The 142,475-nt window shown below is 41.6% G+C and overlaps 6 protein-coding genes across 12 annotated transcripts; 4 read left to right on the plus strand and 2 right to left on the minus strand.

The window, feature by feature from the left end:
* Positions 1-216: 216 nt before the first annotated feature.
* On the minus strand, positions 217-7,056 carry naa50 (N-alpha-acetyltransferase 50, NatE catalytic subunit). 2 transcript variants are annotated; one of them, XM_012857419.3, is made up of 5 exons: positions 6,862-7,056; positions 5,528-5,661; positions 3,672-3,791; positions 3,497-3,563; positions 217-1,710 (listed from the first exon to the last, which is right to left on the minus strand). In XM_012857419.3, the coding sequence occupies exons 1-5, from the start codon at positions 6,867-6,869 to the stop codon at positions 1,533-1,535; spliced, it is 507 nt and encodes a 168-aa protein (XP_012712873.1). In that variant the 5' UTR covers positions 6,870-7,056; the 3' UTR covers positions 217-1,532. The 2 variants fall into 2 exon arrangements, with proteins under 2 accessions (XP_012712873.1, XP_012712872.1); XM_012857418.3 differs by having other exon boundaries at positions 5,528-5,664; positions 6,862-7,055.
* A 2,122-nt stretch (positions 7,057-9,178) lies between these two features.
* atp6v1ab (ATPase H+ transporting V1 subunit Ab) lies at positions 9,179-24,920 on the plus strand. Of its 2 annotated transcripts, none has more exon segments than NM_001309933.1 (15): positions 9,179-9,272; positions 11,918-12,021; positions 14,098-14,226; positions 15,039-15,253; positions 15,329-15,466; positions 15,563-15,714; positions 15,814-15,976; positions 16,064-16,172; positions 18,016-18,138; positions 20,144-20,258; positions 22,352-22,415; positions 22,516-22,719; positions 22,816-22,910; positions 23,022-23,193; positions 24,200-24,915. In NM_001309933.1, coding segments are annotated over 14 exon segments (1,854 nt in total). In that variant the 5' UTR covers positions 9,179-9,272; positions 11,918-11,939; the 3' UTR covers positions 24,293-24,915.
* A 415-nt stretch (positions 24,921-25,335) lies between these two features.
* Positions 25,336-45,171, plus strand: gramd1c (GRAM domain containing 1c). Of its 2 annotated transcripts, none has more exons than XM_012857415.3 (18): positions 25,336-25,468; positions 31,250-31,358; positions 31,617-31,740; positions 32,036-32,136; positions 33,439-33,534; positions 33,626-33,706; positions 36,434-36,555; positions 38,361-38,523; positions 38,606-38,765; positions 38,855-38,998; positions 39,088-39,206; positions 39,293-39,435; positions 39,527-39,630; positions 41,230-41,397; positions 41,790-41,856; positions 42,065-42,184; positions 42,401-42,506; positions 44,067-45,171. In XM_012857415.3, exons 2-18 carry the CDS (start codon positions 31,263-31,265, stop codon positions 44,133-44,135), a joined length of 1,983 nt encoding a protein of 660 aa, XP_012712869.2. In that variant the 5' UTR covers positions 25,336-25,468; positions 31,250-31,262; the 3' UTR covers positions 44,136-45,171. The 2 variants fall into 2 exon arrangements, with proteins under 2 accessions (XP_012712869.2, XP_035981350.1); XM_036125457.1 differs by having other exon boundaries at positions 38,361-38,511.
* A 3,529-nt stretch (positions 45,172-48,700) lies between these two features.
* zdhhc23b (zinc finger DHHC-type palmitoyltransferase 23b) lies at positions 48,701-59,707 on the plus strand. Of its 2 annotated transcripts, XM_036125595.1 has the most exons (6): positions 48,701-49,083; positions 51,189-51,361; positions 54,234-54,923; positions 56,808-56,975; positions 57,779-57,842; positions 58,939-59,707. In XM_036125595.1, the coding sequence occupies exons 2-6, from the start codon at positions 51,207-51,209 to the stop codon at positions 59,326-59,328; spliced, it is 1,467 nt and encodes a 488-aa protein (XP_035981488.1). In that variant the 5' UTR covers positions 48,701-49,083; positions 51,189-51,206; the 3' UTR covers positions 59,329-59,707. The 2 variants fall into 2 exon arrangements, with proteins under 2 accessions (XP_035981488.1, XP_012712868.2); XM_012857414.3 differs by lacking the exon at positions 57,779-57,842 and having other exon boundaries at positions 48,708-49,083; positions 58,939-59,331.
* A 1,412-nt stretch (positions 59,708-61,119) lies between these two features.
* ccdc191 (coiled-coil domain containing 191) lies at positions 61,120-86,715 on the minus strand. Of its 2 annotated transcripts, none has more exons than XM_021313464.2 (17): positions 86,621-86,715; positions 83,863-83,901; positions 83,611-83,746; positions 81,493-81,642; positions 81,133-81,311; positions 79,074-79,297; positions 77,790-77,931; positions 77,517-77,707; positions 75,542-75,791; positions 73,178-73,575; positions 70,858-70,949; positions 67,630-67,712; positions 67,437-67,538; positions 67,204-67,347; positions 64,318-64,470; positions 62,846-63,000; positions 61,120-61,500 (listed from the first exon to the last, which is right to left on the minus strand). In XM_021313464.2, exons 3-17 carry the CDS (start codon positions 83,735-83,737, stop codon positions 61,359-61,361), a joined length of 2,532 nt encoding a protein of 843 aa, XP_021169139.2. In that variant the 5' UTR covers positions 83,738-83,746; positions 83,863-83,901; positions 86,621-86,715; the 3' UTR covers positions 61,120-61,358. The 2 variants fall into 2 exon arrangements, with proteins under 2 accessions (XP_021169139.2, XP_012712866.2); XM_012857412.3 differs by lacking the exon at positions 86,621-86,715 and adding an exon at positions 84,984-85,556.
* qtrt2 (queuine tRNA-ribosyltransferase accessory subunit 2) lies at positions 86,633-106,463 on the plus strand. Of its 2 annotated transcripts, XM_012857410.3 has the most exons (9): positions 86,633-86,698; positions 86,972-87,201; positions 87,274-87,329; positions 89,668-89,744; positions 89,834-90,043; positions 90,817-91,016; positions 96,331-96,500; positions 105,789-105,897; positions 106,048-106,463. In XM_012857410.3, exons 2-9 carry the CDS (start codon positions 86,984-86,986, stop codon positions 106,280-106,282), a joined length of 1,275 nt encoding a protein of 424 aa, XP_012712864.2. In that variant the 5' UTR covers positions 86,633-86,698; positions 86,972-86,983; the 3' UTR covers positions 106,283-106,463. The 2 variants fall into 2 exon arrangements, with proteins under 2 accessions (XP_012712864.2, XP_012712865.2); XM_012857411.3 differs by lacking the exon at positions 86,633-86,698 and having other exon boundaries at positions 86,963-87,201; positions 96,331-96,482.
* Positions 106,464-142,475: the final 36,012 nt, after the last annotated feature.

Genomic DNA, 142,475 nt, shown 5'->3' on the forward strand with positions numbered 1-142,475 from the left:
CTGAATTAAAAATCCACACATCTGGGAAACAATGTGACATTTTCCTTACACTTGCATTGCTTTGTGCTGGTCTCACCCAAAATATATTAAAGTTTGCTCTTTTAATGCGACAAAATGTATAGAAGTTCAAGCAGTGTAGATACTTTTACACTCATCTGCACATCTGTGTGAGCTATAACCTGCAAAGGATTTGAAATCAAGAAAACTGAGAAAACCTTTTACTGCAAATAGTAATTCCTTTATTTAGACGTTAAAAAGTCTTACAATATAGAGCTCCAGAAAAGATAAAATTCTTCAAAGAAAGCAAAAACATGCGTATACTACAGTAGAGAGAACAACTCTCCTTGCATGCAGAGGGGTCAGAGCTTCTTCTGGGTTAAACATCGTATCCGACCAAAATTACCAAACCGTCAGAACTGCATAAAAACCCCATGAGGGTACATTAACAAAGGCTTTCGGATGGAGAAAGTTTGAAGAAATCATTGTTATTTGTAAGGCTGCTACATAGGGAGCTAAAGGTGTTTAAGAAATGAATACTTAGCCACCTTAAGCAAATACATTTGCGAGCTATACCCAAATCAAATCCATTTAGCCAATCATCTATCATCAATACGTCTCCTACAAGTCAACGTGAGGCGGTGTACTGTTCAGAAGAACTCCTAATACTGCCGCTCCTTGTTCGGTTTCCGCACGCAGGAGCTTTTTTTTTTTTTTTTTTTTTTACCTTTTAGCCGTAAACCCAGGGGAACCTCTGAGCTGTTTGCCGTGTGAGTGTGAAAAATAAAAACAACAGTTTAGGGGAGTTAAACTAAAAAGAGAGCCGAGTCCTCTGGAAATCAAAAGTGGCGACAGCATCTTCCCAACCACGACCGAACCATTCAGCCTCCCCCTGCTTCCGTACCGAGGGGAAACATTTCTACGCCTCCCGTCTGGACGCACGAACAAGCCGGTCTCCCTCGCTTGCCACGAATCACGGGGGTTTCGGGTAGCGAGATGAGGACCTTGCCTGCTCGACGGACCGGCTCCAACCTAACACTCCAAACTGACCGGTCAAGTGACGGTCTTTCAAGCTCTTCCACTGCTTCGTTCGAACTGCAAAAATAGATACGTCCCCCGTGAGGTTTGGTAACCGCATAAAAACAACTCAAACACAGACAGAATGATTTGAAAATAGAACCCCCCCCTCACCATGTCTACTATTGTTCTGTGTTAGCATTTTATCATTAGAAACCAATTCTTGGATACAGAGCTTTCTGTCATTTTTCAAATAACCAAATGTAATAAAGGGAACAATAAAATATGCAACAACAGTGAAAGAAAATCATCTTTGCAAGATAAATGCAGCAATTTTTATATCAGAAAAACTGTTTTTTTTTTTTTCTTTCTAGCGTCCTTTTGAAGAAACTGTTGAATGTGTTGACCGTGGGGCATCTGTCACAGTTCTGTTTCTGTGTGGATGGGCACATGTGCTTTTCTTTTTTTTTTCTCCCCCTCCCACTGAAAAAAAAAAAAAAAAAAAAAGCAGTGTGCCACTACTCTGCTTTCTGAAGCTCTCCACTGGGTGGCGCACATGGACTGCGAAGGCTCTTCTGCAACACATGGGCATCTGCAGGTTCTATCCTCTTGTAGTAATTCTTTTTTGTCTCGATGATCTCGAAGCCGAACTTCTGGTAAAAGTCGATAGCTGACTCGTTGCTGATCTGCACGTGACTGTGGAATGAGAAACAGCCGATTAGCTCGTTTAAGACAAGTCCGTTTTTTTAAAAAAAACAATGTTTGCACCGTTTTGAGATTAAGTTCAAAAAATGTAAAAGATAGAGGTGCTTAGGAAAGCACTTTTTTGTAGACCTACAAGCAAAAGTGCAACAGCTTAGAAAGAAATCTTTATTTTCACAAGCACTCAAACTAAAATAGCCCACAGATGTTTCAGCCAAACCACTTGGAGGAAGAAACAAAGCCTTAGTTAAAGGCCAAAACACTGATCTGTTGCATCTATATATTTAATCTGTGAACATGGAGAGTCTAATATGCCTTGAATTTGACATTAGTACATCTATTGAAAATGTACACTTTCTTTAAGACTATTACTCAGGTAACCTTGAGCGTTCTCTGACTGTTTTAAAGGTTAAATTACATTAGAGTTTATACCCAGAAAACATAGAAGTCCTTAAACTATTAAATATAAACCACAATTGTCCTATTGTATTTATTTATGTTATAAGGCAATTATTTTAGCCGATTTTTGGCCTCAGGGGACGGAACAGCTGAAGGGTGAGGGATGGGAACAGGCAACCCACATTTAACAGATATTACTACATCCAGATCACCGAGGTAAATGTGAGGGATAATGAGGTTTCTGTAATAAAAAATATATACTTACACTGGTTCACACTGATGGCATTATTAAATCAAATCCATTAACTACCCTCTCCAAACTTTCCCCTATATGTATCCACTATAGCAGCCACTGCTTACTTTTCTCAGTGTCTGAGCCAAATGAATGATAGCTTGTACATCACAGTTTTAACTTGGCTACCACACACCACAAGAGTACCATTCGCTTAAACTGACTTTTAAGGCCAAGCGACATAAGAAACCAAACAGTAAAAGAACTTAAAGAGTTTGAATGTGGTGACAGACAAGGTCTTAAAAAGTGTTTTCACATCAACATTAGCATAGTGAAGCTAAATTAGTGGGATGTTCAGGTGCTTCCATTCCATGATTCTAGATTTGACACAACCACTGCTAGGCTTGTGTAATATAAAGTATTCTCATGACACAGTTGTTGAAAGAAATTGTAGAGAAGCTAAAAAGAAATAAAAATAACAAGGCTGGTGAGAAGCGAAGCACAAATTACATTCTTTAAGTGAGTCCTGGTAGAATTATTTTTCTGATTTCTGTCGCAAACTCCCAGAGAACTTTTAAAACCCCCTGTAGGGTCCTGGTCAGCTGGGTCTTTTAACAGCCGTAATTGTGTAGTGTCTCTTTAAGATACTCTAGTATCGCTAATTACGTCACAAGTATGCGCTGCTGGTTCTCTGTAGAGAATGCTTATCCTTATCAGAATAGGTCACATTTCAGGTGAAGAATTTGCTATTAACGTGGTCGTGATGAGTGTGCTTTTTTCTGATTGATGTCAAATTTCAGATGGCTCCTCAATTTGTTTATTTCTCAATTTCAGACATTAAAATGCAAAATTGCTAATGACTATCAGTTGCTACAAAAGCAGAGGTGTAAAAACATACAGTATGCAGTTTAAATACTTCAACGTTTAGAGGTAATCGCTTTTATAGCTAATTAACATTGCCTGCAGTCGAGACATCAAATCCCAGGCTTGGGGGGACTCAATTAAATAGAGCAAAAAAAATAAATAAAAAATAATTAGCTGCCTAAAAACATTATTCCCAATCACCTGTATAGCAATCCTCATTCAAAATTAACCTTCAGATGTCATAAATCCAAACATCCCTGACCTTCCCTGTGTTAAGATACTCACAGGTAAATGTTGTCAAAAGTGCCGTCCTTCTCGCAGATGTTTAGCACGTGATTGAGCATCTTTGTACCTAGTATAAACACATAAGTTCAAACTTACAAAAATGATACTAAAGAAAAAAAAAATTTTAAATTAAAAAGTGCCGCTACAGCATTTTCACACAAACAGAGCTCCTTACCAATTCCAAGTCTACGGTAGGGCGCTAGACAGCCGAGTGTCATGATATACAGCCTCTTCTGGTTCTGAGAGTGATCCACTCTGCAGCACACAGCTCCCACTGCAATGTCATTGAAGTACGCTGCAAAGCAAGATTGAACTGATGCTAAAACCGTGTTAACAGGCAGAGAAATACATTCAGGATTATTACACCAAGGTAGCCATCTAAGAGTCTATGGTTCATGCCATACATGAACCATAGACTTAACAGCTGGGATTTAGGGCTTTACAGGAATACAGCTACATCCAAAAATAAAATTCAAATTCCAGTATTTCAGTTCAATATTTATGTCAGTCATTTCAGAAAAAGTAACTTGTGGACTCATTACACAAAGTGAAATGTGATAACTTACAGATAATAAAAACTCACAATTGAGTCTCAGAATATTAGAATGTTGTGAAAAAGTTAAATATTGGAAACTCATGGCGTCACACCCTAACCACCTAATTAACTCAAAACTTCTGTGAGGGTTTCCTGAGCCTCTAACCGGTCTCCGTTTGGGTCAGTAGGCTACACAAGGAGGAAGACTGCTGACTGGACAGATGTCCAGAAGTCACTGACACACTCCATAATGAGGGGAGGCCATGAAGGGTCACTCCTAAACAAGCTGATTGTTCACAGAGTGCTGTACCCAAGCATAGTCATAGAAAGTTGAGTGGAAGGAAAACGTGGGGAAGGAAAAAAGGTTCAACTTTTTTTCCCTATTGCCAACAAGCTTTAAGAAATTATTATTTCCTTTTCCAGCACGGCTTGGTACCACGGAAGGCTGAGGATCAGAACCTTCTCACGGTCCCTCACACCCATTTTAAGACTAGAGGAGATCGCTCCTTCCAGGCCGATGCGCCATAGCTCTGGAATGATCTCCAGGGATGCTTTCAAGAGCAGACTTAAAACTTTTCTTTTTCGCAAAGCTTTTTAACAACTCCAGTGTGTCGGCTGTTCTTCTGTGCCTATTAGATTTAACTCTACCTCTCTGGTCATGGTTTCAGTCATGCTTTATCTTTCCTCTGACGTTTCATCGTTTTATCTTATCGTCTGATTGTGCGCTTTTGTAAAGCACTTTTGTGAGCCTCGGTGTCTGTGAAAGGTGCTGTATGTATAAACTGTTACTTACTTTACTTACATGGAGTGGATGTGCTCGATTGGCCAGCGAGCTCATCAGAGCTGAACCCCAAAGAGAATCTATGGGGTATTGTCAAGAGCGAGATGGGAGACCACGCACAAGGCTGCCGTCAAAGCAACCAGGACTTGTATTCAGTTTTCATTTGATTTTATTCAGCACCTTGGTTACACCACAGCAGTCCTCCCTCCATGCCATGCCACACTGATGCAGTAATGCATGCAAAACGAGGTCCAATCAAGTATTGAGAGCAAAGAAATAAGCATACTTTTGAGAGGCCAGACATTTATGTTTATTTCTTTTATTGATCTTTTTATAACTATCTGGGACACTGAATATGATTTTTTTCTTCATTTTCTATAAGGCATAATCATCAAAATTACAGGAAATGGATCTATACAAGTTTCATTTTCTAAAATGTGTGAAATCTTTTTCCAAGAAGCAACAGCTTTTTATAATCTTTCAAAAGGGTTAAAATCAGAGGTTTTCGCTCATCTCTGTGCTAATCGCAATGACACAATATGATGTTGTGAGTGCTTCAAAATTAGACCATTTCAAAAGAAAAACAAATAAAAAAAGTGTCAGTCCTAAAAAAAAAACTAACCACAGCAGACCAACCGCACCTGCAAGTCCGGTTTTCCTTCAATTAACCATCCACTGTGTGCCAAGCTTTAAGCTAGCCCAAACACATTCTTACCTAGCTTTGCGAGCTCCCCGACTTCCAGCACATCTTTGTAAAATTTGTCGTTGTAGCTGACCGGAAAGATGACTTGGTTCAGGCGTTTCAGCTGCTTAATGTTGTGAGGCGTAACGTCCCCCAGCTCGATCCGGCTACTGGAACAAGAGCGAAACGGTCACATGGCTGACAAGAGGAGCACCAGATCGTGTCTTTATAGGTCAGCGCTACAAGAGATACCTTTAAATCAAGATGATTCAGCAACCTGACATTTTTCACAATTGCCAAATGCTCAAAACATCGTTAACATTCTCCAACTAGTTGTCATAATTTACAATGCAAATAAAGTGACAACTTTTTAATCATTATTTTAATTTAAAACATGCTAATATAATAGCTAAAAAGCAAAACACACATGGACATAGAGAAAGGAACTCTGATTTGGACAGAACTACAGATTTTCTATCTTGATTTACAACATAATTACACAATAGACAAAAAAAATGTCGTGTTACAGGGGAGAAATTACATCTGAGGCGAGCTTAACTGATTTTACAGGCACAGTCTGACCGGTATCCTGAGATCAAATCCCATGTTTGCAGCAATGTTCCTAGGTTTGCTTTATGAGCAAGACACTCTAATCCAGGACTCTGCGAAGGGTACCAGTGTAGTATTTATAGGACCTCTGGACGTCCAGAAAGGGCTGCAGGTCACGTGTGTTATTCACAGGAATGTAAAGTCACATTTATTTAATCCCATCTGCCCCATTAACACGGTGTATTGTCATTTGTCCCGGTGTCATTTAGGAATTTGGCCCTAAGCAGTCAAACGACGAACCTAACTCCAAACTTCATGCCTCTGTTACTTTGACAGATCAAGTTACACTCAGAATGCTGAAGTTGGGCTAACGCACTGGGGGGACTTTTCCAGCTAAAACACGCAATAGTGTTGATAGCTGGCTCGTTTATTTTGGGTTGCTTTTGTTTTACAAGTTCGCAGCAAACACGGCAATCGCCAGAGATTCGGCTCCTGCCTTTTCAGCTTCGCTTCGCTTATGAGGCTTTACTGACTCAGCCTCCCACCAGGAGCACCAAACTGGTTAGCTTAGCATGTTAGCGGTGTAAACGAACCGAAAAGCGGCTTAAGATCGAAAACCAACCGCGACAGAGCCCTTTCGCTAACTATGCTGTCGTACTCATCCCTTTCATAACCGCGAATAGTCGGCTTAGCGGGTTAGTTTGCATCGTCCCCCCCCCTCCATGCCCGCCTCCCTTTTAAGAGAAAAAAAAAACAGGCATGCAAAAACTTTAGTCGTGCTAAGCTACATATTCGTGACTCAAAAAGCTTGGACTCACCCTTTCATTTTACACAGATATTATATCCCTGTTTGAGATTAACGTTGACTTGAGCGTTGCTTGGGTGAAAATGTGAGGAATTTAACAGAGTTGGGGTCGGGGATGCCTCCCGTTCTACCCTCCACATGTAGCGACGGTTGCAGTTAGCTTAGCCGCCACTCCACCACGGCAGACTGTCAACCCCTGAACCCCTGACGTCACCGCTGTGCGCCCTGAACTCAGCCTGCTAGGCTGTGGGCCGTACTGAGTAAGATATTATAATGAAACAGTTATGAGCCAGGTTATATATAATTTATAAAAATATATACATTACATGTCTTTTTTTTTTTTAGCAAATATTAAATCTAGAGTAGCTTTCTTTGTAAGTGTAAGATGTGCAACCGAAACCAACCTACGAGTCCTTTATCAGGGTAACAAAGTCCAAGTTCTATAAAAAAACGCATATATATATATATATATATATATATATATATATATATATATATATATATATATATATATATATATATATATATATATATATATATATAAATATTGTCAAATATACAATATATTTGACAAGCAAAGACCATTGAGGTGCCATTGTCTTTTACACACAGAAAGAACGTGAGAAATGTTTACTCTTGTTTGAGGATCAAATTGTCTTGCTTGCTGGAACAGTTGTTTGAGCTAGCATTGACTGGTACCTCTAGATTAAGACTCGGCAACCTTTATCCTAAATTAAAGATAAGACAGACTTGGGGCCCTTCATTCCAGCTTTTGTTTTTTCTTCCCCAGGATGTTATTGGTGGAAACTTATAACATGTCTTTGATCTTAAGGACTTTAAAAATGGATCTGTGTTCAGTTTATCACTTGGGATAGCTACATCAATCACAGCAGTTGTCCACCGCTGCTTATCAATGATCACAATGTCCGGTAGGTTGGACATTACCATTTTGTCTGTTTGTATCTGAAAGTCCCACAGGATCTTAGCTCTGTCATTCTCCACCACCTTGGGACGTGACTCCCATTTTAACATGGGGGTCTCCAGTTGGTTTTCTGCACAGATGTTTCTGTATACTATACCAGCCACTTGGTTATGGCATTCCATGTATTCCTTCCCTGCTAGTATCTTACACCCTGCTGTGAGATGCTGGGTGGTTTCTGGGGCCTCTTTGCATAGCCTGCCCCTTGAATCTTGCCTGGTATGGTAGATCTGGGCCTCTATTGCTCTGGTGCTCAAGGCCTGCTCCTGTGCAGCCATGATCAGTGCATCAGTGCTATACTTCAATCCACCCCTCTGTAGAAATTGGTAGGATTTGGTCATATCAGTCACTTCAGCTACCTGTCCGTGGTAAATCCCAGGCAGGGTTTTTTTCCTCCCACGATGGTTCCTTCAGTTCCTTATATTCCAGCTTCCATTGTTTGTTTGTTTATGTTATGGTGATTGTACTGAACAACAATTTCCCTCTGGGATTATTAAAGTATTTCTGATTCTGATTGTCTGAGACATTCACTGAGCGCTTGATGAATGATGAGTATCTGTCTGTCTGTCCGTCCGTCCGTCCATCCATCCATCCATCCATCCATCCATCCATCCATCCATAATTGTGAATGTTAAATGTACGACTTTCAGTTTCCTAAATTTGTACTGTGTATTTCCTAATTCTGAATGTAGAACCTCAAAATTGTGAATTGGAAATCCATATTGTGCTTTTTATTAACGTTTTGCATTTTACTTATGTTTTTGAATCTCATAATCGTGACATTAAATCTCCTAAATATAACATATTTAAAAACATACACTTTATATATGTATACCAAATGCCTGTATACTGTGAGCGCTGTAAACAAAGTAAAATTCCATGATTGTGCACACAATAATGGCCAAATAAAGATAGTTCTGATTTATATAATGTGAAATGTTGTTGCTGTGGTCAAATGGTACAAATCGTCTTCCGTAGTGGCTCACACCCGCGAGCTCCTTGCGTCGATTCCCTATGCCGTTCGTGACCGAGTCGTCTTAATATTTTAGCTCATTACATGAACGAAGATAGACAACTTCTGACTTCTGGAGCAGGGTTTTGTCTAAATAATTTCGGTTGTTGAGCAAAATACTAATTAAATATGAAAACAATTATGGGCAATTATAATATCTAAAACTGGTACTAAATGAAAGGGACGCGGAAACTAACATTTCTGAACATGGTGATTCGAACCAAATTATTCGAATCCCAAAAGAGTCACGGAATTCCCATCACTCTTACAGTGGGTGGATCCAAAATGGCGCCAGTTGCAGGGCCTTGCAGTAAAAAAAAACGAACACGGTGAGTGAATGAAGTCAGCTGACCTCAGCTTACCGTCACGCAGCGCAGTCGCGAGCTTTTCTCCTTCGAGGCAAGACATTAAACGAGCACTTCAAGATCAGACGGTAAAGATATCTGCATATTATATATTTATACTGGTTCCGGTGGTTTACTTATTGGAAACAGATACGGTTTTGCTGTGCGAGAAGGGTGTTTAAAAAAAAAAAAAAACTGCTTAGCTGCGCCGTGGCGACCCAAACGGTAGCGGCAGCAAATTCTTTCTGAACCAGGCCGACAGAGGCGTCCAAGACACCGACATACAGCCACAGACCAGCTAACACGGGCTTTACAGAGCCGAATCCTGTTTGTTATGTTTAAACTCCACGGATTCCAGACTCTCCCTGCAGTGTGAATAGATCCAGTTAGCTTAATCATTTGGAGGACAACCTGTCCGACGGACAGCAATGAAGTCAAAGCTGGAGATGCAGCATCGTCACACCGTCGATGCGTTTTTTTTTCCTCCTGAGCATTAAAACCAGCTAGTGTTTACACGGGGCTTTGCTTTGAGAAATTACATTATGGATCATCTTACAGGGCTGTGCTGTTTACCCCAACGTGTTACCGCCTTCTGCGTCACCACCTCACATATATCTGACAAATATGTAAACACACACATAAAAAAAAATACACCTGGTGAAGAAGAGGTGCCTCTTTTCTTAATATGTACAACTGGACAACAGCGATAATTTTTTTTACCCCATTTTCTGATTAGTTATTGATTATCCAACTCGCTGTGGATAATTGTGATTTATTTATTTATTTATTCTTTCTTTCTTTCTGGGGATCCACTGCTGTCAGGAGGCGCAGCTTCTCCAGAGTTTCCACACAGCTCAAATATGTACTTCCCAGTCTAGCACTGTGCTCATTTTCCACTTCCTTAAAAGTGTGGAAAGCCAGTCATGTGCCACTATCATATGACCCAGTGAAGGCTGAAGTCCTGCTTCATAGATCATAATGTTCAAGCATAACGAGAAAATGATTTTTATCTGAATTGTCTTGTCAAAAAGATTTGATGTTATGTAGAACAACTATTGGAACCAAAGTATAGAAATCTCATTACAAGGTTTGTGTGTTGTTGTCGTTGCCTAAAAAAGGACTTTATGCCGATCTGGAGCACAGGACTGTAGGAGACGTCCTCTGGTCATGGTTGAGCTAAGTTAAAAAAAAAAATCGAAGCCGAGTTTGAAAAGTCGTTATTGCGCAACAAACCGGGCCCGAAGACGGCGATTGAGCTCGGGTTAAACCAAAGACTGCAGCTAAAATCAGTGGGATAGATGGGAGCGACGGGGTTTGAACTAGTGTTGCACCGATACCGATACCAGTATCAGACGGGGCCCCGATCCAGCACTAAAATGGTGGTATCAGTATCGCCGAGTACCAACAAATAGGGCACCGATATCATTTTGATGTTTGTATGTCACTTGAACGCAGCCTTCTCTCTCCCCACTAGTATAATACATGTTATATAAGTTCATGAAAGTTGCACTATTTTAGCATTTGAGAGCCAAAACTCAGGGTTTAAAAGTGATTAATCAATTATTAATGTAATTTTACTGTCTTACTGTTGCACTACTATTATACATGTTATAATTTCACCAATGTTGCACTATTTTGGCCTTTGAGAGCCGAAAGTTTATTCAGCTATTGTCACCCATTCCAGGTAGGCAATAAAAAGTTCTACTACCCTAAGTAGTATGCAGTTCTTCATATATACACACACACATCAATTTCAAACAGATGGTATCGGGGACAAAAAATGGCATCCGCGCAACATTAGTTTGAACAGCGGGGCTCTGTTGGGGATGAGGACCATGTCTTCCTGGATGCACCAGTGCATTGAGCATTGAATGGTGATGGAGCTTTTTTGTGCTCTAAGCCAGTCGTATTGTTTGAGAAATTAAACAAAGACATCTGCTGATGTAACATTGTACGTTTGCACATTTATTTATGCAGCGATTACTGAAACGACACCTTTTCATCTAACTGGGTGCTGTGAGACTCAGGCTCTGATGCTTTCTCTTCAGCCCAAACAAACGCAACATCCAGTTCATTACTACCTTGGCGTTTAAGTTTTAGTCATCCTTTTCTTGTGCAGGTTTTTTTTTTTGTTTTCAGGCCTATAGACGTCAGGAAAGCGGAGGTTTGACTCTTGCAGTTCCCCTGCTGGTCTTTAGGAGGCGCTGCTCTACTCCTACCCAGATGGTCGGAGCAGCCAGGCGTGAGCAGGAAGAGTAGCTGGATGTGTACATCATCAGCAAGAAGGGCACGAAAGGACGCAGGGCGAGAGCAGGAATCAGCGGGTGCAAAGATAGAAAAAAAAACTGCAGACTCATCGTGTTTGCTTAACTCAAGACAAACCCGGTTCCTGCACGGTGTTGTTGTAAAGCCGGGGTTAACTGTGAGGAGCCGGCTGCATTGGGGGATGGGATTGTCACGACTGCTGACAGCTTGGGCTGCTGCTGCCTGGGCTGTGCAGCAAAGGATTTAACCATAAATGTTATTTATGCAGTTTAGCAAAATGATAGGAATGCCATAAAAGCCCAAGCTTATAATTCAGATGTTGTGTGATTTTAGTTTATTTTTGTCTTTAAGTTTGCATTGATCGAGTTCACAGTCGGTATCTGTTTTTGTTTTGAGATAATGAATTTAATCTACGTATTTGTAAGAAATTTAACAGTTTTTTTTTCTTTCTTGCCTCCCTGTTGTTCAGGTCAGGACACTAACCGGTGAAGATGGACACGTCCAAGCTGCCTAAGATCAGGGATGAGGAGCGAGAGAGCCAGTTTGGATATGTTCACGGCGTCTCTGGACCAGGTCGGCCGCCATAGACTCACATATTTATCCGCGTCTGAGTTTGAACAAAGACTTGTAACGGGGCTCTAAATGTGGTGTAGTGTAATGTTAGATTAAGATAGTGTTTAACTACGCTACCTAGCCAATACATTCAACCTTTTTCCCCACAGTTTGCCCTCAAACTTTAACGGATTTCACGCGACAGACCAACACAAAAGTAGAGCATCATTGCGATGTGAAAGGAACATGAAATGTGAACGTTTTTTTCTTTCCACAAAACATAATTAGGTCTGGTGGGCGTTTGTTTCACCTCTCTGAGTGAAACCTTTTAAAGAATCACATGTTGCTGTAATTAAAGCTGAAAGTCTTCAGAGGTGCGTCTCCAGCAGCTTTCCACATCTACAAGTAGAGGCCGAGTCAGTGACCCATGAAACGGCTCCAGCTCAGTCAGATTGGATGCAGACTGTATGTGCACATGAAATGCACACCATGCTGTAGATTGTGGATGAACTGGACTTTGATTGTAGCTGTAGCGTCGGGGCATGTCAAACTCAAGGCCCGCGGGTCGAATCCGGCACGTCAAGGCAATTTACGCGGTCCTCAAGGATTACAAAAGGCATATCATGTCAGAAAGTTGAGGCGTATATCCTTTTAAAGTGTATAAAGTAGCTAAAACATTGCCTCTTGTAGCAAATTTGGATTTTTTTTTAAACTGTGTAGTAACAGCGTACAGCCACTAGATGTCAGTTTTTCCACAACACAATAAAATAACCCAGAAATGTCCAAAAAAAGTGACGCAAGAATGATGAGTTTAAAGTGTAACTCACCGTAATATGAACTTTTTTTTGCAGATAAACTGTTTAAACTGGGCCTAAGGGTGCTAGTTTTATGTTACTGTCAAGTTTTTAACACTTTTTCTGTGAACTGAAATGAAATTATGAAATCAAAAGTGTCATTTATACAGGTGCAGCCAGCCCTTATAATGACTTCATGATGCTAAAGTGGCCCAGTATATAAATGAGTGAGACACCCCTTGCTCTAAAATGTTTTATAGACTCTGTCGAGCTGTTTTCCCCACAGAGCCTGTGGCTAACCATAACCTTTAGTGACTTTAGGTTCCTGCCACTCTTCTATAAAGGCCCCCTTTGTGAATTGCACCGCCTTTAGTTTAGATCTCTGCAGCTCCTCCGCTTGTCTGGTGAACGTTCTCTCTGCGCGGCCGGTCAGTGTAGCTGGACGGCCGCGCTTCATTAGTTTTGAGCCGTATTCTTGCAGTGTTTGGGGTCATTCGCAGAACAGCTGCCTGTGCACTGAGTTTCGTTTCACAAGTGGACTACTTACTCACTGTGTGACTTTTCAAGGCAGTTGGGTGCCTTAGAGTTTATCTGAGGGTCTCGGAGAGAGTGGAGGGGGGTAAATACAGATGTGGCCCCTCTTCGCGATTTTTATGGAGAGAATTATGTTCCTTCCACTCCTGTTGTTCACTACTGCATGTTGGTCCGTCACATAAAACCCCAAGAAAGACGCGTTGCATTTTGTGATGTGTCAAAATGTGAATGAGTTAAACAAACGGAAAAGTATTTGTGTGATTTTTTTAATTCATTTTATTGCTAACAACAAATAATTTCCCTCAAAGCTGCAGCTGTAGCAAATATTCTAGACTTCTGTAATATTCCTGCTCCTCAGCTGTTAGTTGAACCCTGAGGAAACCATCTTTCAGCTTCTTCTTTTTCTCTTAATACTTTCACAAGGGGAGCCTCACTGCTTTTGCCACAGCGCTCCGCTTGATTTATACATGCAAGAAGATTTATTCGATTTTATGCTGGGACTACTTCCTGTTCAATAGACACTGAAACAGTGTCTATTGAACAGGAATATGTTCAATAGACATATACATAAACACATTTAGTCATGTATATGTGCTATACATGAATAAATGTTCTGCACAGATGCGTCAGAGCAACTTATTAGCTGAAGCTAGAATTAAAACCCAGTTGTTTGATCCAAGGCCATGTGACGTGCCAATGTGGCGCGCCATCAGATCCATTCACGCTCATCTTCTTCAAAGATGCTATTTTGTCTTCATCGTGTCCCCAGTGGTGACGGCCACTGCCATGGCGGGAGCGGCCATGTACGAGCTGGTTCGTGTCGGCCACTGCGAGCTGGTGGGGGAGATCATCAGGCTGGAGGGAGACATGGCCACCATCCAGGTCTACGAGGAGACGTGTATCCTTTGCTATTCGCCTGCGTCCATCTGGTTCCGTGGTGCGCGTACTATATTCTTGCTCTAGATCAGGGGTGTCAAACATACGGCCCGCGGGCCGGATCCGGCCCGCCGAACAATTTAGTCCGGCCCTGTGGCTAAATGCATTATCATTATAAAAAAAAAAAAAATTACCATTATTATTTTTTTTTTTCCCAGTGTCCTGTCTGGCAATGTGGCAATAAGATGCCACAAAGAGCTCATCAGATTTGACTTTCACAAGTGGACAAGATAAAAGGAAGAGAATGATAAAACAATTATTGAAAAAAAACATGTATTTTGTTTAATTGAAAATGTGCAGTTCCTATATTGTCCACGAGGGGCGCTGTGTTTTAATTAGCAGATTAAGCTTCAGGTGTGGAAAAATTTAAATCATTTCTTAATTTTTATCTGTTTGATGTATTTTGTCATGCAGGACAGTGTTTTTAAGTTCCAAAAAAGGTGAATAAATGGTTTTCAACATTGTCCAATCACTGTGATCAGTTCTTATGCATAATGCACAAGTAAATGTTTAACTCAGTAAAAGTATTGTTGAAATTGCACATACTTTTCTTAAAAACGCTGAGGTTATTCATAATATATTGTGTAAAAGTGAAATTAATTTAATATAAAAATCAACAACAAGTCCACATTTATTAGTTCTATTTAATCTTGCAATGAGTTTACTCATGTGGCCCTCTTGAGATCAGATTAAGCTGTATGCGGCCCCTCAACCAAAATGAGTTTGACACCCCTGTTCTAGATGTTTTGTTTGTTTTCCTGAGCGTAAATTCAGCCGGCGTGTCGGTGGGAGACCCCGTGCTGCGGACGGGGAAGCCTCTCTCTGTGGAGTTGGGTCCCGGGATCATGGGCTCCATCTTTGATGGTATCCAGAGACCCTTAAAGGACATCAATGACCTCACGCAGAGCATCTACATCCCCAGAGGCGTCAACATCGGCGCCCTCAACCGAGACCTGAAGTGGGAGTTTACCCCCAGCAAGAACCTGCGGGTACGACTTTCGTCTCAGACGTTGTTTAGACGCGGCAACGTGTGCTGTATTGACCTCCCCTGTTCTCCACGTCAGGTTGGGAGTCACATCACAGGCGGAGACATCTACGGCATGGTCTACGAGAACTCCCTCATCAAGCACAAGATCATGCTCCCACCGAAGAACAGGGGCACCGTGACCTACGTGGCTCCGCCTGGAAGCTACGACATCTCCGTAAGCCCGGCAAACCGAGGGGGGGCGGGGGGGGGGTCTCGACCGGGCGTCCGTCGGCCTTCGCTAGGTGTTGACCGTCCGTCTGTTTTGCATCAGGACGTGGTGATGGAGCTGGAGTTCGAGGGCGTGAAGGAGAAGTTTACCATGGTGCAGGTGTGGCCCGTCAGGCAGGTGAGGCCTGTCACGGAGAAGCTGCCCGCCAATCACCCGCTGCTGACCGGACAGAGGGTGCTGGACGCCCTTTTCCCGTAAGCTAGCCGCCCACCCTCTCTCTCATAGCGTTCCATTTAAGACGTCCTGAAAAAGGCTCTCTCAGCCCGAGTCCTTTCTTTTTACCCCGTCTAAAGATGTGTGCAAGGAGGAACCACGGCCATCCCGGGAGCCTTCGGCTGCGGCAAAACCGTCATCTCCCAGTCGCTGTCCAAGTACTCCAACAGCGACGTCATCATCTACGTGGGCTGCGGGGAGCGCGGCAACGAGATGTCGGAGGTGCTGCGAGACTTCCCCGAGGTGAGTGCAGGCGTTTTTTTTTTCCCGCCGAGCGTCCGTCCCAAAAAGGCTCGGCGTAACTGACGGTGCCGTGTGTGATATCGGCAGCTGACGATGGAGGTGGACGGAAAGACGGAGAGCATCATGAAGAGGACGGCGCTGGTGGCCAACACCTCCAACATGCCCGTGGCTGCCAGAGAGGCCTCCATCTACACAGGTGAAGCCCCGATTTGTTCTGAGCGTTGCTTTTGGACTGGTTTTAGAGTTCGTCACATTGCAGCCACAAAAACTTCAACGTATTTCATGTTATGGACTGAAAGAAATTAGCAGGATGGACTAAAAGAAATATCCATTGCTACCCAATGCCTTTAGAAGTGGCCTGATTGGTTAGCAAAGTCCCCCTGAGTGTAATTTAATCCCAGTGTTTATGTTTTGTTGCGAGCATTAATGGACGAACAGCATCACAAAGATTAAGGAAGACAGCAGAGAGGTCAGGGAGAAGGTACAGAGGGTTAAATCACCGTTAAGCTATAAAATAGCTCTGAAATGCAAAAGGGGAACTCAAATTTCCTTCAAATGAGTGCATTTGTCCTTGATTTGAGCAGGTAAATAATATTATCTGCCTATTAAATTAGTATTTGTACCCCTAAAATAAGATAATTCTACATACTGCACTTGAAATAGGATGATGGAGATGAGTTTATCCTGTTTTAAGTGCAAGAATCTTACTCCACTGGCAAATCATTTAAGCTTGCCTGCTCATATCAGGGACAAATGCACTCATTTAAAGAAAAGTTTACTTACTTTTAGTTCCTTTTTTGCAGTGTGCTTGTCTTCTGAGTACGACAAAACTGCAAATCGACCGAGATGAGGCCGTTAATCTAAAGTGATGGGGGGGGGGCAATGGCGGAGAGACTCGTGTTAACTGTGGAGGAGCTGTACAGGTCCAGGGCTCAGGTGCACTAATCTGTCAACATGACGGACTGGCCGCGATGGAAGAGTGGCAAGACGTTAATAAGTCCAGTTTAAAGTTTGACACGAGCCACGTAGGAGACACAGCAAACCTGTGCAAGAAGGGGCTCTGCTCAGACCACATTTAAACTTTTTGATAAAAAGACCTGAGGGTCCTGGAAAATGAACACTGCACCGTACTCTGAAACCACCATTGCCGTTCTGGAAGCTTGCAGCGTCATCCTGCAGCAATGCTCTTTGCTTAGTGGGGACAGAGAAGCTGGTGGGAGATGATGAGAGTGACTGAACTAAAAGACAACCCTTGTAGGAAACCTGCAGAGGACTTGCTGGCGCCGAGGTTCACCTCCCAGCAGGGCAACCAGCCTGCACTGCAAAAACGGAACTAGAAATAAGTAATATTTTCTTAAAATGAGTGTATCTGTGCTTGATTTGAGCAGGTAAATAAGATGATCTGCCAATGGAATAAGACTTTTGCACTTAAAATGGGGACAACTCATCTCCATCATCTTATTTCAAGTGCAGGATGTCTAATTATCTTATTTTAGGGGTCAAAATACTCATTCCATTGGCAGATAATATTGTTATTTACCTGCTTAAATCTAGGACAAAAACACACATTTTAAGTACATTTTACTTATTTTTAGATCCGTTTTTGCAGTGTGGGCATACTGCCAGAGCTACAACACATTGGTTTTGTTAACAGCAAATTGACATTTTAAAAGGGCCTAGTTAAAGTCCAGAACTAAATCTTTAAAAATGAGATTTTGAAGATGCTGTGCTTTTATTCTGGCTGATCTTGAGCTTTATGACAAAGAAGAATGGACACAAATGTCCTTTTTTTTTCCCCAATTGGAAAAAAATTAGAAAAGTAATGCTTTGCTTTTTTTCCCCACACTTTAAAACTCTGAGCTAGTTTCTGTTGGTCTCATGAACATACACCAAAGTTTGTGGCTCTAACGTGGCAAAGTTCAAGCGGTGTGAATACTTTTACAAGGCAGACTAAACACGAGCAACAATTGCACATAGGCTCTGTTTTTATTGTTACTTTTGGGCAACAGAATGATAATGTTTTTTTTTTTTTTCTGCAGGGATCACGTTGTCCGAGTACTTCAGGGACATGGGGTACAACGTGAGCATGATGGCCGACTCCACCTCGCGTTGGGCCGAGGCTCTCAGGGAGATTTCAGGGCGTCTGGCAGAAATGCCCGCTGGTAAGTTTGAGAGTAAAGGCTCGGCTCGGCGCAAAGCAACACACGAACCTTCAAAAGCCACACAAACCTAGAGAATACACAGGAGCAGCATTTAAGAGACCAAAAAAAACCCTCCCCTTCTGTATTTGTTAAAAGAAGTGATGGTGGCAACCGGAGCTGCAGCGATTAGTCAAAGTCATCGTCGGTGTCGATTTGTGAAAAATTGTCGATGCGTTGTTTAAAATATATAATTATTGCTGCGGGCTTAATATTTCTCAGTGGTAGTTTAAATCACATGCAGTTCTCTAGGGCTGCAGCAGGGGGCAGTGTAGTGTCAGTTATCCGCTAAGCAAAGAGCACCGGGACTGACCGCTGTCACTACCCGATCCGTACCGGTAGCACGATCCATACCATCAGCTCATTTGCGCAGGCGCAAACAGAATAACTTCCGGTTCGCCAAAAAAATAATGTAATTACGGTACTGAAAATAATTATTTCTATCTATCATTAAAAATGCAACTATATCGTAATAAATTTAAGACTTTTCTGAAAGAAATGATACGTTTAATTCCTCATTGTATGCTTGACGTCACTCGATAGCCCAGCATCCGTCGAAGTTATCTTGCACTTTATCTGTATTGTCTGAGCACTGTGTTTATTGCTGTCAACAGACTGGAAAAATCTTATCCATATTATACGTGATTTGTTCCAAAAATTTGTTCTAAACATTTTTTATTAGAAGTTAAATTATCGATTAAGAAATTACGCCTCGGTTACACTCATAACTAGAGAAGACCTATATTATAGACGTTATTTTTATGGGATCAAGAACAACACAGCAAGGCTCCTTATTACATTATAAGCACAAAATACATAATAGCTAAATAAATTCAAAAATTTAAACTAAAAAAATTCAAATCAATTTCTTACTCCTATATAGTTTATACTGGGGTTATGTATTTAAATGTTTTATATTTTTATTCAAATGGGAATCTTTTTGCTAAAAAAACACAATTATTTTTATGTTTTCTTTGTTTAATTTTTTAGATATGCATTATTGCAATCAAAGATAACAAAAACCCCGTCGAAAAATAAAAAAATTAAAGTAGAAAACAAATCACGGAATTATTCTATGTCGCGCAGCGAAAGAGCTCATGTACGATCGGTAGTGACACCTGTGCTCCATTGATGGCCGAAAGAGGCACTAATTTTATTTTTGATTTGGTTTTTAGGGAGATTAACTTGTAAAAATATCTGCTCGGTTATCAGTGCTAGAAATGCATGTCCATTTTGACTGCCTTCTCCAGCTGTTTCAGTGTTTATTTTCACTGATATTACGTTGAGAGTAAGCTCAATGCTAGTTTATTAATTAACGGTGACTACAGCGTGAGTTATTTGGAAATGAATAAAATCTGAGCTGGGAATATGTTCCTACTTAATACAGACAATATTAAAAATAAACTAAGTCAGTTAAATTTAAAATGAATATTTTATGGGGTATAATTTCTAAAGAGTGACAAAAAGAGGCAATAAAGACACGTTCAAAGGTGTGCAGACAGGAACGGGTGAGTCAAAATATCTTAAAAGAGACTGAAGTGATGGTGGAGATCATACAAAAAAATAATCGATAGATTAGTCGACTATAAAAATAATCTTTAGTTGCAGCCCTAGTGTCTCTATTAAAGGGCATTTCTGTGTGTTGTAGTGTTTAATGTGAAACAAGCTTGTGCATATTTCAATAAAATTATGAAAGACTGTAGTTTTTTCCTTTTTTTTTCACTTCCTCATGTTTAACCTCTCAATAAAGCACATGGTGATGTGTCCCAGTGGATGCCGATGTGTACATTTCTCACAAGGGGAAGAATTGCAGCTCTTGCAGTTTTACTTCTGATGCTTCTTGCTTAACGTTCAGCAATAGTTTGTCAGATTAAGCAATTTTTTTTTCATTCAACCTTTAGTATTTGAAGCTGAATGACATGAAAGCAGGATAACTGCATGCAGCTGTGATCTGTGTTTCCACCCTCAGACAGCGGTTATCCGGCCTACCTGGGCGCTCGCCTCGCCTCCTTCTACGAGCGAGCAGGAAGGGTGAAGTGTCTGGGCAACCCTGAGAGGGAGGGCAGCGTCAGTATTGTTGGAGCGTGAGTACAGCTTCGTGTCACTAGAGGGCGACGCAGGTTTCCCACGGTCTAAAAGGCAGGGAGTTTTAGTTTTAGTATGGATAGAGACAACAAGGGGATGGAAATATATCGGAATTTCCTCATTTTATTCCCCAATTGTATAAATATTGTGTCCTTCTTGCTTTCTTGTGTCCTTCTGTCTGTCCTCACTCCCTCATGCTTTTGCTTCGTTTCTTCCTCTCATCTTATGTTTCTACCTCTATCACCGTTTTTTGTCTTTCCTTCCTTCCTGTTTTTCCATCCATGTTTTACCCGCTGTCCTTCCTTCCCTGGGACCTCCTGTCCCCCTTAATTTCTAGCATTTTACTGCCCTTCCTTGTATCCTTCCTACTTTCCTTGTGTCCTGCTTCCATTCCTTCCTTCGTCCTTCTGTCCTAGTGTCATTATTTCTTTTGCTTCTCCTTTAACCCTTCACCGTGTCCTGCCTCCTTTTTCTTTTATTAATACAATCCATCCTTTCTTCTGTCCTACTTTCCTTTCCTCATATCTTTCTTTGTGGCCTTCCGCCATTCCTTCCTTCCTTGTATCATTCCCTTTTCCCTCTATCCTTATAACTTGTGTCCTTATAACTTTCTTATGTCCTTTGTTGTTTTTTTTTATTTCTTCAATTGTTCCTCGTCTTGCCTCCATCCCTTCCTTATTTCCCACCTTGTGTCCTGGCTCCATTCCTTCCATCCTTGTGTCCTCCTCCCAATTATTCTGTCCTGTTTTACTCGTGCCCTTTATCTTTACTTTTATAATGCCCTTCTTTTCTTCTATCCTTGTGTCATTCCTCTTTCCTTGTCCTTGTTTTCTGCTTCTTTTCTGCTTCTTTTCTTACTTCCCTTCCTTCTATCCTAGTGTCCTGCATCTATTGTTTTCCTTGGTGTCCTCCCTCCTTCCTTTCCTTGTGTCCTTTAATCCTTGTATTCTGTTTCTTTTCCCTTCCTTCCTTGTTTCCTGCTTCCATTCTTGTCTTGCTTCCTTGATTCCTTGTCTCCTTCTTGTCTTATGTAATACCTTTTCTTTTTTTATGTCCTTCCTTGTGTTCATCCTCCCGTTATTCCTTCATTGTGTGCTGGTCTGATTCCTTCCCTGTGCCCTTTATATTTCGTTCTTTCTTCAGTCCTTCCTCCCAGTTTCTGTTTATTTAATTTTTTTTGTTGGTACCGTAAAGCTCTGCTGTTCACATACCTGCCATAAATCCATCATGAATGTTTTTTTTTATTTTGAAATAAACATAAAAGACTGAGAAGTATTGAAAGTTGTGGAAAAGTTATTAATTTCTCCTATATAAGATGTGTAGAAACTAGGGCTGAACGATTTTGGAAAATAATCTAATTGCGATTTTTTTTCTTAATATTGCGATTTAATGCAATTTTTCCCCCCACAGTTTAATTTATCACATGTTTTAAAATATATACAAACAACAAATCAATTTGTTTTCTCGCCATGTGGATTAGTTGCTAAAAGCCCCACAGCATCTAAACTCAGAGCAGTAATGATTGCCTTCTGCCTACAATATATTTCAACCAAAATTGCAATTTTGACTTTTCTCTGCATTAACCACAAGCAACAAAAATGGCGTCTAAATAAAGATGTTTGTAAACAAGGACTATTTTAAATATGAACTTTTAATGTTTCTATTGATCAGAATATTATTCAAGAGAACAGCTTTTAATTTAATTGGACATCAATCCTTGTTGAACATAAAGCGCAAAGTCCATCCAACAAGCAAGTCTATGTATTAAACTGATTGACCAGTACTTAATGCTATGTATGATTATACAAACTTTAAAACAAGTAATAAAATTAGATTATCTCACTGCTGCAACTCTCTTCCCTTCCATGCGGAGGCGAACCCACTTCAAACATTTTACCGACACCTAAAGGACGCTTCTAATTCTCTAATTGTTACATAGCCAAAAATTGCAGACCTCTGCCATTTGGAAAATGCGTTTTTTTTAAATCACGATTATATTGAAAATGCGATTAATTGTTCAGCCCTAGTAGAAACCCTGGTTTGTGGTGGGACATTGTGGTTTTGAAAAAACCCCTTTTTTCTCCGTTCTCAGGGTATCACCTCCTGGCGGTGACTTCTCTGACCCCGTTACTTCAGCCACGCTTGGTATTGTGCAGGTAAGCGGTTAAACTCTCCCTCAGCCGCCCTCTGGCCAAACGCGACGCCTCTGTCCGCTGCGGATGCCTCACTAAGCTGTGGGCCACGCCCCCTCCGCAGGTGTTCTGGGGTCTGGACAAGAAGCTGGCCCAGAGGAAGCACTTCCCCTCCGTCAACTGGCTGATCAGCTACAGCAAGTACACGCGCGCCCTGGACGAATATTACGACAAGCACTTCCCCGAGTTCGTGCCGCTGCGCACCAAAGCGAAGGAGATCCTGCAGGAGGAGGAGGACCTGGCGGAGATCGTGCAGCTTGTCGGAAAGGTGAGCCCCGGGAAATAGATTATTGTCGCTCGTTCAAGCGCCGCCGTCGTCGTGAGATTCAGCGTGAATTAAAGCGTGACCTCCCCCTTTTGATAGGCTTCACTGGCAGAAACCGATAAAATCACCCTGGAAGTGGCCAAACTGATCAAAGACGACTTCCTGCAGCAGAACGGTTACACCCCGTACGACAGGTAACGCCACGCCGTGCGATCGGAGCACGTGAAACGGCCTTTAAGGGTTTTCTGTCTTAGTTGGCAGTGACTGGATAATCTCCTCCTCCTCCTCCTCCTCCTCTTCCTCAGGTTCTGCCCCTTCTACAAGACGGTGGGCATTCTGTCCAACATGATAGCCTTCTACGACATGTCCCGGCACGCGGTGGAGACCACGGCCCAGAGCGACAACAAGATCACCTGGGCCATGATCCGGGAGCACATGGGAGAGGTCCTCTACAGGATCAGCTCCATGAAGTTCAAGGTGAGTCTTGACGGTTTTAGGGTTCTCGCGGGATTTCAAAGCAGCCCTCTGGATTTCCTCTTCATTATTTTAGAGGGATGGGCAACTGGCGGCCCTCGTCATCACTCGGTGCGGCCCGCGAAGAGATCAATAATAATTTAATAATGAAAAAACAAAAACAACAACTTGTAATTATACTTTTGACCAATAGGGGGCCGTACCCAAACAATAGCGGGCACGGGCCGCTTTGCAACAGCGAGGAAGAAAGTCAAGAGCCATGGCCGCTAGCAGTGGCATAAAGGGAAAACTTGACGAGAAAGTCACATTTTTCAGATAAAATGGGAAGATGTACGGACATGGGGATTATTTTTTTGGTCCCTTGTCATTCACACACAACAATAAACCGTGAGAGCCGACGTGAGTTTTGAAACTGAGCGTCAGAAAGCTATGGTGCATTCAGGAGCACGGGACATTAGATTTTTCAGAATAAAAAGCTAACAGATGTGCATCATCAAAAAGTAACAGAAATACAATTATAGAGCATTCAGTATTGTAAGAAAGCCCACACTGCTTCTGGATAGACACATTATTGTTTGAGTTAAGTTCTGTTCCGTTTTATGCCTCTTTCCTTGTAAATTTAAAATGTCCCATGCTCCTGAATGCATTGATATGGAGGAGTTTAAATTCCGTTTTTTGCTATTTTTTTTTAAAGCAAACGGTTTGGCTTTTGCTTAAGGACATATTAAAATGCATTTATATGCAGAAAATAGTTATATGTTGGTGCAGTAAACATACAGATATAAATTCATCTAAAATTTGTTCTTATTGAGAATAATTTGTAGCGTCTTTCATATCCAATTATTTGAAGTGCGTGGTCATGTGGCCCTCCAATGGTCGTGCTGAAAAAAATGTGGCCCTCTTTAAAACAGGGATGGGCAACTTCCATGATAGAGGGTGGAACGAGTAGAAAAAAAGGGGATCCCCGGTTGCCTCCGTGCTGATTGGGTGTCTGTGCGTGCGTTTGCAGGACCCGGTTAAGGACGGCGAGGCCAAGATCAAAGGCGAGTACGCGCAGCTCCTGGAGGACATGCAGAACGCCTTCCGCACGTTGGAAGAATAGACGCACACCGGTCCTTCCATCGCTCGCCTCCTCCTCCGCCGCTGAGCACATTCCACCTCCGTGTACGCCCAGACGTCATGTGCCCCCCCCCACCTCCACCACCTCCTCCTCCTGTGATCCTCTGTGGGTGAACGTGCAAGTGTGCGAGTGTGTGTGTGAAACGTACTGTGGAGGTAAAAAGAGAAAGATGTACTGTATTCATTAATTGTCGCCTCGAATAGGCAAACTCTGGATCCTCTGCATGGTCACTGACCGTGTGTGTGTGTGGATGTGTGTGTGTGTAAAAATGAAATATGTGTGTTACTTCCTTTCTTCTGTTTACATGATTTCTGTGTAGCCGTGTGGCTTTCCCTGAAGATTGTTCAGTTGATGTATTGTAATCCACAGACCATCTGTACAGAAGAGTATTGCATATAAATCTAAGAAGATCAGTCTATTTATTGCCAGCAGTTATTTTTTTGTTTTTGTTTTTGTGTTGTTGTTTTTTCGCTGCTCTTTTTGACGTTTTTATGGTTGTATTTCAGGCTGTGTAGTGCTGTGTACTTTGCTGCGTGAAAGTCCGACTGTTTCATCATAATACTCTCAAAAAGAAATAAATCATTACGGGGATAAAAAAAAAAAACAACAACAACAAAGGTGTTGAGTGTTCTTCAACCTCATGCAGTGTAATTATGCTGTTAAACTGGTATTTCTACATGACTAACACACTGGAATAACGAGCCTTTTAGTAGCAGCACATTAAGAACTACTGTTTCACACACGTAGAGCTGACTCTGAGGTATTAATTAAACTTGGATAGCTTTAATGGAAGCGTTTAGATTTATACATCCATACATGGCCGAGTGGTTTAAAAAAATCACTTAAAACAACTGATTTCCTCCTAAATCAGGGCATAATCCTCATGGTCCTGCTGGTAGAACTAGTTAAGGGAAAGTAAAGGCTAGTTTGGAGCCTTTAACCAGCAGTCTTAACGCGTCATCAGTGAGGCGTCACCTCCCGCGAGGTTTCCTCCCCTGCCGGCTGGATGAGACGCACCTGCTGCGGAAACGAGCGGAAGGAGGAGGACGTCTGCCTCTCCTTTAAGGGGGCTCCAGGAGCGACCGAACCCACTTTTTTTTTATTTTTATAAAACGTCGGTCTGATCAGAGCAGGAGCCCTGGGTCCTTTCCGCGTCAGGTAAGCCGGCTGATCGCTGCGCGTCTGGTTCCGGTGGCGCACACACGTGGACGCTGGAGCGGTGTGTGGGATGACAACGCGGGGCTTTATCTGGTTGACACGGCTGCAGATCAGCTGACTTCTTCATCAGGAAGAGGCAGCCGTGCGTTTTTTATCTCTGGTCTGCTGGTTTTTAAGTTTGCACTTGTGCGTAAAGGTGATCACGGCTGAGGGAAGGTTGTTGTTCACAGAGATTACAGCCATCCTAAGTATAGCTCTCCAGACAAACCAGTTTTTCTTTCACTGATACTAAGCTCTGCGGTGCCTCTGGATTGCCCTGTTGGATGACTTTTTGTTTTTATTAGGCTTTGGTTTAACCCTTAGTTTTATATTTTCGGGCTCACTTTTGCACTTTTGAGGGCAAATATTAATTCTGATCAGCTGAATTGTGTTTCTGGTGTCAAAACGCGAGTTTACGTACTTTGGATTGGTAGGCCACGCAACATTTATTTTATTTAAAGTTATTATGTAAATGGTATTGAATACATTTCTTAGGAACTGAATTTTGGGGATGGCTTATCTCTGATAATCAAAATTACGTGTGTGTGTTACTGTGTATTTAAAAACTGCAGTTACAGGTTATGATGCAAACATCAAATGGAGTGAAATTTTCATTTGTTTCATGCTCATGCTTTTAAGCATATGCAGTTAATGGGGAGTTGGAGCTCAATTCGATTATTTTAGACTCTGATCCCTGCTTGGCACACAATTATCCTAAAAGTTTTTACTATGGAAAATCTATTAAGAAACTTCTATAATAACCTTAAAACGAAAATATGACTTATGCATTTCTTTCCCAATAGTATGATAGTCAATAGCATTTTGGATTTAACAATTTACCTTCTCTCTAGCAACTCATTTTATCCACTTTTTTATTTCACTTGTCATCTGGTCAATGTTTATCATGAATCTTTCATTAGAGGTAAATTGTCGCCTACCCTGTCTGTAGCTAATATGTATTTTTTTTGTGTCAGAGAAACATAAGGATCCCATTGAATAGAGCAGTGATGGACTTATTTCACCATTAAATGTGGACCAGAAAATTCTTGCCAAAGTGCCAGCCACTTGTTTAACATGAGCCCTTCCTGCTGTAATATCAGTGGAGCAGACTGGATTCATTGCTAAAAGGAGCTTGCTCATCATCACTTAATACTAGATGACTTTTCAATTCTGGGTCACCTGACCCTGTATCACAGGCAGTGATCATTTCCTTGGATGCAGAGAAGGTGTTTGACAAGGTTGAGTGGAAATATCTATTATATTGTAAAAAATCAGTCTTCATCCTGATTTTATTGCATGGATTATTCTATGGCACTCCTAGTGCCCACATCCTTACAGATGTCGTGTCGCCATCCTGGATCAGCACAGGGACAGCGGTGTCATCTAAACATCAGGGCCCGTATTCACAAAGATTCTCAGAGAGCTCCTATCTTAGCCCAGAAATTCCCACTTAGGAGTCTTAGCTGTGTTTCAGATCGTTGCTGAGAGCGACTCTGAGTAAGGAGACAACAGAAACTTTTATCCTAATGAGGAGGTGGAGTTGACCCCGTTGCTAGGTGTGACGTTGTCTTTTAACAGCTGTGATTGGTTGATGGTACAAAAAACAACACACTAATGTGCTCCTAATGATCAAAGGAGAGAAGTTAGCTGGTTTAGACTGGATGAAGAAATGTGTGACACGATGATGAAACTCAGCAAAGTGAAATAATTTTCTCACATTATAAAAATGTTTGAACGCAACTTATTTATTTTTATCATCATTTTGATTTGCTTATGTTTTCTGCCATACTGGTCATTTTACTACTTCATCTACTTGATATTAATCTACACTCCCCTGCCAGCATGTTATTGTGATTGCCTGCTTGTATAAAGTGGTTGTAATTGGCAAAACAAACCGAGATAAATTGGAGAAAAGAGGTGGAGAAAACCAAGAGGAGCAGCATCTTTTAACTCCACTGCGGGAGGAAAATGGTATTGAACAGTAAATTGGTCGCGGTGCAAATAGACACACTTTGCAGCTTATTGCAGCAGATCAACGCACCTTTTTCTCTGGGCACCTTGGTGTGTTTACGCACCAGCCTGGAGAGTAAGAAGCGCAGCAATCAAAAGCCAGAGAGGAGAAGGCATCACACAAGCAAACCTCATATGAACATTTAAGCTACTGACATCATCATGTAGAATACAGCAAATACTTCATCCCCTCTTTCATCTTGTCCAGAGTCCGTATTTATGCATACATTTTCTGCAACTTTTTCCAGTTCCTCTAAAATGTTTATTATTGAGAGCATTTTCTGTAAATTATATAAATATTCCTCTGCACTACAGCCTCTTATACATTTCTCACCACTTTAGTCAATCTTTTTTGTATTTATTTTCCCTCAATGTAGCCTCTTACTAGAGCCATGCCTTTTAACTCATCAGGCCGCTGAAACTAATAAATTTCCCTCTATGGGATGACGGTTTATATTATCTATATATTAATAACTGTATGATTGTTTAAAGACGTTTATGGGCTCATTTTCTCCACTGTTTAGGCAGTGGATCAGCCAATCAGCTCTGTTTCCATCATCTTCTCTACTTAGGACACACTTAGGCCCGCTAAAAGTCCTCCTCACTACTACTAACATTTGTTTACTTTAGGTGCGGAAGAGGCTTTGTGAATAATTTTTATCTTACCTAGGTAAAATTCTAAGAAAAATCTTTCCTTTTTTTATAATTTTTTTTACCTGCTCTACAAAATATGATAATTTTTAAATAAATACATTTCTCAGATTGTTTTTGTAGGAAATAAATGTGTAAATCATTGTAGATCCAAAATAAGTGTTTTGCTTATTTGTGAATAACTTTTATCTTACTGGGGTAAAAGTCTAAGAAAAATATTTGAATTCTGGAAATTATTTTTTTTCTTCCTGAAATGACATCACTGAGAGCTACTTTTAGTCTTAGGATTGTTTGTGAAGACGGGCCCTGGTGAGGTGAAGCCATTTGTATACAGAGAGAAGAGGCGTAGGGAGAGAACACACCCTTAGGGGGCGCTGGGGTTGATGGTTCTTGAGTCAAAGAAGATGTTCCCCAGCCTTACCTGTTGCTGCCAGTCACTGGAGTGCTGATTTGCCCGAAAAACTGAAGTCACTGGCCGCCATCTTGCTACTCCCTACTCTCACAGAATCCCACAGGATTTGGTTGCAACTACAAGCAGTTTTCTGGCTGAGTGAAAACGTTTCATAGGTAATTCTAGTCAGTGGATGTACTAACAGTATCAACTACTAGGAAATTAGGTGCTGAAATATTTTACATGTTATTCATATTAAATCTATCTATCTATCTATCTATCTATCTATCTATCTATCTATCTATCTATCTATCTATCTATCTATCTATCTATCTATCTATCGATCGATATCTCCTATGCAAAATATTTCAGCACATGACTTTCTCAGTACTTCATAGTTTTAGTACATAACATAAAAGTTTATGGCATTTGACATTTTAAAAGTCTTAAGCCCCCCACTGAACATGAGAAAATCCTCGTTATTCGATGCTGTAGCGCACATATTCCCTAATTACTGGGGGGAAATAGGGAGTACCAATATGGCGGCTGGTGGCTTCAAAGCGACTCGTTCTAACAGCGGGCGATTAGCACTCCAGTGTATAATAGAGATCAGTGGTTGCTGCCAGTCAGTGAGGAAGTTGCTGACCCTCTGATGGGTGGAGGCTGGTACTCTGAGCTGCGTGGAGGATGACTGGGTTCATGGTGTTGAAGGTCGAGCCGAAGTCCAAAAGCAGGATCCTGCCGTAGGACCCTGGCTGGGTGAGGTGCAGGATGATGTGTAGTCCCACGTTGACTGCACCATCTGTTTATCCAGTAAATTAACTGAAGGGGGTTCAGCAGCGGGCCTGCGATGTCCTTCAGATGCTTCAACAGCATTCATGACCACAGATGTCTGTGGTGCATGTGGGAGAATGGAGGATGGTGGAGCACTTGAAGCAGGAGGGAACCTCAAAGCTCCAAGGAAGCTAAATTACAGAGACTGAAGATTGGGGCCAGTTGGTCAGTGCGGGTTTATAGGCAGAAAGAGAAAATGCCATCAGGTACTGGAGCTTTCCTGGGTCTGCTGATACAGATGTGTAGTGTAGGAGGGGGGGTCAGTGGGGAAAGTGGAGAGAAAGGGTCGTAGAGCTGTTGGTAGGGGTTGCAGGTAGGTAGTCCTTTTGTGTGGGAGTGTGATGAATGAGAAAAAACTGTTTCTGTTATTAGCCTGTCGGGGTCAAAGATTAGCGGGAAACTTCCACTATAGCTCCAATTTTTAAGAATAATTAGGAAGGAAATGAAGTACTTTGATTGTGGGTTCTTGCAAGAAATGCATCAAAATCTGGCAACCCTTAGAATATTTAGACTAAACAATTATCCATTCAGAAAGTGAATAGACAAAAAAGAACAAAAGTTTTTTTCCCATCTAAAAATGGGGATGAGCATTCGCTTTCAATTTTATAGACCAACTTCTATTTTTCCATGACGTTAACAACTTTGGAGAGGTTTTCTGTCTGTACTTTCTGCTTGACAAAATATTCAAGTCAGCATTCAAGGAATGGATCAGGGGTATCCAAACTTTTTGGTACATGGGCCAAAATTGTCAAGTCAAAGGAACTCGAGGGCCAAATAAATTAACACAATTTTGTATAAACCAAAAAAAAGTGTCTTTTTTTTATCTGCTCTACAAAAAGTGATTATTTTAAACAAATTAGTCAGATTTTTTTGTAGGAAATTAATGTGTAAATCATTGTAATTCCAAAATAAAAAAAGGGTTTTGCTTATTGGTCCTCCAGTTTGCCTGTTTAACAATATTAACTGAACTATTTTTGGTTTAGCAATATAAGAACAGTATTTGTTTCAGTTGTTCTTTGAAAACACCTGCTGTAATTAGCCAATTTTAATAATTGAATTCAAAGCAGATTTTAATGCACCAAAGGCTGCATTTGAGTAAGTAAATATCATTGGATAAATGTTACTATGAAATTAAAGAGAACGTCAAAAGTGTGTTTATTAAAAGATGAATACTCTGTGTTGTACTTAACATTAATTAATTTGCCCTAATTAAGATCTAAAATCTTCCATATTCCAGCCCTGAAAGGCTTGTGAACATAAATGCTGATTTATTTGATGAGTTATAACCTAAAGCATCCAGCAAGAGCAACACAGGAATGGTGAGTTTAAAGGCAAATGTTCTGGAGAAACCAAAACTGAGTTTTTTGGCAGGGTTCAGATGTACCTCTGACATTATCTGTGTTGTGACTGAAGCCAAATATATATTCAGATACATGACCTGAAAGCTGAATATTTATGCAACCCTTAGTTGTCATTTTTTTTATTTCACATTCTTATAAAGAATCTATTTTCATTTCAACATTACCCTCTTTTACTGTCTAAAAAGCCCAAATATTTTGGCCATGCTTTTATTTATAAAAGCAATACAAGGTGTGAAACGTTCAGGGTATGTGGGGAAAAAATATTTCATTTCGTAACTTTGTATAGTGGAAACATCTAAACCCTTCAGAGTGAATTTGTTGTATAATTAAGATGCACTGAGTCTGTTCCTTTAAAATAGTTGCTTTCTTTTGCTAAAGTGTTTATTTGACGTGTCCTAATGTTTAAATTATTCCTTCTCAAAAACTTGTATAGCTTTCTAATCTTTGACTATATTGTCTTCAGTCTTTAAACCAGAATATCTTTGCTTCAAACAGCCCAGGGGAGACCATGGACCAGCTATCCAGCCGGTCAGGGATTGGCAGCGATGAAGTTACGGATGAAACGGGATCCCTGGCAGACGTCAGGCTGAGCTCGGACGAAGACGTAAGGAAAAAAATGAAACCTGCTGCATGCACCTGAGAAACCTCCAAAATATTAACACTGACTACTATCACCAAGCCGAGGGAGGATTTGAGTAACCTAAAACTGAAAATGATAGCTTTCACTTCCCTCTAGTGTTTCACATGGAGTACTGCAGGCTTCTCCCCCCGCACCATGTGAATTGAAAGATGAATACAGAACAAATGTGCTGTGGCCTCCAGGTTTTAAATGTACGTGTGATCTTCCCATCTTCTCCAACAGAGCTCCGATGCTCTGGCTCCGTGTCTCGCTGTGCCTCAATCTCCTCTGCCGAGCTACAAACAGAGGGTGGAAGAGTTCAAGAGGCTGTTCAAGGAGGTGCCTGAATCTGAAATACTCATATTAGGTCAGTTCATAATGGGTAAAATAACTGTTATTATTATTATTATTGGGAATTTAGAGACTAACATTTTTTCTTTTCTTTTGTAGTCTTTGGTGAATTATTATTATATATTTTTTACATTTAGCATATAATGTACATATAATTTAAGAACATCTGAGCTGTAAATAACATCATTTTGAATCGTCTTTAAAAAAAATAAAAAAACTTCCTGGGAGTTTTCTGAAAGGTTTAAAATAAAACTTTAATTTTATTTTTTATTTGTCCGTCTGGGATATCTGTCCTATGCTTTTCTCCTCAGACTATCCCTGTGCCCTCCATCGGGACATTCTCCATCAGGGACGCCTATATCTCTCCGAGAACTGGCTCTGTTTCTACAGCAATGTGTTTCGTGGCACAAAGGTGATGACACTTGGAGGGGAGGGAGGGGGGGGGGGGGGCGGCAACTTCAAATTATAAATCTGTATACAAATATTTTACCCATAAAATCAATATTTTATGGATGGTAATGTATATTTTTCAACACGTGAACTACTCTTAGAGTGGGAAAAGAGGCTTTTGCTCCAACACAACTCATTTAAAGGGGCGTTTACTTTCTCTAAGATCGATTTTAAGATTTAAGTTGTGACAAATACAAAAAAGGTAAGTGCAGACCGGAAATTCCAGCTTTGTTTCTTCATTTCAGTCTATCTAATATCTTGCAGCGGAGCTTACCAACCACAGATATAATGCGTCTGTAGAGATTTATACTGTTACATTTGCTTATCAACACAGTTTGTCAGGGCAATGATATCAGCTTATGTGAGACGACAGAAGACATCTGCTTTTCAACCTTGACTTGCATACTGGGCTGGACATCAGACTCTTATTTTCCATACAAGACATGCTTTAGTTGTGCCTCCTTTAAAATCTAGCTTCAGTGATTTACAGACCCTGAAAAGACCAAAAAATATAGATAGAAAACTACATGTAGTTACTATTCTTGGCTGCTGTTTAACCATTTTCATTCGTAGCAAATTAAAACTATGACATGTAGGACAAAACTATTTTATTTTAAAAACTGACCATCCTGTTGTGGATAAATAACGGAATAGCTCAGCGATGAGGAAGTAAGGAAATCTGTTTAATTGGAGTCAATATGGTCAAATCAGATATGGAAAGTAGTTTTATTTATTAGCTGAAAAGTCTTATGAAAAGTCCTAATGTTGGGGGAAAAGTTATTGAATCGTTGGGGAGAGTTTGGTGCAAATCAAAGCCAAATGATGCAAATAAAATAACATTTTCGCTGTGGGATATTTTTAGTTTTCTAAAATGAGCTTTGTACAAAAATAAAAATAAAATAAAATTAATGTTTTTTTGTTAGTCGGAGCCAAAAACAAGACTGGGATTTTTATTTTTATTCTTTTTTTGTCCCATGATTCCATTTCATGTTTTAAGTTCTGCTTATACAAAGCCAACACACCAAACTGGTAAATAAAAAAGGTTAGTGCCGTGTTTTTTTTTTTTTTTTTTTTTTTTTTTTTTACTTTGGTCAAACAGAACAATAATTCCATACATTTTTCCCCCTGAGGTTTTGTTAAACCACAAACAGGAAATGACGGCATGCACCAGAGACTGTACTTAAAAACATTATGAATCCAAAATGGGTCAAGTTGGCACTCTTTAGTTTCCATAACGTCTCTTTTATTTAAAATGTATTTACAGATTGCACTGTCTCTCAAAGACGTCACCTCAATGTCCAGAGAGAAAACGGCGCGATTTATCCCCAATGCCATCCAGATCTGCGCGAACGATGAGAAGGTATTTGGACTTGAAAGCTGTGATTTAGACCTTTTTTTTTTTTTAATAAGGAATGCGTACACTGTTAACATTCATCTTTATTTATCCACAGTATTTCTTTGCTTCCTTCTCTGCAAGAGAGAAAAGCTATCTGAGCGTTTTCCGCATGTGGCAGAACACTCTGCTGAACAAGGTAAGGGTCAGCGTTGCAAGCTTCGGCTGCAAACTCGGGCTTCTGCCGTCCCAAATCGTCCCAGAGGAACAGTACGTCCAGTTTTAAAGGCGCTTATCTGAAAGTAGATAGAGAGAATCCCAGAGACGGCTGCTGTCTTTGAGGTTATCGCTGAAGAGCTGTCGGGGTTTTCGCACGAGTTCAACAGGCAGTGTTTGCTTACTGTGATCTACAGGCTGAGTTAAAGTAACGTTTGGTGACATTTACCTCCATGTCTTGTGGTTGTGGGTAAAAATAAACCTATGAGATCTATCGCTGAGCACCTTTACCTCAGTTATTGATGAAAAAGTACTGAGAAAAAAACAAACAAACAAAACATGTTTCCTTTTGCACTTCCAAGACAATGCAACAAAAATTACTGCTGCATGCGAGTTGAGGCTGTTTTTTTTTGAAGGGGTGTGTTCAGGTAAAAACTTTCCAAATGAGTTAGTAAAAAGACGGAAAACTTTAAAAAATGTGAAGCTCTGAGACCCAGAAGCAGGTTTGTTTTCATGTGGCGCTGCTGAAAGGTGACTTTAAAGCTCAAATCGGATCGCCATAACCAGAAAAAAAGGGAAGCTAAAATGTCAGATTGTGGCTGTTTTTATAATAGTAAACACCAGGAAAGGGAATCAAACTGACTTATTGATGCAGCTTGAAGCTTCGCGGAGGTTCCAGCGGATAGAAGAGCAATGGACGCAGGTTAAGAACAGTCTTAGTTCTATACAATTCCTTGCAAAAGTATCCAGAGTCCTTACATTTTTACATGTTTTGTCATATTGTACACATTGGCATTTAACGGGATAGACCAACACAGGGTAGTGAGTGAAAATAATGGGTATTCATTTATTTTTACGAATAAAAATGTGATGGTGAGGTGTAGAGTGTTTATTCGGCCCCTTCACTCTGATACCCCGGCATAAACTGGGTAGCTGCAGGGGTTCACAGTTTAGGGGAGATTTTTATATATATATATATATATATATATATATATATAGATATATATATATATATAGATATATATATATATATATATATATATATATATATATATATATATATATATATATATATATATATATATATATATATATATATATATTATTCACCTAAATCAATTTTTTTTTCTTGGCATAAATGCAAAACGCTAAGTGTTGTGGGAAAACTAACGATGCATGTGACCCTGGACAAACCATGCAGCTGGGAAAACATGTTGGGGGCAGCTTCATGCTGTCAGGGTACACACATTTTGCAGGGACAGGTAAAGTGGGAGGATGGATGGCGCTAAATGCGGGGTACCACTGGAAGAGATCCTGCTGGAGGCTGCAAAAGACTTGAGATTGGGATGCAGGACAACAATTTACAACATAGCTGCAGTAGAATGGTTTTAGATCAAAGCATACATACCTTTTAAAATGGTGTAGTCAAAGCCCAGATTTGAAAATCGATCTTCAGGTGATCCTCATTCAGAGGTTGCTTTATTTTGTAGCGAAGAACGGCAACAAAACATCAGGCGCTAGATGTGTGACTAAATAAGAAATAAAAATTCAATGCCTGTCTTTTAATGGCTATATAAGTCTCTATCTGGGTTGCTCTATCACAGAAATTCTCAATAAAATGCTGCTGAGGCTGTTTTTGCAGGGCGCTGTAAAATGCAATGAAAGGGGACCGTCAGAACAAAAGGGTTGGGATATAAAAATGGCTATTAAAACCAGGAAGTAACTGATAGGTTTGCCCAGTTTTAATCAGGGGGGATCCTGGCTGTAAATAAACAACAAATACAAACAGCAGAGAGAAGAGAGAGATGCCCTGAGGTGACCTCCTCTGATAGATTATTTATTATGATGGACTTTCTATCAGAGAGGACTTTAGCCCTTTAATTTGAGCTCTGCCCTTTTTTTTTTCCACCCCCCTCCCACCGGCGTGGGGGTGGAGCTGTTGGATCAGGTAAACACATGTGTACCAACCTGAGTTCATTGACCCCATGTGGGTGTGGCCAGGAGGTCTGGTTCGCATCGGTAAACCTGCCGGTGGCTCCGACGACTCGCTGCTGAGCTCAGACCGTCGCTGCTGCTCTCTGCGGACGGAGGAGCGCCGGGGGGAGTTTCTGCCAAACATCTGTCCGGGGTGGGGAGGGAGGGAGGTGTGGGCGGCGCGTAAAGTTGCGGACTTCCTGAACGCGGCGCGGTGGTGCGTTCAGGTTACACGGCGCAGTTCGCGTCGGTCTGCCGCAGAGTCCGGTCGGAGCGCACAGCGTCAGCGTGGGGGGGAGAGCTCGTCCTCTGGCAGGTAAGAGGACCCTGGAGGAACCGGTTCCCCCGAAGTTTCTGCTTGTTCTCACAAGCCAGGCTAAAATAAAAGCGATCGCTCTTATTTATCAGTCTGACCGGACAGATCTGCTCCTAGCCGCGCCTCCCGTAAAGAAGTAGTTTGTTCTGGGCTGTTTTTTTCTCCCTCTAACAGATATTGGGTAATCCGAGCTTCTAAATGCTTTGGGAACAAAGTAATGCAACCTGACTGACCTAGCTGACTGATGATCATGTTTGTAGGCTGTCACCCATGGAGATAAGACTGTAAATTATTCCTTATGGAGTTCTCCAGGCAACCCCTCCGCATATAATTACTTGTTGTTAGTCTTCTGGTGCCTAGAGAACGCAGGAGGAGACCTCTGCATACATGCCTTTAACTTTTATTATTGTATTATTCTAGTCTCTGACGTGCCCAGAGCTGTGGCAGATGGTTAAGCAGCATTATGGCAACGATCTGGGCCTGAGCAATGAGGACATGGAGAGTTTACAGGTGTCACCAGCAGAATCAAGCGGGCAGACCAGGTAACTCGCCTTTTAGTTCATGGAAACTTGGATGTGCTTGTTTTTTTCTTTCTTCTTCTTACCTAATGGTAAAGATACCAGACTGGGTTTCTTTGTTTTTTCTTTCTTCCTTTTTTTTTTTTTTTTTTTTTTTTGGTTGGTTAACAAGCACTTAGTGGAAATCCTGTCTTTGTGATAAAAGCTGTGTTTTTAATTCTGTGGTATTTTACAAAATATACCCCCCCCCCCATTTTTTTTTAAACGCACTGAAAAACTAAATCAGGATTTTGCATATTTGGGTCGACGACGTCACAAGAGGCACTGGTTGACAACATCGCGATTTCAACATAGTCTGAGGTATTGACGTTTGGTCTGTTGTGAGACGTTGAACGTTTGACCCATCAAGTCATCGTGGCAAAGCAGGAAGCGGCACAGAAACTTTAACTGGTATGAATTTAGCAGTTAAAATTTTCTAATTTTCTTTACCTGTGTACATTTCCACACTTATAAAAACGTTAAAACTAGGGAAGAATTATTTTATTTTTTTGTACTTTTGAAGAACTTACAACCAGCTTTAATCCAACAGCAGAGAATGCAAACAAACTTGTAAATTCTTTGTTTTAAGATTTTGATCAGGAATGTACCATCTTGTCCTTTTTAAAGCCTACAAAAAATATTTGAGTAAAAATTGCATCCTGAATCCAGATTTGAACTGCTGGCCGCCGCTTTGGCGACCTCTTCTATAAGCTGTACAGTGGGTGCATGCATGGTGGGGGTGGCTGGTAGGATTGCGCTCCTGGCCATAGCCTGGTGGAGGAAGTAGCTACTAGCTAGTGACACAGGTGTTCTGCAGGAAACCTTATCAAGACGAGACAATCATCTTGATGAAATGCATCGGCTGAAGCACACTGTTCGACGTGATCGCTGATGAACTTTGACAGTGAAACTTGGCCATTCCACTTTGCCTCCGTCCTCCACACAAACCACCTTATTTTTAAAGCTTCTCAATGTTTCAGAAATGCATGCAGCGATCCCAGTTGGAGCTCAAACATTTTTCTGCTGACTTACAGAAAACAAGCAATTCAGTCCTACACAGATTTGTACCCATTTTGCCATTTAGTCCCTTCTTCCATTTCGTTCCTGTTTAAAAGTATTCTGTACTTATGTACTCACACCATTGCGTATCAGTTTTTTACTGTGTATTTTTAGAGTTGTTGAGAAATGTTCATGAAAATGTCGCGCATATGACATGATTTTTCTACTTTATTTTAGTTCTGATCCCTATTTGAGCCAGCTGAGTCTTACAGACTAAGACGGGTTATGATCCCTGATCAAAATAACTCTAAACAAACTTGTACTGTAAGATATATGTCACAGTCAGATAACTACGATCCCTTAAAGAAGACTTCAAATCATCGGTTCTCTAAGTTTAGTTAGGAAAGCCCTCCAACCAGGCAACAGACTCAGAACCTATAGCAACCTGAGGTAGACGGCTTGCACACCCAAAAAAGCCAAATATGCCATTGCAAATACTCTGAATCTACTAAAGGGAGAAGAGGAAGAACGACGAGCAACCATTTGGTTTAAAAACACGCTGATAAAAGGAAGATAAACATGAAGATAGGACAAGGAACTCTAATCTGAATGAAGTATTTGCAAGCAGAAACTTTCTTTGGCTGGACGTAGATTCTTTATCAAATAGCGATGTGCAAGAAAATGGCAAAGAAAATGGAAAGCTGTTGTTCTCTGAGGGAGGAGCTAAAGATAGAAAAGTTTGCACTTGGCTTTCATCAGTTTTTAATTATTATTATTATTATGTTTTTTAGCCTGCAGCAGAAGCTCAACGGCGGTGGTGACGATGGTGTTGGAAGACCGGAGCGGCCCAACAGCCTCCGCCTCCCGGTGGTGGAGTACGGTCCGTTGCAGAGCTCCACTCCTCAAGCCGAGGACCTCCCCTCTTCCATCAGCTCACCGAAGGCCCCCAACGTGGTACCGTCTTCTTTTTGGCCCGTTACCAAATATGGTCTCTGTTTTAAATTGTCTCCTTAATAACGCTGTCCACGTTCTGCAGGACGAGTCTCGCAACAGCCCGCTTCTGCCGAGAAGTCCGGCTCCCTCGATGGAGAGGCGCGTCCCGGAGCGCCTTTCCAAGCGTTCGGCGCAGTCCCTCGACCTCAACGCCAACGAGAACAACGAGTCGGAGCAAAGCGGCTCAGAAACCTTCGACGATGGTAAAACGGGCAAACGGGGACGCAGATCATTCCTCTCCGCTGCTGTTTTGGTTACGTTGCTCTAATTAATTTTTTCCCCACCCCACCAGTGGAGGACCGACTCAGCGGGTCCGAGGAGCCGGGGCGGCTGTATCTCAACAGGGTTTTCCACATAAGCGCCAACAAAATGTTCGAGCTGCTCTTCACAGACTCCAGCTTCACTCGCAGGTTTCTGCACACCCGCAGGATAACAAGTAGGGCCTTAGATCCGTTCCCCGCACGCTAGAACTGACCTAACCGGGAAAGCTTTTTTAATGAAAAGTGCCCCCTTTTTGTGCCTCAGATCTCAACTTCACTGCTTGGCAGAAGGACGAGTCGGGGAACAACAAGCGGAACCTGAACTACACGATAACCATCAATAACCCGCTGATTGGGAAGTTCTCCACTGCTACAGAGACACAGGTGCGGTCCTGCTCATGGGAACGCTCAGGTGGACATGTAAACACGGGTTTTTGTTTGGCTTATTGGAGCTTCGTTTACCCTTGCAGACTCTGTACAAAGAATCCAGGGAGGGTCAGTACTACCTGGTGGATGCCGAGGTGTACACTCATGACGTTCCCTACCATGACTACTTCTACACGCAAAACCGCTACTACATCATAAGCGTCTCCAAGAGGAAGTGCCGACTAAGGTGATGAAGCAATTCACCTATTTGCGGACTTCTTGTTTAAATGTTAATGGGCTTGAACTCAAAACTTCCTTTTTTTAATGCCTTTTTTTAGGGTGTACTCTGACGTGAAGTACAGGAAGCAACCATGGGGTCTAGTCAAATCCTTCATTACCAAAAACTCCTGGAGTGGCATTGAAGAAAATTTTAAACAGCTGGGTGAGTTTTTTTTTTTCTGTCTCACTGTGCGTTGTCAAAAAAAAGGGTTTGTCCTTTACTTTTTGTCCCCAGCCTGTGATTTATTTTATCTTTTGTCCGATACGAACAGCACACATAAAGCACTGCGCTGCTGAATCATATTACCGCTGTGTTTGCTGGAAGGGCAAAGAACATAAAGGCCGATATTGCAGTCGCTCTTATCAGCCGCTCTGAACGCATGCCACACGAGGCTGGTGCTGCAGACCGTTATCATTTATTGCGTGTGAATTAGTCATATCACTGTGGAGGATTAAAAACGACCAAATATCCGCCAATAGGTAGGATGCAGTGCAGTGCAACCTCAACTTTAAATGCATTTTATTGTGATTTGATGGACCAACACAGAGCTTGACTGCAAATTGGGGCAAAACGTATGTGGTCACAGGTGCTTGTCCACCAGTTTTGTCCATCTAAAGACTGATGTTTACAGTAATTCTTTGCAAAATGACTCAGCTTGAGATATTTTGCATGTGACAGAAAAACACAAGGTTTCACATAATGGTGACGTTGGCAGAAAATCATTTACGGTAATATAAATGGCAACCTGAAAAGTCAGGCTCGTTCAGATTAGATGGAAACGAACTGAGCATAAATTTTTCTGGATTCGACAGCCGGCACCCACAAAAAAGTTTGGACCAACAACTATTTACTTACTGGTAGTCTTCCAAAGGCAGGTGGTTTATTTCTATATATCAGAGTAAATGGCAATGAATACAAAAGCAAGTCACAATTTGGAGATATTTATAGCATCTCAGTTAGAGGCCCCTTTATGTGTGTCTCTTAAATAAATGCTTATGCTATATACGGGAATCTGTGGTTGCAATGTTACAGGATAAGATGAGATAGACTTTATTGATCTCACAGTGGAGAAATTCACTTGTCACATCGGCTCAATAATCAAAAGAAGGTGCCAAAAGGAGGAAAAGATATATATATATATATATATATATATTATATATATATATATATATATATATATATATATATATATATATTATATAGATATATATATATATATATATATATATATATATATATATATATATATATATATATATATATATATATATATATAGTGGATTGAAAAAATTAAATAAAAAGGAAATAAAGCAGAGATTTAAGTGCTTCATTTGAATTATGTACATTTAAGGTGGCTTAAAATGTGGAACATTTTCTTAACTATAGTGTAAAGTTACAAATAAGACTGTAATGAACGGTGAAATCTTTGCAACAGCAGGATGATTCTGAGGATATTGCAGTAATATTGTTGGTAACTTGTCCTTTGCTCAGAATAACTTTCACATCATTTTTTATAGTCTAGGTTTGGAAAACGAAACAGATTCCCCCCTCCCCCATATTATTGCAGATAAATTGTAGGTTATGAATCACCTAATCTTTGGGACAAAATTAATACAGTTGTCATCTAAAGTGCTATAAGAAGAATTTCTTTACGAACAAACAAAACTTTTAGGAACAAGAACAAGGTGATTGTTTTTACATAAATGGCTTCTTAGCCGACTGTTCCTTTTCTACACGTTTTGTTCCCTCGTGCTGATATAGAAGCTGAACTGCTGGAGGAGGAGGCGGAGATGAACCAGGCAGCCGTGGAGTCGGGGAAGCTGGGAGGGGTCCGCCGGAGGAGGCGAACGTTCAGCCGGACCCTGCTGGATCATAAAAGGCCCAGCAAGCAGTACGGGCAGGATCCGGAGCACAGAGACGGCAACAGGGGTACAAAGGCTTCGCGTCTAATTTTCATTTGTGGAACAATCGCCTAACTTGTCTATAAGTGCTGGTTTCGCAAAGTGGTGATTTGCATTAGAAGCTTGGTGACAAATTGACTCATTTGCATACAGTCCCTAGAGTGAGAAGCCAGTTTGAAAGATAAAATAAAACGTAGAAGACGTTGCATCACAGCAGCGGAAGAGTGTGGCAACATTTATTGGAAGCCTCTGTTACACAATGTTTCCTGCCCCTGGTTGGGAATATCATGTTACAGTAAAGCAGCGGCAAGTTTTCTGATTGATTTAAAAAAAAAAAAAAAAACGTTTTTTTTCACTGCACCCTATAAAAAAAAGAAGTTCAAAAGCATTTATTTCAATGTCGTGCTCTGTTTTTTTTAGGCCCCGCAGAAATGACGGGCACACACAGATGGAGCACTACGGCGATAGTTGCTGCCATGAGTCTGATGTAAGTGGAGACACCGAAGCTGCTGTTCAACATTGTGATTTTGTGTGTTTGTTGAGGGAGGGTGCGTATCTTTCCAGGTCGGGCGTGAAAGTCATTCCTTGTCCAACCTGCAAACGCTGGAACCTTTTTGTGTCTGCGTCGTTCATCTGATACCGCCGTCCCGTCTGGCTGTCGTGACATAAAACTCTGTGCTCTCCCTTTGTTTCAGTCTGCTGATCCTGGTGGTGCTGAATCTGGGCTTGTTTTTCAAGCTGTGGGCCATGGAGGACGTGGCTCACCGCATGTACCTGACGACGAAGCACCGACTGAGGGAGAGGATGGAGACCAGGTGGGGATAACCTCTCCTTTTTAGGTAGCATATTTCTGTGGCCGGTCTATAGGACAATCAGCAGCTGGAGTAGCGCTGGAGGTGATGCGGTGGTTTCTTATGCAAGACGCGTTGCACAAGCCGCCGTCTAAAGTTGCATGATTTTTTTTTTTCTGCTTGCTAGTGCACCTTTTTTTTATATCGAATGCATAAAAATGGTGGTCTCCGTTTTGACAGGTTTGGAGCACAGTACGGTCCCAAACCAGGGCCAGGGGTCGGGCCCAATGAGGACATGCAGCTGCTAAAAACGGTCCTGCAGGACTCCATTCAGCTCCTAGAACAAGTGAGATATGTGGACTGCTAACGTGTAACATGATCCTCACCGCTAATTATGTTTCATGTTATAGACCAACTGAAAGAAGTGCATAATTAAAAGGGGAAGGAAATGATGTGTGTTTTTTAACACTTATAGGTAAAGGGAAAAATGGTGTGTGTGGTTGTGTGAAGCTTCTTTGACCCAACGCTTTCTAGATTTCCTGCCTCTGGACGTCTTCTGGGGACTGTATATGCCATCTTTTCACATAGATTGACTATTTTTGCCCATTTTCCTTTCATTTATGCATGTCTATTTATCAAGCTCTGTAAAATTTAAATGGAAAGCTGCACATGTGTAAACATTGATTTTTCAAGTCATGCCAAAGATTCCGTACTGGATTTAGGTCTGGACTCCGACCAGGTTCTAATAAATGAAGGGGGTTTGATCTAAACCGCTGTAGTTTAGCGAGGCTGTTCTGCTGGAAGGGAAATCTTGGTTTCAGTTTGAAGTTTTAGTCTTCTCATCTCAAATGATCGGCTTTCCTGTCCCCCGCAGAAGAAATGCTTCGCCGCAGCATAATTTGACCCTGTTTTACGGCAAAGCTGTGATGTCCAGTGTTGGTTTTTCTGATGCACATAGCGCTCTGCCTCTTGGCCCACAAGTTCAGTTTTGGTCTGGTCTGACCAGAACACCTGTGTCCCCAACATGATTTGTGGCAAATCGGAAGCAAGACTTCAGCGGCGCCTCTCCTCTTGCCACGGCTAATAGTTGTTCTGTGAACCGAGTTTCCCACCTGAGCTGTGAATCTCTGCAGCCTCTCCAGAGTTACCGTGGCCATCTTGGATCCTTGTCTGATTAATGCGGGCCTCCATGCCACAGTATATGCTTGTCGTTGTGCCACACAGTTTCCAATTTTTAAAGGGATTGAACGGGACTGCGTGGGAGGCTCAGGGTTTTAGACTAAACCTGCTTTAATAACTTATCCCCTGGTCTTCATGATGCTGCTTCGTCATTAAGGTTCTCCAATAAACCTTTGAGGTCTTCATAGAACAGCCGGGTTTGAATTCACAGCATGTTGCACGCAAGTGGACCCAAAAAGTAGGTTGATTCTCAAAACATTTAGTTGCTCTGGACATTATTACCAAAGTAAATGCCCCCCCCCCCCTCCAAGTACAAAATGCACTCCGCACTTTTCAGACCTTTATTTATAAAAATGTAACCATGTTCCATTAAAACACATTAAAGTTTGTGGCTCTAATGAGCCACAAACTTTGAGTAGTCGTCTGGTAATCAGAAAGTTGTGGGTAATTGTCTGGTAATCAGAAGGTTGTGGGTTCGATCCCAGTTTCCCCTTGCCACATGTCGATGTGCCCCTGGGCAAGGCACTTAACCCCAAATTGCCTACCGAACTGTGTCTCGGCGTATAGGGAGTGTTTCAATGACAATAATGATGATATTACTATATTACTATTAAATTACTAATGTGCCAGTGGGCGTTGATGCTTTAGCAAGGCAGGGCATATGCAGCTGTTTGATGTAAAAGCCAGACGCCCGTCCTTCACTAATTCGGTCCCATGTTCTCCACAGCTTCGTACCTCTCTGGTTCTGCTCCAGCAGAACTTTGCCATGGCCAATCGAACAGCAGCACCGCAGTGACCTTCCCCCGCAGCACACCGAGGCCGCGCTCACCTCCGTGGTGAAAGACCAGCCGCCGGGTGCATCAGGCTCCCCAGAGGAGTCCTGGTATCCACAGCTTTGTTGCTCCGCTGGCGTCTCCAGACGTGTTGCCAGGGTTTCGATCCAGCGCGGCGGGACGACCCTGGTGACGGAGCTGGCCTCTGGAGAACCTGGAGCAGCGGGTGTAAACTTGTTCAGGGTTTTTAAAATGCTGGCATCATGTTTCTCTGTTTTTTACCCAGAGCTGTGCCACATGCAGGTGATAATGTAAATATTTATCCTGGTTTTTTTTGTTGTTTTTAGCTTTGCTACGTGCATTAATATTTAAGAATTTTAATTTTTTTTTTTGCACAAGTCTTGTGAATACCTCTCAATCTTGTTTTTAATCCTAATTAAAAAACAAAAACGAAACTGTGGACTCAGTGATTCAAACTTGAAAGTTTATTTGTCGTTTAGTGATCATAAATCTTGTCGGTGCCAGTTTTGGTTTAGGTGTTTGGTTTATTTTTTTTTCCACATTTAATTTATATATCAGGGATCGCATATTTGTGATTATGACGTGCCTGGCCTAGATCACTGTGTATAATTCATATTTCTCTCTTTGTATGTTCTGATTTTGATTCATAAAGGTTGAAGTTTTTTTTTTTTTTTTTTTTTTTCTGCTGGTGACACACGGTACAGTTGAGCCAGGTTTATTGTTTACAATGTTTCTCCTCCTGAATGTTAGGACAGCCCTGTTTCATTCAGCTCTTCTTCATGCTGTGTGACTAAATGATTACTTTCTACATTAAAAAGTTCAGGATAGCTTCTTTTTTCTTTCTTTCTGTGTGTCACCATTTTCCTGCTGATGGAAGGATATTTGATCTGTATAGAAATGTTCACTCCTTTGCATTAGTCACCTCACGTGTTAGTTTGAACACTAAAGCTGATTTTTAAGGCTAGCTGGACTTTATATCCTCGAAAGGGAAAAACAATAAATGATTAAATGAAACTAAAGCCCAACGTCTGACCAGAAGCCTGTCTCCTCTTTCCTGAAATATATATCGGTCTTGATGTTTGTCTTTGTGACGGCACAATAGGCCATCTGCAGCAGGGTAGTGTTACGCGCTATCTCTGTTACACCAGCTGAATATGTACTATCCCAGTCACATAAACAATGAATATTTGATGTGAGAGCTTTTATATATTGTGTCTCTAAGCAACATGAAGGGGGGGAGGGGGGCACAATCATTAGTAAAAGTTGTGATTTGTATCTCAAAAAGCAGATGGTGCCAAACTTAATGCAGTAGAAACAGCAAAAAATATTTTTTTTTTGTTTTTTTTTTTAGCCGTTTAGCCTCTAGTTGACAATGAGATTGCCACACGTGTATATTTATGGTTGATCCTCAACTTACTGCTGTCTGAATTTATAATAGAAGTTTCACTTTGGAGGAATTTGAATAAAGCGCAAAAACACAAAAGCCAACTTTATTTCTAAAGCCCTTTGAAAAAAGCAAGCACTGACCAAAGCAATGAACAAGAAGAATGATTAAAATAAAAGAGGGAAAGCTTAAGAATAAGCCTGAGGTTTGATAGCAAAGTGTGATCACAGTCATATTTAGATTTTATTTTATTTATTTGCCTGTTTGAACATTTTGGGAGCCACACACGAGGCCTGACTGCTGTTAACGGCCAAAACAGGTGGACAGAAATAACCTCTTTAAACAACCGAGGTGGAACAGCATCAGCGGGAGAACCTGAGGGCTTCAGATGATCTATAACCCCACAGAGAAAAGACAAAATCACGCTGAAACTGGTAGAAAACAGCAGAGACTAAAGGCTCTAAAGCAGGGGACTTTATTTGGTTTATCTGATAGGGACAAACACAACAACACAGACAAGCTGTTGTACAGAAGTCTGTGCATCACAGAATTTATAGTAGAAGCTAATTCACAGCTCTTGTCTCTAGATGGGTTTATTCATTAAAATTAAAAGTACAACACAGTAACAATAATATGATACAAGAGCATGCCTTGGGTGAAGGCTCAATCTGATCAATTTAAGAACCATTTAGAACAATCAATAGTTATAAATAACACCTGGTTTATAGCACGAGGACATTTGATAAATAATTTTTGTGTGTTAAGCCTGATAATGCTAAAACTCCTGCAATACTTTAAATGACACCCGCAGCTTGCCTTTTTTTACCACTTCCGTTCAGCTTTTCGGCTCTCGTGTCTGGCCACTCCAGTGGTGTTGTTTAGCCAGGGCTCAGCTTCCCCTTAATGCTGCCTGTTTTTTAATGGAGCTACTGCATCCAATATAGTTTAGCAGCCAGAGCGCAACCAGGAGCTAAAGCTGCGTTCCAGTTGCAGTGGGAACTGGACCGGACGCGGAAGTTGTTCTTCCCCCTCCGAAAGTCTGAAACATTTTTATCAGGGCCGATTGTCGGATCCAGTACGGCAGTGCCTTGCGTCAACAACATTAAGCTGTGATGAAAACATGTTTATTTTACAAGACACAGTTGTAAGAGTAGGTCTAAAATCAATGTTACAGTGCTTAAAGACGAGTAGCGGTTGTAGCTCTGAACCGAAGAAATCAAAAGTGGGGTTTGCATGTGGAAAGTACTGCAGTACTACCAACAAAACTGCAGCTTTCCCAGCCGTGGCCATGTCAACATGCGTTCACATTGAACGTCAATGTGCGTTCAGACCAAGCGACAGATTTACATGATATCCCTATGCACAGGTGCAGCACAGGTGCGGCACAGGAGCAGCACTAAGCGAGGCCACAGAAGCAATTCTAGCCATGCAGAACACTCCCAGACACAACATCATGCCACTCCCAGCTCCTAGTTCCGACTTCCCAGGTAAATAGAACGGAGCATTACCCCCTCTGTGTCTGACAGCAGAGACTCAGGAATGACACATTTCTGTGTCGCAGGAGCACAAGGTGTAAAACGGCTGCTGGACAAAGTAATGTCAACACAGACTTATGATAATACAGCCAGTGGCGCCTCCAGAAACCTTTCATAGGGGTGGCCAGATGGGGCCATTTAAAAGCTTGGCGTGGCACACTGAAACTAAAAGCCATAATTTCAGGATGTATTCTACTGTTGTAACGCTGCCCGTAGAAAACTATTTTAAAGACTTAATTAAATGCCTACTAACATCTTATGGTTTATTGTTTGATTTTTATTGTTACTAATGATCATTTTGAGTTGAACAACAATTCCTTGTTATCGTGTAATTATATTAGGAATTAGGTGTACATTTATTCATTTATTTAAAAACAAAACAATGTCAAGGGGAAAGTAGATACTGGCAGATACAAATAAAAGCGTGATAGAAGGTCAAGAAGAGCGGCTGCCTTGCTGGCTGTGCATAATGGGATGAAATGCTAAAGTTATGCTACTACAATTTACACTGGCTAGTGTGGTGGTCAGTGTGGTGGCCAGGACATGGCAAGGGAAGGAGGGGGGGGGGGGGGGGGGGCATGGCCACCCCTGGACACCCCCTGGTGGTGCCACTGAATACAGCGTCAAAACTCTTCAGGTATGAAACAGACAAGGGACAAGGTCCAGTGTGTGGCCACATACTTGTGTAAGTCTAGATATTCTCTATGTGAAGTTAAAAGACTCAATTAGACAATAAACGTGCTTAAAGGTACAGTGGATGATCTTCTTTTGGCTTCAAGTTCTGGGAGATAATTTTTTCTACTGGTTGTCCCACGTGTCAATCTTCACGTGTTCACATGACGGCAATGTGCGTGCACATTCCATGCTAGTTTCCATTTGCGGGCTGTGCATGCGTACTTCTTGTGTTTAGTTTATGTATCCGGTTAGCTGTGGTGTTAGCCGTTCATTGCAGCTGAAAATAGCCGAGAGTCGCAAGACGTAAACTGTCTTACAAGTTTATGAGAAGCAGAAGAAGGCTTTAAAATAAATAAGAACAGAGTAGATTTGGGAGATTCTTTTATGTGACCCCCCCCCCCGAGGAGCGGACGAGCAGGACAGATGGTCTTGTGCATGCGTAGCAGTTCAGTGAGTGACTCGGCGTTCCTTTCCTACATCTCCGGAAAAATCGCATCAGTCTGTTTATCAAGATAATAATCAGGGAAATCACTTGTTCACCTTATCCACTGTGCGTCCCCCTTTGATAACCGGCTTTTTTGGTAAAATCTCTTGTATGTAGTGTGGATTCATGCAATATGTTAAAATGTACACATTATTTGAGAAAGTTCATTTATAGTTTCAAACATATTTAAAGTATTTTTAATCACGTTTTTTTTTTTACTTTCCAAAAGCTACTTATTCTTACACCCTTGCCTGGACTACAAATAAATATAGATATATGCAAATTAAGTGGTGACGTCATCGCGTGACTTCTGGGTACTTTTAGGCCCAGGGCGCCGGTCACATTAGAGCCGCCCCTGCTGGTGCTGCACGCTGCGCTCGACCTAAAGTTGATAAAAATAAAATAACAACTTCTTGACATGCACAAAGGAGCCTGTATAATGTCTTTAAACACTGCCAAGTGTTTATAGTGTTTCTCCTGTAGCTATAAATATATAATTATGTGGCAGTAGAAGTTCTGGGCGGGGAAAGTCTGCCTCATCACACATCAGGAAGGAAACGCTTCCTTTCAGCTGCACAGCCTCGGGACTCCGGACAAAAAACTGGACCAGAACCAGGAAGCAGAACCCGGAGAAAGCTCTATGCTGCGGTCTTTGTCACCTTTAATGCGGTCATTACTCTTCGCTGAGAGCCGGTGTTCAGGTGAGCTGCGCCGCACAGCGAGCCCCGTGTAGCGGAAGGAAACACCGGATACGAGCCGCGGCTACCAGCAGCCAGCGGGGCTTCCCCCGAGGAGGGAGGCTCGCTGGAGCCCATGCCCAGGTGGAGGCGGAGGCGGAGCGGGGAAGCAGCATGTAGGAGGCCGGTGTTCAGGTAGGTCTGTCTGGGCTCACAGGTGGAGGACCAGCTGCCGGTGTGTGCAGGCTGAAGAACGACAATGCATAAATAAAACTACCTACTTTGTTTACCCACTGCAAACAGCATTTAACATGTCTTGTTTCAATGTAAGGAAAGTCGGTAATTTAGCGATGAAATTAAAATAAAGTTTCAAATTATAATTCTACTGTAACAACACAAATAAAAAGTAATTTCAGCTGTAAAGTTCACATAATGTGTAATATACAGCTTCCCATTAAAAAAATGCTTCTTTTTGTTAAGTAAAATATAAAATACTGCGATGGTGTTGCTATATAAATACAATTTTATTGAAGTTGAATGGGATTAATGTCAGCCTGCGTGGGTCCATATTGGTAAACATTAAAGAGCTTTAGGGGTCAGTTTGCTACTGACATGCACTTAAAGAGACAGAGCTGTATTAAATTAAATTTTTCAAACGTAAGTGTTAGAAAGCTTTCTGAAAGATAAATTTGCATTTTCCTACTTTACCATCATTTTTTTTGCTTTTTTAGCATTTGAGGGGTAGTTTATGATCAAGAGTAAATCCCTGGATATTAATATCAAATTCCCTTTGTTTATCAACAAACAATATTTTTTTTTTGGGGGGGTGGGGGGGGGGGAAAGTAGAAATTACTTATATAAATGTACTTTTCTCTTTCTGTTGCAAATGAATAGACTATCCAAGGTACTTAGGGTTGCATTGCTATGACAAAGGTCAATAATCAAAACTACATGCTGCCTGGGGAAAAAAAAGATGGCTTCTTCGAAAAATTAAATTAAAATACCTACCCCAATTTTTATTGTTACTATCCCACAATAAATCAGACCAAACCGTTCCAGTTTTGTGTCAGCATGGAAGACCAAAACTATTTCTATCTATTCAAGTTCATAAATTTACATATTATAAGATCTCTCTGACTTTCTACAGAAAGTATGCGCATGAGGGTTAAATTAAATAATAGTGAAGCCGCAGCTGAACTAACAGCATTGCCACTTTTAAGCATGTATATTTGGAGAGCAAGTAGGGGTTTTTACAGTCTTTTAATGGTTGGATGTGATGGATGTATACTTAATTCAACTTTATGGTAACTTTAACTACAAAAAAAATCAGTTTTCCAAAGTGGCTTCCTAAAAAAGGTAGCAGAAACAGCTCTGCAGCTCTGGAAGGATCCAGGCTGCAGAGCCAGGATTCCCAGGGTGAGACAGAGGCCTGGTCAGTAGATGTTACCAGCTGCAGAGATTTCTGGGTTCCTAATCCTAATCCCACCTACAGAGGCACTCAAAGAACTGCAGCTGTCAAAGCACAACATGACTGCATGTGAAGTGTTGCATTAGTAACATGCTGTCTAGCGTCAGTTACTCAGAATGACCACTGTGAGCTCACCGTCATGCATTCAGGGGGTCAGAGGCTCAGTCAGACCTAAACAGAGTCGGATCCCACTGCAGGGGAAGGCTCGACTCATCCGAAGGATTAATCCCACCTAACTGCTCTCTTTTAAATCATCAATGTTTGATTTAGACGACACTGCAGACCCGCGACTGCTGTAAATGCTGACGACACCTCAGCCTAAACCCGTCTGAGCTATAAATACGGCAGCTGGCGGAAAGGGGTGGGAGGCCTGTCTTGCTGTGACTCATTAAAGCACGACAGATGTGTGGCAGATGTGTGGAAAGCGGACCGGACCGGGTCAGGTCAAGCGACAAGGGGGTTTACTTAGCAGCGATGTGTGGGAAAAATGGTTTTGGAAGCGCTCCATGGTCTGAAACATGTGCAAATGTTTGATAATCTGCTGTATTAAGAGATTATTTCAGCAAAGCGGGTTTGGAGTCATATTTGCTTATTGTGTTTTCTTTTCCTGGGGCTCATCTGGCACTTTTTACATCATTTAACTGCTGATCTCAGTGGCTTGCAAAAAGCACGTACACCGCTTGATATGACTTGATATGACGTGCCTTCACTGAAGTTTGTGGTTGTAACGTTGTAAGGTTTTTTGCAACGTACAACCTGAGCACTCGCACAAATAACTGGCCAGTTAATGTTTTTTCTTTTTTTTTTCTTGTATTTTTGGAACCCCCCACAGGTTGAGGTGCCATCGGCCATGAAAAAGCGAGCCAAGAGGGAGCTGAAAGAGGAGGAGGAGGAGGAGAAGGAGGAAGTGTTGTGCTGCTGCGAGTATGTGAACAGGCACGGGGAGCGCAGCCACGTCGCGGCGTGCTGCTGTGACTGCGAGGACCTGGACGACGCCTGCGACAGGTGAGACCAGAGGAGTGAAACTCAGACTAGGGTAAAAATGTGGGGGCATTTGCATAATGTTCTTGGCAAAAACCTAAATGGGGACTTTGCAGGGTTCTTGTTTTAACCCAGCAACATTGAGAAATCTTCACATCCATTAGTTTTGGACCACAAGTGAAACATTTGTACTCTATTTTTAAAGAACTTAAACTTCTAGTCCCTTTTACTGAAATGAATCCTGAAGCGTACAAAAAAACACAACCGAATCCAAGGGTGGATCCATCATCTCAGAAGTGAGGGGGGGGGGGCATCTTTTTTCAGAAGCCTCTCCAGTGGCAAAGGAACCACATGATCACCACCAGCAGCATTTGCAGCACCGGGCGACCAACTTTAGTTCTTTAAATGAACAGAATCTAAAGTTTTAGCTCCCAAACTCTGGTTGAGTTGACGCAATGATCCACTGACATCTACAGGGCAAGTAGCCACATCATAAGGTGCCAAATGAAAACACCGAACATGATGAGATGTTTGGTCAAAAAGCATCCCTGTAAATAAATGATTACTTATCACACGATATGGACTGTGAGAGACAAGGTAACAGGGTGGTAAGCCTCATAATTTAATCTATTAGCATGAACACAGAAAGTGACCCAACACTAAACAAATCCACTTTTTAGTCTAATCTGTAACAGCAATTAATCAAGATAAAGAAAAATGGCGTGACGTACCCCTGCTTCCTTTAAGAATGCAAGTAATGCAGAAGTCAAATAATGTCTGAAAATATATATTTACCAAATAAACCAAACAAAGACTCAATGGTCTGCCCTGTCACTGTCTGCAGGCTCTCCCATTCAGTGCTCCAGCCTGGTCTCTCCCCTGACTCACGGCCTTCTCCCTGGGCTACCTTTAACAATACAGGATCAAATATTTTAGAGTGGAAATGAGAGTTACTCTGAGATATCAGAGAAAAGCCTCTCCCAGTAGCTGCTTGGTTTCTCCTTGCAGACGCTTAACTCGGCAAGTTGCTCCTTACCTGTGAAAACCCAGCATCATCGTCCGTCCACTGCTGCTGGCTTCTGCTGTTTCTTTTTTTTTTTTTTTTTCCCAGTGTCCTGTCTAGAAATGTGGCAATAAGAATTGATGTCTTAATGCCAAATAGAGCTCGACAGATTTTACTTTCACAAGTGGAGCAAACAGCTTTCGCCATAATGCTCCCCTTGATTTGTGCGTGTAAATAGCTTTATTGTGATTCCTGCAGGGAGAATTTCAAATTATATGGACACTACAATGGGAAAGTAGGAGAGTAAAGGAAGAACAAGAAGAGAAAAAAAAAGAGAAAGAGAAGAGGTGAAAGAAAGAAGAGATAAAAGGAAGAGAATGATAAAACGTCCTCTGTCTGCTCCATCACCTGGAAAGAGACACAAAAAAAACAGCACAACCAACAGGCATAAAGCAACAGATACAATCGAGTAACACCTTGATACCATTGCTAAATCATATGTATTATTATTTAAGCTGACATGTGTAATGTGATACCTAAAAAAAGAAAGTAAAAGAAAGTAAATAAATTATAGCCTTTCTGTATATAAGTGAACATTTAACACCTGGGGCCCAGCACCTGTGGGAGTTTGTGAGAGTGCACTAGTTTAGGTGAAAATTATCCAGAAGGAAATGGCTTGATAGTGATTGTGGAGAACCAAAGACAGCTTCTGCTGTTTCTATAGCAGCGATAAAGATTTATTTTAAATATGTGGAAAGCCGCAATGAGCAGAAGTTCTACACATAACGTAAAGAGGTTTGTGTTTACTCTCGCCATGAACTAGCAAGGGATACAACACACAGGTGACAGTAGTATTCTTAACCATTTTAACATGACAATGCCAGGGCATAAAGACATCAGCAATGACTTCAGAAGAGATTTTGTTGTTGGCCATCCAGCTGTGAGTTGAAAATAATTACCCCCCACCACCATCTTATCTCCTTTAAAAAAAGAAAAATCTTTATTTTTTAATTCTCCATCTATTGCCAGCCCTTTAGATTTATTTGTAAGACTTGGTATAAGCTTATGTTTGTAACTTTAGTAATTTGAATTGAATAGTTAAATGTGTACAAACCCTGTAAATAACTGACTTAAATCACTACTTTCACTATCACTAAAAAAGCGCGCAAAGCACCTCGGGAAATCTTATGGCAGGCAAGGCCACTGAGGATGGTAGCGGTGCATCCTCAGAATTCGGGGCAAAGGAGGACGCATTCGAAGGCGGCATTTGAAGCATCCTCAGAATTTTTGCCAAACGGGACAGCCTCCGCGCATCGTTGTGACGTAACCGGCCCTAAAATGCGTCCTTCGAAGGACGCAGCCTGCAAATTGAGACACAGCTATTGTCATTGTACAAGAGTGCAGAGAAAATCAGTTTTCAGCATCTCTTGTCTTGTAGCAGCCACAGTGTCCGTAACTTTGGTTTAGTTGAGACCAGGGTAGAGGCCAAAATGCCAGTGCCATGTTTAGGGAAAACCAAAGCCAACATGCAAGCACAAACACGTCACGACAGACTTCAAGTGAGTCAAAAAAGAAGATGAGCAAGAATCCCTCTACCATGATGTGAGAGACGAATAAAGAAAACAGTAAGAGGACTGCTAACAGAGGCTGTCCAGATGAGGTGTAGGTGCTGTGTGCCGCTGATGTTGCTCCTTTTGGGCTCAGCTTTTTTTTAAAATGAAGTCAGTTTGGACTCTGCGGCGCTGAAGGAAAAGGACGTTATTGATGCGTCTGCTTTGCGTGATGAACCATGAAGCTGGAACTGTTGGCCCTTTCAGACAAACGTTTGACCATTTGGGATGAACGGCGTTAAAAAAAATTACTTTACCAGGTTCTTTTGTTTTGTTTCTTTAGGTTTCTAAAGAGAGCGCCTCAGAAACCCGAATCCCTGTCGCATGTGGCCGCGGTCGTCTCAGACCGGCTCCGGGTACCCTGGTTTTGGGGCGGAGCCCGGAAGCTGGATCTGTCCATCGTCCCTCCTCTCGTCCTCCTTCCGGGCCTGCTGCGCCTCGCCGCCCTCCACTTCCTGCTCGGCGTGCTGGTTCTGACGGCCCTGCCCGGCCTGGTGTTGTGGTACTACTTCTTCACCCACCGCAAAAAGGGCCGGACGCTCTTCTTCCTCAGCCTGGCGCTCTTCTCCCTGGCCTACATGTACTACCTGTTCGTCTCGGAGGTGTTTCCGCGCGGCGACGTCGGCGAGGTGGAGCTGGCGGCCGTGAGCTCGGGGGTCGTCCTCACCCTGCTGGCTCTCGTCCACACCAAGAGGGATCCCGGCGTCGTTCGGCTGGACCACCGGGCCGTCCACAGCACGGTGACGTACCACAGCGCCGCGGCAGACGGGGACACCTCCCTCAACGGGGGGACGCGGGAGGCGCCGATGACTGCGGTCCACCGGATGGGGCCGTCGGAGCCGGACGGGTCAGAGTTGAAGGAAAGCGGCCGGAGGAGCTGGTGCTCGGCGTGCAGGGTCGTGCGGCCACCGAGGGCGGGACACTGTCGGATCTGCGGCGTGTGCGTGCTGCGCCTCGACCACCACTGCGTCTGGTGGGTGTCGTTCAATCTGTGCCATATGTCAAATGAGAAAAAGGTTTACATCCAGTCTTGGTGGGAAATATTAACCCGTACATCCTAATATTAGAGAAACCCTCCTTCACCAGGCTCCTGACATCATTTTAGCTCATTTCACAGGGTGCTTGCGCAAGTCTTGAAAGTCTTAATAAGTATGGAATTTTGAAACACTGTTTTCCAGACCTTGAAAAGTCTTGAATTTTGTGTGAAAGTCTTAATAAAGTATGTGAAAAAAATGTATGGTAGAATTTTACAGTATGCTCAAAGGCATTGTGAAATGAGAAATAGGAAGGTAGGCTATAAAACTATAATTTTACTAACTGGTGACGTACTGTATTAGCCTAATGGAATCAAACACTTGTTTGATGTGAAATTCATGTACTTGTGATTTTCATGTTTTGAAACGTTTTCATCAGTAAAAGCATAATTTACTGTGAATAATGCATTTGTTCATTAAATACTAGCCTATAAAAATTAACATTTCTAATAAACACTTTGTGCAATCTCAACCAATGAAGTAGGCAGTAGGCACACAAGTATACAAGTACATAAAGTTAAGGTCTTGGGGAAAAAAAATATCAGTTTTAAAAAAGTCTGGAATTTTAATTTGGAAAAAGAGCAAGCACCCTGTTTTAAATTCATGTCACATTTTTCTTGGCAGAAAAGATGCATTTCATTTAATCTGGCTAGTTTCTTGGTGTTTAGGCGTTGCTCTTAGATTTTCTGGGTGGAGTCGTCCCAGAAGTTTGGTGCTGTCTGCTTTATCCGTCTGTTTTTGGGATCTTTGTCCGGTTGTGTCTACCTCCCAGCCACTGAGGTACTGACCTCCAGTGACGGTAAAGGATTTGGGGATGCTCAACCACCTTTGTGCAATGCACCAAGCAGGCCGCCAAACAGGCCCACAACATGATGCACTGCAAAAACGGAACTAAAAATAACTAAAATGTTCTTAAAATTAGTGTATTTGTCCTTGATTTAAGCAGGTCAATAAGACGATTTGCCAATGGAATAAGATTTTTGCACTTAAAACAGGAGCAACTCATCTCCATTGTCTTATTTCAAGTGCATTATATCTAATTATCTTATTTTAGGGGTAGAAATACTCATTCTATTGGCAGATAATGTTATTTACCTGCTCAAATCAAGGATAAACGTACTAATTTCGATACATTTTTACTTATTTTTAGTTCAGTTTTTGCAGTGTGCTACCATGCCTGACCGTTCATACTGTGTCTTTAGCTTTGAAAGCCTTGCTCAGATTTACACAAATATTATTCTTCTCTTTTTTCCCCCCCCTATATATGACCAGAAACATTTACTCCAGAAGGCGTTTAGCTTCTCCATGTGTGCAACTTCGGCAAAGAATGGATAAAGCTGACCATTAAGCTTCTGGGCTCTACTCCGTTGAACATTTGTGAACTTTGCTTAAACAAAAACACAAGTCCATACCAAGGAGCCAGCCAAACGAAACGAGCTCTACTGACTGTTTGGCTTTCTCTGAAACTTGCTCAACAAAGTTTAAGCCTCCACGCATACGTTTGATCCTGTGTGGATTAGCGCCAAACCGAAATAAATGTGAAATGTACGCAGTTTCTGCTTCTGGAAACGCGTGGAGCCTTCAGTGTAGAAGGAACGATTTAAATGCTTAGTTAAAGATCACCAAAGTGAGGGTTTTGTCTTGCCACCAGTCCTTATCCGCCATTATTTGTGCTACATAAGGCCCGTGATCCAGGTAGATGTGGTCCAGAGAGGGAGCCGGCGTTCCCTCAGTCCCTGCCTGCGTCTGCGTTCGCTTGGTTTCATGATGTTTGCTCTGCTCCTTTGGTTCTTCACCGTGTACCTGTGCTCGTCTCGGTCCAGGATAAACAACTGCGTGGGCCAGGCCAACCACCGGAGCTTCCTGCTGACGCTGGTCTGCTTCCTGCTGACGTCGCTGTGCGGCATCGGCCTGGTGCTGCGGAGCGTGTGTCCCCAGCAGAGCGTCCTCACCGCCTTGCTCTACTGCCCCGGGGTCTACGACCACTACAGGTTCTGCTCGCTCCACTTTCCTACTTAGGAAAACCGAAACAGACATTTTTTTAAGAAATGTTTTCTTTTGTAAGTTTTGTTAGAATATAAGCTCACGCCAGAGAGCCTTTATAGTACACTGGCATGCAAAGGTATTCACACCTCTCGATGTTTTGCATGTTTTTTTTTTTTTAAGCTTTACAGCCATAAACTTCATTGTATTGTCGGGGGATCGACCTGTAGCTCATAGTTATTGAAGGAAAATTAAACTTGCCCTAATGTAAAGTAGTTCATTTATTACAAATAAGTGTTCACTTAATTAAAATAACTCATGTCAGCATAGGTACTGTACCGTAGGCCCAGTGTTTGTAGTACTTTGTAGAACCACCTCTTGCTACACAGAAATCTGCCATTCCTTCGGGTTAGGTCTCTACCTGCTGTACGTGTCTAAAGGTGGATAGTTTTCCCCTCTTATTTTCTTTTGTGCAGTCCTGCCATATGCACTACTTTTGTGTTGGACTATCACACAAAGAAAATCTGTGAAATCCATCAAGTCTGTGGTTGTAACATGAGGAGCAACAGTTCAAATACTATAAATACATCTGCACTATAGTCCAAACACATAAGATCCCAGAACTCGCTTATAATATACTTTCTTTTTACCATGACTGTTTTACATCAGATTGTGAGACGGTTCCCATCGTGTGCGACGTTTTTAGTGAAATGTAATCGCTGTGTGTGTCCTCGGGAAGCTCGGCACGCTCCTCTGTTTCCTGCAGGTCTTCCTGCTGATATCAGCTTGTCCTTCTCTATTTTTTATGTAGAGACGTGGGATGCAGCCTCAGCATGGCCACCAACTCAAACTGTGCTGTTTTTGGAGATTTCTATGCAAGTACACTTAAAATTGACCCATATTCTAGGGAATCGGTGTTTAGGCTTCTTTTTTATGTTGACAGCAGAACATAACAGCTCTGTCCTCCTTTTTAATTTTGGCTGTGAAAGACGTTCCGCTGGGATCTTTAGGTGTTTTATACAGTAGATCAGGGGCTGCCTAATTAGGGGTCGTGAGATGATCCAAATATCTGACTTATCAATGTCAGAGATGTACTTTTTAAATATAGCAAATTTGTGCCTTTAATCATGTGAAATAATTTTTTTCCACCAATTTACAACTATTCAACATAAGACAACATCCCAGTGTTTTCTCTCAAATGCATGAAATTAATCTGAGATTCTTTCATTGTTTTGCGAAAATGTAGTCCTCTGTGGCTAGTAATTTATTTTCTTTAATCAACCATAGTTGTAATACTTGTTTTATTTTTGAAATTACAAGAATAAAGTTACAATCATAGGTGTACAAAAATAGGTAATAAAGACAATAAGAGGGGGGAGACTGGTCTTTTGTGAGAGTTCTCATAAAATCACCACTATACTCTCATAATTTGATGACTTTATACTTGTGATTTCTATAAAGAAAAGAAAACCACCCCCCATCTCACCAAAAGCGGGTCGCCAGTCACAGGCTGATAAGTTTGGGAACCTCTGCAGTTGATGGTTGGAGGCTCTATGACGCCGAGTCATCAAAAGCTGCCTTATTTAGTTCCCACAATGTAAAACTCCCCAGCTGCAAACGAGCACATTAGACCCTCTTTAATGTTTATTTTATCTCATTGAATCAAATTAACTTATTAAGTACGTCAAATTAAATACTTATGTGTTTCCTCTGACACTCAATCACAGACTCTAAATGTTAGATCTTGGATTTTTTTCCCCACTTTGCGATAGAAAGCCTCGTGAAGCATTTTCTGTTCCCTGCAGGCAGCAGTAATAAGAGACCCTTTTACATAATCACTTAAAAAAATGCTTTAAAAGTTGTGGATCAAACTTGCCGCTGGCTAAACACAAGTCTCCATGCCGCTCAGAGCTGCATGTCTGTGTCGGGTGAGTCTCAGTTTACCTGACCGTTCCTTTCTGTGTTCTCCAGCTCTGCTCTCTGCTTCACCTGCGCTTGGTACAGCAGCATCGTGACGGGCGGCCTGCTGCACCTCCTTCTAGTGCAAGTCATCAACATCAGCTACAACGTGACGGAGCGGGAGGCACGAGCCGCGCTGAGGGAGAAAACCGCCCGCAGCGCCTGCTGGGGCCTGGTGGTGGACACCGGCGTTTACTCGCGAGGTCTGTGGAGCAACTGGTCCGAGTTCATGTCCATGAGGGACAAACTGAGGCGTCCGTCTCCCACAGACCTGGTGTGAGAGACAATATGGGAGTAGCAGCGCTGCTGTCCACTAGATGGCAGCGTTGCCACTTCGTGCATGCCGGCTCGCAGCTGTTGAGTGAACTTGTCCTGTCTCCAGCAGAGTCCGCAGTGCTTTAAGGTGGAGCAGCAGCTCTGGAGTCACACTTTGACATTTAGCAACACTGGCTTCACAACTCAGTCCCTCGTTTTCACATCCACTACGGTGACTGACAACCAGGACCTCATCTATGCATCAGGATCCGCCCACGGCCACCACTGTGGATGTCTCCCTTCCGACTTGGAGTCTGACTTTACGCCTCGGCTGCTTTTCAGACTGTAGACACCTGTAAGGAAGCTAAACTCTAATAAAAAATAGATTTTCCTACAGACAACAATTAACTAAGGGGAGATTCCTCTGGGTTTTTTAGATTTTATGTCATAGATCAAGACAAAGTCATGAATAGCTGAGATGTGGAAGTGAAATGATGCATATTTTACCAGTATTGTGCAAATAAAACAAAAATGTTTGAGAAAAACAGTGACCAGAAAAAACAGCATGTAGACTAAGACACATAGGCAGGTCAGAGAGAAGGTTTCAAAGGGGTTTAAAACCAGGTTTAGGTAAAAACAAAAACAATGTTTCCAGCTGGGAAGATCTCAGAGAGCACTGCTCAATCAATCATCTGAAAATGGAGGGAGTGTGGCACGACAAACCTACCAAGACACGGCGGTTTACCTGAACTGACAGGTTAGGCAAAGGGAGCATTAATCAGAGAAGCAGCAAAGGGCATCAGGGTAACGGATGGAGCAGCAGGGATCCAGAGCTCAGGTCATGAACTTCAAGTCATCCATTCAACAAATCTGTCCACCTGTGAAGGAGAGGTCCCATGTGCGTGTAGGGGACTCGGCTGATATGTGGAAAAATGTGCTTGTGAAACATCAACACCACCAGGAGAGCGACCAAGAACGCACAGTGCAAAAATAGAACTAGATATAAGTACAATTTACTTGAAATGAGTGCATTTGTCCTTGATTTGAGTAGATAAATTAGATTATCTGCCAATGGAAAGAGTAATTTTACCATTAAAATAAGATAATTAGATATACTGCACTTAAAATAAGTTGATGGAGTTGATTTCTTCCTATTTTAAGTGCAAAAATCTTATTCCATTGGCAGATTATCTTATTTACCTGCTCAAAGTAAGTACAAATACACTCATTTCAAGAAACTTTTAACTTATTTTTAGTTCTGTTTTTGCAGTGCAGAGCCATAACTACAGCACAATAGTCGTTATAAACGGTAACATGATCATGTGCTAGAACGGCCCAGTCAAAGTCCAGAGCTACGTCCAGTTGGGAATCTGTTGCAAGATGTTCACCAACGTCCTCCATCCAGTCTGACTCAGTCTGAGCTATGCTTTCAAGAAAATGGGCAAAAATATCAGATGTCCACAGCTGGTAGAGACATAGCGCTGAAGACCTGCAGCTGCGAAGGTTTGGTCGACAAAGTATTCACTCAGTGAATGGATACAATACAAAATGCAATTCACTCAGAGAATCCATCAGGAAACAATCGTTTTTCTTCCATTTTGTAACTATATACTGCTTTGTGGCGGTTTATCACATAAAATCTGATACATGAGGTTTTTTTTTTTTTTTTTTTTTTCGTGACCAAATGTGAAACATTCAAGGGATTTTCACTACGTTAGCGAGGCTCATTCATCTGCCTGACGCCACTTGTCCGCGCTTTGCCTTGCAAATTGCATCATGGGTATTTACGCCGGATAAATGAAATATCATGACACGAGCCTAATTTAGGTACTGTGGTAGCTGATTGCATTTGTATAATTAAAGCCAATCTGTATCACGTTGTCACACTCTCACATGAAAAGCACTCTGATCATCTAGCTCACGCTCGTCAGCCTGAGACTGGAGAAGCTTTCTGCAGCTTCCCACTTTAGCTTCTAATGACCGTCAAGCTCTTTTGTATTGAATTAATTACTCAGGTGTTCACGTGTGGACTTCAGATGGATTTTATTTATTTTATCAAATAAAAAGTGAGAAATGAACAAGCCTTTTCTTTATCACCTGCCACTGATTTGGTGCTTTTTGTACTGTCGGGGTTTGCAGCTCGTCGCCCGCAGACTGTTTTTCTCCCTCGCAGCCGTTCACAGCGGACGGGAGCAGAAATCGGGCAGAAGCTCGGCCACTTTCCTGCTCAGCTTCTCCCGTCGCGCCTCCTTCTCCCTCTCCTTCCGCAGAACGCAAGGAAGCTGCCTCCAGGCCTGGAAACCCCTCTGCAGGACGCGTCTAAAGCGCAAACAGATGGAAGGACAAACGAACACGGAGCGAGTCAGCAATAACGAAGTGGAGCCGTGGGACCTCTGGCTAGACGACATTTAATTAGTCTTCACATGGTGTTTGGCAGCTGGTGGCACTTCACCTGTGGTCATTTAGCAGAACCAGACCTGGCAGCTGCAGCTTGGAAATGGTTGATGATATATATTTTTTTTTCTTACATGAAATATATAATAAAGCTCCAGCTGATTGGCTTTCAGGTTGCAGCTCACAGGTATTATTCATTATTTACCATTAATGGCCTTTTACTTCCACTTCACGTTTATGGACCATTTTGTGCTGGTCTATCACATAAAATCCCACTAAGATGCATTGATATTTGTGCTTGTAATGTGACAGAATGTGAAAAATTGAAGTGGTGTGAATACATTTGCAAGACAGATAGAAAAGGTTGCATATTTCCCTCCTGCAGATTTTATTTTCTAAGAAATGATGGCACAAATGAGGCATACCAGAGATCTGTCTTTTGGTTTTAAGCTAAGGAACTCATCAATTGGACTGTGGAGAAGGTTAGCGATGGGACTGAAGAAAAAGTCTGGGATTTAGCAGTTAAATAGACATCCACTGATGCTAGTTTGTTCTGTATAGAAAACAGCCTTAAACTGACCTGGAACCAGAAAAATACAGCTGTGCGGCCTTTTAGAGCTGGAAGTGACCGTGCTTCATCACAGCTTGAGTCAGCTTTGTCCTGACTTGTGTGTCTTTCCGCTTCCTCTGTGATATTGTAAATATCTTCAATACACGCACCAAGAAAACCTGTGTTTTTTTTTGCTCTCGACAAAAAAAACCCACAGGTTTCTACAAGGACGTGTGCTTCCTGTACAATCACCGTCTCTCCCGTGTTTCACGCTCTGACAGCCAACCCCGCGATACGTTTCAGTCATCAGTCTTCTCTGTGAAAACAGAGTCAACAGAAACACATTTTTATCTTTGGCTGTCTACCAGCCTACCCATAAACACGGGGGGACACTTTTTCCACGGTCGTCTTGTTCTTGCAGGCCTGTAAATCTGCGCATTGAGTGACTTTAGTCTAAAACCCTGGAGCCTAAAGAAGCAGAAAAACATAGAAAGTAAAAACTAAAGTAAATATAATCCCGCTGTGGCGACTTGAAACCTTAAAAGTACCAGATGTTTAGTGGAGCATGTTTTCTACTGAATTTGGATCTTTTGTTTCTTTATAAGTGTTAAAAATAGTGGCTATAGATAGATACAGATATGTACAGTTTAAAGGTTGATTGTTTTTAAAATAAAGAAATGTAGCTGGGTTAGTTTTGTCAGGGCTGTAGGAGGAGCAGACCTGTCGTGGTGGTCCTGAGCCAGCTTTCGATGGTCCCACTCCACCAGCCTCTCCTGGGTCACAAGGTCCAGCAGCGCCAGCAGGAACCTTCTCAGGGTGCGTTTCCGATAAAAGCGCTCGGCTCGCTCTACCTGAATCCTCCGCAGGTCGCCCAGCTGAAACAACGACAGGATGCTGTGACTCATGGGTTAATAAACAGCTGGAAAATGCTGCGGTTATTTTGTCCATTAAGTGTGTGGAAATAAAGTTTACGAAGCGGTTTGAGTGAACAAAAGAGTAAGTGCGATAAAGAGGTTTAAAAAAAAGTTTTCTTGTTGAACCGGACACCAATAAACTTGGTTTAATCTAATAAAAAAGTGCCGGAAACAATGTTCAGATGTGACGTTGCAGCCACAAACCTCTAAGCATCTTAATGGGGATCGCGTGCGACAGTGAAAAACACCAAGTAGTGCATCTAGTTCTGTGCAGGAAAGGAAACATTACGTCTAGACCTGCTTATCTGTACAGGGTCGGGTGGGGCTCGGAAATGTTTACAAATCTGAAAGGTGCGGTGTGCTTATGCATTTAATCTGCCCGTAGAAAATTCTGTCTGAAAACGCCGTTTACTGGAAACTACAGCTGCACCTCTTTTAGGGTGTAACTCTAACATTCCAAAAAAAAGTAAAAAACAAAGCAACTGGACTTGTTTTCCGTAGTTGAAGACGTTTCGCTTCCTCTCCAGGAAGCTTTCTCGATTCAAAAAGTCTGGAGTAATGTGGAGCATCAAGCTTTATACTACTGTCCAAACAAAGGCCTGATACTCCACATTACTCCAGACTTTTTGAATTGAGAAAGCTTCCTGGAGAGGAAGCGAAACGTCTTTAACTACGGAAAACAAGTCCAGTTGCTTTGTTTTTTACCTTTTTTGGAATGACCAAGACCTGATGACTGAGAATCTTCACCAGTAACTCTAACAGCTTTGCACATGAGCATCAGTTTCTCAGTCGGTTCTCCGTCTGGACTTTGACTAGGCCATCCCGAAACGTGAGCATGCTTTAATCTAAACCACTATATTGCACCTCTGGGTCTATGTTTAGGTTCGCTGTCCAGCTGGAAGGTGAATCTCAAGCCCTTTGAAGTCCGTAAAAGGTTTTCCTTCAGGATTCAGCTCTATGCACCTCCCCCCTCAGCCTCATACTGCCACCACTGTGGTTAATGGCAGGGATGGTGTGTTCAGGGTGATACGACTTGTTTTGAATGCTGGAGTTCAATAATGGTCTCCCCTAACCAGGGCGCCTTCACCTAGGTGGCTTGGTGGCAAAGCTTAAACAAGATTTTTTTAAAGGCTTTCTTCTTGATGCCGTTTGTTCACTAATGTTCTCCTCTGAGGTCTTCACAGAACAGCTGCATCTAAGCTAACAATACACCTTTTTCCCATGTTTATTTTTGGACAATTATTATGTCAAATCCGATGTGTGCCGGGGTATACCCACGCTCTTCCAGCAGTTCAAGCTCCTACGAAGCAGAAAGCGCTGCTGCAGTCGGTCAGCGCAGGCCTCCCTCTCACAGCGGGTCTCTCTTGCAAGCTGCAGCCATCCCAGTGTGAATCGCCTCAGGAGGAAGAGATTGTGATGACTCTCAGCCAGCTGGAAAGAAGTGGATGGAGATAAGAGAACATTAAGTTACAATTCCCAAAGAGAAGCCATGAAATGTTCTTATTTGTCCTAGCTCTGTTTAAAACGTGAGCGGAGCAGGCTTTGTGACTGCTTACTGCTACATCTATCAAAAAGACAGCGCGCCTCGGGGTTTGTGACATGTAATTGTTGCACTGAAAATGTTTTGCATCAATAAAACTGCAGCGTTATAGTCCATCAATAGAAAAAGCAGACTTTGTCCACTGTGTCTACACTTATTGCTTTATATTTCCAAGAATCTGACAAATCATCAAACCAAATATGAAAGATCTGCTGAGTGGAAGTAAAATACAGATTTTCTGTTGGATGCCGTTCCTCACTGCCACTTCAGTTTGAAGTTTGAAACTTTGCAGAGAATTCATGAACCTGTTGAAGGAGAGGTTAAGGCCTAAAAAGCACAACATGATCACTGCAAAAGTATTCACACCCCGGGAACTTATTAAGAATTTTGCCTCATCACAAAATACCTCTGTGTGTTTTATTGGGATTTTATGTGATGCACTAACAAGTAGTAGTGCCTAGTTATTGCGTTTTGTTTCTTTATTTTACACTTTTTCACAAATAAAGATCTGAAAAACATGCCGTGGGATGTATTAAGCCCCCTGAATCAGTGCCGTTTTGGACTACATTTTGCTTCATTTACAGCTGCAGTCTTTTTTTAGGTATGTCGCCACCACCTTTGCACCGCTACAAAGAAAAATCTTGGTCCGTTCTTTCTTTCCAAAACAGCTCAAACTCAGTCAGATTGGTTGCAGAGCCTCTGAAAACAGTGGTTTTCATTTGTTTTGCCACAGATTAACAGATGAATTTTGGTCTGGGGCTTTGACTGGGCCGTTCCAACACATGTATTCGCTTTGGTCTAAACCAGCGGTTCCCAAACTTATTTAGTCGCTAACCCGCTACTGTGTCCCATCCGGGTTGACGCACCCCCAATCTTCAAAAAAAGAAGTAAAAAAAATGCAGTTGCAGTTACAACAACACAACTATCATAACAAAGGTTATGGAAATAAAATTAGAACATGATTTCAATTAAATTGCAATAAAGTTACACACAACCTCCACAACAGGATCTGGAGCCAGAAAAAAAGAAAGAGACACTCAGACCAGTCAAACCTCCACAACCTGAAACGTCTCTGAATCAGAGACGTGGATTCACGGACTAAACTCTGATGATCTACCTGTGCGTGTTCTCACTTTATTTCATGTAGCAGCTTCTTAATCCGAGTCTGACCCACAATTTACGCCACAGATTAGAAACATGAAGAAGTTTGATTTGTGTCCGATGACGAGCGAGAGAGAGACACTTTGGTAGAGCGGCACAGAGTAACAATAACAGAGCGCTCCATAACGCTGTCATTAATCAGAGAAATAAAAACTTATTTCCTGATTGTTTCACAGCGGTTACATCCAATAGGTAAACACGCCCTTAGCAACACACCTCAGCTTCCCGCAGCCTCACCGGTTGCCCGTTTCCCTGTTCCGGTCTGAATATACTCTAATGCAGCATCTTTAAAATGAACTGCGCCTGTCTGAATCACGATGAAAAGTATTACAGCATCAGTTTTTGGGCAGCGCTGTGCTATTGATACAGATACGGAGACCGAGTCGCTCACTTTAATCTTGTAAATAAAACTTTCAGCCCAAAATTCAATTTTCCCTCTACTGATGTAAACGACGTGAAGTAAGGAGAGATAGAGAGACATTTTCTTCTCTGCAATTCTCTCCACTGTTGCCTCTGATTCCTCTCTCTCTCTATCTTTGTTCTTCTCCTCCTTCATCGCTAACTTTGACCTTAGATGTCTCACATGACAGTTTCCCTGATTTCAGCCAATTGAGCATATTTGCCAGGATGAATGAAGTAGAGGCCACAAGCTAGGTGCGCATATACAGCACAGTGTGTAGAAGAAGACAACTTCCTCTATATTTCATCTTAAAATGAAGCGTAGAAGAAGGCGTTTTCTAAATAAATTGATTTCCGTGTGAATACATTTTTATTTATTTATTAAATTTACAGTTTTTGATTTAAATTTTTACAAAGGAAAGTTTTATTTACACTACATTATGGTGAGGGTGAAAAAAATCACCGCCAGACCGCCATTACATTTTTCATCAAGCACACCCCCTAGCTGGGAATCTCTGGTCTAAACCATTCCTTCATAGCGCTGGCTGCATGTTTCAGCTCGTTTCCATAAATTGTCCCAATGATTCTGAGCAATTTCTCAGTCCCTGCTGGAGAAAAACCTGCTCACCACATAATGCTGCCCCCACCATGATCCAAAATGGGGGTTATGTGTATTAAATTTATATAAAATGTTAGTTTTCCCCTCCACACAACACTTTAATGTAGAACAGAAGGATCATTTCTGGTCCCATGTGATCAGAAAACCTTCTTCCACATCTTTCCTGCATCACTGAGACGGGATAGAGAAAAACCTTAAATGGGACTTCTTATGGTTTTCTTCAAACAATGGATTTTAGTGATTACTCTTTAATAAAGGCCTGATTTGTAGGGGGCCGTTCATGCTCCTACCTGAGCTGCGAATCTCTGCAGCTCCTCCATAGTTACCATGAGCATCTAGGCCACTCCTCTGATTAATGCTCTCTGCTTTGTGGGCATTAAGAGTCTAAAGAAATACCAGCTGATAAATACGATCCGACTTTTTGTGGTCAAGACGGGGGATTCACCTCCACGTTGGCGTGTCTTAACTGAACGAGGCGCTTCCACGGCGCCAGGCCACAACGCGACAACAGCGATCTGTCACGGTGTTGACAGGCCAGACTCGTGAGCTCCTGATGCCTTTTTAGTTGCCTTTGTCTTTCTGCTTCCCTCTGCACAGACACAAGGGGAGATCATTTTAATCTTCTGTGTGATTTGTACCTGCTGGTGTCTGATGATTAACACTAGAAATACTTCTCACCTCTCGTTCCAGCCTCTTCTCCTCCCTCTTCCTTTCCGCTGCCTTGCGCTTCTCCTCTACTTCCTCCCTCCGCCTTTGTTCCTCGGCAGCCTTCATCTCAGCCTGAAAGTTCAGCCATTAGACGCCGTGCACATGAGCTACACTATTAACGCTCGGAAAGTATGGTTACTCTGGAAGGATGAGCCAGCCTCACCAGCTTTTCCTCCTCTTTCCTTCGCTTAATTTCCTCGATCTCCTGCCTTCGTGCGACGCGCTGCTGCGCTCGGGTTTCCATGGCTCCGGGGAAGCAGAGAAGAGAGTTTTGATTTAAAAAACACATAATTCTGCAGGCCACAGAAGACCTTGAAACTGGAATTGTGTTTTTTTGGGGAATGCATTGCATCACTTTATGCAATAACAATAATAGTGGGCATTTTTATCAAGGGCATTCCACACAAAGGAGATAAATAGAACTAGTGTGTGTGTGTGTGTGTGTGTGTGTGGGGGGGGGGGGGCACTGGGGGTCTGAGTCGCAACATCTGAGCAAAGATGATGAAATAGAAATCAGCCCTCTACCTACTGGGGAAAGAGGCCAGGTGTCATGGAGTATCACCTTTTATTTAATCTTTTTTGAGGCAAATAAAGATAATTTTTTATTTTATTTTATTTGATGTAGTCCATTATCGCACTGATCACATTGTTGGTTGTTGATTTAGGTCTAATTTTTCTTCCAACCTTTATAGTGAAATATTGCGACTGTTTTATGAGTTTTCTGTGTTAAATCTAACATCAGAAGCGGCAGGATGGAGGTAAGCCTGGTTCCAAACTGCAGGACAGCGACCCAGTGACCACTAAACCACACCCAATCTAACAATAATGCAATCCCCTGCAAGGTATAGGACAGATAATCTATTATAATGGGAAACTGCTGATGTTTATTTAGTGTAGATACTTGAACTGACCGATCTGATTGTTTTTGTGTTTTTTTTTTCACTTGTTGGGTGACAGAGGGATTAGGGTTCCCTATAAAATGCAGTAGAGTAGTTGGTCCCTAGGTTTTTACACATCTCAGGGGGATTTTCAGGAAATCTTCCTTAAAAAAACTCCCATATTTCTTTATATTTCTTCATTTTAGCTAGGCAACCAGAAGATCTTGCTTCTTACTGCAAAGAGGGAACTAAAAGCAGTTCTAATCTTCTTGAAATGAGTGTATTTGTCCTTGATTTGTGCCGGCATGTTTAAATGACCTGCCAATGAAATAAGATTTTTGCGCTTAACATAGGAACTCATCTCCATCATCTTATTTCAGGCACAGTACATCTAATGATGTTATTTTAGGGGTTCAAAATGCTCATTCCATTGGCAGATAATCCTGTGCCTGCTCAAATCAAGAACAAATACACTTATTTTAAGATAATTTTTACTTAGTATCAGTTCCCTTTTTGCAGTGCCATCCATTTTCGTTAAGCCTGAGGTCTTGAAGTTAATGTTAATTCCTTTGTCGTCTCAGCAACGTTTTCAGGTCATCGTCACATTGAGAAATCAATCTGTCTTCAGTCTTCTGTGTGAAAGAAAAAGGGTTTCAGCCTCCTCTACTTTCTCTTCAATGCAATAACGCTTCCCTGTAGCCTTTTGTAGAAAAACAGCTCAAAAGCATAAAACTAACATAAACCAACAGGATCCTTTAGTGTCCTAACGGGCCGATTCCTCACCTTCCTCGTGACTAACCTCGCCCAGTGAGGCCAGACGTCGCATGGCGCTCCACATGAGGGGCGACTGAATAATCGCACCAACTGCGTCGTCATGCTAACCAGGCTTCCTGCCGTTTCCGCCGCTTCATTGAAATATACGGATTCAATAAAGTCTGTTTTCTCTTGTCCTGCTGTGTTTCTAGACGGTTGCTGGCCGTCAGAACGGGCTCTCTTGTCCTTTCTTCTTTTTTTCGGATTCGCGTGTTAAGACAGCGGCAGCGCTAGGACACGATACGCCAGAAGGTCGAAGGTCAGCCGCCCGAAATTAACAACCTGAGGCGAGCTAACCGCCTCCGGTTTATGCAGGGACACGGACGGGTGGCAGTCGGGGGCGAGAGAAGGCCGAGGCGGCTTCAGATGATGGAGGTCATTTATTTTCCAGCAGGGTGTGAATCGACAATCTATAAAAGCAATCTGCTGAGTGTGGTGAGACGACGGACTGTTAAAGGAAGCGAGATTTGTCTTGGTTGGTGTCAGGCTGGTGGAGGAACAGGTTGTGGTAACAGACGGCCGCATCGCCTTAAACATTTTGGTTCTGCATTTGATTTGTTTACTTATTTAGACTCCTGTCTCTTCATTATATATATAAAAATTTGTTTATATCTGGAGCATGTAACAAAAGTAATTTCCCTCTGTGATTCTTAAAGTATGTCTGATTCTGATTAAAAAAATATATGCCAATAAATTTAGAGAGAAGGAATGATTCGAACATGACGAATGGCGCGATTTAAAGAGAGTGGCTGCGTTTTCCCTCTCCCCACGACTTTTAAATGTTATCTATTAAAGGAGCGATACTGGGTTTAGGTTTATAGCAGTGCTGAGTGTTTTCTGATGGGCTGAATATTGCCAGCATTAATGTATCAGTCACCATTTAAATTAGAAATGAGTCAAACAGCTGCATGCATGTGGTTGAGGTCCCTCCAGGTTACATCACGCAGACTTCCAAAATCACAAATCTGTCAATGTTACCACCTTCCTCTGACCTTAGGGTATCTGCACACTGTTCTGGAGCACCAACACTATGAAATAATGAGAAATGTATGTTATCTACAGTAACCGCTGACCGGATCGTTGGCTTTCTGCTGATAGCACCGGCTTTTTATTTTCCCCACAGAAAGCGATCGCTGCAGTTCACGGAAAAATCTCTAGCAGTAAATAAAGCTTATAAAGCCTGGTCTGATGTTTCTCGACCAAAACCTCAATGAAACAACCTGGGATTAATGTTTAAATCGCCCTTTAATCCCACCTCCTCCTCCTCCTCCGCTCGCTGAAGCTGCAGGAATGAACCACGTGTGAATGTTGCAAACAGCAACCAGAGGTTATCACACTAACTGGTTATGATGGATCTAAAGCAGCCGTATTGCACCACCTTGTTTTATCGCGTTTCCAAACCAGCAGGACTCCTGCAGGCAAAGCGCCGTCAACGGCTGTATTTCCAAAGCATTGTGATAACACGCCTTCTCTTTATCGCTACTATCGGTGTTTGATTTGCAGCTTCATGCATTTGCTAAAAAAGTACAAAATTGAAATATCCTGCCATGGAAAATGTATTATTCAATTACTGTGATAGGCTTGCTGTCATCTTAATGACATTTTGCAATAGAAAGAAAGCTAAACGTGGAATATCTGGGCCCAGGTGTTGCAGGTTCTCGCGCTCTGAGTGCTCTCTGTTGTTGAGCTCGCAGACTGACCTGTGATGGCGGGGTGGGGGCACGTCTGCCTCATGACAGGTTTGCTGGAAGGGGCGCTCCGACTGTCGGGCTCCCCCGTCGGCCTCGGAGCTCTGCAGCCGGGATGATAACAGCCAGAAGAAAGAGAGCCTGTCAAAAGTTTTGTTGGCGTGCTCGCATCATCCTGATACTTGGCTGACAAAATTTCAGTCAGCGTAGGGAATGTCTAGTGGCAAGAGTTGGCCGTAAAGCTGAAACTCTACGGACAGGTTGGTTTTTCTTTTTTATCACCGACAGAAAATGAGTTCTGCTCGTTTCCACGTTGGATCCTCACAAACAACTCTCAGTTCTAGCTGTAAGGTTTTTAAAACATCCTTCAGTTTGCTAACCATCGGCTTTGATTTGGTGTTTCTCAGAGTAATGGAAGCTATTTACACATGTAAAGCACCGATAATCAACTTAGTTCCTAAGAGCAAATAAGCGCAGTTCATCTAGAAGTGCTTTTTTCCGTCTTTTATTTAATGGCAGGATATTAAATCTGCCGACGCGTAACTCCTCGCCGTTTTGTGAGGCGTGCAGCCGCATATTTTGAGGTTCAATTACTTCACAGTAAATGACAAAAACTTTGATTAAACACATCATGATCATTTTTACATTTGACATAAACCCAGCAGCTTCTTAAACTTCTTTTTTTTTAGTCTGAGGTTAGAATACGTTCATTGTTGGTGCGAATGCCACGATATGTTTGGCTTTTAACTGATTAAGTCGAACTGGTGGACTAATCTTAGATGACTGAACTTTAAAAGCAAAGACTGACTGCACAACTTTGAATTATTTTGGAGGAGAGAGGCTCTTAAATTATTCAAATTATTCGCCCAAGCTCAAATACATACAGACACACCTGTTAAATATCTTTCAGGGACGTTGCATAGATAGTTGACCCTTTTTTTAAAGTCATCAACATGTTTTTTTTCTTTTATTTTTTCTATGGCCAGACATTTGACCTCTCGTCTTATCAGAGTCGGTTTCCTGGCAAGGAGCTTTTAAACAGACTCCACAAGCATTTGGTAGGAAGTTGAAGAAAAAGGTTAGCGACACCAGCTTTGGCCGAATAGCTCAACCTTTCTCTCCTCCGATCAGAAAACTTTTCCCGAAGAGGACATCTGGCTTTTCTGTGTGAGGAGCTACAAATTTCAGTCTTGCTTGAAGACGTTCATTTTTCCCCTGGTGGACACTAAGTCCATTTGCACCGAGAGGTTCTTCTTGAACATATTAAGAGATTTCCTTTCATCTAAGGGTGACGGTGTCAATCAGATGGTTGAAACTTGGGCATAATTCGGTGTTCCAACAATAAACTCATACCAAACACAAGCTAAAAGTTGCACTGGGATTGATTAGGACGGATCAATCATGAATGCCACCAACCCTGCAATCTGTTAAGCGTTTGTGGACTAAAATTGGCTCCATGCCACGTAACTGTTTATCAATTTCCACCAAGAAGAGACAAATATCCAGCCAGAGTATGCCAGAAGCCTGCTGATGGCTAAGAAAGGCTAAAAAGCAACAAAAGCAACTCCTTTTTATTTTATTTTTTTTTACCAAAAAGGAGTTGGATTCTATAAATTTAAATAAGCCTGTGGGAAGAATTTTGGTTAGAGATAATCAACAATAAACTTAAACTTTTGGGCTGACTCTTGCTTTTAAAAGTAGTCGTTTTTAGTACAATCGCCTCGTCCTGTAAATCACTAAAAGCCCAAATACGATGAACATAGGTACGCTTCAGTTTGGTCCTGATGTTGTTCTTCTCCATCACCTTAGCTTATTGGATGGATAGGTCTGGGGACGCCCATCTGCAGTACAGCTGCAGAACATCTGGGCGTCCAGCTGTTCTGCAGCTGCACTGCAACAACTCACAGTAATGATTGCAGGACTGAGGGATTAAGCTACTTGCCTTTAATAACGACGTATTAACACATATAATGGATCATTTCTAGTTGAGTTTAATAGCGTTTGATATTCTAGCGATCAAATAGGGTTAACCGAGTGACAAACTGGGAATGTTGGTGAATACAACTCTTCAAGACTCCTGAACAGAGAGAAATTGATGAAAATTGTTGAAAGGTGTAATCATATCTGCCGTCTAAGTGGCTTAAAAGAGAATTTAAAAGATTTTGATACAATAAACCCGAGTAATTGTAACTCTAAACATCCTCAACAATTTCTCAGTGGTTTAAGGTTTTAGGACGAAGTGGCTGTAAGTCAGCAGAGATCACTTTGGTGGTGTCGCTTCGTAAAACGATCTCAGGTTGCTTAAATTTTTAATGATGTTCGGCGAGCCAACCTCTGCTCCGCGGGGCCCGAGCTGCAGCTCTTCGCTTCTCGCAGCGCTGACAGCTGGGTAAGCTGTGCGGCCTTCTCCATTTCCAACTCCAGCCCCATCACGCTCTGCTCCGCCTTCAGCCGGGCGATCTGCTCCTGCTGCTCCTTCAGGAGCTTCCTCTGTTGTGTGATGATCTGCTGCTGGACGGCGTGTCTCTTTTCACACCCGCCTGTCGTGCCGGGGGCTCCGTTCTCTCTCGCTCTCCGCCGAGCGTGGTGTAGCTCCGCGGCCGTGGGGGCCGCGTGGCGTCGGGTCACCTGCCACGGCTGACGAGGCTGGGCCGCCTCACCCACAGAGATTTGACCCTGATGTCCTGTAGAGGCATCGAGGACTTCCTTCTCTGCCGCACAGTGATCCTTCTACAGATTATATGACAGAGTGGTGGAGATCAGATCAGACACGGAGAACCTGGAGAATCTAAAGAAATTATACCATCAAATGTTAGTTTATTTCATTTCATTCAGGTTGAATTTTAGGCTCATGTAGCATATAGATTAATTTTACACACAATAAGATATTTGAAGCATTTTAGTTTTAATGATTATGGATTGCAACTACTAAAAATACCATTAGACAAATAAAAGCTTCTTATCTTCAGCTGCCACTTTATACATTTCGTATTGATTAACACTGTATATACTTCAGTGATGGTATCAAGGAGTTGCTGTATTGTATCTGTAGTTCTATATCTGTTGGTTGTGCCGTTCTTTTATCTCTCTTTGCAGGGGATGAAGCAGACTGATAAAGTTTGGTCAATCCCTCTCTTCTTTCACCTCTTCTTTTTTTTCTCTCTCTTCTCATTTTCTCTCCTCTTCTACTTTTTCAATGTAGTGTCCACATAACATGAATCATTCCCCACATAAATCATGATAAAACTATTTATATATATAAATCAAGGAGAGCGCTATGGCGAAAGCGATAAGGCTCCACTTGTGAGAGTAAAATCTGTTGGGCTCTTTCTAGCATTAAGACAACAATTCTTATTGCCACATTGCCAGAAAGGACACTATAAAAAAAAAAAAGACAAATAAAAGCTACTTTTTATTTTAGCACAAATGTTATATAACAACAAGGTCTGCTGATACGACAGCTGTCAATCAACAAAGACGGCGAGCCACAGTAGGTCCCCACTACAGAATGCTGCATCAAGGCATATTAATGGAAAGTTGAGTGGAAGAAAAAAGTGTGGTTAAAAAAAAAATAGCAGGGGAAACCACAGCTTTGAGTTAATTATGAACCGAAGCCGATTCAAGAGTTTGGGGGAGATTTACTGAGCCCTGACCGGAGCTGGAGTCGGAGGTTCACGAGTCGCCACACACAGGCGAATTCACAATAACTGAAAGATTCCTCGTGTCGAGATCCTCCTAGAGCAGACGCGACGTCAGAAGCGTCTTAATTGGCCTGAGGAGAAAAGGAACCGGAGTATTTCTCAGCGAACTGATGTCCTCTTCTTAGATGAAAGTAACGTTTGCTTTTCATTTGGAAATCAAGGTCCCAGAGTCTGGAAGGAAGGCACAGAATCCATGTTGCGTGAAGTCCAGTGGGAAGTTTCCACAGCCAGTGATGGCTAGTGGAGTCATGCCAATGGTCCAAAGTCAATGCAACAATATACAACAAACCTCAGAGCATTTACTAATGATATTAATGGAATAAGTGCTTGAAATGCATCACTCTGCATGTAATGAACCTACAAAATATTAGGGTTTCACTTTTTGAATTGAATTACCCTTCCAGTTACATTTTTTTACTAAGTTGCATCTTAATTTTGACACAAAAGTAGCAGAAACCTCTACACAAAAAAAAACTCTTTCGACTAATCCTTATGTTCGTCTTCTTCAGTCACTCTTTCACTCCTTTCCACTGTTTGTGACTGTATTATACATTAGATTTTACAGTCCAAGTGAAGATACGCTGAAGAAGAACAGGACAATGATAGCAGGTTCACATGCTCAAACTTTCTTAGTTTAAAGCAGAAAACCTGTGATCTGCCTCTATTCTCCCTCCAGACCTGTAAATATTTCAGCTGCAGAGTTTTTTTGTTTCTTCTGACAGGAAGAAACAAAAAACATTCATGCTGACACGTGTGTAGAGAAATGATGGAGAACAGTGTTGTTATTTTGTATATTTCTCAAACGTTTGTCTTCAAAGGGCAGGTTTTTGTTGCCTTTTGAAGGCCTTCAACATTGACCCACAAGGGATCGGCTTTATGCTTTAGTCACGTTTGTAATCCTGGAGTAACTCTTTTAAGAGTTAAATCATACGGTTAATTTTTAGTTGAAAGCATCACAGAAATGTGTAGTTTTTATGGCAGGCTGCATCGCTCACCTTGGCTCCTGCATCCTCTTGGCTCTCAGGCTCCGGCGGGACACGTCCTGCTGAACCAGCAGACGTCTCTATGGCCGTGCGTTTGCCCGTAGAAGCGGCGTTGATCAAGGCGGCCATTTTAACTTTGGTCTCCTGCTGCCGGGCGGAAAGCTCCCGCTGGGACTTCTCCATCCGACACCAGAGCTGCCACTCGTTCAGACACCGCCGCAGTAGACGCCTTCGGTCGTTCTCCACAGCCAGCTGGCGTTTTCTGAAGGACCAGGAAGATTTGCACATATTTTATCTTTAATGCTCTCAGATCAAGGTGTCTAAAATGATTACAGACATTTAACAATGATCTGAATCAATAAATTGGTGAGTTATAGTTACAGTCCCATGAAAGGATGGAGGTCATCTATGGACATCGATTTTCAGGTCTAAAATTGAGAATCTGTTGCAGATTTTCAATTTGATTTATGTCTGGAATTTGACTTTCTAACAATTCATTGAAAGTCTGGCTGTATGTTTAGGGTTTTTGTCCTATTGGAAAGTATAGCACATTTAAGTACAGAGACAATGCAAAGTGCTTTACATGATTAAAATACAGGAAAAAAAGAGAATAAAAGCAAGTAGGAGTAAAATGTAGAAACAAAATAGAACATGGAAAAATAGAAACTAAAAGAAAACATAAAAAACAGTCGGACTACAAAGTTGAACTAATGATGTTTCAGTAAAACAGTTTAACTTGAACAGTCAAAGGCAATCCTAAACAAACGTGTTTTTAATCTTGATTTACTTTTACAGTTTTCTGGAAATTTGTTCCAGATAAGTGGAGCATAGGAACTAAATGCTGCTCCGTGTTTGGTTCTGGTTCTGGTTCTAGCTATGCAGAGTAGACTGGAGCCAGAAGACCTGAGTGGTCTGGAAGGTTCATACACTGATAACAAGTCTGTGATGTATTTAGGTGCTAAGCCATTTAGGGATTTATAGACTAACAGAAGTATCTTAAAGTTTATTCCCTGAGATACAGGAAGCCAGTGTAAAGTGACCCTAAACCTCCTCCCAGCACAATGCTGCCACCACCATGTTGCACTGTAAAGCTTTAACCTTTGTAGAACTTTATTCCTGACCTGTCTGCTGTGCTTCTCGGTCTTCACGGCGCTGTTTCTTAATTAGTTTCACTGTAAAGTGGTGCTGAATACATATGCAAGCCACATTTTGGGGGATTTAAATAAAAAGGGGTTTAAATCATCCATAATTTTACCTCCATCTCAGGATTCTGAACTGTGTGTGTTGTTCTTTCACACAAACTCAAATGAAACACATGAAAAAAATTGATTCTCACTAACAAAATAAGAAAAAGCTCTAGAGGTGGGAAAACTTTTGCAAGGCTCTGTGTATCGTTCAACCTGCTGCGACCTTAAAAGCTGACAGGAATTGTTCTCTCTCTCTTTTTCTCTTCATAGTAGGTACACCTGGTCTGGCGTTCTGTTAACTGTGACATCATCCAGAAAAGACAGATCACCCGCTATTACCATCTAATGTAGAACAGATTACTGGATCAATGTGTGCTTCTGTGCTTCTTTGTCTCTCTTGTTGTGTCTCTGCTCTGTCTTCCGTAACCCCAGTCGGTCGAGGCAGATGACCGTTCATACTGAGCCCGGTTCTGCCGGAGGTTTTTCCTTCCCGTTAATGGGGAGTTTTTCTTCCCACTGTCGCTTTATGCTTGCTCAGTATGAGGGATTGCTGCAAAGCCATGGACAATGCAGATGACTCTTCCTGTAGCTCTACGCTTCTTCAGGAGTGAATGCTGCTTGCCGGGACTTTGATGCAATCAACTGGTTTCCTTATATAGGACATTTTTGACCAATCTGTATAATCTGATTGAATTTGACTTAGGAAAGTGCCTTGAGATGACGTGTTTCATGAATTGGCGCTATATAAATAAAATAAAATTGAATTGAATCCTTCTGGCTTGACATTAAGCGCTTCTCGCCTTTTCTCTGCTCGTAGCCGCTCCTCCGCCCTCGCTACCTCTCGCTGATTACGCTCCGCCCACACCACAGCCCGCCACGCTCGCCACGCCCTCAGCTGCGTCCTCCAATCACAGAGGGCCACTGCCTTGCCCGTACGTAAACGTCGTTTCAACACCACCGAGTGCCACCCAGACAGATGCCTGTGCAGACACTAAAAAAGGGGACAGGGCAGCGTTAATATCCGCAGGTGAAACAGCAACCTGAGCCTCCACTCAGTAAACTCTGGCACCCACCTTGAGGCGGCTCATGTTAATCTTTGGTTGAATCTTTACTTCTTGCTGCAGTCTGCTACGGTCCTGCAGCTGCTGCTGCGAGGGGAGCGACGGGGTTGACTCAAGGCTTCTGACTTCTCTCTGCACCTTCCTCTCTTTCTCGCTGGAAACCAGAAAAAAATAAACTTTTTAAGAATCCCATATTGTCACCGCGTCTTACTGTGGTGACAATGTTTTTGAGCCGGGCACCGGGTCAGGATGCACACAACCGATATTTACAGCTAGACACAACAGACATGGAGTTTTCAGTCTTCTCAGCATTTATAAGACAAATCTTTGCATAAAATACATCAAAGGCTTGTAATTATGCAAAAACTATCATGATGTTAAATAAAACACAAAGACTCACCACTCTTAATGCCTGCAGTAGTTTTCTATGATTGCTTTTAATAAAGTATTCCACTTAGAGGCTTGCAATGTTAAAGAAAGATAACTTTGAGGGCAGCAGCTCAGGAAAATGATAAGGTTAAGATCCGTTTTATTTTTTTGATCACAACATTTTAACAGGAAGACAAAAGTAAAGTTCATTTTGATGAATTTCTTAAACTAAAAAAAGGGGGGAAATATTGTGCTTACAACATTCAAGCTCTCTGTCTTCATCAGAGCTGGTTGGAAACCCCAAGTAAAATTTAATTTGGGGACCCAGTCCAAAAACACACAAACATATATTATATACATTCATTGCAAGAGCGATATTTATTGATAATTATTCCTGTTCGATTTAAATATTTACCCTACAACTGATGAAAATTACGGCAATTTGAATATTATATCAGGCCAAGTGAGTGGAAGGAAATAGAATGGTACACAACGGTGCACAATAAAGTCTTTTTCGCTGCTCTTATGTATTTTTGGTTTTCATTTGCTAAGGGCCTAAATGATCCAAATGAAGAGAAAGTGTATACAAACTTGATCTAACTCAGTTTGTGGGTAATGAATGCATACATTTCACTAAAATAAAGCAACTTTTCCATTATATTCTAATTTTTTTAATTATCTGCATGCTTGGGAAGATTTTTTTTAAGCGGTCACAAAGTTCCCACTTTACGGAGGTGTTTTAGTGGATGATGCCTGGCTGATCTTTAAACCAGGATTCCTGCAGGTTTTAGATCTACAGGTCCTGTTTTTTTGCACTCCTTGTATTAACTTAATGTCTGCTGCCCCTGTGCGATTAAAGGCATCTGCCTGTTTTATCTGAAGGGCGAGGCTCAGAGCAGCGAACTTTCCAGTTGGGTGATGACGTACCTTTGACGAGCAAAATGTTCCCGGCTCTTCTTTTCCTCCATCAGCCGTCTGAGTCTCACCATCTCCTGCTGCACCATCTCCTCCTCCCTGTGTACCTGTTGCTTCTTCCTCCTCTCCTCCTCCTGCTCCTTCCTCTTGGCCTCCTTCCAGGCTTCCCGCTGAGCCTCCTTCTCCCTCTGCTTCCTCTGTCTCTCGGCCTCCCGGCGCGCCCTGTTCTCCCGCACCTTCAGCAACAAGCAGCAGCAGCGGCAGCTTTTTTTCCACTATCCAACTCAAAGAATACAAATCCGTGATTCAACCCCTTACAGCGCCTTGCAAATGTATTCATACCCCCTTTGTTACGTTGTAACAACAACCTTCGATGCACTTTATTGGGATTTTATGTGGTGGACCTTCACAAAGCAGTGCCTATCTGTGATGTGGAATGAACATGGTGCATGGTATTCTGCATTTTAGCAAGTTAAAGTCTGAGAAGAGTGGTATGCACTTGCATCATGCAAACCTGGCTCCATACTGTGCAGAATCCCTTTCACCGCAGTTACAGCTGCAAGTCTTATGAAGTATGTCTTTATCGGCGTTACACATCTCCAGAATTATTACACCCTAAGATTAGATTATTTCATGTTTTTAATTGGAAAATGAAAATGAAATTATGATCACTGAGGGCTTTTAACCTGCCGATTTTGGTCTGAGGTGCAAAACGTTTGAACACAGCCGGTCTGAACCATCCCATTGGAGCTCTGGCTGTGTGTTAGGGGTCGTTGTCCTCTGCCTCAGTCTTAAATCCTTTGCAGACTCTAACAGGATTTCTTCTAGTGTTCTTCTAGTGTTCCCCTGCATTTAGCTCCATCGAGCTTTACATCAACCCCGACCAGGTCCCTGCTGAAGAAACGCATCTCATGGATGGATGTTGTCACCCCAGTGTTTCCTGGCGGGGTTGTCATACTCGGAGTGTATCAAGTCAAAACCTTTTGATCTCATGTGACGAGAGCCCCTCTCTCCAGAGACTTCTTGCCACGTTTCAATAAAAGGCCAGATTTGTGGAGTGAACAGGTACCTTGAACCTGAGCTGTGCATCTCTGCAGCTCCTCCAGAGTTATCTCTTGGGTACTTCTCTGATTAATGCTCACCCTGGAACTGGTCTGTACACTTTTGGTTTCAGACCATGTCTTGCAGCTGTGTCACATTCTTTCCATTTTCAGATGATTAACTGAATCGAGCTCTGTGGATTGCCCCCTCTGGGTTTGGGGTCAGCCTCTGCCTCAAGTGGAGCAGTTTAATCACCTCGGTGTCTTGTTCACCACGTTCCGACCCTCACCTAGTGACAGGTTATGGATCATGAGCGAAAGAATGAGATCCCGGATACAAGCGGCTGAGATGAGCTTCCTCCGGAGGATGGCCGGGCTCAGCTTCAGAGACATGTTGAGTACCTCTGTCATCCAGGGGGCAAATCAAAGTAGAGCTGCTGCTTCTCCGCATCAAAAGGAGTCAGATGAGGTGGTTTGGGCACCTGATTGGGCCCCTCCCTTTAGTGGATTTCAGGGCGCGTCCCACTGGGAGGAGACCCCGGGGAAGACCCAGAACTGGCTGGAGGGACTGTACAGTCCCTTCTAGCCTGGGAACGCCTCGAGGTTGAGGATGTCGCTGGGGAGAGAGAGTCTGGGTTTCTCTCCTGAAACTGTTGCCCTCTTAACCCAATATGATATGGGGATAAGTGGAAGACAATGGACGGAGGAATGGAAAGCTTTAAAGATTGTGCTATAAACTTCTCCTCCGCTTTCTTGCTGACCTGTTCCTGTGTTCCTTGGTCTTCGTGATGCTCTTTGTTCACTGATGTTATCTAACCAACCTCTGAGACCTTTATAGAAAACCTGCATTCATACCAAATGTAAACTACACGCTTTCACTTATTACCACAAATATCCGTTTCCTTCCATATCTGTGCACCACGTTGTGTCGGTCTATCAAATAAAAAATACATTGAAGTTTGTGGCTGACGTGACAAAATGTGAAAAGGGTGCCTCGATTTTAATACCGCATCGTATGCACAGACACAAACCTGCCGCTGTCGCGCTTCCATGGTGACGGTTGGGCTCCTAAACTTCTTCTGCCTCTCTCTGTCGTCAAGAGACAACTCCTCCATCATCCCAGGGTCCAGCAGCTCTTGCTCCATTAGATCTTGGAGGAAGCTCTCAACAGCAAATTCTTCTTCTTCTTCAACCAGACACTTATACAGATCTGATGTGAGATTGAGAGCAAGGAAGTGAGACGAAAGTCACCTTTTTTTTTTTACTGCTTACCCATTTCAGCTAACTAAACTGATTTCCATCCATTTTTGAAGCCTCTGGTGTCACTTAATCGCTGCAGTATGGAGTGACTACATAGGAATCTTTAGGTCTGCTTAATATAAGAAAATTACCGTCAAACTTATTGTAAGCAATGGAGGCAGGGTGGGCACTAGCTACAGCAGGTGATTGTGTGTTTTCAGCATGGTCCTTCAAGTCATCGTCCTCCATGTCCAGCTCAACGCGTAGCTTCTGGCTCAGCCAATCATCAAGAAGAGCCTGAGCTGCAATAAAAAACAACAAATGAAACAGATTGTTCCTAACTAATTAGTAAAGTTGCTGATGTATTGATAAATTCACCGTGTGGACACTGTAATTAAGGTTACAATGTAATCTGTTCCTACTTAATTTGGGGTTCAACAGCCACAATGGACGTTTTTGAAATTGTAAATCTGGGATACGATAATGTTTCTTTTACAACGTTTTTAAAAAACACGTCAATCCGTGGACTGCATTTTTAAAGCTTCTTGAGTTTGCATTTTTTTTCCGTTAACAACTGCTAATTTACTTAAGTTCTCAAAACTCTTGCCTACATTTATATGCAGCTCTAGCAAAGATGTTTTTTAAAAAAAACTTAAACTAAATTAAGATCGTATTCCAGTAGTATAATTTAACACATTTCTGAAATCACTACTGTGTTATTTTAGTTAGGTAAAAGAAAATCCTTACAAAATGAGCGTTCTTCTAAAAATGTATTACTATTAAATCAATGTATCAGAATCATTTATAAAAATATAGTTTACTTTTAGTGTGTTTTGCTTTTAAGTAATAATCCATGACTTCCTGTTTCCCAGGGGTTTAAATTGAGATGAGTTAAATTGAACTGAATCCAATCTAATCTAATCCATTCCTGTTTCCCCGGTATATAAATGCAGTGTGACACGGTGGCCCTGTTTTCTACTTGCCACTGTCCAAAGTGGAAAATGCAAGAGAAGAAGCAATTCAAGTGAGGACGGTGTCTTTAAAACTGCATTAAGTCATGAAATCAAGAATCTTTCATTGTCACCATGTGTTATGGTGAAAGGCTATCTATAAGATAAGATGCTTAAACATACTTGTAGTTATGAACGCAGCTGAAAATTCAACTTAAGATTTCCTTGTAACCATGCATAGTGGGGAGGAATGGTAAGAGCGGTTAACTCATAGAGAGCTGCTCCACAGAGCGGTATCTTGCTCATAAAGTCTCCACAACAACCATTAGACGTGATTTACAAGCAGACCAGCTGCTTAGGAGGCACCCCAGGAAAAGCTTTTCCACCAGACCCAAAAATCAACCTTTTTTTCCCACAAAATTCAAAGTGTCCATGTGGGGTGAGCTGAAGAGAAGAGAGCCTAAAAGTAAAGAAGATCCCTCTCTCTGTATGAGGAACCTACAAAAGGGTCTTACCAGGGTGAATTTGATCTGAGGCCTTTAATACATCTTTACCTTGGTTGCAAAGTCAGAATAAGTTTTGCTCTCAACATTAGTCTTTAACTTTGACCACTTTCTACTGTCGTTATATTTGTGAGAATTATTCTGCGATTACCATCTGATTTTATTTAGCCAAAACAATCTATGGGTTTGCATTTGTAAACTATAGTGGGTTACCAAAATATGTTTTTATGTTTATTCTAATAGATGTTATATTAAAATAGCCTGATGCAATAAAAACTATCTTTTCTCAGCATGCATATTATTTTATTCTTTCCACTGATTGAAAGCACAGAAACATATTTGATATTAATGCCCTAATAATGTCAATAAACCTAAATTATATGTAAAACAGTATTTATCAAAATAATATAACTGAATGTTTATATTTATTTATATAGGTGTGCGAATATGTATGTATATGTGTAGGTATGTTTACGGGTGTAAGTGTAGAATGTGTTTTATATTTGTCATATTTCATGCCCGCATGAGGATACATATGTACGTTAATATGTGTATATGTTGTAAATGAATTTGTATATGTGTTTGTGTATTTTCTTTTTCTTTCAAATACTTGTTGTATTCTTTGTTTTGTTTTTAATGTATATATTTTTTTCAGGACCCCAGGAAGAATAGCTGCAGCATAGCTGTAGCTAATGGGGATCCTTTCAATAAAACAAAAAAAACTAAAACCCTAAAAGGTTTTATGGTCATTTAAACGTCACTGTCACTATTCAGCTGGACCCGTCTGCAGAAACCTTCCTCCGTAAAGCTGACCTACCTTCGCTGTAAGCGTCATCATGATCCCTCAACTGTTCGCAGCTCTGCAAAGGCACAGCTACCCTGTTTATTCCTGATCGAGGTGTCCTCCGGGGGAAGACTTCAGACACGGCAAACTCAGAGGCCATCTCCACGCGCTGAGGACGGAGACAAGGGCAATGAGTTGCATGTCTGTAGCTAAAAATAAAGGCAGTCTAATAGACATAAAAAAAGCAAATGACTTTAAATGACAGTACCAATGTAAGAGACTCACCTTTCTCCACTCATCAATGTCATCGTTCTTCGCGGGTTTCTGGTATTAAAAGACACACATCTTTAGGTCAAAATCAGAAACTGAAAGAAAAGCTGGGCTCATTGTCCCCTATTTCGCCCTTTTTTTGCAAATCCCCCACACAAGCCGGGTGACACCTTGAGCTGCCGACGCCGTGCGCAAATTGTGGGCTCAGGCGAGAGAGGCTGATGTCTGTGGATTATTTCACAGGAAAGCTCGGCGGCTGCCTTGAATCCACGGATTACCCCGAGAATCATTACCCAGACTTCAAAAGGTGAGAGGTTTTCACCGGTAGCAGTTCAGCTATCTCAGTCACCCGGCTCAGAGGGTGTAAGAGCCGCAGGCGGACGAGTTATCTGACAATAGACCCGGATGATATTCAATATTCACATACTCGCATGCTCTCACTGCGATAGATGAGCTCATCCTTCATTTATCGTCCATCTTTGTGTACAATGGCTCTTAAACCTTACATACACCTTGAACTTTTTATTTATTTATTTATTTTTACATTTTGTCAGGTTACAAGTGCAAAACCCGTTCCATTGTAGGTCTTGCTGGTTGTTTGGTGTGAATGTGCAGCTGGAAATTAAACCTCTGCCCCAGTCTGAAGCCTTTGGCGGCCTCTAACTAGATTTATTTCAGGATTGCCTGTAATTTGGCTCAACCCAGCTCCCACCACGTTCAGTTTCTCTCAGCTAAAGAAAAGTGTCCCCTCATTATGATTATGCTGCTACCATGTGTTACTATGGGGGATTGAGTTTGTGCAGTGTTAGGTCTAAACTGGCATTACAACTGGACAAAGGTGGATTTTTTTAAATAAATTGGACACATCTGCAGGAAATTTGCCAAGGATTTTCATCCCTCATATTTCAGAATATTTTAAAAAAAATTGGCATCGCCTAGATACTTTTGAAAAGTACTATAACTTTATGTTTATAATGGATGTGAAAGGCGAAAAGACAATTTTATTTTGTTTATCCTGTTAAACGTAATGATTCAGTCACCATCGTTCATAATTGGTATACCGTTCAGTTCACGTTTTTAAAGAACAATGTAGAGATATTTACTCTTTCTCGTAACGTAAGTCAAGTTTAGCCTACCTTGTGGACAGACGCGAGTCTTTTCCACCTGAACAGGTGAGAATTATCCCCTGCTGCTGCCATCTCACCTTCTTATTGCATCTGTATACAGTTACGAGGTAAACCTTAATCCCATTCTGGAGTGTCTTGTTATTTCAATTGCGTATCAGGATTAGGTAAACCAGAATGAGTTGGAAAAAGTTACCCCCCCGAGTAAGCGTAACTAACACTAACGCGGATGGCAAAGGGTTCTGGGTAACGGAGTGACTCAACTATAATTTTTCTGAAATCCTGGGACGATGAAGACTTTTTGGAACTACGTATCCCAGTAGGGATTGGGAGCTCCTGGCTCTGAGAGGCTAGCAGATGTTACCATGGCAACAGAGTTCGCCTCTGCAGAACAAAGGGAAATAAAGGATTTTTTTAACCCATAAGTAAGAATAGACAGGTTAAATAGGGTATGCATATATGTATTTTATGATTTACAACACATTAAATTGGTATATTTGGTAGTTTTCAGAAAAGAACGCAGCGGATTTGGTCGCTTAACACTGTCGTCACGATACGGCCAAAGTTGCGTTCATGTACACCTCGAACACTACATTTTCCACATTGAAATAACTACAATAACGGCCTAAATTCTAGTTTTGTTACAATTAAATGTACTCATGGTGTGACTTAACACACAGTATATAACATCCTTGACTTTTTAAACTTGTTTTGCTCTCGTGAAATGATTTCAAAAGATACAATCTGTTAAAAACACTTTTTAAAATGTTAAAATATAGTTAAATCAAAGGGTCGCCAGGTACACTTCTACTACAGCCTCTTCAAATAATTGGTATTTTAATAAATATGGCGAAACTCACTGTCCATTAGCCTATAATTAACATTAGTACATCAGGTTCACAAAAGACAATAACAATATTTACAATGCTTTCAAGCCTTTACACGTTATGTCCACTAAACATACTTAGTCCAGTATATGTTATGGTTAACTTTAGAAGAAAATCAGCAGAGATTAGATATGTGTTGCTGCGTCAAAAATGTGTGTGTTGGTATCATTGGACCTCAGTGCTGAATTTTGCAGTTATAAAGCAGAGTTTTGGTGCCTTTCTCCAGCAATCTTCAGATGAGAGGTGCACACTCTGAAAAAGTCGCAAGTGCTTCACAAGGTAACAGACTGTGAGAGGAAGCTGGAGTGGAGTGTGTGAATCCATACATGTTCCATGCAGAATGGTTTCCTCCAGGGTTCAAACCTAGGTACTTCCTTCAAAATAACTGTAGGATTTTTTTAAATCAATTTGTTAAAACACTTGTCTGATACAATTGTTTTATGTGGGAGCTATTTAGAAATAAATAGGCATATAGCGGACTGGAGTTTTGGCGGTTTTCATCATTAAATAAAACCAATATAGAGCAAAATCAGAACCCACTTGAAACCGTCAGGAGAGTTTTTATGAAGCATTTAATGACAGATCAAATTCATGTAAGTAACAGTTAGGACCGGGTGCTTAAAACTTTTACATACACCCTTTAAATAATAAGTTATGGCAAAACAATTTGGATTACTGAGTATTTTAGGGTTTATACCAAACACAGAAGACACAGTTTCCATGCATTACTATTGTGGTTCCCATGGAGAACGTGCCACTCACATTATGCCGGACGTGCTGACGTATCACTTCTGCTGACGTTATATTTCCCCGACTTGTAGTTCTCACGAGTTTTTAGCGGTAAGCCGAAAACGTGCCTGTTAAAATAAACAAATATAAATATCACGAGCTCATTTATGCACACATGCCGCCTCTTATAACACGGTATACCGCGGAATTAAACATATTAAATTAACAAACGGGTTTGTCGCGTGGTAAGTGTTGTGTGGCAAAGCTAACTAGCTACGTGGCTAACGCCCATGCTTTTAGCAGCGGCAGAGAAGTGGCTCCACTGAGGTTAGAGTTGCTCGGTGAATCATTAGAGAACTTTTTAGAGGCCTTTTCCCCCTCTAGGAGCAGTTAGTGATGGCTGCCAGCAGGATGAAGCTGGAGCTGTCCCGAGTGGTTCAGGGAAACGCTCGTCTGGGTCTGCTGAAGGAGATGGGGAGGATGGGGCAGCACTCTCTGGACATTCCTGGATGTCTTCTGTACACGCACCTTGGCACCGTCCCCCACCTCACCCAGGACACCCTGCACACTCTCAGCAGCCTCCCCGCTGTCACCCAGGTCACCCTGTCCAACATGTAAGCTGGACCCCCCTCTCACACTGTCCGCCTCGATTGCTGCCTTAAAGCTAAATCAGCATCTCTCCTCAGGGCAGAGCACCAAGACGTGCTGGAGGAGTTTAAAGGCGGATTTAAGAAGTTTGCAGGTATAGATCACCTTTTTTTTGTTATCTTTGAATTACTGCCTCTTTTCTGGTGGCTATCTTATTGGAGGGGATCATGAAAGTAAAAGGGTTATATAATAAGGCGTACCCATCTTTAATCCAATTTTATGTTTTTAACATATTTTATATATTTTCATCTATGCTATTGGGCAGATGAATTTCCCCTATTGGGGATCAATAAAGTAATTATCTATCTATCTATCTATCTATCTATCTATCTATCTATCTATCTATCTATCTATCTATCTATCTATCTACAAGTGCCTACATTTAACACGTAAGTAGCTAGGTGAATATATAAATACTAATTAAAGTATGTGACAAGTTAAATAAAATCCATAAATTATATAAATAGGACGGATTTAATTAATTTGATTTTGTTTCTTTTTTTAAAGTATTTTATCCATACAGTTAATTTATTTGCAATTCTAATGTTTTAGTCATTTTTTTCCCCTTTATATTCTTAGATCAGTGTCTAAGGATGTCTTGGCTTGTCTTCATTAGTTTTGCTCAGAATTAGCAAACTGCTCCCACATTTTTCGAAGCATTGGGATCTTTTGGAAGAGTGTGTGCGCCATCCTTTGCCACGTTTCTGGCCATCGTTGCAACATGACATGTTTTATCAACGAAAAACAATGTTTTCTCATCATTCTCATCAGACGGCTCTGAATGGGCATCCAACCCCTCATGACCCTGCAAGGTAGCCTATAGACAACGCAGGGATGGGTGGATTACTTTTGTCCAAATGAATCACCTTTATAACCGTGTGTATTATATAGGTTCTAGTTTATTTATTGCTTTAGTTGGTATGTCTTTTTATTGGAAAAAATGTTTAAATCTGATATAGAAGGGAGGATTGAGATATTTAGTTTTATTGAGGTTGTCATCTAACCTTCTAGATTAGTGCTTTTCAAAAAATCTTGTTAGACCTAATGTGATCAACAATTCCATTTATACCCTTTCCTCTTGTGCCCATTAGCTCTTGCTCCCTGTCTTACAGTATTATACTTCCCTTGAGTATCTGACCTTCTAGTTTTCCGTTTTTCATTTTCTTCCTTCCCTTCTTCCTTACTCCTTTTCCTCCTTACTCTCTCGTGCACCTCCTTCTTTTCTTCCACATGCCCTCATTTCTGTTCCTCTCTTTTCTTCCATTTATTCTTTCTATCATCCAGGAATCATCTTCCAACCTGCCTTTGTGTCTCCCTCTCTTTCTTTCCATCCATTCATCTTTGCTTGCATCATAATTTCATTCCTTCCGTATGTCCTCCATCATACTTCATGTCCTTCGTCCCTTCCTTCCCTCTTACTTTATGTCCTCCGTCCCTTCCTTCCCTCTTACTTTATGTCCTCCGTCCCTTCCTTCCCTCTTACTTTATGTCTTTCCTTCCTTCCTTCGCTCTTACTTTGTCCTTCCTTCCTTCCTTCGCTCTTACTTTATGTCCTTCCTTCCTTCCTTCCTTCCTTCCTTCCTTCCTTCCTTCCTTCCTTCCTTCCTTCGGCCTTCTCCTCTACTGCATCCCTCTTACGTTATGTCCAAACCTTACGTATGTCCCCCTAAACCCTGACTAGGGTGGGGAGGCACGTGTCGGTACGGGAAGGCGGACGTCCCTGGAAGAGCAGGCCGGCCGGAAGGACGCAGGAAGGAAGGACCGAGGAACAGGAAGGGACGGAGGGACGGAAGAAGGACGGGGAGGGCCGGCAGGAGGGACAGGAAGGACGGAAGGAAGGAAGGAAGGAAGCGCGGGAACAGGAAGGAGCGGCGGCAGGCCGAGGCAGGCAGGAAGGAGGGAAGGCATGGACTTTCCGTTGCCGCTTCCTTCCTTTCCTTCCTCCTTCCTATAAACCTTCCTTCCTTCCTTCCTTCCTTCCTTCCTTCCTTCCTTCCTTCCTTCCTTCCTTCCTTCTTCCTCCCTCCCTCCTTCCTAAATATACCTAAAACATTAATTTCCCAGTCATACTTTCACTTAGATCTGCTAGAAGTGACCCTGATTGACTTCGCTGTGCGTCAGTCGCTCTGACGGAGCCCCGTCCAGCCCCTGACAACCAGATTTGAAAAAGCGAAATATAATCACCGCCTCGTCTGATATAAAACTTGCAGGGATTACTGCAGAGTTGTGTCTCAAGCTGCAGAAAGAAAGCGCACTGATTTTAATTACCAGAAATAATAATTAGGGCCTTTTGATCCCTCACCTTCTGATCTTGTGCTGCAGCTGGGTTTGCTGATAACTTTACAAGTCGTCGCCTGAGCTCAGCCGCTCCTGGCTGTTGGGACTTTTTAAGTTCGTTCTCACTGAGGGACTCCTGGGCTTCTGTTTTGCAGGCCTCCATGACACCGTCTTGTACTGCTCACTGCACGACCCTGCAGCTCAATGCCCGACAGGCCACACGACCAACAAGGTGAGCCGCGTCTCCCGGAGGAGGCTGACTCCCACTGAGGCGTCTAGAAGAAGCACGTTTAGGTCTTTAATGTAACGACTCGCCATCAGACGGTGTCGGTGTGGGGCAGCGGAGGGCGGATAGAGCTGACGGTGGCCAAGTTCATGGCCCTCCAGAAGGCGGTGCAGCCGGACTGGTACCAGAGCATGGCGGATGGGGAGACCTGGCAGGCCAGCGCCTCTCGGAAACGGGTTCGAAAGTCGGTGGACCGAACTCTGGCCCATTTGGACGAGTGTCTGATGGTGCATCAGAAATCCCAGGTACACACTCTATCTTTTAACGTCATGCATGCAGATAGAAACATTGGACAGGGATTGATTCTTTTTTTCAGTAGCTGTCTCTGGCACTGCCTTGCAGCTGTGTTTCTGCTGGAAAAATAGCAAGATTAGGGTGAATATATTAAGCCTGCAGCACTAAGAGCTGCTGATCAGATGATACTTTTTCTTGCTAATCCCCCCCTCCCTCCCCCCCCCCTCCATTCTCTCAGCAAACCTCCTACCACCCACCACAGCCTTTCTATTTGTCTATTTAATGTCATTTTCTAGGTTTTTCCACCGTCTTTATCTTGCCCCCTTTTTTTTTTTTTGCCTGACTGGCAAGCAAATGTTCCTTGACATAATAAAGTGGGAAATCATGTAAAGCAAAGAGAACTGACAGAGTTACTGCAGGTAATTTTTTTATCTAGCGCATACCCAGTGAGCTGTGAGATTGCTGCCAAGTCCCCCCCGAACCCCCCAGTGTGTCTTTCCTCCAAGTGATGTGCAACTGCTTGTTGAGTAATCAAAATCCAAATGGAGTCTGGCAGAGGGAAACCTCTTTATTTATTGATTTATTTATTTATTTTTCACCCTGTAAGAAGGAAGAAAAAAAAGTTTTACCAGCACTAATTTCATGCATCATGCTCATTGGTAAAAAAAAAATTTTTCTCTTATATTTTTCTTTCTCCTCCTCCTATCTCCCTGGGTTTTTGCCCTCAATCTCTTAGACGTTTCTCCTCTGGTTTGTAAACACCAGTGTGTCTTTGTCCTCCCAGGAATTGGACGGAGTCGGCGTGTTCGGGGTGGTGGAGGGAGGAGACATCCTGGAGGAGAGGCTGCGCTCGGCCAGGGAGACGGCCAAAAGGCCCGTGGCGGGATTCTGCCTGGATGGCTTCCAGACCGGCGCTATGGATCAGGTCCTGAGGAGCCAGCTCATCAGCGCTGTGACTAAGGAGCTGCCTGAAGACAAACCCAGGTGGGACTCTGTCGGATAAATGATTACCGGGTTTTTTATTTTAACAGAGGTGGGTAGAGTAGCCAAAAATTATACTCAAGTAAGAGTAGCACTACTTCAACATGTTTCTATTCCGGTAAAAGTAGAAAGTAGTCAGCCCAGAAATTACTCAACAGTAAAAAGTCCTTAGTAACTAGCGATAACAGCTGAGGATTTAATATTTTAAAATTATTGGACAGTCAAAAATATGAGATTATGTGCAAATCTTGGTATTTTAAAGACAAAAATGAAAGAATAGCATAATTGCAAAAATAACAAATACAGTTAGAAGAAACACTTTTTAAAATAATTGTTTTCAACATTAAACTTCAAAGCAGTACTTACAGCAGTTAATGTGTATACAGTAGCGTATTTTCCGCACTATAGGGTGCACACTGGATTATAAGGCGGACTGTCAATGAATGGTGTATTCAAAGTTTTTTCATATATAAAGTGCATCGGAATATAAAATGGATTAATTAAACTAAACAGTAAGATAAGTTATTCAAACCTTATTAAATGCATTCATAATAGCGCTCAACATTGTTCAAACGTTAATCAGCGTATTCACAATAACCCCCAGCTTTGTTCAGTTGTAACACATAAAAAAAACACAGTCCGATACCGCTAAATCAATCGTTAGCATATTCACAATAACTCTCAACAGTTGGGAGAAACGCTTAATTTTTTGGAGAAAATGAAAGGCTTTTAAGTGCGAAAATATGGTATATTAGAACAGTGCAAAGTACTTCCAATAACAACATCTACTATTTGCTGTACGCTCATTTGATCTCCAAATGGTTCAATGAGCTCAGCAGATAGAAAATAACTTTAATATAACTAAGCTCGTATACAAATAAGAAGTCTCACTTTAGCATAAACTCTAGGTTTTTGTCTCTCTGGTGCATTTCTGGTTAAAACAAGTATGTTCTCTGTTCATGGTAGGTAGAGTAGCCAGAAATTTTACTCAAGTAATAATAGCTATAATTTTATTATTTCTACCTGAAATAATGACATTTTGCTTATTGCTCCTTTAAGTGTTGACAATATTACATTGAAAATTATCTTATTTAAGTTTATTATTTCAGATTATTGAAATAATAGTTAATACTTAGTTTACCCTAACTTCAATGTTAGAATACACTTCAAAGTTGGTTGTATCATAAGTTTTGAACTTTCTTATAACCGTGTCTCTTGGAATATTAAATCTTTTTATACCCAAAGCCCTTCTGGTGTAATAAAATCTCTTCTCTCAGTGTTACTGGAAGCTCCTTTGTCTTCTCCATGATTGCAACTCATCGTAATACGTTCATGGATGAGTTTTATGTATAAACACATCACAGCTGAAGAAAATGAAGGGGCTTTATTGACTTCCCGATGGCTTTATCAGGATTGAAATCTTCTTTATACCAGAGAAACTGTCAAACATCATGGAGAGGATCAATAATTGTGACAGGGCTGTCTTGGTAAAATATAGAATGATACATAAATACTACATCATACATTTTTATGTTGCTTTTATATGTCTTTATACTCATAAGAAATTCATCAAAAGCAGAATTTTGCTGTTTGAAGAAACCTTAATTGATAAATCATTGAAACTTCTGAGGTGTTGAATAATTGTGATCACAAAATATGATCTACTGTGTGCGTCTTATTGTTTTCTGTTTTTCTTTTTCTGGCGTGGATAGAAATGTGCCTTGTAAACACAGATGAAACAGCCCGACATAAACAAAAATCCTTTTGCCTTTTATGTAGACACACATACATTTCAAGAATATCGCTAACATTGTCAAAAGAACAACAACAGAAAACAAAACAACAACTGTGCGAGTCAGGATCACAGGTTTGTTCCTCATCAGGAGTGTCATACAGCTTCAGCCTAATTAGAGCCTCATTTCCTCTTTATGAGCCCAGCCTGGTTTTAAAACCTGTCAGGGTAACCACAGCTGTCCTTTTCACCATTAACCTCCACATTCACCATAATGTCTCTCTTTGTATCTTGTCATCACTTCAAATACTCTGCGATTTAGCACACCTGCTAGGTAGCTACCGAGCAAACAAAATGCACTGTGGTTGGACTTTCGTGGAATTTTGATTTCCATCCTCATTCTGGAAAACAAAAAAAATGACAACGCCCTTCAGAAGGGCACAGAGTTTTAAAGGGGACATGTCATGCTTTTAAATCAGTTTAAAAATGTAAATAATTCAATTGTGGTCTTTATAAAGTGTAACTGCAATGCTTTTTTAGGGTTTCCCCCAGAAACTGGGCTAACCCTGGTGGGTCGCTTCTGTCGCTCTTAAACATCGACGTATTTAAAATAAACAGACGACCCTTAGCCTGGCGAGTCAAGCAACTTGTTTTGCTACTGTCTCTTTAAATCTAAAGGAGGCACTTCCCACCCCGCCCCTCTCTGAGTCACCTAGTGTTCCATTCCACCCTTTTCGGCCATTTTTGTAGTATTTATGTAGTGAACGACCGAACATGTTGACTTATCCACTTCTGCATCCTTCAGCTTGGACTACAAAATCGCAGCTAAATGGTGGATTCGCTAAATTGGTTAGCCTGAAGTCCAGGACCTTGTTTAGCAGCTCTGCAGCAAATACTGTGATGTCATTGTTCAAAAAACATAATACAGGTCAAAGAAAACTGAACTGGCCGAAAAATATCAACCTGACCCTAGCCCGATGTATTTCGCTCCGCCTAGCTCCACTCACATCCATCTGGGACATCTCCGTAGGAATTGCCTTTATTGAAGGCTGGTCCTCATCAAAAATCCTTGCATACGACTGGATAAGCCACTTGTCTGTCATTTTTATCGACGTACTATTTCAACCACTCACACCGAAGCTAACCCGTGACGCTGATGAGAGCGACGCAGGAAAAAACAAAACTTTTTTTTTTATTGTGTTTGCGGCTCTAGAGGCACGCGTTTTATTGACAGTGAGCTGACAGGAAGAGGGGGGAAGACAGGCGGTAAAGCGCAGCGGGTCGGAGTCGATCCCGGGCCGACCGCGTTGAGGACTAAAGGCCTCCTAACATGGTTCGCGCTAACCGCTCCGCCATGGGCACGCCCCGGAAAACAAAACCTGCCAAATCCGGTCGGGAGAAGGGCGAAAACATGGTTTCCACCAACAAAAGCCTTCAGAGCCGTTCTCTGATGTTCTTTTAATGAAACAATAGTAGGTAGATTGGACAACACGGAAGAAATAGCAGCATCAATGTTAACGCTTGCTTCCTCGATGCGAGCCGCCATTGCTGTCTGAATCAAAACAGTTTCACGGTCGCTTCTCCACTACGTCACATCTATGAAACTCCAGCCCTGCGTCCTGATTGGCTGGACAATAAAATTGGTTGGAGAAATCTCTCTCTATGGGAGATGTCCCAGATGGATGTGAGTGAAGCTAGGCGCAGCTAAGCGGAGCGACATCAATCTGGCTAGGGTCAGGTTAGAAAAATATGACCCACACACAGAATATAAAGATATCTGCGCAGCACTTGGAGAGACTACATTCAATTTTTCTGCACTCCTGGAGTCTCCAAGTGGACAACAAAATGCATTAAAGAGGATTTTGCATGACGTGTCCCCTTTAAACTTTGAATCATTTTAGAATTTTGAAAAAGAAAACGTTACACTTTCCTAATAATAAGCTTTTGGAAATTAATTTGACTGCCCGTACCATTGTGGTCAATATGCATAGAGGCAAGATGAATACGGGTCTCTATCCATTCTTGTTTGCCACAGCTGTAGCAATTTTCAACTTTCTGATTTTGTTTTCAAGAGTGGTTAAGACAAAAGGGCCTCTGTTGTCCAGGGAAAGGAGGAGCTGTAAAAGTTCCTGTACACTCTGATAAACTCTGAAAAAGCACGGATAAATCATTAAGATGGTTCAGTTACGTCTATAAAACTTGTTCTGGGTGCCTTCAGCACTTGGGCGGGGTGTCTGGAAAAATGTTCTCCAGTTAAAGGCTGCGTTTTTGTAGATTTTTCTGTGTGAAAGATGCTGGCGGAATTAAAGGTAGATCCATCTGAGGGCTTTTTACACAGCCCTAACAAGGACGGCAGTGTGGCGCGGTTTGAAGTGGAACCTGGGAGGAGATAATGATAACCAGCGCAGGGTTTCTTTTTCTCTAAGGTGGGAGCGCTGATATGTTTTTCCAGCTCAAATCTGAACTGCTTCACTCAGTGGAATATTTTAAACCTAGAGGCTTTAACAAGTGACAGCGTTTGGCTTAAATTATGAATTTCTGAGTTGGTTGGGGCTTCTGACTCGCACATATAAATTCGTAAGCAGTGGAGAAGTTTTCTCTCACAGATGTGCCCCCTCAGAAGTGCCGGCTTGTTTCTCCGCTAATTTGCATCTCCTTGTGGTTTTACTCTGAACTTGAATTGTCCGGATTTGACCGGAGCGGCTCCGGAGGGCCCAGGATGTCGGCCGATGCAGCCGGAGGCTACGTGCTGTTAGTCTGTTGATGGACTGTCATCGCGTAACCACAGCTTTGGTCAAACCTCCTTTAATCCGTCACTTTTGCAAGGTCGCCGAGCCACGCCGGCGGACGCAAATGTGCCCCATAAATCAGCCGTGACTCAGCAAACCGCAGCTAGCAGATAGGTGTCGGCGATAGCGCGGAAACTTTGGCACGGACGATAATTTAACCAGAGCCGCTTTACGTTCAAAAGCGCGATCCTTTTGAAGATATTCAAATAGACCTCTCCGTGTGTCTTTTGAAAGACGCGAGGACAAAACTTTGTCTAAATTAGCATGTGGGGGAAACTTTCTCTGCCTCTGAAGTCTGTCTCAAACAAGCGCTCCCATTCTGGAGGTTTGGCGGAGGAGCGGCGCTTGTTGCTAGAGGCTCGGAGCGTCATAGTGGAGCAGTAATTTGTTACCAGGAGCTCCCCGTGAGCTTTGCCTCGTTGGCTGATCTGGAGCACCATGGGGCACCCCCCCCCTCCTGCTGGTTCTTCTAGCTGGAGGGAGGTGCAGCTCCCAGCCAGAAAGTGGAGTGGAGTCATTATCGGATGCTAAATTGGGCTTGACCTTGATGCCTGCAGGCAGAGGGTGAGAGGCAGCCAGGTTTTTTTTTTTTTTTTTGGAAAGCTCAAAACACACAAGAGGAGCCCCGGCCGGTCTGTTGAAGAGGCAGGCTGCGGATGTTTGTGCACATCACCTGTCTTTTTTTTGTTTTGTTTTGTTTTGTTTTCTTTGCAGACATGTTGCATTAATGTTTAATGCTCGCTGCTGTTTTCTCGTGTCTCCCTGTCTGTCGACTGTGTGTTTGCGTGCGAGTCAGATTGCTGCAGGGCGTGGGGCGACCCGATGAGGTGCTGGCGTGCGTTGAGGCGGGCGTAGACCTTTTCGAGGGCTTCTTCCCCTTCCAGGCGACGGAACGAGGCTGCGCTCTCTGCTTCAGCTTCGACATCACGCCGGACCCGGAGAGCGCAGGTAGAGCCGACCTGACAGGTGCGGCGAAGAGCCGTGGAGCTTCGTCTCTGCGGCGGCTCAAACTCCTCTGCCTCACTGATAATTGTCTCTTCCTTTCACAGGCTTCCCCTCTTAATTAAGTCCTAATCATGAAAACAAAAGGTCGTTTTGGGTGTTTATAATGTATTTACCTGATTACTGCACCGTTTCCTCTGATAATCTTTGTCAGCAGGGATCAAAGAGGATGTTGTGCTTTGCAAAAGTATTCCTATACATCAAAAGTTAGTGTATTTTATAGGATTTCATATCATTGACCAACACAAAATAGCAAATAGTCCTAAAGTAGGGGGATGGTTTTCAACATTTGTAATAGATTTTACGTATAAAAATTGCCCAGAAATGTGCCGTGCATTTGTATTCAGACTTTGTGGAACCACAGAACGCTAGAAATCCCCACCAGCTTTTTAATCTAGACCCTGAAATTAAAACCCTTTCTCCGCTGAAAAAAGCTCAGGCTGCCTTAGAATCGATTAACGGTTTCTGTCAACAGGAACTTATAAGTCTTTTACAAAGATTCAGAGTAAGAGATTTGGCCTGGACTTTGACTAGGCCGCTCAAATACATAAATATGCGCTGACCTAAACCATTGTATTGTAGCTCTGGTTATACTTTTGGGGCCGTTGTGCTGCTGGAAGCTGACCTTTTACATTTAGGTGAAAAATTAAATTTTGCTCACCTTCTACCACAAGTTTGTCGTGTTTCCGAACATGACTTGAACACAAAGTGAGCACACAGCTCAAAGTTTTGCTGTTAACAAAATCTCTTACCTGAGCCTTTCATCGTTCCAACTCCTCCAGAGTATCTATGCAGGTGCTATAATTAGAATATCATGAAAAAGCTTTTTTTTTTTTTTCAGTAATTCCATTCAAAAAGTGAAACGTGGATATTATATTCATTCATTACACACAGACTGATAATAATTGTGATGATTATAACTGACAACTAATGAAAATCCCAAATTCAGTCAGAAAATTAGAATATTAATTAAGACAAATACAAAAAAAGGATTTCCAGAAACATTGGACAACTGAAAAGTATGAATATGAAAAGTATGAGCATGTTCAGCACTCAGTGTTTAGTTGGGGCTCCTTTTCCCTGGATTACTGCAGCAATGCGGCGTGGCATGGAGTCTGTGGCACTGCTCAGGTGTTATGAGAGCCCAGGTTGCTGAATTTTGGGCTTTTATTAGTTGTCAGTTATTATTATCACAATTAAAAGAAATAAACACTTGAAATATATGAGCCTGTTCTTACCAAATGAATATAATATACAAGTTTGACTTTTTGAATGGAATTACTGGAAAAAAATTTTTTTTCCATGATATTCTAATTATATAACCAGCACCTGTAGGTCTACTAGCTGCTTCTCTGATTAATGCTTTACTTTCCTTGCATGTCTGTGGAGGTGGATGGCCATGGTTTGCAGGTACAGTGCCATACTCTTTCCATTTTCAGATGATGACTTGAACAGAGCTCTCAAGAGATGTTTAAAGCTTTCAAACATTGCATTTGTAACTTAAACCTGGTTTACATTTCTGCTGTGTTCCTCGATATTCATGATCCTGGTCGTTCCTTAATGTTCTCTAAAACCTCTTAAGGCTTCACAGAACAGCTGGATTTACACTGAGATTTAATCACACACACAGACCACTTGGGTGACCTCTGTTAGCTCTATCCAGATGATACTAGAGTAACCAAGTTTGAGCAGAAATGGACTTCACAGTTTTTGCATTTTTACTAGTAAACATGTGAAAAGCTACATATTATTTTCCGTCCAGTTCATGATAATTCAAAACTTTTTGTTGGTCTATTCAAAAAAAACGCACCAAAGATTGCGTGACAAAATGCACAAAAAAATGAAAAGGGTACTTTTCGGGCGGCGGCGTTTCCTTTCCATTTAGCTTCCATCACCCTCTGTTGTAAATGTCTCTTTCATCCCCTGCAGCGCCCAGATTTCCCATAAATCTGCTGTCTTGTACTCATTAAGCAGCGCTCTGTAACTGTCACTCAGTTTAAGACGTTTTCAAACTCGGCAGCGGTTATAGTTTGTGTTTTTTTTTTTGGTTTTTTTTTTGGTTCATCTTTTCTATATGCTAATAACCTTTTCAGGTAAAAGCAACCTTGCCCAAAGCAACAAGGTGACATGTTTATTGAAACTAGGATGGGAAAAGTGAGACTCCCTAAAAGATGCCGGGTGCGGGCGTTTAACTGTAGCATCTTACAATAATGTGTTCCCAGAGCAATCTGAAATCAGCGTAATTTGGAGGTCTTTTCTCAGATTATAATGACCCCCTTAATGGAATTTGTATGTCATGGGAAATGTTATTCCTCCTGCATCAAATCATTTATTTAGCTTTCATTTAATTCATAAAAAGACATGCAAATGAAGAACCAAGATGAGACTGCAGTTAGAGGAAAAAAAAAATGCTAATTTACGAGGAAACATTGGTGATGTTGGCACATTAAAAAACACGGTGACGAGCTTTGATGTTTTTTAATTGCGCAAAGTTGCATCGAACTGATAAAACCGAACTCATGAGTGATTAATGAACTTTAGCAGGATTGTTTCATTTCCATAGGAGGGGCCTGTGCAGCCGAGAGTGAACGCTTGTGGTTCTTACACGGATGTAAAGGAGTGTTCCTCTCTCGCCTCTGAGCAGTGGAATTACACCACGTTCAATTAGATCTCTGGTTTGGTTAAAAGAGCCTGCAGAGTGTCGTCTGCACACAAACAGCTACTCATTTAGTCCCAGTCTGGTGAACTGGTGAATAACAGCCAGTTTTCTCCTGATGAATAGGAAATAAGTGGATTCGTACCTAATGATGCTAATATTATGCATGCATGGTAGTGCGTGGAGATCGGTCTTAGATTAGTTAACTCACTGGATAAAGGGAAATCAAGCAGGTGAAATAAAATCAATGGGATATCTCCCGAACAGCTTCAGCGAGGTAACAATTAGGTGCAACGCCCTCTTTGTTGTGCTTGCAGAGGACCTGGAGAAGTGGAACGGAGGGAGGTGTGAGTGAGGGACTGCTCCAGACTCTAGACTGGCCCGCTGCTTGACTTTGTGGATAATTAAAAAGTTGGGTTAAACTTCCCTGACTGGGTTCGGCATATGTGAGCCTATAGTGTCAAAAAAAAGGGAGCAATCGATTCCGTGCAGGGCGCAAAATGGAGTTCGGTGGAGGTGAGAGCAGTAATGGTGTCAAACCCGTGGAGAAACTGTAATTCCCCTCTCAGCCAATTACGACACCTCCTGGGGAGGGGGAAATCACCCTCAACCTCCCGGCTAGGATCCTCCTGACACGTCCAGTCTTCTACTCGTTTACCCCTCGCTTCCGTCTCGCCCTCTGATAGTTTTACTGGGTCACCCTCGATTTTTAGAACTTCCTCGTTTCATTGCCCAGTCCTGTTTTTCCTGCACTCAGTGAACATAATAGTAATAATAAAAAATACAATATAAGACTGCTGCTTTGTTGTACAAAGATGCAGTTTTGTGACAACTTGGGGGATGTTGAAACGCTGCCAAGTAGATACTAATTTACTGTAAATATCAATAATATTTATTGTAAATATCCAGTACAGCCATGTCGGTCCTATGCGCATGTGTACTGAATGAATACAGCGTTGTTTTATACAGGAACACATGCAGCATGTTCGTGAGCAGAACCAAGTGCAAAGTTCTGCTGCACAACTTTAAGAACGGACTCCAAAACAAAACAAGGAGGACTCCCAGCTATCAGTGAACTCTTTTTTTTTTTTGGGATCAATAAGGTTTCTAATGCAGTGCAGACAGAAAGCTGGGCCGAACCAAAGCACATTTTCCAAAAGCTATAAGGTGCATAGCTCATCCTGCACTCAACTGAATTACTCATCTGAAACAACATCGAGCTGTTTGGAAACATTGCTGGTACTGGACAAACATGAGCTAAAGTTCAAATCCAGCTGCCTGGGTTGTTCATTCGGTCCAAAACGCTGCAGAGGAGACATGAAACTCATGGTTACTGTCCTGACCAGTCCCTCCAACCAGAGGATGTTTCTGGACTGCTGTGCTTCCATGACGCATTCAGGTAAATCTCGTACTCTAGATACTCTACATATCAAAGCAGCTCCAAAGGGGTTTAAACCTTTTTTATTCTCAAATATCTCCACAGTCTTATTAAAAAACAAATCCTCAGACAACCTTGACCATTTTCAGGTGGTTTTATTGTATTGTCTGTCCGCCTGGCTGCCCATCAATCAGTGGCCGTTCCATATCCTTTACAACGATACAATTAAAATCAAACCAAATGTCCAGTTATTTCTATAGCATTCGTCTTTATTAATGCAAACCCGGAAAACGAACCTTTAAAACCATGCTGTATCTGTACCGTTACACCCCTAGTAGCTGTTGTAACTTAGTGGAAACGTTGCAAAAGCAGCAATAAAGGTTCGAACTGATTGGTGAGCTCCAGCTCTTCCTGCATTGGCAAATTTCATGTCCTTCAGCTGTGCAGCACCTGATGGTTTGTTGGAAGACATGCAGAGCGCCTTGATTTCATTAGTCTAAATGTTCTCATTCCTCTGAAAAAACTGGTTAAAACCAAGCTTGATGTTTTAAGAAGATTTAAGCAGGAAAGTAGGACTCAGGTGTTGCCAGTCAGATGCACTTGATCATGTGACCCCATGAAAGTAGGAGTTTTCTGGCCTGGACGTGCGAACGGACCTCAGCTTTGACCACCGGGACGCATTTGTTGCTGCATATCAATCTCTGAAGGGTTATAAAGCCAGGTAGGGACAACTTAATCATCATTTTCAAGCAAGAATGAATATTCAGAAGAGGAAAACTTTAAAGACCTTTTTCCAGACATCCCAGCAGAGGATGTCCCTGCAGATTCAGCCAAAGGTTACGCAGTGCTCTGAGAAATTTTATGCTGACACACGCATACACAAAAACACAGCCACAACGGTTCTCAAAAGTTTACACAGCCCTGCTGAAATGGCAGATTTATTGACGAAAAAAAGTATCATTTATCCTTTACAATTAAACAGAGAACAGACAAATAATCGAAAAGGAAAAGAAATGAAGACGCTGCTATAACATGGTGACATAAGTGTTCACCATCCGACTGATTTGTTCCAGCGTCTCTTTATTCAATTTCAGCAGCCGGCCTGGTTTGGTAGGAATCTATCAGGGTGCCACATCGTGACCTCGTAATGTTTGCCCAATCTTCCAGAGTTCATCCAATTTATCAGACTATGAGTACATATCCATCCACAGCCCCTCTTCGAGTGACCCTACAGACTCTCTTTCAGATTTATTTTGGACTCTGGCATTCTCAAAATGTAGTAATAGATTTTACCTGAAAATGCTTCATTGTATTTTATAAACGCAGCAAAATGCAGAAAGCATTCATCTCCAACTTTTAACATCCATTTGTTGATAACGAACAAAAACATGCTGTTGTGCTGGTAATGTTATCGTTTTTTTGGCCCAAATGCAGACGATTAAACCAAATGGAGTAAATTAGAGTTCCTTTCCTCCGTTTAATGGCTCCCTCTGTTTAAATGCTTCATTGAACATATTAAATAAAATTTGCTTATGACGGTGACAGGTGTTAATTTAAAGCAGAGTGTGTATATTTCTGCCAGGCAAACAGTATCTGCCGGGGACCTTCCAGCTGGTTCTGTGTTAACAACCAGCTGGTCCGTTAGGCTAGCTGTCTGCCAGACATCTGCACGTCCTGTCTCAGAAAATAAAGTTGTCTTCGGCTAAACGAACACTTCTCTTATGTTCTCCAGCAACCAGAAAACTGATTATTGGGCTGGAAATCCCTCACCATAGAAAGTCCACCACACCTTCGTCAGACATTGCACTTCATTCTTGGCTTTAAAGGGGACATATCCTCCAAAATCCACTTTTTTTAGCCCTTAAATACATTTTGTTGGGCACTTGGAGTTTCCCCTGTAGTCTCTCTAGGAGCTGCAGAGATATCTTTATATTCTGTTTGGGTAATTTTTTTTCAAGTCATAACATTTTCTCTGTTCTCTATTACATTTTTTGAACATTAGTATTTTGCTGCAGAACCGCTTAAGAAGGTCCTGGCCTTCTGGGTTACCAATTTTGCGGATCTGCCGTTTTTATTTATGGTTTTGCTGCAATTTTGTAGTCCAAGTTCAAGGATGTAGACAGTTAATTACACCGTCCCCCCAGCCTACTACAAAAATGGCCGGACAGGGTTAAGTGGAACGCGCTGCCACCTAGAGGGGTTGGTGTGAAGTGTCTCCTTTAAATTTAAAGAGACGGCACCAAAACGAGCTGCTCTCAGACGCACTTCAGAACAGGAATTCAGACCAAAGCATTGAAGTTTCACTTTATATCGAGCACAGCTGAATGATTTCAGTGTGAAAAGGAAGAACGGAAAAGCATGATGTATCCCCTTTAACCCTTCCTGTTGTCTTAAAGTTCCCTCCTTCTTACTCTCTACCTCCATCCATCCTTCGATCCATCCATCAAATCTGTCTTTTACTAATAATACTGGAACCCTATTAACTATACTTTACAGTGAATATTTTGGGCTCCAGGGGCCTCATGTATGAAGCAAGCGTACCACAAAAAACTTGCGTTATAGTGTTTAACGTCCAACTTGGCATGTACAAAAATCAACGACGCGTGAAAATGTGCAGTAATCGATTCAACTCTTTGACCTGCTGTGAAAAAGTGTGGTGGCAACACAAACTTCTTTAATTGACAATTAAAAGCCACTAAGTACTCACCCAAATCTCCTGAAATGTAACTCCATTCAGCTTCATGTAACCCAAGGAGCACCGAACCTGATGTTTTTCCATGAGTTTGAGCTTTTATGGTATAAATCTATACATAGAAATAGAATCACATTTAACCTAATGCAATAACTCCAACACATTTCAAGATGATGGAGACAACCTTGATCAGATATAACCTGTGAATATTCCTCTGTTTTTTTGTCATGTGTAGATATAAATGCGCTCTATTGACCGTATAATCGTTTGTACGCCGAGGCGCGTGAAATGCTCACTGACAGGTCAGCTAGTTGACATCCCTGAGTCGTCCCAAGCCTGCCCTGAACCGTGTCTCCCATTTGCAGCGAGGAGCCAATTTCCAAATGTAATCAGAGCCATGATTGCACTCATATTGCTATAATCCTGCTCAACACCGGATTCTGATAAATATTATCATAATAATTATAAATTTTCTCATTACGATAGTTGTGTCTGGAACAAAACAAGAGCAAGCTCCGTGCATAATGGCTGACTTGTATGTTTTTATAAAACACCCTGACTCGTCTTAAAGAATTAAAATATTGAATATGGGGACAGACACAATGGCATATTCACGTCATTACAATGATTTGTTGTAGCTACAGTACAATGATCAGCATTAAGCTATAATCGAGCTCAAGGCAGCAGCCAGACAGCGGCATTTGAATTTAACAAACATTGTAAAACAAAACAGGTGCGATCAGAAAAATAAATATGTTTTCCAACCACTCAAGAAGCTGCTGCCTTGCTGTAATTCACTACAAATATCCCTCGAGGTGTCTCTGTGACTGACGGTTGCCATGGATATTTGGACATGTCACAGGTGCCTTCTGGGTATTTTTTCTGATTCGCATATGTAATTAGGGGTGAGGACAGGGAGCCCCTAGGTACAAATCCAGGCGCGTCCAGTTCCACATGGATTGGGACTTATCAAGGCGACCTGCTACGCACGGTTTTAGTACACCAGAAATGTTTTTGTGCGTTGCAAGTTTCAGGATTTCTGCCTAGCGCCATTGTTTACTATGAGAGCTACTCACTCTTAAGTACAGGAAGTCCCTGATCAGTTTGTCCCTTTTCCTGATTGCATCCCTTTTCGTCCCCTAGTGTTGCCCTTTTGTCTCTTTCTTTTTCCATTTCATACTTCTAAACATACCTTTCTGAGCTTGTGTACTTCAAGCACTGTGTATCCGTTTATTTCTCGTAGTAGTAGTAGTATAGTATATTCATTTATTTAGTGCTTAGATACATTTTTTATTAATGTTTCAGATAAATGGACCCTACTGTACCCCATTTACAGTCATTGTGGATCCAACCTCTGCCTGTCTGGGTCAGCTGGCAGATTATGACCTCAGATCAAACAGAGATAGCCCTGAGAGGCCTCCTTCTAGTTGATCTTATGTATTGGAGTCATATTGCCACATTTCTTCACAGTACACTGTGTAGAATAAAAAAGAAATAGTTTTAAATCGTTGGTGGTCAAAGCTACTGTGTACAAATAGACGTTTTGGCGATAGACGATCCACCAAACAAGTCCTGTGAAAGTTCTCAATGACAAAACACCAGATGGTGTGGCATTAAAAATATGTTAGTTGCAAAATATTCCCATTTGTAAGAGTAGGTGTAGCTCCTATGCCTGAACCTATCTCTGTTTTAAGGGCTTGTTTAAAAAGCAATCTTAAAAACAAATTACTCCATTTCTTTCTTCTTTGCCAGTTTAATTGTAGAGAAGGATGAATGGAAAGATGACGCCGTCCGTTTTCTGCCAAGAAATCTGAAACTTTTCACCAGTTTCCATCTGTTTCAAAGCCTTGAAACTTCCCATTGTCCCCTGTTGGTTTCCGTATCTGCTGCTGCTGCTCTGCTTATTTGAAATGCACAACCTATCCTCAGCACAGGAGACATCTCCCTGCTCTGCATTTTGCTATCGTCGGCTGAGCTTGGTTATGTCCCGTTTTTTATTCACATGCTTATCACCTCCACGGCTTTATACTGCAGACAGATCCAATTATATTCGATATTTTTGTTTCTCTTCAGTTCAGCGCTCACCTTTTAGCTTATTTCACGTTCAACTTAATCCGTTTTGCACCTCTATTGACTGTAGATCTCGGTCTGTAATCCCGGGTTTTACTGCGGACCGATTTCCTGCACTTCCTCCTCTTCCCTTCCTCTGTCTCGCCATCCCTCACGCCCCTCCTCAGTTCGCCTCTCTGTTCTTCTTTCTTGTTCGCTTAGGTGGAGTAAACCCACAGGGACGACCCACATGTCTAAAACCAAACTTTAGTATTCACAACATAACCAGTTAGCATTTATCCTATGGCGGGGGGAGAAAATGAAAGGCTCAGCAGGGCCTCACTGTAGGTCAAAGCGTAAATGCCGTTTACTTAGGCTCCTGGTTGCGTGTAGAGGGAATTATCTCCTGCCACGGGCTAAGATTATAGGTTGAACGGTTTGTGTTGGAGTTAATAAGATGCGTTTGTGTTTCGGCAGCGGCGGATGAAGAGCAGCGCACAGCGGGGGAGACGCAGCCGAACAGAGATCTTAATTGTGTTGATCAAACACACATGACGTCCTTCGAGATGAATCTCAAAGACAAAAGGTTTGTGGCGGGATTTGTGAGAACCCGATGGGGGGGGGGGGGGTTTCACAGGCAGCACGCAGACTCTCCGCTTTGATGCACTTGATTTACATTTACGCTGCTTTTTCGTAAAGTCGACTCGGCCTGAGCTTGCGATGAACTTCTGTCCAGGTATCGGGACGACTTCAGGCCCCTGGTGGATGGGTGTGGCTGCTACTGCTGCCGGAACCACCAGAGGGCGTACGTGCACCACCTGCTAGTGACCAATGAGCTGCTGGCTGGAGTCCTCCTCATGATTCACAACACAAGCCACTACCACGGCTTCTTCAGAGCAATCAGAGCAGCTTTGGCCAGTGACAAAATGGACCTCCTCAGGAGGCGCGTGCTTGGGAACGGAAAGAAGTAAAACAGAGAAGTCTGAGAGAACTGAAGAGGGACTAGGAGGGTACAGAGGGAACAATAGTTCCTCTAAACTGGCACAGCGCAGACACAGGTTACTGTAATGCTGCACAGACCTTCAGATGACTCCTTCCGTGTGTTTGCTAAAGCCAGATCTCTGAAAAATAAAGAAGAAAGGAGCAGATAAATATTGAGCCTTCTGTTTGTGTGCTAGGTTCCTCTCCGGTTCAAGGTGGTTGATCAAGGAGTTTATCCTAAACAGTGGGCAGCGATTATGTGCTATGACAACAAAAAAGAGTTTATAAGCAGATGATTTGGGTATTTCAAAATTCTAAGGACGGAAATGGCAGGAATAGTTCAGAATTTTTGAAGAGGGGGTTTATTACAGGTGGATAATAGAGTGCATACAGTAGTTGACCTTTTTGGTGTCTTTATTTAGGTCGATTCCATATGATTTGGTCCTGAAGGCTGAAGCCAATGGGTCAAGACTGAAGCAGCCTCCAACGTCTTAAAACAGCTCCAATCAAAAATGTCAGGCTGACGTGTGCAAACGCTTGTTTTCATGAATATTTAAACAGCAGTCATGACATTTGCACCGGATGGTTGTTTACACAGAAGCCTGTGATTATTTACACATTACAGGGAGGCAGCAGCAAACGCACTCAGAGACCAGGGCGCGGAAAGCTGACCGGAAACGAGATCATTGGTGATGCACCTCGTTCTGCCTTCATTTTCAGTCTCAATCATTATCGCCTTTAGTCTAAATACCAGTCCGATGCGAACGTGAGGTTGATTTAACAGTGTTTGCGTAAAGTGGCTGGAGGTCTGAACTTTTGGTATCGGTTCTGCTCGGACTCACCTTGAGCCTCTGGGACCAACTAATGTGAAATTTTACAAAAACATGACACCAAGAGAATTATCTACTGCAGGGGTTCCCATGCTAATCAAGCTGTGACCCCCCAAAGTAACAGCACCAGAGATCAGCAACCCCATTTCGACGCGGTGGGGGTTTCTTTTTGGAAATTACGAGAATAAAGTCATAAAATAGCGAGACTAAGGTATTAATCTTATGTGAACTCTTACAAAAAGGCGTAGTCTTCCCCTTGTGTTAAAGTGAGGAACGTTGAGCATCTTGTAAAGCTATACTTTATGGATTTCCAAAATAAGGAAATACGAAATCTTTTCAGCAGATCAGCTTCAAATTATTGTTAATTTCAGGACTTTAAAACGATTATGCAAACGACTGTGTGACTTCATTCCCTTTAATATTGCAGCTTTATTCTCGTATCGTTCTTTACTCTTGAACACCTTGTGATTTCCCCGAAAAAAAGATTAAATAAAATAAATAATTGGCCACAGAGGAGCACATTTTACAGAAAAAAACAAACAAAGTAACACATTTGTGAGAAAAGTGGTCAATTTTCAAGGAAAATGTCTCTTTCCATTATACAGAAATTTGCCATATTAAAACAAGGATGTCTCTGACATTGCAAAATCAGAAATTTTGGACCATCTTCCCCTGATCTATTGCAAGTAAAGATATTAACTGCTTTTACTCGTTTAACAGAAGCCTTCTTTGATCCTGTCAGAACGTATTTTTTTTTCGCGTTAGCTTCAGTTTAGCGAGCTGCTTGGTGGGTTGTGCCTGTGAACTCATTCTCGTTTTACTGCTCTGTACTGCCAGTCAGCTGGCTGAAACAGGGCTACTACATCTTCCTCTTGCTAATAGGAGAGTTTAGATTAGTGGATTCGTTATTTTGTTGATTTTTTTCAGAAGAGGAAAACCTTTAAGACTGGTCGTGTTGTGGGACCATAAGAAGCTTCTTCCTTCACTCCCGTTAAGCCAACACTGCTCTAAAATGACTGCTGCCAAACTCTTATCTGCATGTCTTTGAAGGAGCAGACTGCAGGCTCTCCCTGAGCTGACAGGGGACACAGGCTGCATAACTACTGATTATTTCCCAGGTCTGGATAAGTATGGAAACAGAAAATGTATGGGAAACTATATTTCCTTTAGGGACTTTGTACCTTGTCTAAATCTTTACATTAATTTATCCATTTGTTCCTTCATTCAATCGTATTATGTAATTTTGACATGAAAGCTTTCCATTAATATCACAGATAACAGCTTTATATGAGCAGCCAGCTTCTTTCTCTCTTAATCTTTCTCTTATTTATCCTTTGTTTTTCTGCTTTATACGTGGTTATGTTTTTAAGGCTACACATCTTTCTTCCTTTCTACTTCTTGATTGAATGAAAATCTCTTCAAATCTAGAGCTGCCAGAGTCTAGAATATTTTTTACTGTAACTTAATTCAATTTTAATTTTATTACGTTTGTGATTTGTTTCTGATCCATTTTCTAAGAATAAAGTAGCCATCTTATTTCATTGATGGACACAAGAAGGTGGATTTTTGTTTCCAACAGAAAGATTTTGGTGATTTGGTGATTTTGTTTTTGTAGGACATCTGAAAATGATTTGAGAACGTGCTATACTGACCGTCAATATCTATAATAATTGGGTTTAAACAGATGTGATCATTCTCATATGTTTATCAGGCAAACCTTCTCGGTATATTGAAATAATCAGGGCACCACGTGAAATCAACTAAGGCGATCAGGACACATTTATCCCGTTGATTCCTTCACTGCCGGCGCAAACCATACAAATGAATTTTTAATGAACGTCCCATGTTCCCCCATCGACGTCTGCACCACTAGTAGACACTCACTGTGGCAGCTTTAGAGCAGCCATCCTCAGAAATTAGGTGCGTTTACAAAACACAGATATGTTGAACAAAGGCAGGTAGAAATATGTCGTGACTCTGCGCACTCTCTCCTGGCGGGAATGTGAGTTTACCTGCATGCGAACGCAGGTGACTGAGCTGAAGGTAAAGGAGCGACAACTCAGCTTAGGAGAAACGTTAAAGGCTCCCGCACACTTTGTTGCATCCTGCAGGAAGGTAGTCGTGGCCTAGTGGTTAGAGCAGTGCACTTGCGCTCTGAAAAGGATGCAAGTACCCGGTTCGATCCCCACAGCCTGCACTCTGGGTCCCTGAGCAAGACCCTTAACCCCCAATTGCTCCCCAGGCGCCGCACAGTAGCAGCCCACTGCTCCCTAAGGGGATAGGTTAAGTTGCAGAAGTCAATTGCTCCATTTTGAGATCAATAAAGTTCAATTATTATTAGTATCATTATTATTATTAGTCTCTCTGCGGACATTTTAGACTTCATAGTCAAGCCCACCTGTTGGCTACCTTTCTTGTGACAAACGCCTACATTTCCCACAGCAGGTACCCACCGCACACCTGTCAGTGTAGCACAGTGTGGGTGTGACGCCGCATCTGCTGGCGAGTCGCGACTGCCGTGGAGCAGCTCGAGGTGAAGACTTCTTCCCGCCGAGCAGTTTATAAAGCTGGTAAAACGAAGTTCTGTCTCAGGTTCCCACCCGATAAGGCCCTCTCCTCGGGCTACTCTCTGACATCGCTCCACTCTGTACTTCTGGTTCTCAACACTTAGAATTTTTTCCGTCTTTTGCGCCCCTAGTATAGCAGAGCTCCAGCAGAACAGGGGAACCTCCCGCAGCTGGAGCCCCAGCCCGAGGCCCTCTCCTCGGGCTCCTCTCTGACATCGAGCCTGAGACAGAAATAGCTCAGGATGCGATCTGGCGCGATTTAGAAAGGCTAATAATTTAATTACAATTATTAGCCTAACTGTGAAGACATATGGATGTTTAATAATTTACTACATGCCCTAACTTTCGGGAGGGGCGGGCAGGTTTTGTTGGCGGGGCGTGGCGCCATATATATATATATATATATATATATATATATATATATATATATATATATATATATATATATATATTAGGGCTGGGCAAGTTAACGCGTTAATTTCGCGTTAATTCATTAGACTATTAACGGCGATATTTATTTTATCGCGCATTAACGCATGTTGCTCACATGCTTTCAGTCAGTGTCAGTCAGCAGGCGCGCTGACTGCAGCGCGTTGTCTCACGGCAGCCCTCCCGCTCCCCCTCCCCTCTCGTACATGGCTCAGCGGCGCCAGCCAATCAGCACGCAGGCTCAGCCTGGCCCGCCCACTCAGCTCTCACACAAACTTGACAAACAAACAGCTGAGAGAGACCGCAGCAGCGAAAAAACTTGAACAGAGGAAGTCGCACTGTTTGGCTTTATTTTAATACCGTAAATGAAATCAAGCTGTATGTTTTGTAAAAAGCCGGTTCATTTCAGTGGAAACACAACAACTTTATCTAAGCACGTGAAAAAACATGAAAACGTCGAGCCCCAGAAACGGAGAGAGGAGACGAAACTTCTCTCACTGCCCCGACAAACCCACAGACGTCTCTGACTGAGGCGTTTCAGTCCTCCAGGGAACATCCGGGTAGATCAGTGGATGGATGGATGGATGGATGGATGGATGGATGGATGGATGTTACTGGAGCCCACACATAACATGTAATTAAGACCTTGAAAGAACCCAGTACATATATTAAAAAGTGTTATTTAAGATAAGATAACATTAGCTAATCCTTTTTTTATCCCACGACGGGGAAATTTATAGGATTAAAGCAACAGGCAGGTGCACACAACACAGACAAAATTACATAAGGATTGAAATATATAAGAGGTGGATTAGCGAAAAAACACTGAACATAACATTATTATTATTATTATTATTATTATTATTATTATTATTATTATTATTATTATTATTATTTAATTGTAATAATAAAATAAAAACCACAAAACCCAAAAGGTCAACAGTTTCATGATACATCAAGCTTAGGGACTGGCTAATATACAGCAGGTCAAAAAAGGCCATATTTTGGCTGCAGTGCTGCTGTTCTCTTATGAAGAAAAGATCAACTAGTGCACTAAATTCTATAGATGGGTTGAAAATATCCAGTATAAAATAAGTGCTACAAATGTTACAACACTTTTGTTCATATGGCAGCAGAACATTAAAATAAAAGTGCTCTTTACACTACTTTTGAATTCATTCTTGGAGTTTGTAAATACAATGCGATTAATCGCGATTAATCAGGGCGATTAATCGCGATTAAATATGAATAGCATGTAAAATATTTCAGCACCTAATTTCCTTGTAGTTGATAGTGTTAGTACATCCACTGACTGTAGAATTACCTGTGAAACGTTTTCACACAGCCAGAAAACTGCTTGTTGTTGCAACCAAATCCTATGGGGTTCTGTGAGAGTAGGGAAGAGCAAGATGGCGGCCAGTGACTTCAGTTTCTCAGGCAAATCAGCAATCCAGTGTATAATAAAGATCAGTGGTTGGACATTTTAGCTGGGGCCAGGACCCCATAGATCCCCCTCTGGTTGTGTCCATGCTGCAGGATGATAGTTCCTGTGTGAGCAGCCAGCCTTAGGGTTAGAGTTGAATGGTTGGGTCAAGAGGATGTTGGATGGATGCTGATAGAGACTCAACCCTTGTGGCACCTCCAGCCTGACTGTAGTATAATATATTATAATATAAGATTTTGAATGGACTCATTGGCGAGGAAGCACATAGCAGAAGAAGAAATCAGGTGCTGAGCATAAACAGTTCATATCGATACGTTTCAATCAAACAGTCTGTTACTGAGGTGCTTCAAGATCGTCCTCTCCCCGGCCAACAGGGGTTGTTTGCTGACAGCTGCACCCCCTCCTGCAGCTGAGAAAGGCTAAAAGATCAGATACAGATACGGGTTACTGCTGCCTCCCGAGCAGTGATGGAGCAAGGCTCTTTGTGAAGGTGAGGGGGTATAATTGACTGCCAGAGCGTGCAGATGTCTATGGGGGGGGGGACAGAGGACAGACATAGTATGAGGAGGGTGTGACAGATTTATGAAACAGCAATGTAAGGCTCCCCCCTCCCAGCACGAGTTATCCTAACTGCATTGAGTCTTGTAAAGAAGTAGGTTTGGGGATTTGCTGTCATTAAGGAGGTGGGAGCTGAGCGTAAGTGCCTGAGTAAGAAGAAGAACATGGAATTGGCCTGGAATGATAAGGGGGGAGGGTATTAAAGCCTTTAGAAAATGGGGTAAAATCTAAATCAAGAAGTGACCTCTAGGCCATGTTTATTTCAAGGTTTTATGGTATGGAAGCGGACAGAAAGTGTTGCGGCGAAGGTTATGAAGGGCAATCTGCCGCATTAGTCCGTAAAAATAGAAGCGATCGGATCTCGGCCGCCCTCGCCAAGGAAGCGGCTGCGGATTCTTCACCCTGAAACGTCTCCGGATGAGTTTGTCAGCCGTTAAAAACGACGCCGCTCCGTGTGACAGAAACCGGAGCGAAGGTCTGCGCAGCTAATCCACTCATGGTGGCTTCATCTGGTAGCAGCAGTAATGTGCTCTTTTAGAAGACATCACTGCTGACTGATGATTGAATTTTCCTCTCAAACGTCTGAACTCCTTCCAGTTCATTCACATAGATTTATTGAGCTTGTGGTTGTCTGCTGTACACTGAGGTGTAAAAGGCCTTTAAATACATTATGCATTCAATATTTTTGTTTTTTTTCTCCCAGTATTTCCATGAAGAAACCCAGTTCTCTTCAAAAATGTAATTATTAGTAGGAAACTCACTGGGGGGGACAGTTACATAATTATTATAGTACCTCTGCTGTCAATACTTTGTACAGACATATTTGTCAGCAGTACAGCACTGGACGTTATTCAGCACTGAAACATTTTATAAGGTTTGAACATCCAGAGAGAGGAATCTATAACTATCTCTACACCAAGGGTGTCCAAAGTGTGGCCAGGTCGCCATTTGCAGCCCTTGGAATAATTTTTTGTGGCCCTGAATGCAGTTCAAGGATGGTATACAAATCTGCCCTTACAGCAAGGAGACCTCATGCAGTTGGATACCTTTTACTATTCTGTTCAGATTTATAATTTTCTTTGAATACCTCTTCTTAAATAGTAAATGTTTAGGTTTAACACAAAGTATTTTCTTCTTCTTCTGTTAGCCACGTTTTTTCCGCTTTCTTTTTAATCTCATAGTGTGCAGGACTCAAAACCAGACTTGAACACACACCCATTGGTTAAACCTGGCGAGATACAGCAGGGGGTTTTCACAAAGTTCTCATTTTTGTTGCAGAGAAGACTAAAAAGACGTTTTTGACCAACCAAATGGAAGACATTTGACTCAAGAAGTTAAGAAACTGCACCTGTTTTTTTTTTTTTTATTAAGGCAAATATCTGCCACCTTTTCTACTTTATTTAATTTATCTGAGGAGGTAAAGCCCTTTCTATGTTGTTTTTGTTATATACTTTGGGTCATTATCTTGGTGAAAGACCCAATGATGACCAACACCAAATGTAGTTTTTTAATCACATGATAGTTCAAAGAGGTCATGATACCAAGTGCCCTGACAGTATGCCCTGAGCCTCTGAAAGAGAAACGCACCGATAGCATCACAGATCCTCCACCATACTTTAGCATTAGATGCCTCTCCACATATTCTTTGTTTCATGTTAAAACCGAGTGGAGTTTGTGGCTGAAAAGCTAAATCTTGGTTTTATCGAAGCAAAGCTCATGGGTCTGACTAAACTCTCAGTAGAGTTTAGCGAACGCCACATGTCTATGTTTGTGATGGTGCTTTTCCTGGCACACTTCCAAAACAAGCGGTTGACTTGCAGGTCGTGTGTTTTTATAGAGTCGTCGTGACCCCGAGATGCCCCTCTGTGTTGCAGCTCTGTGTGCTCTGGAGAGAAAGAAAACCACACACACCTTCAAAGAGACAAAACAAACTAACGAAATAAAAAAAGACAGACGGCAACAACCCCAGCAGCAAGATATGGGACAAAACCCTTGATGCTAATGGAGAGAACTAAAGGGCAATGCAGCTACTGTATTATGAGTGCATAATTATGTCTCTAAACATACAAAATATGCGGCGTAGGCCCTACATGAATCGTGCTGAGTGATGGGTGCAGCGGCCACCAACCCAGCCTGGGTCACCCAAGCATGAGAAAGGTCTGGAACCCAGAGCCCTGGGTGCCCAAGCCCCCCTGTCCAGTGTTTATACAAAAAAAGATGTCATCAAAACACTACTTTTAGCTCTTTATCTTACAAGTCTTGGTAGGAACAGGCAGACATGCAGTTGACGGCAATTCCTAAAGCTTTCGGACTCTAAAGGACTCCAACATGAGCGGCCTTGGGCTCTTAAGAAGCTGCTCCGTGCTATGAAAATGCAAATTATTCATGCGGGAAAAGCAGCAGTGTTGCAAGAAGATTTTAAAGTGGTTTAGGAAAGCTGGTTGAAGTCCGGTATCCAAGAAATGTTTCTGAACTTCTAACAGAATTGTTAAAAAAGACAAATCAAAACCATGTGTTATTACCTCCTAAACAGCTGTTCTGATAAAAGAGTTTAATGCACAAAAAGACTTAGCCAAACTAGATCATGTCAGCAACAATGAAACAAGACAGCTCTATCTAGAAGAATAAAAAGACGTAGAATTACTAAGCTTCTCGTCTGACCATAAAACAGGAGAAAAAAGGCCGGGACAAAAGTAGCAGAGAGCCTACCAGCTTCCACCTACGTTTTAGAAATAGAAATCCCCCTAAAACACCATTTCCTCCAGAGAAATGATGCACACTATCGAAGTGTTGATGGTATATGAAAATAAAACACTAATATAATCGCTTCTCAGCGTCCCATCACCATTAAAGCAGTTAGTTAGATTTCTGACCTTGTGACGGTTTAATACAGTCGCTAACGGTTTACTCAGATCTATAATTTTTGTTACATAAAAAAAAAAACTTAAAAAAAAAGCGTACTTTTTTGAATTACTGGGAAGTTGTTTGCGGTGACCTCAGAGATTGTCAGAAGGCAGAACTTCTTTCAGTGACTCCACACTCAATCTGAGGAATTGACCTTGAATTGCTGTAAATCTGTGGACACCAGGGCCTCTTTTTTTTTTTTTTTTTTACTGTGTCACATTCCTCAGTATTGATTAGCTGTGTCCCAATAAAATCCCACCCTGGAATTTTAGGAGCTGGCTGGGTGAGGAAAATGAAAAATGATATGAAAGGAACAAATATAGACATTTTCTCCCAGAAAAAGCCAACGTCTGTGGTTTAATGAGGATTGGGTTCAGCGTTATGAGTTAGAAACTGAAACATAGCGACATTGAGTGTATGATTTTTAAAAAAAAGGGTTTGACTATAATAGCTAACAAACTTGGCAGAGAGAAATACTCATAGAGTATAAGAGTCTTTAATCTAAGCTGTTTTTACACAATGCCCATTTTTCTATAAAAGTACATATCCTAAAAGACAATAAAAGGATTGGATCAAACTGTCACTCTTTAGAGACATTTATAGATAACTAATAATAATAGGTTACTATAATTATTAGATCAACACCTCTTGAACGTCTTGTTTAGTCGGGATCAAACCGTGCACCTCACTGGATGTCAATGGGATTTTATATGATAGACCTGCAGAAACTGGTGGATAAATGAAAAGTTGGAGGGAAATTATATAGTTTTCAGATTTTACAAGTTCAAATCTCAGAAGTGTGACATGCATTTGACTTTAAACGTTTGTGACTTTATACAAAAAAAGTTTCCAACAGCTTTTATTACACTTAGAAACAGATTTGTTTTCCCATTTCCTCCTTCAAAATAGCTAGAGATCGCCTGCAAACATTGGGTTTCACGCTATGCCACAGATTCATAATTGGATTTATTTCATGACTAATATATGAATGTGCTTTGATCTAACCAGGGGTGTCCGAAGTGACATGTCATGTACAACATAAAGTATTAATCTTTTCATTACCACACTTTTTACGTTGTCTTTAATTTTGTAGTAAATAGGACCTTGTCTGGTCCTATTTATGACTTTTACTCTAAGTGAAGACTTTGGTGAAAACAAAATGTCTACACAAACAAATTTCGGTAGAGCCTGTAACAATTTGCAAACTGGATGACAGTCTTTTAAAAAGGCAAAAATGTCAGAAACCTTTTTTAATTATCAAACATCCTTTCCTTCAAGAAGTCTAACTTCTTTAAGATATTGCACATCCATAGGTTGTGGAGCAGGCAAAATAAATAAATGAAACCACAATAATATTTTTAGCTAATTTTAGTTGCTTTTTTCTTTATAGTATTTTTTGGTTCCTGAGTAATTTCGACTTGACAACTTTGGCCCACGTGACGAAAAGTTTTGACATCCCTGATCTAAACCATTCCAACCTGGCTGGATGGTTTGTTTGGTCATCCTGCTGGAAGGTGAACCTCAACTTTAATGTCAAATATTTTACAGCCTCAACAAAATTTTCTCCCAGGATTGTCCTGTGTTTAGCTTCAAACATCTTTCCAACAACTCTGACCAGCTTCTTGATTAAAAAAGCTCCCCCACAGCATGATGGTGCCACCACCATGGCTGCATGGTTTACTGTGGGGATGCTGCTTGTTCACTAATGCTCTCTAAAAGAGCATCTTCACAGAGCAGCTGGATATATTATGAGCATAAACCCACACAGCCAATTAGGTGACTTCTGAAGGCAGTTGCTTGCTCTTGATTTGATTTCTGGGTAATCTTCAGCAACTTCTTCAGTTTTTTTTTTAACTTTGTGTTGTGATCCGTAAAAATACATTGAAGTTGGTGGTTGTAATATGACAAAACGTGAAAAGGTCAAGATGAATGAATTCTCATGTACCTTTAGGTTAACCAAGGAAAGATAGGACAGGTGACAGGATTCTTAAACATTTTGCAGGTCAAAATGTTATCCTTTCCAGGCTATTTTTCCACATTTATCTGATTTATAACATATATTTATAACATTTGATAACAAAAATGTTACTAGTTGGACTTTATAATTGTATGTTCTTTAAATCATGAAACAATGCAATGCTCAAGTTGGCTTCGGATTCAATTGGTAAAAGGCTTTTTCACAGTTTTTCTTTTGTTCTCTTTTTTTTTTGGCATCTGGATGAACTCAGACCAGTTCTATTAAAATCAGTAACACTTCATCTTGTTAAGTTGTGCTGAAATAATTTGCAGTAAACACTAGTTCTTTAAAGCACAACTTGACATTCAGCAAGTTTATTTAGTTGATTACAAGTTCAGACTGTGACGTTATAAATCAGAGATAAGATCTTTTTTATGTTCTAGAAAATGAACATTCAATAAAGTCGTCCACGCTGCATTTATTTCTGTGCTTAGTACAAGTAAAATGATAGTGTCAATTCCATGCTTTTCCTGAATGTTTGTAAGTGGTAAAGAGAAAGCCATCAAGAAGAAACAAAAATAAAAAGAACTGGGTGAGAAATTAGACAGAAATATTTAAATCTCTCCTGGAGATTCAGAAAAACAAAACAAAAAAAACGGCTGCGGCTGTAAAAGGTCACAGAAAACACGGAGATGGCTTAGCTGCAGAATGGGGCAAAACAGGCTCTGCTTTTATTTATAATTTATTATGATGGAGGAAAGCAAATTAGTTCCCCCAGGTTTTATTCCTTTTTTCCATGTAGATGCAATTTTTCTTTTGCTCCTTAAAATATATATATTAGTGTTTCTAATGTAAGGGCAAACAAATATATCCATTTATATCTACTGATATAAAATTACAGACATTTTTTTTTCTACTTTTGCCAGCTGCAGTTTCAGCTTTAGCTGCAGCTGTAGGGCATAACAATAACAGCGGGCTTAGCGTGGGAAATTTATGTAACATACTGCGCTGTATTTCACGTTTTAGCCTCGCAGCAGGCCTTGATAACAGAAAGCTGGAAACTGAGGAATGGGGGTCGGTGTGTGTGACTGTGCCGCAGCGTGCATCATAACCAACTATGCCCCTGATTCTGGGCAAAGTTGGATAAATCTCCTCTAAAGTCGTGTTGCCCTGTATGATCTCATGAAAACTCACTCAAATCTTGAGGAGCTCAGTGGTTTAATTGTTAAAGTGGGGTTTGCTTTTGTCTCACTCGAATTAAAAAGCTGGGCAAAGACAGCATTTATGAAAAAAAGCAGGCCAGAAGCCCATGGACACTCAAATGGAGCTGCAGAGATCCACAACTCAGGTGGAAGAATCTGATGGACAGCTACCGACCAAGCACTCCATGAAAGAGAGGCAAGATGGCTAAAATACTGAAAAAAAGTCTAAATAATTCCCCGCTGCAGTTTTTCAGAAGCCAATGTTGGGGACACATATGTGGAGGGATACTGTGTTCCAAACAGAATAAAATATTTGTTTTAGCCTACAGTCAAGATGATATATATGGAGGAACATTAACACCCTGAATATCTCATCCTCAGGGGGCATTTTGCTTTCGGGAGGCTTCAGCAGAGACAGGAACGTTGGATGGAGCTCAGCACAGGGATCTCCTGGAGTAACACCTTTTAGAGGCAGTAAGAGACTTGAGGCTGGGGTAAGACAGAAGTCCTAAACTTACAGCCAGAAGTACAATAGCTCAGATCGTAGCTTAGTAGGTGTAAAATAAAAAGACGCTGACCTAAAATCAACTGAGAATTTGAAAGTAGATGGTCACAGATGTCCTCCATCCTGTCGGTCCAGTTCAAACCTCTGGATGCTAAAAGCTGGTAAAGGCTGGCAGACCCGCAGCTGTAATTGCAGCGAAAAGGGATTCTACAAACTATTAAAGCTATAGTTGGTAATCCTGCTCAAAAGCACTTTTTGTAATACTGGATAAAATGGTCCTTCCATCCTGAAAGTAGTAAATACGTTATGTATTCACTAAAAGGAGGTTAAAAAATTGTTTTCTGTGGGAGCTGCAGGCTTGTAAAAACTCTAATCAATCCATGCCCCTCGGTCCAAAGGCATGGATTGATTAGAGTTTTGTTCGTGCTGTTTATGTATCTGGTTAGGTTAGCGGCTAAGTTAGCGGCTAGCTTAGCGGTTAGCCGTTCATTGTCGCTCCACTGCTCTCACCGTAGATTTTGAAGAGAGTCGCATGAAGCAAACCGAGTTCTTGTTTATGAGAAAAAGAGAAAAGACTAAATAGAAATAAATAAGACCAGTGTGGATTTGGGAGATTTTAAAGAAACCATCCCCCTAAAGAGCGAAAGCGCGAGGTAAGTCGGTTATTCATAAAGGGACTTGGGGAAACTACTGGCTTTAAATCTGCAGGCTGAATAAAAAAAAGCACGCCACACTTTTCAGATTTGTATTTTCAAAAATATTTTGATAACCATGAATCCTTTTCTTCCGTCTTTTAAGATATTGTGTGCAAATCCGGAAAAGTTCAAGGCACTGTGGAGACACTAAACTGGATAACTGAATTTGTTACTCCTTATGTAAAAATATTGCCCGGTGACAGGGAAATATTGGTGCAACTATCCGCTGCATTGATGTCCTCGCATCACTTTTAGCTTTTTTTTTAAACAGCAATTCTCTCAAATAATGAGCTTTCTTTGTTTGATCGACATCAAGCAGAAGTAAGAGCATCCGTCAGCAGCGCTAACGCTCATTTTCTGTGCCTCTTTCTCTGTTGCACTGAGTGACACCGTGCACAATTTCCATGTAAAAGAGCTCTAAATGACACAGTCAGCAGGTGGTCCTCACTCCTCATTTCAACCAATTATACAGATGGAGGGCGCCTTTCAGGCTTGATCGCTGCAAGTTCCCCCCCTTTTTTTCCTCTTTCTGCTGATACAATCTTTGCTGTGAGCCAAGCCTCCCATTTGTCTCACTCTTGAGATGGCAGCTGGATGGTTATCCGCTGTTGTGACAGCGCGACATGAAAAAGGAACAAGGTCAGCTACTCATTCAAAACAGACTGGCTACATGACAACGTCTCATAAAGAGCCAGTAGTCTAAGGTGCGGTGGGTGTCATCAGGGAGGAAATGATGGCCTGTGAAAAAGGTTTAACTGTGAGGGACTCTGTTGTGAGAGCAGACTGTCCAGAGAAGGGAGACGGTGCCAGTATTTGTCACTTTTGTGAGTAAGTGTAGACAGTGTGCTGGAAGCTCAGCTCATTGATTTGACAAGGTGTTGCAGCAGCAGACGCAGCGGATGGCTCCATTGGGGAGCGGACCCAGGGGCAAGCCTCGCGGAGTCTTTCCCTTACGATTTCGTCCAAAACGTGTATAGAGACGGGGAAAACGAAAATCAAATGAAAGGAAATATCCCCAAAATGGCAGCGCGGAGACAGAAAACAGCACGAAATCAAGTCAGAGAAGTTAAATGGCTGCAAACAGAGACAGGAAAAGAACAACAAACCTATAAAAAAAACAACCTATACCAAATTATTGTTTACAAAACAATTGTATATAATAATAAATTGAAAATTAAATAGACTTTGAGTTTGCATGTTCTGTGACTGACAGGCTCAACATTAGCCCCGCCCACTGGCTAACGTCGGCTAATGTTCTCTCATGAACCTTTTGGAGATACTTCAGACCAAACGAGGGATATAGAGCCTTGAGTTGCTCAACTAGTGTGCGGTAAACAAACTGTGACACGTTATTAGAGTTGTTTCTATACATTACAGCAAAAAATATTGACCTCAACCCGGAAGAAGTTGTCTTGTCTGGCTCAGTGTGAAGCAGCCATTCAGGCGTCAGGGTCTCCCTAATCCCGCCCACTGAGTTTGATGGGTGAAGGTTAAGGTTTGAATGATTTCATGATGGGTCTGCTGCATGACGCCGTGAAATAAACAAATACAGAGTGAAGTAATGAAATGTATATTGAAATACATGTATTTAACAAAATTACATTTGATTATTTAGCTCATTATTTCATCTTCTATTTCATTATTTTATGGCACATTTATCTATTTCATGATGTATTTATTTATTTAATATTGTCCCCTTTAACCCTCCACACCATTGTCTCTCTAAATTCCCCTTAGGTGTTTGTGTGTGTCTCTGTGTTGCCCTGTAATGGACTAGAGACCTGTCCAGGGTGGAGACAGACACCAGCCCTCCCCCAGCGACCCTGCAAGCAGTTATAGCCAAGGGGTGGATGGACAAAATGGAAACTTCCACAGATAAGTGAATAAATTAACTTTAAAAATATCACAAAATGACCATGGCGCTGTTGAAAATAAGTAGACACGAAAAACTAAACAAAAACAAAAATGGAACACAACAGGACCACAAACATGTAAAAGTATAAATATATATATATAATGAATAAATACATTAAAGGATGACATTTTAAAAAACAATAACGTTAGAGAGACATTGCATAGGGAAAATGTACTTGAAAATAGCAAATATAACCACAGAATTACATCAATCTTCCTAAGGAATTAGACAGAAAAACAACACAAAACAGAATGCCAAAACATCCATCCATCCATCCATCCATCCATCCATCCATCCATCCATCCATCCATCCATCCATCCATCCATCCATCCATCCATCCATCCATCCATCCATCATCTATACTTGCTTATCATTCATTTAATGACATTTAAGATTTAATGAAAGGAGGGATGACATAAAGCAACAATATACACATAACAGTGATAAAGGGCACAAGTTGACCACAAATATCTGCAGATGGAGGCAGAAATATCAGACTGAACACCAGACCTAAAAAAGAGAAAGCTAAAAGACCACAGAGACTCAACATAAACTTAAGGCGTAACTTGAAATGAAAGACAATAGGCTATAGAAAATCCACAAAACAGCAGCAAAAAGACTGATAACAGAAAGAGCACTTTAAAAATGCACAAAATGTTAAAGAAGTGGCAACAAAAGGAAAAGGAATGCAAAATGACTGGGAGATCTAAAACGAGCACTAAAAGACGTGTGATGTGCAGACGCTCGTTGATTTTATGGCCTAGTTTTCATTTCTAATAACTTCGTTTTTTTTTTTTTTTTGTTCAACTGCTTCCTTAGTTTTCTTTAATGCTTCACATCTTGCCTATACAAATAGATGATTTTACGGTTTGTTTTGAATTATTTAACTAATTTAATCAAATCTGCTTTGTGTTGGAACTCACTATTTCATCAGTATTCATAACAACGGTCCTATGAGCCAGATTTTTTTCAATCAATATCTGCAGACCCAGTCTGGTTCAGCTTTATTTTTCTGCGCTGCAGAGTGCAGCCGAGATGCATTACTGACCCACGCTGCTGCAGTAATGATTCTCTGTCAGCAGAGATCAGGTTTTATTGGTTTCGCTTGATGAAATGACAGGAATACCTGTTGGGGGATTGCCAAACAGACTTAACTAACCCCACGGTGTTCTTTTCATGGATGTTATTGTTTTTATTTGACCTTTATTGGTACAGGTATTCTCAGTGAGATCCAACATCAAATTTTCAAGAAACAGTAACATTTTACAAACAGTAACAATACAGGGAATTAAAACATTCACCTTACGTAAACAGGCTAATAAAACCTGAGCTGAAAAGGAGCAAGAGATTTAAGTAAAAAGCTACATTCAAAGAAATGTGTGAAAATTTGACACTGTTCAAATTTCTTTCCTCCCTTTTTCTTTTGCCATGAATATTTAACACTTTGTATCAAATTAGATGGAGTTTTATACAATTTCATCACAGTGCTTCAGCTCTTTTTTTTTTTTTTTTTTTTGGCTCAGTTAAAATGTTCAGAGAACTCTCAGTAAATTATCCTATTTGCATCTAAATAGCTGCTCCATTAACAAACTCTCAAGCAAATAGCAGGGACGAGAATTCACTAGTTTTCTCTACTATGCAAATCTATTTTTAGATTTTGGGACATGCCTTGAAAAAAATATTCAAACGCCTTGAACTTTTCCACGTTCGTGTCATGGACATCACAATTCTATTTATATATAGCGCCAATTCACAACACACGTCATCTACAAGCATGAATTCAGTATAAACTATAGTCCTCGTTCAGCCTTGTCAATCAAAGTTTCAGCCATGAATGTATATGAAAATGATAGTAGGGACACTTTAATGCCCAGTGGTTTGTGTTATTGGATATACATTCACACATACGCTGGTCTGACTCTGTTACATACATTTTAGATAACTAAAATTGCTTTTGATGCAAAATGAAAAGCTTGCCATTTTTGGAGGGGCAGTGTGCCCGACAGAAACTCTCAAACGAGGCTGAATTCATCATCGTTACGGACCTGCGGCGGCAGAGCTGAATTTCTGATGAAAAAGAAACATGTCGCTCAGCGCAACCATGAGGCTCGGTGATGCTCCTTAAGCTGGCGCCGGACGGACACCGGCGTGGTCCTCTGGCAGACCAGAAAGCGGAACTAGGGATTTCTGACACAAGCGAAGCAGTTAGTTGGTTTTGTTTTCGCTGACAACGTGAAAAACGCAGAAAACCCGGGAAGTGCTCGCTGGCACGACGCATCAATTTCACCCAATCAAAAGCAATCAGGACGGCGTGGATGGAGACGGATACTTTTGGTCCCCATGGTAACTCCCCGCTGACCGGCGGAGAGAGGAGCAGCAGCCAGTGTCTCTGCTCTCTGCCGGCCATAAATGATTGCTCGCTAAACAGGAGGCCAAATGCCTGATTAGCTCCCCGATGTATCTCACGATTCATTTATACAAAATAAATCATCAGCTGGCAGCCTGCTAAATCAAAGGGGACAGGCCGGCGCCGGCAGGACGCGGCAAGTGAATTTTTAATTTCAGGGCTGCAGCTCAGGTCTTTGTTATGTAAAAGCACAGGTAAAAACTCAGGGAAGGTCATAACAGCTTTTTCCTCAGATTTGACTGTTTAGCATCGTGACCTTCCCTCCTTTTTTTGTGTAGACGTATTTAGAGGAGACACGATGGGTGTAACAGGCTGAATTACTTTCTCTTTTGTGGGAATCGATTACTCTGTTGCCTTGCTGTGTCTCTGCACATCTGTGAAGGGTTTTATGTACAGCTCGTGGCACGCGGCTCTTCATCACAGTGTACTTGGGATATTACAGTGCTGTGGGGGGAGGCCTGATTGGTTGTCACGGTTGATTATTGTAATTTATGTTGTGAAAAATCCCATTTGTTTGTACGTGGCCTCCCTGGAATTGGTTTGATGGGACTTTTCTTTTTACTATCAAATAAAAAAAGTGTATGGGCTCCAAAAAAAGTTGAATTCTAACAAAGTTTAGCTGCCATGAGTAGAGGTATGGGATGCAGGGTTTTGTCTCCGTAACTCTATGTCAAATAGAGAAATAATCTCTTCATCATTTCATCAAAGACTTTCAACCTCAGTTTGTAGATGTATGATGTGATACCTTTTGAAAAAAACTGGTTATAACATGCAAATCAAATGTAAGCTATAATCTGAACCCAGGTTTTATAGCTGTACGGGCATTCTGTGTCGTAAACTCTACTTTTTCCATGCTGTCAGAATATGTGTGTGTATTTATCGTCAAGCAAGTAGCATGCATATATTACCAAAAGGTAAAATACTCCAATATCTAACAATGAGAATGATAATGTATTTTAATAATGCCCGAACACTGTTATCCTTTTATGCTTCCACTTATAATTGCCCTTAAAGTGTGACGTAATTACACAGATGTAATGTAATTTTGATTGGGGTTTGCTTGGCTCACAGCATTTTATTCTTACTTTTCAAATGATTGTTTTTTTAATTGTATTTTTGTGAGAATTGTACAATAATTGTTTTTTTGCAGCAAAGTTCTCAGTCTTAAATTATTATATGAGGTAAAAACCTATTTTTGTAATATTCTGAGTTCTGTTCTGGTTTATGTTAGTTGTTAGTTTTCCTTCTCTCTCCTGTCTTTTATTATCTGGCTGTTTTGAGTTCTGTCTTGTCTAGATTCTTGTTTACTGTTTTAATTTTTCCTGTTAGGTCTTTAGAAGCTTCTTAGTTTAGGTTTGGTTTTTGATCTGTTTTTGTTTTGAGCCTCAGCACTGATGTCTGGTCTAATTACTTACTCTGCACACCTGCCTAACTCCACCCCTGCTGCAATCACCTCTCACCGGTTTCACCTGCCTCCACCTCCATATAAACTGCTGAGACCAGACATCAGTGCCAGGTCGTCTTGTTGAGTGTCGGTGAGTCACCTCCTCCAAGTTCTGTTATGTTTTGCTTTTTTGAATTTCGACCACCTTGTCTCCAAAAACATGTGCCGTTCTGTCTGTTCCTGCCTGGCCTGCCCCGTGAGTCCGTCTGTTTCTGTGCCGTCTCTTGGGTTGACGGTTCCTTTTTTTTTTTTTTTTTCCTGTTTCACTTTTTGTTAATAAAAGAAGATTCTACACTGAACCTCTGCTGGTCTGGTTGTATTCTGGGTCTCCTGCTCCGATCATTACAATTTTCCAGTAATAAATGCAGGTCGTGCATACAATGGTGACATGAATCACGGTAATAATTTACAGCAGTTTATACTCAATTTTATTCAATCGTAGGCCTAAATATTACTGTTTGATTTCCTGGTAAACCAGTTTTACAGTATAGATGCAGTATTGTACATCAGATTAGCATAAATTTTACCATAGGATGAAATATCCAGGAGTTATAGTCATGCCAGTAAGTTTATTTTAACCAAACACAGTTTACAGGGTGCACATGGTTCAAATGCACCATTCTCGATAGTCCTTATTTTTTATTTAAATTAGTTTTATGTAAATTTTGGTGAATATAGTCACATCACAAAATCGCTGGAGGTCAAGCAAAAAAGAGAAGACAACGGAAAAAACCCAAATATGATATATGATTTTAAACTGGATAATAAAGGAATGCTGTCATTTTTCAAAACATGAGTGAAAATATTGATGTCAGACATCAATAATTTAACGAGACAGTAATTTAACGAACATCAAGGCTGAGTAAATCAGATTTAAAAAAGAATCTACAAAAATGTGAAAACCTGTTGATATTGCTGTATTCATGGGCCGCTCTGGGCCACCAACTGTAATAAAGCCACTGGGAAGCTGAAAAATGCACTCGCTGCAAGACGCGCAGCAGGGACTCGTATCCGACTGCGACTGGCACCACAGGACACCGCACACAATAGAGACCCTTTTACTACTGTGAGCTTCGTAAACTTGTCAAATCTCAGACCCAAGCAGTTCTTGAGATCATCATTAATTGAATAAATTCAAGTTAAAATAGCAGAGCAATGACATTTTTTTTAGCATTTGTTAAAATCCTTCTGGCATTTGAAGAGGATGTGTCTGTCTCTAAGGTGAGGTAGCAGATGAATATCAATAACCCAAATCCAGTTACCAGTAACTGGGAATGATGGAGACGGGGATGACTCCATGCTTTATGAGTCTCACAGCCTGAGGGGGGAAGCTGTGAGCCTCATCGGCCTTGACTTTACACTCCTGTAGCGCTTTACTGATGGCTGTCATGTGAAGGGAGCGTGTTTGTGGGTGTATTCTGGCCTTTAATAATATTTTGGAACCCCCCCCCCCCAAATGACCCTGGTGGTATTATTGCACTGCGGTGATGGCAAGGCTACAGCAGTGATGAAGAGCAGATTTACCTTCCACCTCATCCTGGTGCTGGAGGGACTGTAGCTCGGTGGAAGTTGTTGAGGATTTTGAATAGACATACCGACTCCCTCGGCCTTATAAGAATACATCTGATTTCTCAATAAGACAGTGAGTTTGAGGCGCTCCATGATTTGACTGCTGAAGAATTAACCCTCCACATTATGACCACCTGTCTTATGGTGTTTTGGTCCCCTGTTGTGACAACGAAGGCTAAAATCTTATCAGGGTAATTGTATATTTTATGTTTTAATTTGTCTAAAAATATCCCTATGAAGCATAAATCATCACAATCAGAAGCAATCGTATTGCCCAATTTAAATGTGGTGTAAGATTTGTGTATTAATGAAAATATATTTCCCTGAAGAATCACAATATTAAGTCACATGTGAATGTTTTAAAAATGTGAGAGAAATGTCTAAAGATAGAATAAATGTTTAAAATATTATTTCAAGGATTGAAAGTATACCTTTATCAAAAGTTCGTTTATATCTCGAAAGTTTAACCTCCTGTTCAGCTGTTGCAAGTTCACTTTAAAAATGCATATTTGATGTTTCATGCATGTTTATTACTGATATTTGTTGATTTATATTTAACTCATATAGCAAGGATGCAATCAAAGCACTTTGTCATCTAATAATCATCTTCATTTTTCATTGTAACATATATTCCAATGAAATTCGTCCTCTGCATGTGACCCATCCCTTCGGCAGCAGTGGGGCTAAGGGTCTTGCTCAGGGGACCCAGAGTGGCAGTCTGTGGGATTCAAACCCAGAGCCTCCTAGGGCTCTTTAACACTAGGCTACCACTCCCCCATCTAATGGATGTAGTTATGTCCACTTAGGCCTAAGTTCACTAATTTGTACACTAAGCATAGCCTATGTCATCTGTCTCTACTAGTGTATTGTAAATAGTGTATTTTCTTATTATTGTAAATAAATGGAGGCAGTAAGGGGTTTAAAGAAGGTGGCACTGAGATTAATATGGAGATAACCTATAGGAAGAGATTCAATATTTAAAATTTGTTAGGGAAAAAATGGAAATGAACTCAAAGTCAGCCACCTTGGAGCAATCAGCTTGGCCACCATTGAAGAGATGAAAACGATGAGAGGATGCCTTGTTATGGTCCAAAGTCCCTTGTTGCATCACCTCTCTCTGAAGCAGTTCTGAACCATCAGTAGCTGCGGCTCCTACTCTACCGCATCTGATCGGCTGGCGGAGGAAAATCTTGGCACTTGGTCATGGTTTCAGTCTGATTTCTTATAAAGGGGAGGCAGCGGCTGGCTTATCTGGCCCAGCACATTGCGTGGTCCTGGCTTCGGATTGCTCTGAAGCGACGTCACAGAGTGATACCGAGCAGTTTGAGGTATGGGGGTCAACAACACAGAACTTGGCAGGACATTCAAGCAATATTAGTGAAAAGGTGGCATGTTTGCATTGTTAGTTGTTCTTTTTTTTTTTTTTTTTAACTTTTTGTTCTCTCTGTCTTTTTTCTCTTCATAGTAGGTACATCTGGCCTGGCGTTCTGTTAGCTGTGACACCATCCAGGGGAGGCAGATTGTCCGCTATTACCATATAATGTAGAAAGGATGCTTGGATCAATGTGTGCTTCTGTGCTCCCTCAGTATGAGGGATTGCTGCGAAGCCGTCAGTCAATGCAGACGACGACGTTCTTTCAGGAGTGAATGCTGCCTTTCAAGACTTGATTCAACCTGTTGGTTTTCCATAGATAGGAAACTTTTTAACCAATCTGTCTGGATGATTTGATTGAATTTACTTCGTAAAGTGCCTTCACGTGACGTGTGTTGTGAATCGGCGCTATATAAGTAAAGTTGAATTGAAAAGGTTACACAGCTGAGTATTAACCTGGCTTCTCCCCTCCCCCACTCAGATGTCAGCAGCGGACCCTTTAAGTCCAGGTAATTACAAGTTGGGGCCCTCATTATTTTAACTTGTTCATCCAGCGCACCTTGGAGATGTGTGTTTAGATTGAGATCTGAGGAATATGGAATCAACACGTCACTTTGGTAAATCGTTCCCACAACGGTTTTGCTTCACAGCAGATTGTGTTATCCCATTAGAAGATGCCACAACCATGGGGGAGTCACCTTTCCAAGAAATGCCATGGCTAGTCTACATCAGTGCTTAACTAGTTGCATGAGTCAATGTAACATGCACATGGATGACAGGAACTAAGGCTTCACCACACGGCCTCTTCCCCTGCCTTCCTGTTGTGCATCATGGTGCCATGTGCATGATATAAAACATGCTCATTGTTGGTGCATCTGATCTAGTTCGTGGCTGCATAGATTGCACTGCCACCTTTCTATCAGAACCATTACCTTGAGCAACAAAACATGTAGCTGTCACAGTCTGGAAACTTAACAAACTGGCTCATTTCCCTGATTTAACCTTGTATTCAAAATGTTAACTTGCTGACTGATAAAGAGATGACTAGTATGGTTCACTTCGGACTGTCAGTAGTCATAATGTTATGCCTCATTGGTAAACATCAAGTGTCACCCTTCCTCCTGCTCTTTGGAGGACAAGTGATGGGGAAACTTGATTTTCTGTGCACCAGGCTTGTGGTCTTTGCCTTTGCCTCTGAGAGAGAAAAGGGCGACGGGGGACTTATTGTAGAAGATGATTTAATATCGTTGAATGACAAGCCAAAGGCATTGAACAGCTTTACTCCATGAATATCCTTGACCTCTAAATATAGGAGCCCTTAATGGATAAAGGCGGCATTGTTATTGGACTATGGTTGTTTCGAGGTGAGCTATGGTCGACCTTTAATCGCAATTTACGACAAATGTCGTGGTTGCAAATAGGAGGCAGTCATTTAGAGAAGACACGCCGAGGACTGAAAGCAGGTACTGAAGGAGCAGCTTCTGCTTCGCATGGCCTTGTTCTGCAAGCACCTTTGTAGGTCACACAAACCGTAGTGTGCCGGATTTGCCAAAGCAGTCAGAGACCTTTCCTGTGGGGCGGCAGAACTGTAGCTTCATATGCCCTCTGAGGTCAACAAGTGCCCTGTTGACCTCAGACTGTTTCAGACTTCAACAACATGTTCTGGGTATCTGAAATGGTGTTGCTACTGAATAATACCATGTTTTTTTTAGCTTTATGCATGTTGTATGCCGTAAACCCGTAGCTGTCAGTCATGATCTCTTTATTTCACTGTTCTCAGATGATGCACTCATATAGCCATGCTCCTCAAAGTCCAACCTAGATTCTCCTGTCAGAGCAGCAGACTTAAACACACCCCACGGAGCGTTTTTTGATTCTGCTCCAGATCCCTAACCAGATTCGTCACCCTGGCTTTTAAAAGTCTTATTAGAGAAGCTGGCTTCAGGGCTTGATTTGGTAAAGAAATGCCGAGACGTCGGGCGAACCCGATGAAGGGCAGCGGCTTTCCAGAACACTGGTCGTTATGTTACACTTTTAGTATTCTCTCTTAGGGAGCTCTGTCCTACAGCTGTGGTAGTTGTCAACCGTATTGTGCACAAATGCATTCAAATGAGTGCGTTCAAGAGTGATGTTAACCTTTTTGAGAAATTTGAACTTGGTGTGTTTTAGCTGAGCGCAGCTCTCCCAATCGCCTCTAAATGGCACTTTATCCAGCAGCAAACATTGAACATCAAACTTTAGTCTTCTGTTACACTCTCATTTATCTCTGTGGCAACCCATCACTGATTATGTTTGCCTCTCCCCCACTTAAAGCTATAAACTGAAGTCACTATAAAACATTATATATTAGGTTTAGTTGTGTCTGCACCCAGTTTCTATTAACTGCTGTGCAGGAGCCTCAGTCTGGTCTCGCTCCCGTCCTGCAGCAGAGTTTGCAAATACAGCAGAGTTGAGGAGGAGAATGGAGCTGCAACTTAATACATTCTGTCACTTCTAACTTGTCTCTCCCCTCGAGGCGATGCCAGACCTATTTTACTGGGGCTCGTGCCTCAGGATACATCTCCTGTATCCCAGTAACATACCCTGCTCAAATCTTCTGCAACCGTTAAACAACAAAGAGCCTCACGATCCGCTTCAAAGGGTTACAAGAAAGTCTGAATGAAAAAATATAAAAGAAGTGAAAACTAAATAAATATACCACATCTTTTCTTTTTGTTGTGCAGATTAGATTGCATTGTGGAGTTAATTAACTTCCAAAAATGTGCAACAAAAGTTCAGAAACATAGTCTTCTTCTAGGTCTCCTCCCGGTGGGACGTGCCTGGATCACCTCACCAGGGAGGCGTCCTAACCAGATGCCTGAGCCACCTCACCTGGCTCCTCTCGACGTGGAGAAGCAGTGACTCTACTCTGAGGTGGCCATGTCTGAATAAAAATATAAAAAACATAAAACATCTTAGTTTCCTTTGCTGACTTCCTGCCAGATTACCAAACTGTAAAATGGTGTGCAGCTGTGAAATATTCACAAATTTGGTGAATTTTCTGAGGTGTTTTTGTTTTTCTTTATTGACATCTGAGTCAACAAGAAGGAAACCTCAGTGTGGGATTTTAAGGCAGTATTTGTAAACACTATTTTACCTTATCTTATATTTCTCACCCTTATCTGTAGGAGACTAATGTATTTGGGGCCCGTGACCATAAGGCATTTGTTCTATTTTTGACACCGTAAAATAGTGGGAATGACGATCTGTCTGCACAGTTACTCGTTTCCTGGAGGTCATTGCTCTGTTCAGGAATAACAGAGTAGAAACACATATAAAATCTTCACTCTTAAAGCAATGGGGGGGAAAAAAACCCGTCCTAGACTAAATTAAGGGTCTTAAAACAAGTCCCATGAAATGTGACAGAGGGTTTTTAGCACTGTTGCTTCTGGGGTTTTTATTCTACATTTTCCTTGTTGCTTCACAGGTCAGAGGCAGCTGAGTTAAAAGGTCAACTCTGTTCAGTTTTGGAGGAGGGTGCATAAATGAAAAGGTCAGAAAAGGGATTCAGCCTTTTACCGGTGAATGCAGGAAAATGGAGAAGGAACTCCTCATTCAGCATAAAATAGAGTCTGCCTGTCTTGCAGAAACTGTGGGATGCGGTGGTGCTTGAGGGAAATAGTGGAAGGTGAAACAGATGCTGAACGTTACTATGGTCCCGTTGCTGCAGGAAGAACTCCTTTCTTGTTTGTTTCACTTTGCAGGGAGGAGGCCTGAAGGGATTTGATGTACTTTAAGAGCTAAATGTGCCTCCATATGTGACTGCTATAGTTTGTCACAAAAGACAGTGGTTAGAAAACCTTTGTGCCGCTACAAAACTGGTACGTTTAACTGCAGCTGAGGTTTATAGAGTTTGAGAAGCTTTCAAAGGAGAAAGGCTGTTAACAGTATTGGTGTTTCAACATATTTTGGCATGTGGGAAGAAAATGTCAGCTGAAAAGCACTCAAGGGCCAAAAACGAATAACCAAAAATTGAAAATGACCAAAATGATGTTGTCAATTTGTTTTACCTTATTTACAAAATGTGATCATTTCCAATAAACAAATTAGAGTTGCGTAAATAGATCCAAATGTAATTTTATTAAAAGACGGTCATCCAGTTTGCAAATTATTTTGGAATCGATTGATCGATTGTACTTTGTGTCTGTGTCGGCTGTTCATGCCAGCAAGAACCAATAAAAGTCCCAATCAGGGGCGATGGTGCCAAACAAACAGACAAAAAGCTGACAGATATGGTCATAAACAGAAACAGAAGAACAATGAGGTTTGTTTTAAACACATACAGTGTGGACATATCTACTGTTTCCCAGTGTGGATACTTCATCTCCCAGAGAAAACAAGGATACACAAACTGAACGATATTCTGGTGAGAAATCACTTTATTCATTCTTTTCTTCTGCTCCCTGTCAGAGCACACAGTGTACACACCAGTGCATCATGGTCCCCTAAGATGCTTTAGTGAAAACTGTATATCTTTAAATGAGATGCGATTGTTCCACACCCAGCATGGACACTCTTGGGGTATTCAGAGTAAACAGCTAAATGTGTGAGAAAGGTCAAATCGGACTAGTTTGTTGGCACCGCGCCGTTTTAAATAGAGCTATTTAGATTATGTTCCACATTTTTGCTTTGTTGTTCCATTTAAATACTGCGATATTTTCACTTTTTTGAGGCTACCGTACTGTGAGAACTTCTTACGGGCTTGCGTCGAGTCGTTGCCGATAATAATAAACTGGTATAAATACTAAAAATAAGGCTTGACACATTTTAAATATTCTGCCTCAGAAACAGAAATCAGTCACAAATTCGCTGAGGACCTTCAGTCAACACGTGTATAACAAGGCCACACTAATTTTGCCTCACACGGCAGCACTAAAGCGTAAACAAATGATAAGAGGAGCAGAAATGTTATGCATTTGTGTCAATCTCGCAGAAGCCTTTGCTTAAAAGAGACCAAACACCGATGTCACTCCCAGTCTGAAATCCATCAAGTTTGATTGCTAGACAGCTTTACTCTTGAGAATCTCAACATCACGATTAAAAGCTGATCAAATTCACAGAGAGGTTCTTGTTTTCTAAAAGAATGTTGTAGAAAATCTCCAGGACAGCGGGGAGATGCAACTAGCTGCTGGTATTTCTGCTGTATTTTTTTTTTCCACGTGTTCTGATTGGCAGCCTAGGGGTCATCATTTACTTTTTGTTCAGCAGGTCTAGCTGTGGCATGAAAAGAAATATAGACACGTGGGAGCAAAGGGACAGCAGCGAAATGAAAGCTGACAGCAGCCTTTGAGGAGAGCATACGGCCGCTGAGGAGAGTGAAATTTTAAGTGGGAGAATGAAAAGCGGGGAGAGAAATCCAATCGCTGCTGCTCTTAAACACCAACTTTTCTTTTTTCTCTCTCGCCCTTTTGCGGTTGAGATTGCCGTTAGCAGAGAATTAAAAGTTCATCCGAATTCGATGGGACTTCAAAAGCCGATCCGCTTGTCAAGTTTCAAGTCACATCGCATATCTGCTGCCGCTGTGCATGGGCCACACTCAGGCGCAAGTGGTCTGTATTCTCGCCGATGTTTTTCTTCTTTTCCCTTGAAACACAATCTAAAAAAAAAAAAGCACTAGGGCATCTTTCACTAAATGAAATTTTGTCTGGAATAAATTTAGCAAAACTTATGCTGTTAAGAGATATAAAAAAACGGAAACTTGAAGCATCAACTTCCAATGTATGAATTTGTAAATGTTCGGCAGCCTTAGGGTTCAGGCTCTAGTATCACTCGTCTCTGCTTGGCTCTTAATTACCAGTCTGATTCTGCTGTAAATGGTGTAACTTTATACTCATAAATGAGCTCTGAGAGTGTGTGTCCCTCTTTAAGAATACTGGAGCCCTAGTATACGGTGCTATTTGAACCTTTAACTTTTTCATATTTTTTGACTTTTTCATATTTTATGACATTGCAACCACAACATTTGATGTGTTTAATTTGGATTTAAACAGATAGACAAACAGTTGTATTATAGTGAAGTTGAAGGAAATGTATACATCGTTTACTAGGTGGGAAAAGTGTGAGTGTTGCACTCTGGGAATCTGGCTGCTACAGAAAAGTGGCCCATGGAAAGCTATGAGATGTCCTGATTACGATTTCACCAATGAAACATGGTGGGTGGTAGCATTATGCTTCCACGCAGCACTTATAGATGAGTAGGGAAATAAGTTAAACTGTTATGTCCACTGAAACTGTGTGCAGTTTGGTATCTGTGTCCGTCTGTCATTTCCTGTGACTGACAGGTGTGTCCTCACAGCTAGAGCTCATTAAAGCAGAGCAGGACAAACTTAAAGAGGAGCAGGTTCCCTGAGGTAGATGCCGGATTGTTTTGCTCACATCTTTGATAATCAGACTTCATTCCTCTCTACAGAAAGTGAAAGTATCTTTTTGATATTCTGTTCCTTGTTCTGCTTCCTTTTTGTTCCCAGTGTTCTGTTTGGAGAACTGTCCTTGAGACTGTCTACTCCTCTGACTGCCCTCCTGGAACCCCCTACCTTGATTTCACATTGCTCAGTCACGTGCTTGTCCAGCCTCCAATGTTGACCACTCCACCACTCCAACCTGGAAAAAGTACAAAGAGATAATCAACAAACCAATTCACCAAGCTCCTGCAAACCTCCATTTCTGTGAAAATACTCACCCCGTCTTAGAATGCCATCATCTCTTCCATAAGAAACCCTTTTAATGTCATTACAACATAAATCTCAACCATCTCATGTCTTAATTAACCACGTACCTCGCCTCTTAGTGACTGGCTTGCAACTCTGTACATTTACCAATATACCTCTGAAACTTCCCAGATCCCCAAAAAACATGACAACCTTTTTGGGCTCTGTGCAGGTCATCTTCATGCTGTGGGATGCTGCTTTCGGAAGAACCAGGATTGCCAGTCGGGCTGAATCAGGATGAGGGATGGTGCTAAATACAGCACTGGGAGAAAACGTGTTAGAGGCTGCAGCAGACATGAGACTAGATTCACCTTCTAGCTGGACCCAGGCTCCAAACATACAGCTAGAGCAACAACTGAATGGTTTAGATCCAATCATATTCATGTGAAAGAAAGGCCCAGTCAAAGTCCAACCTAAATCCAATTAAATTGACATTCTTAGATGTTCCCACACAACTGAACTTGAGCTTTTTTTGCAAATAATAATTTGCAAACCTTTCATTCTCTAAACATGCAAAGCAAAGTAAATATACACCCCCAGATGAGCAGTAGCTTTAATGGCAGTGAAAGGTTGTTCTGTATATTAAAACTCATGGTGGCTAAATACAAATACCTGCCACACTTTTCAGATTTTCCTGCATGTGTTCTGTAATCCCAAAAAAATACGTTAAAGTTCGGGACTTTGATGGTGGGAATACCTTTGCAAAGCAGTGCAAGACTTGACTACTAGACTATAAAATGCTCATTTTTTGTAACTTGATGCAACCAACAACCAAAGAAAATATCAAGAATTTATCAGCGCCCCAGACATTCCCATTTATCTCTCGCTGAAAATATTTGACTCGACCTTGCTAGCAGCGGTAAAGACCGAGCAAACAATATCAAAGCCTCAGTGTCTCCGCAAAGATTTCTCTAGAGAGTTTATAAAATGATATAAATACTGAAACCAGCTCGGACATATATTTCATGCTTCAGGATACAGCATGATAGTTTATTGTAAGCCAAACAAATCTAATTCGTTACAGTGCAATGGTGGCAAAAAGTAGAAATAACTTTATGAATTTGGAGGGCAACCTAAACTTAAACCTTCATGTTTCCTTTTAGATTAAACACAAAACATCATATCTTAACAGAAAAGTGTTTATTTAATCTTATTGTGAATTAATGATTCTTCTGCACATCTTCAAAGTATCAGTCACATACACTGGATCTAAAAAGACCTACCCTGATAAAATACCACATGTTTGTGGTAAAAAAAAAAATAGACCTTAATAAGTTACTTTTAGAACATGTTCTAACATTAATGGGACATATAATCTGTACATTGCACTTGAAAACAAATAAATCATTTGGAGTGAAACAAGTATACAAACCCTTAACCCCCTTTGATCTAATTCTGGTGGTCTTCTCACCACCAGGAGCAGAGACTGTGATCAAGCCTTAATGGACTTTATCTGTTCTGCTAGGAACTGCACCTTTTGCTTCTTTTTGCTGAAGTCACAGATTGTAGAGAGGTGACAAATGATAGAAAGGATTTTATTGTATAAAAATCATAAATCAGGGGAAGTGTACAAAAGAATCTGCAACATCATTTACATACCATGGCATAGGTAAGACAGACATTAATAACTTGAGAAAATGTGGAACATCAGTGACACTTCTCCAAAACCAAAGGGGACGGGTTTTTTTTGGTTTGTTTTTATTTTTGCAGAATGTTCTGGCTAGTACTGGTCATGTTCTGCATACAAATCTTCAGATTTATATCGATATCAACAAAAGAAGGGTTTCAGCTGAGCCATTTAAAATGTACCTCTTAAATGGCATAATCAGAGTCCATAACTACATCTGAAAGAATTCCCCTGGACTCACCCTAAGAGGGCTGTACACGAGACAGAGTGGACAAATGTTGTCAAGTCAAGATGTGGGATGATGACAAACTCCTACCAAAGAACGAACAAAGACAAATGTATGCTGAAACAGAATCATAAAGTGATTTAAAGGGGACCTATTATGTTTGCCTTAAAACAAGCAAGTATAGGGCTATACGAAACATGTTCATTGCATTTTTTGCCCAAAATCATTCTCAGATGATGAGATTTCACCTCTTCAAGTCCACCAATTTTAAACTCCTTCCGGAATTTCACGTCTTTAGGGCTTTAGTCACTTTTATGCAAATAAGCTGTAGCCGGCCACGCCCCTCAACTAAGTGTTTACTTTATAGATGCGAAAATGGCTGCAAACTGATGCGCAATGGTATATAACACTACATCTTTGACCCTGAGTCAGACCCAGAAGCAGAAGAAGTGGAGCTTCCTGCACAACCAGCCAGGATGCAGCAAGTGGTTTCTGAATGGTAAGTTTCCAAATGGACACAGGGCTGTCAGTAGCCTATTGTTAGCATTAGCTTGTCCGAAATGATGAATGGTGTTCATGCCGAACAGCCATTTTACAGCACATAGAGCAGTAAAACCAGCTGCTGAAGTGGGCGGAGCTCCGAGTGGGTTGCTAAGTGAGGGGTTTGGTTAGGCAGTGTTTGCTAGGCGAGGGGCAGTGGGTGCCGATTGTATCGTAATAATCGGCAGGTTTTTAAAACAGCTCGTTTTCCAGACACCAACAAAACATTTACTTATAGCCAAAAACAGCTGGGTATTTTTTTTAAGCGCTTAGACTCTGTCTAGAAGCAGTAGAGAACTAAACGAAAGTACAAAAACATACATAAAAGTAAATTTTGCATAATAAGTCACCTTTAACAAATATTACTTTAAGGGTGTGGACAATAATGCTACCAGATTGTTGCAGCTTTTCAGTTTCCTTACTTAAGTCAACATTTCTAATTGATTTATCAGTTTTCTCATTTAGACTAACATACAGTGTTCAAAGTTTTCAAATAATTTTTTTATTCTTCACATCACAAAATCCTGCTATTTCAACAGGGGTGTGTAGACCTCTCACATCCACTGTACAAAAAAAAAAAAAAAAACTCTTTAAGAAGCAGGTCTTTAAAAGCAACTCTCGATTTGTTTTGGGAAACATGCTTTGTCACTAAAACTGTCTTTGTGATGGATATACTCAATTGCATTTACTTTGAAGGCAATTTCCTTGTGTCTTGATTTAATCAGGAGATAGATGTCCTGGTGACTTGTACGTGCATACAATGTATGGGGATGATAGTACCGCTGTCGGAGGCTGTCTCCTCTCCCTTCACTCTAACGTTATCCTTCGGCACGTGCGATCTGAGAGAGGAATGCTACCACTGCTCCAGACTGAAGGGAGCACGCTTTGCGGATGAAATATGGATCCAAAGAGTCGCCAGAAACTCATAGAGACTCTGGCGCTGGTCCAGAAACCCGTCACTGTTGACAAATGGGCTGTCAGGCGTCGGCGAGTCCGCACACATTTCACCTGTTGTCTACCTCTGCACACCACAAATTTAAAACGCATGGGGCGGGTTAGCAGAGAAATGACTCCGGCTCTAAGATGAGTTGGACAGATGAGAACGACTCAAAGAGTTGAACCTTTTCTATTCTTTTTCCAGGCAGAGCCAAACACATTTGAAATGCATACGATGGGGCTTCGGTATACCCAAGTGCAATCTGCACTATTTCAGTGGCTTCCTTTGTCGTCACTGGGCCGATCTGATGTTTCTGACATTATATGATTTGTGCTATGCACACATGCATGGTGGTGCTTCATGAAACATTCATCTGTGCCTGTTATGTTGTTTATTCCCTGGACTTTTTGGGGTTGTTGAGGAAAAAATTGGTGTCTTTGTATCATTCTTACAGAAAATATATACAAAAGGCTGCCATGGTACTTTATAGTACACTTAACGTTGAGCTCCAAAAAGTTTCTCATTTATTGATTTACATAGAACAATATCATGGCTTTTATAATAATAATAAAATAGTACCATACATGGCTTTTAATACCATGGTCCATGGTATTAAAAGCCTGCCTGAAAGAGTCTTAGGCTTTTGGAATAAATGAGATGCCACTTGAGAAAGGAGAACATAATGAAACACATTCTTCTAACAACAGCTTACAGTACAGACACTGTAACAAGCGTGGAACGTTATTATCTCAGGCTGCTGGTCCCGAAGGCCTTGTGTCTCCTAGATACCACCAATCCTTAGCATGCAGCGCTGTCACCATTACACGAGGGAGCTTTTATTTCCATTTTCATGTCCACTGAGTATTGGCAAAGGACTTTTTTTTACTTTTCACTCACATGAAAATAAAAGTAGGACATGGTTAGAGATAGATCAGGTTAGGAGATGTAGAGACAAAAATCTAAGGTTATTGTATGTATATAGATGGTGAGTGGACTGCAAACAAGGATGGCCATTGAAGTAAAACCATGCTGACAATCAGATTTGGCTTTGGAGAGTCTTTGGTTCCTGTGGACTGTTTAAAATGGGTTTTCTTCATTTGAGATTAAAATCAGTTAGACTGATTAAATTAACCAATGAACTGTTGGTCATTGTGGATATATCCCACTGTGCATAAGATTATGTTGCGTTCAAAATCAGACTTCCAAGTGCAAAGAGAATACATCCGTCAGACGGGCAGAACTTACAATCTGGTTTTCCCTGGATTGGCTAACAAATGCATCAAAACCAAGAAATACCGCCACAATCAGTCTTTAAACGCATCAACCAACAGCATGTACTCTGATGCGCTTGTTTGAGTTTAATGAAAATCAGATAAAGGTCAGGGACATATGGTTCAATATATAAAATAAACGAGGAGAATCTTGTAGCTCCTTCATCTTCATTAGGATTGAATGAACCCGCATGACTTTTTTTTTTCTCCTGCATGTACAGGTGTATCTCACTACATTAGAATATGCACTCTGACGAGGCTTGATTGTCAGAAAGTACATTTGACAACAAAACGTACTTTTCATTAAGCCCACATTTTTGTATTAAAACATATATATATTATTATTGTAGTGTTCAAATCTTAAGTGTTGTGTTTCCATTATCTGTAAGAAAATAAATCATCACGATAAACAGAAATAAAAGCTTGAGAACATCAGTCTGTGTGTGTGATTACTCTATAAAATGGGCTTTACTCAGTGATTTGAGTTACTGAAATAAGAGAGATCATGTTATTTGATTTAGTTATCAATAACGTTTGAATAGAATAATACAGGATAATATGTAAACTGTTTTATTAACTGAGACTTAAAGCTTCGTCCTAATATCAAAATGAAATCTTTTTAGGCAAATTTCTTTTTTTTTTTGGAATTAGACAATTGTAGAAAATGTGACAACCATCCCTAGTCTCCCCGAAATGATTTTTTCAGCTATCACCTTTCAACTCCACCCTTTATGGATTTCAAAGAAACCCTCTTAGCAAAATACATATGCAGGAATATTTTTGTGGTCCGTAAACTTGTGGATAAATGCTGGCTCCGTTCATCATGAATACGTCCACACACAATAACCTGGAGTATTACTCCAGCGCAGCGGCTTAGTAATTCAGAACCAGCTTCCAATGCAACAAGGTAAAGCAGCTCCACTTTAAGCCTATTTTTCAAATAACTATTCAGTGGTTTTGCAGTCAGCCTCCTTCTTGCCTCTTGTCCTTTCTGATGCCTTTCACCGTAATCCACATTTATGAAAATATGCTAGCCAGCATGACCCTGTGTCCTTGCGCTCTGCATGAAAAGGAGTAATTGTCAGCCTGTTGTTTGGATAAAGTCTTCTGACAAAGGGAGCTCGTAGGGCTGGCCGACAAGGCTCGATTACCAAAGATTTGAAGAACCTTCCAACAGTCTAAAATCATTTCTTTGTCAGGATTTTGGGCATTGATTAGAAAAAAGAAGCACCGATAAATACAAATAATCAGCAAGCTATCTGAGAATGCTACAGCTGGCTAGCTTGTTTGCAGAAAATGCTGAGGTTAGCGTCTGTTTCCTTTTGAGCTATTTCAGAGTTATTAATCAATCTGGACCCAAGCTGTACTTTAAAATCGAAGATACTTAGACCATCCAGAGATGAACTGGATATTTCACGTTGAAGAGAGGTTATTTCAAACACAATGAAGCCTTTGTTCTATTTAGAAAACCCACAATGGGAGAATTTCAATACTTTTTAGCATTAAAACCAATTCCATATATTGTGTTATTTATTAAAATAAATAACACATTATATGGACTTGTTAATCCTGACCTGGAATACTCCAGACTGATTACACATTCCTTAAAACTCAGTTTTTGTGAAACCTCCGCTCTCTTTGTGCAGCCAAACGCGCGGCTGATAAAACTGGAACACATTGTGCAGCCTCGGCTCTAATCCACTTACATATGCTGCACATATGGATGTTATAACTTTGAAAGCAGCTCTGAAGGAGGATCATCAGCACGGATTTACATTCTCAGAACACGTAGAACTCTATTGCATTGCTTTTATCAGCCGAACTGTAGTTTCAATCTGTATTTATCCTCTCGATCAGCGGGGCTTTAAGTTTGGGAATCTCAACCTGCCGGTGAGTCGACCGTTGTGGTGGAGTCAGAAATATTTCCGTGACTATTCGATTTACAGCCATGACATTTAGCTCTGACGTTCAGAGGCTACCCAGGCTACTGACATTTGTGGTTCTTAATAAAATTACTGGACAGACTTCCAGTTCATTTATGTTTTTCATAATTTTTGGTTGCAGGAAATTGTTTCGCGTGCTTGCAGCCCAAATTTAGCCGGTCACATTTTGACGGCTCGCTATCATGTGAGAGTCTTGTTTACTGGAGAACAGAGCTCTGTTTGAGACCGTTGAGCTTTACAGCCACAAAGAGGTCTCATACGCAGACGAACCCAAGGAGAAAACCTACGTAGAAAAAAACCTGCTTTTACCTGCATCTCCTGGTGCTTTGGGACTTATTTTGGCCCCATATAGTTGACAGAGTAAGCTTGTTGTGCGTTTGTGATGAATCATGCTGAGGTTGTGTGTGTGTGTGTGTGTGTGTGTGTGTGTGTGTGTGTGAGAACTAGCATTTTCCGTGATGTTGTGGCTGACGCCGATGCCTGAGCCAGCTGGGTCAGGCTGTTGTTGCCGGAGATGTGGAGGTCAAACTCGGAGTTAGCTGCAGGGGCAAAAGAACAGCTGGGCGAAACAGGAAACCGCCTGCAGCTGAAGAAAGGCCAGACCCCCTTCTGTCTCCTTACTGTGTGCACACGTGTTCCCGCCAATCTTAAAGCATGAATATTTTATCGTCCTGTCGTGCATTGCTAGGCACTTCATTTGCATGCAGCTTCTATCACGCTTTTAGTGAATTGGAGGCAACGTCAGTCCGCCTTTGATAACAAGACGACAGAGAGCGGTTAAAGGGAACCGTCTTGGTACTCATTAAGTCCCCACCAGATCCTCTGTGCTTCCAGGTTTTTAGAGGGCATATGAATGGCACAAAGGGAGGGTAGAAAATGAGCTGGGGGTGAGCAGACCCTCAGGTACGTGACGGAAAGCCAAAGTTGGAAACATTTTTTTTACATTTTAAGCAGAGGTATCAAAAGAAAGGTGCAAAGGAAGAGGGGAAGCTGTTTATTTTCTGGAGCTGTGACTTCTGGGAAAAAAAAGAGATTATTATTGGATGCTGGGATTGACTGGGATTGCTCCCTTCGCTGTTTGGACAGCTTCCTCG

This window comes from Fundulus heteroclitus, chromosome 21 (assembly GCF_011125445.2).
Source record: "Fundulus heteroclitus isolate FHET01 chromosome 21, MU-UCD_Fhet_4.1, whole genome shotgun sequence".
Lineage (NCBI taxonomy): Eukaryota > Metazoa > Chordata > Actinopteri > Cyprinodontiformes > Fundulidae > Fundulus > Fundulus heteroclitus.

Excerpts from the sequence above, each read along its gene's own strand:
- naa50 (XM_012857418.3), bottom strand. Across the intron at positions 3,792-5,527 it reads CGGGGAGCTCGCAAAGCTAG|CGTACTTCAATGACATTGCA; the intron begins GTAAGAATGTGT and ends CTTGCTTTGCAG. Across the intron at positions 1,711-3,496 it reads ACTTTTGACAACATTTACCT|TCACGTGCAGATCAGCAACG; the intron begins GTGAGTATCTTA and ends CTCATTCCACAG.
- atp6v1ab (XM_036124766.1), top strand. The coding sequence starts at position 11,940 with ATGGACACGTCCAAGCTGCCTAAGATCAGGGATGAGGAGCGAGAGAGC. Across the intron at positions 15,977-16,063 it reads TGCTGCGAGACTTCCCCGAG|CTGACGATGGAGGTGGACGG; the intron begins GTGAGTGCAGGC and ends TGATATCGGCAG. Across the intron at positions 23,194-24,199 it reads TCAGCTCCATGAAGTTCAAG|GACCCGGTTAAGGACGGCGA; the intron begins GTGAGTCTTGAC and ends GTGCGTTTGCAG.
- gramd1c (XM_012857415.3), top strand. The coding sequence starts at position 31,263 with ATGGACCAGCTATCCAGCCGGTCAGGGATTGGCAGCGATGAAGTTACG. Across the intron at positions 39,207-39,292 it reads CCACTGCTACAGAGACACAG|ACTCTGTACAAAGAATCCAG; the intron begins GTGCGGTCCTGC and ends TTACCCTTGCAG. Across the intron at positions 42,185-42,400 it reads AGGGAGAGGATGGAGACCAG|GTTTGGAGCACAGTACGGTC; the intron begins GTGGGGATAACC and ends CCGTTTTGACAG.
- zdhhc23b (XM_036125595.1), top strand. The coding sequence starts at position 51,207 with ATGAAAAAGCGAGCCAAGAGGGAGCTGAAAGAGGAGGAGGAGGAGGAG. Across the intron at positions 51,362-54,233 it reads CTGGACGACGCCTGCGACAG|GTTTCTAAAGAGAGCGCCTC; the intron begins GTGAGACCAGAG and ends TTGTTTCTTTAG. Across the intron at positions 56,976-57,778 it reads GGGGTCTACGACCACTACAG|AGACGTGGGATGCAGCCTCA; the intron begins GTTCTGCTCGCT and ends TTTTTTATGTAG.
- ccdc191 (XM_012857412.3), bottom strand. The coding sequence starts at position 85,046 with ATGGCAGCAGCAGGGGATAATTCTCACCTGTTCAGGTGGAAAAGACTC. Across the intron at positions 79,298-81,132 it reads TGGAAGCGCGACAGCGGCAG|GTGCGGGAGAACAGGGCGCG; the intron begins GTTTGTGTCTGT and ends TTGTTGCTGAAG. Across the intron at positions 70,950-73,177 it reads TCGGGCCCCGCGGAGCAGAG|AGCTCCGAGGCCGACGGGGG; the intron begins GTTGGCTCGCCG and ends TCCCGGCTGCAG.
- qtrt2 (XM_012857410.3), top strand. The coding sequence starts at position 86,984 with ATGGCTGCCAGCAGGATGAAGCTGGAGCTGTCCCGAGTGGTTCAGGGA. Across the intron at positions 89,745-89,833 it reads CAGGCCACACGACCAACAAG|ACGGTGTCGGTGTGGGGCAG; the intron begins GTGAGCCGCGTC and ends ACTCGCCATCAG. Across the intron at positions 96,501-105,788 it reads AGGTAGAGCCGACCTGACAG|CGGCGGATGAAGAGCAGCGC; the intron begins GTGCGGCGAAGA and ends GTGTTTCGGCAG.